Here is a 143,728-nt window from a genome sequence, read left to right on the forward strand (position 1 = left end):
GTGATTTCCAAGGCACCGTTTTGGGTACTGAGGAGGAAGCAAAAATGAATAGCTGCTAATGCCAGCGAAAGACAAGACATGAACCAAGCAACTAGACTGGAAAGAGTGGGGCGTCATGATGTAGAAAAGGCAAAGCACAGGAAGAACCTAGTGGCGCTTAAAATAATCCAACTTTTCCTGCCTTCCTTCTTCTTTTTAAGATTCTATTTTGGATCCCTTTTCGCACGTGCCAGGTCGCTTGTCGGCAGAGAATCCTCAACCCTGAGAAATCTCTCCTCCCTATTCTTTCTTTCCTCACAAATTCGATGAGCTCTTCTGCCATCAGCACTACTTTTGGAATGGTATCTATTGTGTGGGTGGTGAAACGATGGAAAGATATTTTTGTTCTAATTATGAGAACTGTTTTACTGGGGGAAGGAGGGAGAGGCTGATCTGAAGCGCTGATGAGATGCTCTGCGAGGATCCTCCGAGGAGGCGTTACTAAGGTTACTAGAGAGAGGACGGCAGGTGATAGGCAGGGTAAAACAAAATATATTTTCAAATGAGAGCCGTGGGCTGAGCAGCAAGCAGTGCCAGCAGTACTAGATGCCGGATTCCCTAGAGGGGAAAGGAAGGCGGTCCAGGGAAAAACTGGGAGCCGCGACTTGGCGAAAGCCGAGAGCTTCTTCGTCCCTTCCGGGCCGTTTCTCCCGCTGCCCTTGTTTCCCGGAGCTGTTCTGGCTGTAGCACAAGATCGGCGCACTCGGGCGACGGTGCCATTTAGATGTAACACGTGGTCGTGTAGGACCGGAAGTGGTGCCCAGTCGGGACCCGTAGGGAGAGGCGGGTAGCGGGCGACGGCGGCGGCGGTTGTGGGGAGGGTTCGCGGCCGGGCGCATGGGACCTGTCCTGCAGCGGCTCTCTCAGGCTGTGGGTCGTCGCTGCAGCTGCCGGGAAAGAAGGAAACGACGACTCCGGGGTCGAACTTGGCACACAGGGAGGAAGGGAAAGGGTGTGTGACGAGGGCTGTGGGTATATTTGGCATCAGGGAGAAGGACCTCAAAACTTGCTTTTCATATAGTACTAGTTGATTGTCGGGTTTTGTTTGGTTTTGTTTTGGATGACAGATTCTGGAGACACCTGGCATCTCCGTTCTTGAGTTTCTGCCGGCTCTTGTCAGTTGATTCGTAGCCTGAAGTGAGTGAGAGCTTTTTAGTTCAACCAGTGAGTTAAGAAAGGTATGGGTTGGATGGAGCGGCCAGCTAATAAAGAAATGGGAGAGTAGGAGCAAGAGTAGGAAGTGGTGTCCTGGGGCGAGGGACAAGATGATGATGATGATAGTTAACATTTACTGGGTTTCACTATAGAAGACAACGATAAAACCCTTTAGATGAGGTAACTCATTTAATCTCCATTCCTATGAGGTCAGTCATCTTACTAGCCTCTTTTTATAAATGAGGACACTGAGGCTTGGAGAGGTTAAGGAACAGGCCCAAAGAAAGACAAATGGAAAGTGCAGAGCCAGGCTGTGAATTCTAGTAGGCTGATCTCAGAATATATCTCTAAACTCCATGCTACAGCTGTCCCCGATCAAGATGGAAAGAAAGTGAGGACATAGGACAAAGAGTGAGAGGACAATATGGCTTGAACAGATGTGATAAGACAGCTGGAGTTGACCTAAAAAAGGGTGTAAAATCCAGGTGTGTAAGGCAATAACAGATGTAAGGGAGGGTAGAGTTGGAACTGTGGCTTTCTAACCTTCGTCTCCAACCTTAACTAGCATCTTCCTCTAGGATTTTAGTGGGACAGAGAAGAGAGGTATATACCCACACACCTAAGTTTGAAAGTGGAGTTACAGACTTTAAAGGTTGTTAAAGATTTAAACAACTTAAAGATTATTTCTCGTAGCTACCTTATTTAATAGATGAAGTCCAGGGAGATGAAATGACTTATTCAAGGTAGCCAGGACTAGAAACGTCGTTTATCATAGATCCAATGCAATGAAGTTTAGGGAATTCTTTCCTCTTTTTCCTGCTGCACTTGCTGTCGTTATATTAGTTTTAATAATTTGATATATCATTTAACCTGGACTGTACCTTCCAGCCATGTAAATTAGTTATTTGTGACATCAAATAGTCAAATAATCCATCCATCCATCTTAGTGTGTCTTCCAAATTCAGTGTAAAGCTGGAACGAGGAACTTCTTCCAATACAATTGAGTGACAACTGACGTCTTCCAGCATTTCTAAGAGTTTCAGTTCAAAAATGAAGTCCCAGCATTTTGGGAGGCTGAGGTGGATGGATTGCTGAAGCCCAGGAGTTCAAGACCAGCTTGGGCAACATGACGAAACCCCTTATCTACAAAAAAAAAATTTTTTTTAAGTTTGACAGGTGTGGTGGTGCATTCCTATAGTCTCAGCCTGGAGAGACTGAGGTGGGAGGATCAATTGAGCCCAGGAGGTTATGTTGTGAGCCATCATGGTGCCACAGCACTCCAGCCAGGGCAACAGAGCAAGACTCTCAAAAAATAACTAGATAAATAAAATGAAACAAGAGAAAGCTGACTAGTCCAAAGGGAAAGGTGGTTTACCTTAAAGAAACTCCAAAGAAAATGGAAATCTCTACATATGTTGAAAAAGATTACAGGAAAATTTTCATCAATTGATGATGTACTGTTCATAAGTACTGTAATTCTCCTGGAATGTAGTAAATCATATTCCAGAGAGGAAATCTGGAGTAGTTGAAATTGTGGGCACAAGAATCAAGTAGAGCAGATTAGCCACTTACTGGATTTGTAAAATAGATTTACTTTATTTTGATTACTTCTTTCCTAAATGAAGATAACTTTCTAACTTGCAGAATTAGAAGCATTGTTTGTAAAGTACTTAACACAAATGTTTGGAACAAAGTTGGTGATAAACACACAGTGATTACTACTACTCTGAATCAAAAGTGAAGCATTGCTAAACCTTGTAAGCAGTCACTGCAGCTTCTAGGCCTGGTTTTCAGTGAAAAGATCAAAGAGTAGCCTTCTTTGTTCACCTAATGACAATTAAGGGTGAAAAATGTTGATGCATTTTCTGAAAGGTGTGTCTCTTATTTAAAAGTGAATGAAAGTTTTAGATGGCTAGATGGCCTGTGAACAGGAATCTGCCCACAATGATCCTTGAAAACTGTAACTTATTTTTTAATTATTCTGTTTCCTGGACAATTGGCAACCTAGATTCTAAATAGCTTTGTACTCCTTTACAGATGCATGGTCATGGAGGCTACGATTCTGATTTTAGTGATGATGAACACTGTGGAGAATCCAGCAAAAGGAAAACAAGGTAAGTACTTTTTTTTATTGATCTGTTTTTCACATCCTTTCTAGATTAATATGAAGCATAAATAACTAAGAGTGAAATTTTTGAATTGTGTTTACATGTGAAGACAATTGCTCTAGTGAAGTTTTCATTAAATTAATACGTTGATTAAAAATTGGAGAACAATTGTGGGAAAAATAAACCATTAATTCTGCGAAGGGGTTTATTGAAAGGGAAAGAAGAGTTTCAGATTTCTGGAATCTTTTCAGAAATCAGTGAAACCTTTTCATTGCATATATTTTTCATTCAACTGTCAAGAACTGTTTGTTTGCAAATGTAGCTCAGAAGGGGCTTGAATGGTGGTCCCTTGCCAGTACTTGCCTTCAAAGTGAAGTTAATATGGAGGATGAAAGTATAATGCAGCACAGTTCTTATGGATACATAAATGAGCAGACTAAGAGGTCATGGGAAGAAACTCAAGGAAGGTTTTATTGAATTGCAAGAAACAAGAACTCTTAGCACATAAAGCCTGTGCATTATAAGCAGGATATGTCTTGGTGGAGCTGCTGTGCATAGGAGCATTGTTCTTAGCTTTCAGTGCATAGAAACTCAGTTTTATACTTTGACTCAGGAGTGGTTGACTGATGTATACTAACCAGACTTACACACCAGGCTGTTGACTAATTTTTGCTAAGCAAACTTATAGAAATTGGCTTATCATTTCACACTGAGAGCAATATATTAGGCATACTCACAGTGTCTGAACATTTTTGTAGGATACTCAGTCTTTGTGATAACTCAAAGGATAGTACTAATTATAATAAATTACATTTTTGATGCTTTACATTTTCTAGATTTTTCATTCAAAAATATTACTTTGTAAGAACAGAATTTGAGCAAATCTAGTTGGATACTCTGCTCCAGGATTATATTCATCACTGTAACTAGGGCTGATCGTCTATGGCAGGGTGTCCAATCTTTTGGCTTCCCTGAGCCACATTGGAAGAAGAAGAATTGTCTTGGGCCACACACTACAGTGGAGCACACACAATTGTGAGTCTGTTGGCTCACACTGTTGGCCTGGAGCAGTGCTGGGCCTGCATAAAATACACTAATGATACCCAATGAGGTTAAAAAAAATTGTGAACAAATGTGTTAATGTTTACAAATTTGTGTTGGGCCACATTCAAAACTATCCTGGGCCACATGAGGCCCACAGGTTGGATGAGCTTGATCTATGGTTTGTTTTCTCTATAATCAGCCTTGCTTTTTGCTTATTATTAATTACCAGAAACTTCCTTATCACTATGTTACAGATAGAGAAATTAAGAAACAAAGAGATATATAATCGAGTCTTATTAAGATTAAAGTAGTAATTGACAGAATTAGGATTTGAATCAGGAACCTAGGTGATATGACACTAGAGTCCATGCTTTTGTTAGTTTCATCTTCCCCATGTTATGGGTATTAACGTTAAGGTATTAATTAAGCTATTTAAGGAAATGTAAAATATCTTGTTAAAGATCAGTGAGTCTCCTTAAAGCTAAGACTTACATTCTTTAAAGTATATTCCAATTATGAAAATACAAAGAATTAGAAAATAACCTTTGGAAAAAATGAACTCTTATTTTCTTCTTATATACCAGGACAGTTGAAGATGACTTACTGCTCCAAAAACCATTTCAGAAAGAAAAGCATGGAAAGGTGGCCCATAAACAAGTTGCAGCGGAATTGCTGGATAGGTATGGTATTTCAATGTCAATTCTATTTCTTGGTTTAAGTTGCTTCATCAACTATGGACTAAAAGATTTGATTATGTTCATTTGAATATAGACATTTTGAATTTTCTTTAAAAAATTTGTTTTAACAGGGAAGAAGCAAGAAATAGAAGGTTTCATCTCATAGCTATGGATGCTGTATCCTTTTTGTATTTCCAGATTTTTATAACTAGTAGAATATTTTTAAATCTGCTTTTTTGTTTTATAAAATTTTGTGAAGTCAAATAGGCCTTTTTATTTTTAAAGATAAGTATTTAGTGATGTAGGATTTTGCCATTTATACTTTTGGGTACAATTCTCTTTTACTAATATATAGGAAAGATTTAGAGACAAAAATAATGAAACATTACTAGTACTCTATAAATAGGTTTATAAAGTACATGAATCTGCAAATATATTTTCCTAATTGTTTTTTCAAGCTTTCAACATTTCCTTTTCCTATACTTATCTTTAGTCTCATTTTAATTTATGCTTTTCCTACCTAGTTCTTTGCTATTTAAGGTCTCTACAAAACTTGTATTTAAAATTAGGTCTATCCAGCGTGTCCCTGGATCTAAGGAAAAAGTAGAAATAAAATGAGGCCTGCCTGTGGACTGTCCTCAGGCCTGCCATGGCTTTAATTTTTAGGCATGACTTAAAGCTATCTTTAAGATAAACCCTGCCTTCTGGTTATAGCCATTTCTCAACTCAGTTTTTTAATAAGACTGGCTAATGATGCTTAACTGCTACGCTGGCCATCCATACTGCTGTTGAGAATATTGGAGAATTAAAGAGAGACCAAGCAAGAACTGAAGTATCTTTGGGTATTTATTGCTGTGATCAGAATTGGGAGAAGGAGACAGTGTCAATTTGATACGCCCCGTACCCGTAATCATCTGTTTCACTGTGTTATTCCAATATTTTTCTTTAAGTTATAGAAGTACCATTGTGTCACTAATTGATTTATTCCTCTTATCTCCTAACCTAGTAGCTTAGCTTTTCCATGGATCTCATCTGCCGTTTGTTCCTTTAGCATTTAAACATTTGCTCTGCCTTCTCTGACACCCACTGCATTGGGGGCACCTAGTTAGAGCCTGGTGAGAGTGAAAGTATAGACACTCCTTTTCTGGCATAGGTGGAGATGGAGCCACAGTTTTTTTGTTTGTTTTTTGTTTTGTGTTTGAGGATTTATTTTATTTTATTTTTTTCTTTATTTTATTTTATTACTTTAAATTCTGGTATACATGTGCAGAACATGCAGATTTGTTACATAGGGTATACATGTGCCATGGTGGTTTACTGTACCTGTCAACCCGTCACCCTCGCCCTTCCCTGCCCACAGGCTCCAGTGTGTTTTGTTCCCCTCCCTGTGTCCATGTGTTCTCATTGTTCAGCTCCCATTTATGGGTGAGAACATGTGGTGTTCGGTTTTCTGTTCCTGTGTTGGTTTGCTGAGGATGGTGGCTTCCAGCTTCATCCATGTCCCTGCAAAGGACATGATCTCGTTCCTTTTTGTGGTTGCATAGTATTCCATGGTGTATATGTACCACATTTTCTTTATCTAGTCTATCATTGATGGACATTTGAATTGGTTCCATGTGTTTGCTATTGTGAATAGTGCTGCAATAAACACATATGTGCATGTATCTTTATAATAGAATGATTTATATTCCTTCTGGTATATACCCAGTAATGGGATTGCTGGATCAAATGATATTTCTGGTTCTAGATCCTTGAGGAATTGCCACATCGTCTTCCATAATGGTTGAACCGTTTTACATTCCCATCAACAGTGTAAAAGCATTCCTGTTTCTCCACAACCTTGCTAGCATCTGTTTTTTCCTGACTTTTTAATAATTGCGATTCTGACCGGGAGCCACAGTTTTCTTTGGGTTGTTTGACAAGAGTAAAGTAGTTATTGTCTAAAAGTTGTCTTGCTAAACTGACTCTTGGACATTTGGTTAGAGAGAACAGGCTTTCGTTGAGGCTTTTTTAGTCCGTGCCTGTTGGTGTTTCCAGGTTGTCAGCTTCTTTACCTCCAAATCTAGGATATATGAGACAAAAAGAAAACCTAGGGAACTCGCTATCATGTCATACCATAGGTCTTCAGGAGGTCCCTAGTGGTCTGCCTTCTTCCCTCTACCTTTTAGAGTCTTTTTATATTTGATATATAATGTACAAGGATTTTAGTTGTTGTTAGTATGAGGAATAGGGAGAAGTACATCTTTGCCTACTCCATCTTCCCGGAAGCAAAAGTTCCACCCGCCACCTGTTCTTGTACATAAAATTATATTGGAATACAGCCATGCTTCATTTATATGTTGTCTTTGGCTGCTTTCATGCTAAAATGGCAGAACTGAGCATTTGCAACAGAGACCATATGGCTTGCAAAGCCTGAAATATTTACCATCTGGCCCTTTGCAGAAAATGTTTGCTGACCCCAGCTCTAATAGGTTACATGACTTGCCATGGTCACGTGACCAGTTAGTGGTAGATCGAGAGCTAGAATCCATATCTCCAGATATTTGGCTTTTCTTTCTGTCTCTCTCTCTCTTTCTTTTTTTTTTCCCCCTGAAATAGTAACTGGTTTGTTACAATATGAAAATATCATTGTCTGATTAAATTGTCCATTAGTATGCATTATGATCAATTAAATCACTGTATATCTTTAATGTAATAGTCACAGAGTATTGTAGAAGGCGAGGTTAGCTATTATATGCATGTTTGGCTCTAGAGAGAGAGCTGTTGAGCTTTTTAAAACAGTAAAATGCTCATATATTTTGTTACACTGCTTTGAAAGTAAACATGGCATTTTATTCTTTGAATTGAAAAGACAATATAAAAACTGATTTTTTATATTTGCTTTTTTTGAAAGTTTAATGTTAGGATTTCATATTATAAAAGTTGCATCTTCTACTTAGAGGCTTTATCATTGCTAAAATAGATAAATTATATTTTATGATAATGAAAGATAAATTCTACTTTACTTTTAGAAACTATAATTTTTAAATTTTTCATATTGTGATTATTAGAATGAGTGGTGGTAGGAGACTATATGCAGTTCAGCAATAGAATAAGAAGCTGTCTTTCTCCCCAGATGGAGATATATTTTTATCACAAGAGTAGTGTATGCTTGAAAAATATTCAAAAGAAAGCCTCTACTTTACAATCTTCACTTTCAACAATTTAATATATACCCTTCTAGATTTTCTGAATGTATAAGCATGTATACTATGTGAATACTTTTATATTTTATTTTTATTTATTTGTTTACTTTTTTGAGACAGAGTCTCGCTGTGTTGCTCAGGCTGGAGTGCAGTGGCCTGATCTCGGCTCACTGCAAGCTCTGCCTCCTGTTTTCATGCCATTCTCCTGCCTCAGCCTCCTGAATAGCTGGCACCCGCCACCACGCCCAGCTAATTTTTTATATTTTTAGTTGAAATGGGGTTTCACCGTGTTAGCCAGGATGGTCTCGATCTCCTGACCTCGTGATCCGCCCACCTCGGCCTCCCAAAGTGCTGGGATTACAGGCATGAGCCACCGCACCCAGCGGTGAATATTTTTAAAGAAACTAAATAGACTCATACTATGCTTTTTTTACCCCCAATCGGCAATATATTATGACACCAAACAACTCCTGAGAGAACAAAATCCTTAATTTTTTGCATTTCAGTATCAAAGACATACAAAGTTTGTAAATGACTACATTTTATATTATGGTGGCAAAAAAGAAGATTTCAAGCGTTTGGGGTAAGTATCAGGAAGTTTACATAGAAGGGAATGTGGGTTATGGAGAACTTCAAAGACCCACAGCTACTGTGCCTTCTGATTCTGTCATTCTTCCCTGCTTTCTATTCCAGTTTGCCTTTTTTTTTTTTAAGATGGAGTCTCACTCTGTTGCTCAGGCTAGAGAGCAGTGGCTTGATCTCAGCTCACTGCAACCTCTGCTGCCGTGGTTCAAGCAATTCTCCTACCTCAGTCTCCCGAGTAGGGATTACAAGCTCCTGCCACCGTGCCTGGCTAATTTTTGTATTTTTAGTAGAGACGGGATTTCACCATCTTGGTCAGGCTGGTCTTGAACTCCTGACCTCGTGACCCACCCGCCTTCGCCTCCCAAAGTGCTGGGATTACAGGCATGAGCCACCGCTCCTGGCCCCAGTTTCTTTTTTATATTATAAGGTAGAGATACCATCCACAGGTCCTAACTGAGTAGCTCTTCATGAATCCAATATCTTTGAACAGGCCTCAGGTAGACTCTATACATGCTGAGCCGGGCACAACCCTGGTGATAAAAGGATATGTGAGGTATACCATGTGTCTTCTTGGCAAGGATCTTTGAAATAAGGAAATTTTTAGACCTTAATGTTTGGGATTGCTTTTTAAAAAAGGTAAACAAGAAATCTCACTCTAGCATTTCTTGCACATCAAAGTCCTTCCCATGTTTGACTCTTCTGTCAGAACTTCTTGTTTTGTTTTGTTTGTTATTGTTTTTGTGTTTTTGTTTGTTTGTTTGTTTTTGAGAAGGAGTCTCGCTCTGTCGCCCAGGCTGGAGTGCAGTGGCGCGATCTCGGCTCACTGCAAGCTCCGCCTCCCTGGTTCACGCCATTCTCCTGCCTCAGCCTCCCGAGTAGCTGGGACTATAGGCGCCTGCCACCACGCCCGGCTAATTTTTTTGTATGTTTAGTAGAGACGGGGCTTCACCATGTTAGGCAGGATGGTATCGATCTCCTGACCTGGTGATCTGCCCACCTCGGCCTCCCAAAGTGTTGGGATTACAGGCGTGAGCCACCGCCCCTGGCCTTGTTTTTGGTTTTTTAATTTTTATTTTTATTTCAATAGTTTTTGGGGTACAGGTGGTTTTTGGTTGCCTGGATAACTTCTTTAGTGGTGATTTCTGAGATTTTAGTGCACCCATCACCCGAGCACTGTATGCTATTCCTAAAATGTAGTCTTTTATCCCTCACCTCCCTCCCGGCCTTCCCCCGCCTTAAGTCCCTAGAGTCCATTATATGACTCTTTTGCCTTTGCATCCTCATAGCTTAGCTCCTACACGTCAATGAGAACATAGGATATTTGGTTTTCCATTCCTGAGTTACTTCACTTAGAATAATGGCCTCCTCCATCCAAGTTACTGCAAAAGACATCGTTTCATTCCTTTCTGTGGCTGAGTAATATTCCATGGTATATATATATATATATATATACACACACACACCACATTTTCTTTATCCACTCATTGGTTAATGGGCCCTTTGGTCGGTTCCATAGCTTTGCAATTGCGAATTGTACTGCTATAGTGTGCACAGGTCTTAGAACTTCTTGGTTTTATGTGAGTTTTTTTTTTTCCCTCTAACAATTTTCTGAGTTGGTAGCGCTCTGAGAAACTTTAGTACCATCTCATTTACCCGCAATTTATCTCCCCTGTATCTCCCAATAATCACTTTTTTTTTTTTTTTTTTTAACCCCCAGACTGTTAGCATTTTATTTTGAAAGATCAATCCCTTTGGCTCTCTTCCTCCTTTACTCAGTCTTCTACCTAGGAAACTGTAGTAAAATGAGATATGGAAAACTTTTCATATTTTTTAAAATTAAATCTCAGCAGAGTGGTGTTTTATAGACTTTTGGTTAGATTCTGAAACTTATTTTCATTCACTTTTCTTTATTCATTTAGTGTTTAGTCAGGTTTCTCATTCTAGCTTTGGTAACTTAGCACCATTTGTATAATTGAAACCAATGCTACAGACAGATTCCTTATCCATTTAACTTGCTTCTATAGTCTGTTTTTTATAAGTACCTTTTGAAAATACTGAAGTATTTTAATAAATATATGAACAAATATATATACTCACAAAAGAACTATATTCATGTATTATATTTTTAATAAAATTTTCCAAAACTCACAGAGCTATTTAACCTAAATTTGACTACTTTTGTTTTTGTATTAAATTGAAAAAGTTCTGTTTTCCAGGGAAAATGACAAGACAGATTTGGATGTTATACGAGAAAATCATAGATTCCTATGGAATGAGGAGGACGAAATGGACATGACTTGGTAATTAGCCATCAGAGGCATAATGCATCAAATGCTTTAGTCCTGTTTCTCCTGTTTTCTGAGTGGTTTTTTGTCACTTAGTCAAGGTGTTCAGCCCCTTCATAGAACAGTTCAGAATCAAGGACATAAAATCATACCTAGGATTATTTGGTTCTTTTGGTAATTTTTGGCAGTTTTAACTGACTTCTCAGTGTTTGACTTAGTCTTCAAAAACATTATTTTTTACAGTATTGTGTGTTATCTTGTAATATGCTATTATATGCTGCTGCTTTAATTTTTAAAGTTTTGGAGAAAAGTCATACCTGAAAATGTTTTTTTAAATCCAAACATTACAAAGGGTAAACAGTGAAGAGTGATTCTCCTCATTTGTGACTGTCATTCTCCAATTTCCCTCCCTGAGTGAACCACTTTTAATAGTTAGTATCCAGATATTCCATGCACATGTAAGTAATAGTTCTCTTAAAACTTTAATATTTATGTCATATGTATTCTTTGACATCACTTGAAAGTAGCAAACCGTGGTTGAGTTTCTAAATGTATATTTATATTTTTATGGATCTAGGGAGAAGAGACTTGCTAAGAAATACTATGATAAATTATTTAAGGAATACTGCATAGCAGATCTCAGTAAATATAAAGAAAATAAGGTATGCTTTCCATGTATTTATAGAAAGAGGTTCTTATTCAAGTAAAATATTAACTTTTATTATACTGTCATGCCCCCCCCCCCCACATTATTCTTTTAAAGATGCTAATTCTAGACTCAGTTGTCCTGCATTTATGATGTGTCATTTGGACCATTTAACCTCTGCAGCTGTGGAGTTTACAAAAGGCCTATGGAAATTTAGAAGGAAATTTATGCTTTTTTTCTTTTGTGAGCTGAGGCATGAAAAGTCTAAAATTAAACACAAGTGGGTATTGGATCCTGTTTCATCCTGACTCTAGTCTAGAGCCTCTAGTGATTGTGATGAATGATTTAACTCTACAGAATAATGTCTTATTTCACAGATGATGTTTGAAATTGATAGATTTTAAAAATTGATTACCATTTATAGAGATCCAGATGTACAGCTTCTATTACGTAAATGTCTATTCTAGTAAAATTAACATTTCAATCAGTGCTAATTAGTAATGTCAGATTTCCTTTCCCACTTTACATCTTACTTTAGTTAATATTTTTATTTTTGGTTGGGTGTGATGGCTCATGCCTGTAATCTCAGCACTTTGGGAGGCTGAGGCAGGAAGATTGCTTGAGGCCAGGAGTTCAAGACCAGCCTGGGCAATATAGTGAGACCTTGTCTCCACAAAAACTGGAAAAAATTAGTGGGGTACAGTGGTTCATGCCTATAGTTCTAGCTACTTGGGAGGCTGAGGTTAGAGGGTTGCTTGAGTCCGGGAGTTTGAGGCTGCAGTGAGCTATGATCGTGCCACTGCATTTCAGTGTGGGTGACAGTGAGACTCTAAAAAATAAAAAGTTATTTTTATTTCTATCTCAAACGTCAAATTGTGGCTGGAAAAGGTGACCCAGGAGCAGATCTCAGTTAGAAATGTGAGAGGAGGGAAGGTTGCATAAATATGTGTTGTAGATACTGTATATTTGTATTAAGACAAAAACCTGTTTAAAAAGCTATCTTATATTTATGTATCATGAAGATTTCTTTGTCATTTAAATCGTTTGATCTCATTAGAACCAGGTTGATTTAATAATTTTTTCAGTAGTGCCTTTAATAAGTGTGTTGCTTCACAGTTTCTTATAGAAAATAGTAATAATGTTCATTTTGTATACCCTATTTATAAACCCATGCACTTAATATATCCCCAAAACTTCTGTTTCTTGTAAACTAGTTGTGGACTCTAGTTCACAGCTGTCTTCTCTGTACCACATCTGATTCAAAAAGCACCACAGTAATTGGAGTTACCTAAAGTTACTATATTGTAAATCAAGTGTGAAAATTATCTCTTTCTAGGAGCATGTAACAAAGGAGCTTTTTCAGCCCTGGCTTATTCATGGATTGTTCTTAAGTTGTTGGGGTTTTTTTCTTTTTTTCTTTTATTTTTCCCCACCTCCTCATACCATCATAATTCTTCAGTATTTTGTTGTTGTTGTTCAGTATCTATTGAAACTGGACTAGGTACTGTGGATTAATAGTACTCTTAAGAAAAAACTAGTCTAGTTGAGGGGAGAAAATATACATAAATAAAAATTAAATAATTGAGTACTCAGTTTTTTAAAAAAGAATACCACTAAAAATTGTACTTTAAAGAGAATAAGCTTGAAAAAAAATGTATTTTCCTGCTAGAACGTGATGAGTGATTGTATTTGAGGGTAAATGCAGCAAGAAATCAGATATGACTCACAGATTCTGAGCACGGATGCTGAGAAAAATACAGAATTTGAAGGGTGATTTTTTTTGCTGGGGGTGGAAGATAATGAGTTTGGTTTTGGTATACTATGTTCGAGGTGTTGGAGAAAGAGTAATGCCTTTGGTTCCCTCACTAGGATGCATTTTCTCTTCCCTTTATTTATACAAAGACAGTGTATTATTCACTTAATTAAAAACAGCTCCTAATATATACAGTAGATTCTTTTAGAGCATTTTTAGTGAATTTCCATCTTTGCCTCTTACTCCTATTCCTTTCTTTATTGCATTTCCCCTTTTTAGTTGGATCAATGTATCAGTTAGGATTAGGTCCAGCTGCAGGGACAGAGAACACTCCCCAAAAAAAACCACTGGCTTGAATGAGCTGGAAAGTTTATTTTTCGTATACATAAAAGTTCAAGTCGATGGTCATAAAGTCAGAATCCTTGTTTACTGCTTGCATACGTGACCTCATTGTGATGAGTGCAGAGTGAGAAGAAAAGGAGGCTCAGCACTAAATCCTGAATAACTTCAACTTTAATCCAAACTAGGACATTTATGTCAGGAAAGAATATACAGTCTTTAACTAGTAGGATATAATGTAATTTGTTTTGTTACATTTATTATTTCCTCATAAGATTATAACCTTCTTGGTGACACACTATTTTAATAATCACTTTTTATCCTCAGTGGAATGCCAAGCCCATTAGGTAGTTGCTTCGTAAGTTATCTGGTGAATAGATTAATGAATGAAGGAGTTTGGAAACTATTACTGTTACACTTGGCTGTGCTTCAGTAGACATCCTCACATATGTTGGATGCAAGCAATCTCCACATACATATATAGGCTAAAAAATAGAATTAAACAGAGTTATCCTGAAATTTTATTTTTTCCCCCAGATTTGGAGGATTTTATTTTTGTTGGGTTTTAATCAGAATATTTTGAAATGTTTTGAGCCTTTATTTGCATTTAAAATACAAAATTGCCAAATTCAAGCAATAGATTGATGATTTAAAAAAAAAAAAAATTGAAATTGCCAGGCACAGTGGCTGTTGCCTGTAATCCCAGTACTTTGGGAGACTGCGGTGGGAGGATAACTTGAGGCCAGGAGTTCAAAACCAGCCTAGGCAATATAGTGAGACCTTATCTCTATAAAAAATAAAATTAGCCAGGCAGGGTACACATGCCTGTAGTCCTAGCTATTTGGAAGGCTGAAAACAAACAAACAAAACAAACAACCCACAACAAACTGAAGTTAGCAAGGCATTGAACACTTTATCTGAATCCTCTGTCTTACTATAGCAATCCTGTGAACTTAAGGTTGTTACTATTTCCATTTTTATACATGAAGAGGAAGTACAGAAGTTAAGTAACTTTTCCAGGGTTAAGACCTAATGAGTGACAAGAGCTTCTTGAGTTGGGTACAGGTATGCATGTTTCTAGACTTGAGTGGTTTTTTGTTTGTTTGTTTCTGTTGTTTGTTGTTGTAGTTTTTGTTTGTTTTGAGACAGGATCTTGCTCAATTGCCCAGGGTGGATGGAATGCAGTGGCATGATCATGGCTCACTGCAGCCTCCACCTCCCGGGTTCAAGTAATTTTCTTAAGTGTATTTTTTGTTTGTTTTTAATTTTTAGAGCATTTTTAGGTTTACAACAAAATTGAGCAGAAAGTACAGAGTTCCCATATACCCCCTGCCCTCATGCATGCATAGCATCTCCTACTGTCAGCATCCCACACCAGAGTGGTACATTTGTTACAATCAGTGAACCTACATTGATACATCATTATCATTTGAAGTCCATAGCTTACATTAGGGTTCACTCTTGATATTGTACATTCTACTGCTTTGACGAATGTGTGATGATGTATGTCTACCATTACAGTATCGTAGAGAATACTTGCACTGCCCTAAAAATCCTCTGTGCTCCACCTGTTCATCCCACCTTCCTAATCCCTGGCAACTACTGATGTTTCTACTTCATTCATAGTTTTGCCTTTTCCAGAATATCATATAGTTGAAATCATATATATGTAGTCTTTTCAGATTGGGTTCTTTCACTTTGTAATATGCACTTAAGTTTCTCCATGTCTTCATGGTTTGATATTTCTTCTTACCACTGAATAATATTAATTGTCTGGATGTACCACAGTTGTTTATCCATTCACTTAATGAGGAACATCTTGGTTGCTTCCAAGTTTTGGCAATTAGAAATAAAGTTGCTGTAAACATCTATATTTAGGCTTTTGTGTGGACATTAGTTTTCAGCTCATTTGGGTAAATACCAAGAAGCATGATTGTTGGAGTCTACTAGTTACTATTCTAAGTGCTTCTTATGTATTATCTCATTTAAACTTCTTTAAACCTCTGAGTACCAAGGAAGTAGGTACTCATATTTCTACTTTACATATATGAGGAAGCCGAGGCAAAAAGAGATTAAATAATTTGCCCTGTACTGTACAGCTGTTAAGTGGTAGAGCTAAAATGCAAACATAAATAATCTGACTCCAAAGGCTTTACTTTTTGTACTAGAATATACTACCTCTTTACTATACCATAACCTCTTTTTTTCATGTCAGTCTTACAGAACAGGACATCTTATTTGTTAACTTAGGTATCTTGTGGTCTGGCACCTATAACTTTTAAGCTATCTTAAAGTCGGTTGTTCTTAACAGATAAATTGCTAATTGTTCAGTGTATTTTCTTCAAATCCTATAAGAAGAGAACAATCTGTCATGGGAATTACATTTATTTTTTAGGTTGGTGAATGTCATTGTTGGTTCCATGTTTAGATTTCTGTATAATTTAAATTTAATTTAAATTTACATTGACATAAATGTAATTTTTTAATTGTCAGTTTGGATTTAGGTGGCGAGTAGAAAAAGAAGTAATTTCAGGAAAAGGTAATTCTTTAAAATTTTTACTTTTTAATAGGATAAACTTATTTCGTTAAGCTTCTGAATTGGAGCAAGAAATTCTTATCTACAAAAGTAAAATTAGAGAAGGTGTATTCATGGTACATTATTAGCAAAGGACAGAATATAATGCTTTAATAATTATTACCTTTATAATTTTGCCTTTAGAACATTCAGTTGAATGTTCTACGAATTTCTAAATATGTAGAAAATATTTAACAAATTAAAGATTTCATAGCAAGACAACTTTCAACAAAAAGAAAGCATTATTCTTTTCCGTTCTTTGTTAATTTTTGGAATAATGAATTGGTATTACTGTTTTCAGCCAAATCCACATTTTGAAAGTAGAAGTATCATTTTAAACCCAATAGAATTTTGGGTCAGGCTAGTACTCATTTTTGGAAGTCCCTGAGATTGAGCCCAAATACTTACTCTAATAGCAAAAGACCAGACATTTGGTAGGCAATCAGTAAATGCTTTTTCTATGCATTATTGTAAATCTATTCATAATATTTTTCCTGGAAATTGTGTATCTCCATACTGTCTCTTGCTATAAAATTAGCTCCTTACTGAGTAATTGCATTTTAAGTGTTAAAGTACTGAAAACTATGTAGTAGCACTAAGGAAATAATTTTAAACTTACTTTAAAAAATATTTTAAATGGAAAATTACATTTTTAAATGATTAAATATTTATGCTATCATTGTAGTTCATATATATCTTCCATAAATTCGATATGTTAGGTGTGAAATTGGATATGCCATGAAACAACATTAAGGAAAAAGAATAAATTTAAAGCTATTTTAACTTTTCCTAAGGTTATACTTTAGTGTATGTTTTTATCTAAAATAATGAGAAATCCTGAAATGTCTATCACAATTTTAAGATGTTGTACTTTTATTGAATGAGATTTTCAGGTGAGTTTATAATGTTACCTTTTAAAAAAAAATTGATGGGTAGTCTCTACATTCATATAACTGAATAAAGGACTAGTTAGGGAAGGAAAAGAAAGCTACTGTTGTGATTTATAAAGTTATAATTTTGTTACTATTTTAACAAAGCCTTACCTACTAAAAATATAGATTTAATAAAATACTCATTTGGAATGAGTTTAAAAGGCTGATTTAGAAATCAGTCTTTTTAGGGTGTAGTTTTCTAAATTCATTTTGATAATTTCTTAATTTTTATGAAAGAAGATTTGTTGGTTACAGATTTGCTCCTGTTGGTGCAAATTATTGTGATATAAATTAATAAAAGTTTGTCTTGTCTTTTTGCCAAAGTAAATTACTGTTGAGTCGTTTCTCTTTTTTTCTCTCAGGTTATCAGTTAGTCTTTTTTTTGGAGGTTTTAATATATTGTGGACGTGGTGATGTGGGTGATGTTAATAATAGTGTCAAGTTATACTAAAATTTAGAGTATCTGGTTTGACTACATATTGTACTTTGCCTCAAAGTGCTAGAATTTTTAATTGTGTTTTCAAGGCCATCTGTGCTAGTATTTAAATGTCATTATGCTAATACTTAAAAATATTAACTTTATTATGACCATTAAATATTGAAAGGTTTCACCCAGCTATAAGTGCATGTACTTTGGAAAGTGTGTTTTTTTCTTTTGGGGTATTTGTGAGTACATTTTTTGTTTGTTTGTTTGTTTGTTTCCTTAAACCAACTTTCTGAGAAATATGTCCGTTCTTTAATACTGTCTTTCCAAAGTGTAAGATTCCCTAATAGGGAGTCCCTAAAATGTCTATCTAAATACAGTCTATCAAGCAAGAATTCTGTGACTGATTTTTTTGGTAACAGTACTTTGATTCGATACTTGTTTACAAGTTGGTTGAACATATTACTCTGGTCAGTTTTTAAAGGCTGACTATGGCTAAGTTACATATTTTAGAAGTGCATTTTAGGGATAATACTAGATCATATAGATAAATATTGTCGCCAACTACCATAGCTAATATTCCTTTCCTTTCTGCAGGTCAGTTTTTCTGTGGAAATAAATATTGTGATAAAAAAGAAGGCTTAAAGAGTTGGGAAGTTAATTTTGGTTATGTTGAGCATGGTGAAAAGAGAAATGCACTTGTTAAATTAAGTAAGTTGATTTTAGGGGGGATACGACTGATTCTTCCAAGTTTGTCTTTAATTTAAAATTAAAAATATATAGACTTTAAAATTCGAATACAATTTTTAACATATCTTTCTGGAAGTGCTCTTTTTTCTTGGAGCTTCCCAAAGTCTCAACTTTTGAGCCTCAAATTTTTACATTTTTAGCATTACAATGGTGTTTCAGTAAAAAGAATTCTAATGTCAAATGTAAACTGATAATTTGTAGAGTGGGGCTCTGTCCCCATTCACGTGAGAATGCCACCACATTACATAGCTAAGAGGCACAATATCAGAAAAGGCAGTGTAAAATCTCACATTAGCTGATTACTCAGTGATATTGTTGTAGCACAGATAATAAATAAATTCACTCTGTTTGACAGTATTAATAAAGAAAAACTTTAGGAAAGTGTAATTGTTCTTGACCTCAGTCTTAAAACCATAGGGAATAAATACTCCAGAATATAGCAGTTTCCCTTAGGATGCATGTTTTAGAGTCTGTCATTCTTTTATTTATTTTTTAAGCTAGTCTTCATGTGTCAGCTGTTTCTCTCCCTCATCATATTATTGCCTTTAGCCTTCTCTGGGTTCTAAGTAAATGTGCCTTCAGAGTTTCCTGCTCATACCTAATAAAAGTCAAGAACGTCCCCACATGCTACTTATGCACGTCAATACAGGCTGGTTTCTGAGTTCCTTCTGGAAGTGCTCAAGAGGAAAAGTCAGCCAGTGTGAACTGAGATTAAGGCAAAAAAAAAAAAAATGGAACTATTTGAAAAGTTCCTTTGCGTTTGAAAGTTCTTAGAATACTTCAGAGGAAATGACTATATCCACATTATTATTAGGTATCTTTGATGTGAGACACATGTTAACGTGCCTGTGGAACACAGTTTGTTTTTAGAACAAATTGACAACACATTTTTCTAAAATAGTGTTAGAATGTTTTCAATTCCTCAAGCAATCTAGTATTTTTATTATATGTATGTGTGTATGTATTTGCATTTTTGAGGTGATGAAGGGCGGATTGTTTTCTTAGATTGTTTCCCCTCTTATAGTAATGGAATATAAAGAAAGTGCAAATTTATGATATTAAAACTAGATTAGCAGTGTGGTTATTCAAAATCAACCATTCATTGGTGTCTTTTCTTTTTAGGGTTATGCCAAGAATGTTCCATTAAATTAAATTTTCATCACAGGTAATGTCTTTTAAAATGCCATTCTTAATGTTTGGTAATCCAGGATATAGTCATTTACCTGCACTAAGTGTCTAAGTGTAGACTTGGGTGGTTGATGGTTGAATTGGTTGATCATGTAGAAAATCTGGCATTGTCGTATGGCTACATAAACCAGGAGTTTAGAAGTCCACCATGCCCTATTCTTGCCAAGCAGTTTTAAATGTAAAGGCCTATGTGGGGTGGTAGATGGATGTTAGAGTTTTTAGTTTGGAGCCAATGTCCTGACACTTTAATGTTAGAAATTACGTTGTAAAGCAGACTTCATAAAGCGGTTCTTGTGTCTCATTTAGACAGTGTTTTAGCTGGAGTTTGCTGTTCTTACAAAGGATTAGACACCTCTATACTCATTTTAACGTTAAAATCAAGGACCGGCGCGGTGGCTCATGCCTGTAATCCTAGCACTTGGGGAGGCCAAGTTGGGTGGATCACTTGAGGTCAGAAGTTCGAGACCAGCCTGGCCAACGTGGTAAAACCCTGTCTCCACTGAAAATACAGAAATTAATTGGGTGTGGTGGCAGGTGCCTGTAATCCCAGCTACTGGGGAGGCTGAGGCAGGAGAATTACTTGAACCTGGGAGGCGGAGGTTGCAGTGAGCCGAGATTGAGCCACTGCATTCCAGCCTAGCAACAGAGCGAAACTCTGTCTCAAAAAAAAAGAAAAGAAAAAAAAGTTAAAATCAGGCTTTTATTGAATGAGCTTTACTGTATCTGCCACATTGAATGTGTGGGAATACCAGTGACCTGCAGTGATGGGGTTTGAAATCAGACCTGCGTTTTTAATCTCAGCTTCTCCACTTACTAGGCTTCCTCTTGGACAAACTGCTTAACCTCTGTAAGACTTAATTTTATCACCTGTAAAAATGAGGCTACTCAGGCTATTGTGGGGAATAAATGAAAGTGCATGTAAATTGCTTGCCACAGTACCTGGCATTAAAGATGTTCAGACTGATTCTTTGCAACTTGCCTTTGTGATGGTCAGGTTTTATGCCCTGAATAACAGTTAAATTAGTTCAACTTTTGCAACTTTATAAAATGTATACTTAAGCATATTAATTTTAGAATAGGTTTCTTTTTTTTCAATCACATGGGTTGTCAAAAAATAATAGCTTTGTCATAAATGTGCCTATATAGTACTTTAGCTGTTAAAAATAAATGTTAAATAATATTTTTAATTCTTAAAATTAGCAGAATTATTTTTATTATTTTCATTATTCTTTATTTTTTTGAGACAAGGTCTCACTCTATTGGCTGGGCTGAAGCACAGTGGTGTGATCATGGCTCATTGCAGCCTCAGCCTCCTGAGCTCAAGTGATCCTTCCATCTCAGCCTCCAGAATTGCTGAGACTACAGGTGTACATCACCACACCTGGATAATTTTTTTTAAAGTTTTTGTAGAGATGGTGTTTCCCTATGTTGCCCATGCTGGTCTCAAACTCCTGGACTCAAGCAGTTCTGCCTCAGCCGCCCAAAGTGCTGGGATGATAGGCATAAGCCTCCACACCGAGCTGGAACTTTTTTTGGTTACTGGAATAGCCTAAACCTTTATTTCCCCTTCCTATCAGTGATATTGAAAGGAACCAGAGATTTGTTTTGACCTTGACTTTTGAACTTCATTTCAAAATGGAAATGATTCTTATGAAATAGGCAAAAGTGGTGACTGCATTAAATACTATTATAGCATTTGGTATATGTACTTTAACTTGGAAAATCTACTGAACAAGTTTTTTGAAAGTAATCTTTACCTTTGTCTCTATCCTCCTTGCCAGTCCCAATTTCAGCATTATCACCTTTTCCCATTTAGTATTTCTTTTTTTAACCTATTAAAATTAAGTAATTGCTTGCCAACCTTGTAAACCTGGCCTAGAAGAGATAAAACTGCAACAATAAGAGTATAAATTATAAGTGGCCTGATGTTGATATATGAATTAACAATAAGCCCTTTCCGTTTTCATTCCATTATGCTTTTACTATATTCCTTTATTCTTAAGAGAAGAAATTTCTATTTACTGGTGGCTTAGAGCTGTTCAGCAGTTTCACCTTATTTGTGCTTTTTTAACATGTAGATGGATATGGATTATGTGAAGAGAAATGAGATTTGTTTTTGTAATTTCATTTTAAAAGGCTAAGTGATAGAATATAGAAAGAAGAAAACAAATACAATTATAATTTGTATTTACTATGGTTGTATACAGAACTTATAGAAAATAATTATTTGTCTCAGTGTTAAGACTTTATTGTCTTACAGAATAGTTTTAATTAATATACTAGCCTAAAATATTTACAGACTCACTTAACATTCCTTATTATATAAATCACATTTAAAAAATAAGTATTTTAACTGATTTTGGTTTTTTGTTCATATGATGGTTTTTATTTTTGAAAAGGTCAGTTGGAAAAGTTAACTTTAATTTTATATTGTTTAACATAAAGGAGAAAAGAAATCAAGTCAAAAAAAAGAAAAGATAAAACCAAAACAGATTGTGGAGAGTCATCACGTAAAAAATCCAGATTATCTTCTGCAGAAGAGGCCTCCAAGAAAAAAGATAAAGGTAAAAGGAAATTAAGATAAAGCATCTACTCACATTTGTGAGCATGAAATATAATCTGCCGTATTTCATTCATCTAATTGGTGAATGCAGTTAGAATTTCATCTTATGGTAATTGAGAGGAAACTTACTGAGAATTTAGATATGAACTTAAAGTGACTTACAGGAGTTTTAAGAACTCCTCTAAATTAATTTTAGTTCATTTTTGGCAGATTGTATAATATTGCCAACAGTTTTCTAATTCCTGGCTTTGTCACCTACAGACTTGTTACTTTAGATAAGTCACTGAACTGCTTTATTTCTCTTATGTGTATAGGGGTGAGGTGAATATCTCATGCTGGTCAAGCTTGTTGTGGAAACTCAAATGAGAATGTGAAAGGCACTTTGATCAGTGCCTTTAAACGGTCTGTAATCTATAAATCAATATAAAATTATAATACTGATTTTATTTATAATGGCCTGTGTGATTTTTTCACTAGTTTATGAGGTTCTAGAAATGAGAAAGATTGTCATGTATCTGTGTTCTCAGAACCTAGCATAGTGCTGTGCACATATACTTAGAACTGCCTGCTTTTTCCTCAGCAGTCCTTAAGCTCTCTAAGACTCAATTTCTTTATGCATAAAATGGTCATGATTCCTTTTAGAATTGTTCAGAAGTTGAAATGAGATAATTCATTAAGCAGTTTGCATAGTACTTGGCACATATTAGCTATTACGAAGGTTACTTCTAGTTGCTTTTTTTGTCCATAATAAAGTAGAGTCAAATCAGCTGTAATTTATAGTGAATCATACTTAATCTAGATAGGTAATTGAATTAGATTCAAGCCAATGTTAATACAATATTTGGACAGGAGAGGGCTCTCTTACTCCAGCTATGAAGATCATTAGATATGTTGCATTCTTAGAAGCATTTACTTCTTCTTGCACATCATGATATATTCATTATGTAGCAGAGTTTAAATCTACATGCCCTTGTGATACTGTCTACTCCCATAGCTTCAAGTATATGGTGTCACCAAGCTTTAGTCTTCGTAAAATTGATAGATGGTGAGAGGAAGATATTGTCATTTTATTGCTTATTGAGAGATGGCATTTGTAGCAGAATGCCTTTTTGTCTCTATGTTAATTATTTTCCCCTCTAAGGTAAATTTTAACCAATAAATGTTAAAAGTATCTTTTGAGTCTTAAAAAGTTATTTATCCTTATATGCTAGTAAAATATTTAATATGTCACTTAAGAAATTTGTTGCCCTCATTGTATTATATGTTTATTCTTATCACAACTGTGATACCATGTTAATCACTGCATATTCCAAATGAAAGAACTAGTCTCTACTTTATAAAATGTTACTCAGTACAATCAAAATAGATGAGGTAGATGAATACTAAGATTCAGGGCTGGGATTGGACCCTTCATATTATGCATAGATATGCATGTGATCTTCCTTATAGACGTTTCTCCTTTAGTGTTCCATCAGTAGATGACACCTATGTTGACCTAAAAACTAATATCAGAAATCTGGGGATTATCCTTGATACTTTCTTTCACCTTATTATTTATGTTTAATTTGTCACCAAGTCCTGTGAATTTTACCCCCAGAGGATGTATTTCTGAAGTTCTCTCCACCCTACTACAAACCTCTATATTTTCTCTTATAGGCTACTGTTATATTCTCCTTACGGGTTCTGCCTCTGTCCTGCCATTCCACCTTCCCTCCTCTTAATCCATTCTCCATAAATCAGTTATTTCCTGTTGTTTTTAGGCTGATAACCAAAATCCTGGACAAAGCTAAAAGGTTCTGTGGGATCCAGAACTTGTGTACCATACAAGGCTTGTTTCTCACCACTCCATACCTCACGTTCATACTCCCCCCATGTAGCCTTTCAGTTTCTGCAAAATGTCAAGCCTCTTTCAATTTTAGGGGTTACATGGATGCTGCATCTTCTCTTCCTAAAACCCTCAGTTCTATCCCAGCTCATCCTTCAGGTCTAAGCTTTTAAATGTCTTTTCCGATCCTTTCCTGATTTCATCCCCCACCTTGAATCTAAATTAGGACTCTCATATGTAATGCTGTCATGGCTCCTGACACTTTCCATTATTACACATATGACGATGTAAAAGCCAAAAAGAGGCAGAGATTCTTCCTACTTTGTTCATTGCTATATCCCTGGCACCCCACTGGCTCATGTTCAACATAAGTAATAGTGAGAGAGTAAAAGACTTTGAAGATTCTTCAGGGATAGAAGGCCAAAGCCAGGTGGAATTGAGACATCTCTTTCCTATGTATTCTCTATTTAGAGTGCCTTTGAAAGCAAAGTCTCTAGAAATACAGCTTTTTACCCCCAACTTCTATGGTATATAACAGAAAATAACAAAATTTTAGCAAACTTTTAGGAAAACCATGTGGAACTCTTTTATACCTTATCTGGGATCATCTAGAATTAGCTTTATCATTGATTTGATTCTTTCTTGCCAGACCACCTTAATTTGGACCAGACTTGAAGAGTAATTAATAAATGCTTAACATCTCAGCTGCGTTCGGACTGTTGGCATGCCTCAAAACAACTTCCTTTAGTTTTATTTCTATCTTGCTGGCCTCCCCTTAGCTGAAGCTTTTTTTTTTTTTTTTTGGAAGACAGAGTCTTGTTCTGGCATCCAGGCCCCAGGCTGGAGTGCTGGAATACAGTGGCATAATCTTGGCTTACTGCAGGCTTAACTTCTGAGGCCCAAGTGATCCTCCTTTCTCAGTCTCCCAAGTAACTGGGACTACAGGCCCACATTACTACACTCAGCTAATTTTTGTTTTTTGTTTTTGCATAGACAGGGTCTTGCTGTTTCCCAGACTGGTCTCAAACTCCTGACCTCAAGCAGTTCTCTCACCTTGGCCTCCCAAAGTGCTGGGATTACCAGCATGAGTCACCACACCCAACCTCCTTAGCTGCTTTTAACTGAAGTTCCTTCTCAGTCTTACATTTGGCTGTTAGAGTTCCTCGGTGCTCTTACCTAGATTTCTCTAGTTTCTCTCTGTACTCCCAGTGTAATCCCATCAACTCTCATAGCTTTAGGTTACTGTCTTAGAAAATGTTAAATAGGTAATAGATGGATGAACTAGGTAGTTGAATGAATGGATAGAGAGAAAAAGTAAGAAAAATCAATAACTGACTTTAAGGACCAGTCCGCTTTAGCAGGTATGGGGAGAACAAGATATTGAGGTAGACTGTCTTGGCAAAATGTTCAGAATCTTATCTGTCTCACCATCACCCCTTTCCCAAAAGCTACCTTATCCTTCAGGTTTCAGCTTAGCTCAGTTCCTTGGAAAGGCCCTTCCTGGCACCCTTTCACCTCACTTCTCCAAATAAGCTGATGTTCCTCTTACATATTCCAATAATACCTCTCACTTCTCCTTTAGAAATACATAATATCCTTGGAATAATTTGTTTATTTTCTGTAAGGGAAGGGACTATGTGACATGTTTACTTTGTTATCTCTAATTCCTGATAGTGCTTGCTCCCATAGTAGGCATTCAATAAATGTAAGTGAGTGAATCAGTGAATTCAACCACATTTTCTCAAAGTCAAAGGAACTTCAGAGATCAGTTCTGGAATCACGACCGAAAGGATATTCTTTAGTTTTGCTTTTCAAAGTATGGTCCTCTGGGCAGCATTTGGGAACTTGTTAGCAACTCACAATCTCAAACCCTTCCAGATCTACTAACAAGTTCCCAGGGCGAATCATATGCACTAAAGTTTGAGAGGCACTGCTGTGTATCATGTGATTGTTCTGCGTTGGTTCAACATTTCCAGGGAAAAGGAACCCACTACTACCAAAAATAATGCTTTACCTTTTCAGGTAGTTGTAATTGCTAGCATGTTTCTCTTAACATTCAGCCCAAATCTATAGCTTCCTCCCTTTGGTTCTAATTATGTCCTTGGGCCTCCAAATTAAGCCTAACGTCTTTTTTACCTGTAGACCTTTGGATATTGGGAAGCAGGTATCATGTTCCTCATTAGAGGATGACAGGAAAGAATACATTTCCTATTTCCTTACCCTGTAGTTCTTATACTCTTCACCTGGTCTAAAGGGGCCAAAAACTTTGGGTTATGAGGCCTCCTATCCAGGAACATTGGAGGAATTGTTACTGTCTATCTGTCACCTGCCCTTTTTTATTTTATCATCCTTCAGAAATACTTTCCCTGAGGTCTTATTGCAGGAAGCTCTGTATCATGGTGATTTTTTTTTTTTTTTTTTTTTTTTGAGATGGAGTCTCGCTCTGTCACCCAGGCTGGAGTGCAGTGGCCGGATCTCAGCTCACTGCCTCCCGGGTTTACGCCATTCTCCTGCCTCAGCCTCCCAAGTAGCTGGGACTACAGGCGCCCGCCAACTCGCCCGGCTAGTTTTTTGTATTTTTTAGTAGAGACGGGGTTTCACCCTGTTAGCCAGGATGGTCTCGATCTCCTGACCTCATGATCCACCCGTCTCGGCCTCCCAAAGTGCTGGGATTACAGGCTTGAGCCACCGCGCCCGGCCTATGGTGATTTTTTAAAAAATTACACTGATAGATCTTTAGTGCCTTTCTCTCTCTGTTTCTGTCACTGGATGACCATTGTAGAGCTGAGAATTTTTGTTTTATGACGTAATTGTATGTGTTCTTATCAGTTACTGAGAACTAATGCTCATCTGCGTATGACTTTAGAAAAGATACTATAAAAAGCAAGTATTTATTTGTAAACTGCTTTCAAATGTTGAACATCTCTATAGATAATAAATTATTACTTATATTGCAGCTAATCTGTGAGGTTTTCTTTTTAGCAATATGAGATTTTTTTTTTGCAGGTATTCATTATTTTTTAAGTTTTGTGCTGGCTATTACAGACCAATGAGAACATAAGATATGATCCCTGCCTAAAAGAATGCAACATTTTAATTAGGGAGATAAGACTAAGGAACATGAAAGATTAGAAAACAGTGAAGTGCTTATCTGTAAGACTATAAGCAAACTAGAATATTGCTAAGAATTCTGGTTACAGCTACAATGATTGCACTACTACAGGATGATACTTAATAAATCAATGATGTTTCCTTTTCAGGACATTCATCTTCAAAGAAATCAGAAGATTCTCTAAAGAGTAAGTAACAAGTATTTATTTAATAAAAATATGCATTTGAGGTATTTGCAATTTAGATTTCCCATGAATTGTATCTTGCTCTGATGTGAATTATTTTTTGTTTTTGTTAATTATTTTTATACATGAGAAAAACTGTAGAAAAAAGGCCAAAGGTGTATAGGATTTATTCCCCAATTAAGGGTGTTAAGAAGTTTCTTATTTTAAGTATAGAGAGCATTAAAATTTTTTCCAGTAAATACAATGGATATATCTTTCAATTTCATATTATAAAATGTGAAGGAAGAAAGATAAAGGGATGAAGTTGAAATGGATTTAAATTAGTCCTATGGTTTTCCCTAGTTTGGATCAAAACAGATTGGATTTCGTTGAGTATTTACTGCAAATTTTATAATTTTTTTCCCTGAAATATTCCAAAAAGTATTCACGATGACTTATAAAAACATACACAATACATTTTTTTAAGGTTAAAAAAGTCAGAATAATGGAAAAATAAGGTAGAATAGCAATGTAAAGCTACAGTTATACACACAATTGTATTCCAAAAAGTCCTGCATAATTGCAAAGATAGATCACAGATTTGTCAGTGTTCTTCCTAACAACCAAACCTAAGAGCGAAACCAGCAGTAGAAAGATGAATTGTACCCATAAGATAATAATGAGAACTCCTAGAGTATTCAGCTTTTTCCTGGCAGTTTTGAGAGAAGAGTCTTCTCTGGGTTTATAAAAGGGTACATCCATTTGTGTCGTAACAAACAATAGCTTTGAATCTAAACAGTAATACAGTGTTGAATTTTTTAAAGACTTGTAGTAGGCTCAAGGCCTAATAATAAGGTGTAGTTCAATAGCATATCTAATTCATTTTATACTCTCTAGACTTATTTCATAGAAATTTAGAAACTTGAGATTTCTAGGCTTACTTGATTATTTTCTTTTATGATTTTGGAGACGGAGTCTTGCTCTGTCACCCAGGCTGGAGTGCAGTGGCACGATCTCGGCTGACTGCAACCTCCGCTTCCCAGGTTCAAGTGATTCTTCTGCCTCAGCCTCCCGAGTAGCTGGGACTGCAGGCACCCGTCACCACGCCCAGCTAATTTTTGTATTTTTAGTAGAGACAGGGTTTCATCATGTTGGCCAGGCTGGTCTCTAACTCCTGACCTTGTGATCTGCCTGCCTTGGTCTCCCAAAGTGCTGGGATTGCAGGTGTGAACCACCACACCTGGTCACTTGGTTATTTATAAACCTAAGAATGAAGAAAAAAAATTTTTTTATGACTTTAAGATTTATTGTGGCAAACTCAGGGAAAAAAGTTTGATAATTATTATTCCAAATTCCAAAACTCAAATATAAACATTATTTGCGTTTAGTATAATTCTTAAGAAATTTTAAATATTCAATGATCAGAAATTTTGCACTGAGAAAAAATAGAAATTTTAAGATATTTCTTGTTTAAAAATTTAGTGGAGAGGGAGATGATGGAGGTATTCCTCTAGCTTAGGAATATAGTATATTCCTTATAATTATTTTGCTTGTACCAACTTTGTTTTCAATATATTTGAAGTATCTTAAAGCACTGACACTTTCTCTGCATGTAAATTCTAATTTATCAGGAAGTCCTTTCCTAAATTAGGTAAAATGTAGTGACAGTTTCAAAAATACTGCCAAGTATAAGATCAGTGGACCAATGTTATCTCAGGATGAAATCGTAGGTACATACTTCAACAAAGGTGTACACAGGCTAAAGTGGGAAAGTGTATTTTAGTTTTCATCCATTTCCAACAGTGAGAGGTATGAATGTTTATGTAATATAGAAAAAATTCCCCTTTTTCAGTTCTAATTTTTTATTATTAAAAAATCTTTTGGGGGAAATTCTTGAATCACTGATTTATATTATTCTTTTATTTCTTCTGCCTGCTTTCTCCCTCCCACTGTCTTTCACCCCTGCCCTCTGAATCCTTCCCTGCCTCCTAGAAGTAGCACTTAATGCTCTTTTACCTCTCCTCAGCTAGGTCAAATTTTTACTAGTAGAAGCAGGGTGAATACTGTGAAGACTATATCCAATCTGAGAAACCTGTAGCTAGTTTGGCCTTGAAAAGGCAAATTATCCACTTCAAGCTGACCTGCTGTTTGGCAGCCAGAAAGTTATTTACCATAGTAAGCAGGAAACATACACATTGTTATGGTATGCCAACCCCAGATATCCTCTCAGGCAGTCAGTCATCTGTATTACATGGTCTTGGCAATTTCAGACCTCACATTTTACTATTTATTTTATTTCCATTTGGACAATACTCAGTTACCTTCTCAACTCATTTGACTTCTGGATTATTAAAACCAAATCCATGGAGAAAAATTCAATTTCTGTTGGCACAGTAACAAGTGCTTTAGATATGTTACCTCATTTCATCTAATAATATGCATATAATATCCTCATTTTGTAGATGAGAAAAATCAAGACCTAGAGAATGTCTTTAAATGAATGAAGAAACTCAGTTTTTAAAAATTATATATTTAAAGTGTACAACTTGATGGTTTGCTGCCCTTTTGACAAATTTCAAGTATTGTTATCTGTGGTCACCTTGCACATGAGACCGCCCAAGAACCAGAGAATTGAAGCAGTGTCCAAGGTCAAATAGTTAGTGGCAAAGCTGGGATTAAACAGAAGTTTATAATTCCAAAGTCTATGCCCTTTACCTGTATCATCAATCAATAACTGCTTATCAGTGAAATCAACTGTATGTCTATTCTTTATACCCCAGATTTGGCATATGCATTGTACAGATCCACATTAAATGATTTCATCTGTCTATGTTTCACTTCTGTCTGTAAAATGAGTATAAAGAGACCTACTTTGTTGGATTATTATCAGAATCAAACGAGAAAACATATGTGTAAAGTATGTGCCTGACACAAAGTAAGTCCTTGATAACCTGTAGTTATCATTGTTATCGGAGAAAAGAAAAATACAGACATATAAATCCTGTGTTTGTTCTCTGGAATTGATGAAATCAAAAGTTAAGTCTGTAAAAATCTGACCTGTCCATTTGTTACCATGATTATTGGAGACATTTGCCATTGCTTCAGTAGGGCAAGTTACTAGTTACCATATAATATCCACAAAAACCAAGATGACAGGCCTACTCATTATTCAAAATATGTAGGGAAAATTGTGTACAATTTATTTAGGCACCACACTCTAAAGGGAACATTGAAAACTTGAAGCAGGTCAAGAAGAAAAAAACTGAGATATTGCGAGAACTTGAAATTATGTTGTAGGAAGAATGTTGGAGTAACTGCAGATGTTTACCTGGGAGAAGAGTGAAGGGATGGGAGGGAAGAGGTGAGGAAGCAGACATGGAAATTAGTGTATGGAAATTACTGCAAGGCTTCTACTATGTAGGAGACTTATTTTTTATGACTCTGGGTTGGCAGAACTGCCCAAAGACAGATTTTTGCCTTAATTTAAGGAAAAACTTGTCCCTTAGAACTGCCTGACAAAAGAAATGGAGAAATGGGCTGCCTCTGGAGTAGTGAGTGTTCCAGCATGAATTGAATTGGCACTTTTTAGTGGAGGTGTTGCAGTGAGAGGTTCATTCATTGGATAAGTGTTGGATTAAATGACTTCCAGGTTCCCCTTTCAACTCAGAAAGTCAGTGACTTAAATTCCGATCCCTACTTACCAATAATTACTGAATAGATTTGACAGTGATGCATTCTTTTGTGTTGCCTGTTCTTTCAATTGTTATGTCCTTAGTAACACCCCTCCCGCCCCTGGCAGGTTGTAACAGTTATGATAGCAATGATTTGTAGTGACTGCCAACCCTCAGGGAACCAGGATACTATAGATTCATAGGGTTATAAGGGACCGTAAAGGTCATTTAGTCCAGTCTTGTAGACTTGATTCTTTAGGGATATCTGGCCACTTTTTTAATGGGTATTTTTTAAGGCAGTTATTTTATAATGTTACTCTAAACTGACTTGATTTTTTAGTAAAATTGATTGACTGGTATCAGCTGGTGTAAGAAAGCTGGCATGTGGGAAGTACTCTTGGAAGAGAACAAGATAACAGCTGTCCACTTCTAAAGGCCTTGTAGGTTTTGTTCTCTGGCATCATTAACATTAGCAGAATAATACACTAGTAATAACCTTACTAGGCCTAGTTAGTTTTCCTCTGCTTTCTTTATCTCATGTTAGTGAGTTTTCATAAAAATAAGAGATTTTAATTCTTTTTTTCCTTCACATTATCAATTTGGGACACTGGCCATTCCAGTGATGGCTGTCATTGAGCCGGGAATCTTGTTTTCAAGATTAAAATTTTATCATTTGTATGTAGATCATTAGAAAACAAAATGCCCTCCCCCCTTTTGCCATTTTTGCTGGAATTGGTGCCAGAATAGATTCAGTTAGGAGCAAAGTTCAGACACACATGTTGATTCAAGGATCAGAGTCCAACAGGTAAAAGGCTAGATCCACCGTAACAAATCAATGCTCTTTTACTTTTATGTTGTGTTTAACTAAAGGACATTCTGTATTGACAGGCCACATTTGTGCCACTTCTTTTTTAGACTAATAATCATTATTGGAGAGGAATTGTTTGCTAATGTAACTACTTTGTGGATTATAGTGTTACTGCATGATAATTTTGCCATATTTTTAAAATTTTAGTTGACTAATAAAGGTGATTTATTTGAAACATGTCTATTTTGTCATATTTTTATATATAAATAAAGTGTCTTTATTGTTTTTACTGATTTTGAAGGTAATTCGTGCTCATTATTTAAAATACAAACAATTTGAAAATGTTTAAAATAGAGAGTAAAAGTATTCCAGGCCCACAGGTAATATAATCACTGCTAAATTTGGTTGGCTTTTGCAAACTTACAATACATATATAAAATTACATGTATGTATATAATATGCGTATTTTTTTAACATATATGTTATACTAGGCATACTTTTTGTAACTTTTTAAAAATTTGATATAGAGTGGACATTTTTCTATTGCAGTACATACAGATATGCTAATGTTTTTAAACAACTGTACAGTATTTATTTAACCAGTCATTAATCCCTAATTGGTGGGGAATTAGGTTTTTTTGTTGTTGTTCTTATACAGTGTGCATCTTTGTACATATGTATCAGAGGTTCTTATTTATATATGTAAATAATCAAATTCCTAAAAGCAGCATTGCTGGTCACAGGGTATGTGTTTTAAACTGATCTATATTGCCAGATTTTTCTCCAGAAGAAGGTTTACAAAATTTGACTCCCAGCAATGTGTGAGAATGCCAGTTTCTTCACTGAAACAAGCTTCCTCTCATTATGTAATCAGCATTAGTTCTTTAAAATGTCTGACAATTTTTTAAAAATAATTTAACTAGCTGGTCTTACATACTAGCTCAGTTCTTAAGGTGCTAATCTTAATGTAAACATGTTCTCTACAAATGTAAATCTTAACTTGCATGTCTTCTGTTAACCAAGAAAAAGAAGAAACTAGATCAGAAACAACTATATTGCAAGAGATAAATTCACTTATAAGAGTTAATATTGGAATTGCTACTTTAACTCAGTGTAACTTAGAGAAATTTCCATGAGACTTAAAATCCTTGGCCTTTTTGCTGTGACTCTTTGTATCCCTTGGCCTATTTATATATGTTTTAAAATAATTTATTGTACATGTGAGAGTGAATTCCATTTTTAGAGAGCCATAAAAGTTGAAGCTGAGTTAAATAAAAAGTTAATTATTGGCGAATAGTTCAAAATGTGTTTTAAGTATAATAGATTTTTAAAAATCATCTCTTTTAAATGAACAGGAAACTCTGATGAGGAAGAAAGTGCTTCAGAATCTGAACTTTGGAAGGGTCCACTACCAGAGACAGATGAAAAATCACAGTAAGTGCTGATATTAATAGATAATATGTACCTTTTCAATCAGTTTAGGAAGCTATAACCATGGCTTTATTAATGGAAAAATACAACATCATGGTGATCTATTTAATGCCAAGGACTGCCTAGCCTGGTAAGATTAGAGCTTATTTCCAGCCATTGTCATAAGAGCCAACACATCCAGCTTCCTCCTGGTAAATAAATCTTTAATCAGTTCACTTTAACAGATGACCCTCTGGTCCTTGCTTGGATTTCTTCAGAGATGGCTGTTTCCTAAGCTTCCAGAGAAGCCTATTCCATCATACTATGATTATCATAAACCTATGCAAGGGAGCCCCTTGCATGGGAAGTATACTTCTACATTGCTACACTGCTATAACACTGGTCTTTTAAAAGTAAAATAATATTTACTGCTACAAATACATAATATATTTACTATGCTCAGTGTAGTAAAAAAACTACAGCCTAAGGAGATTTACCCAATTCCCCTTAGTCATTCCCCGGTATATCTTAGGCTTACATTTTTCCTTAAAAAGTTTCTTTTTTATTCACTTCTTGAGCACACTATAATTTAAAATGAGAATGAACAGAGAAGTTATAAAGTAAGCCCAAAAAGTAAAGAGAAGCAATGACATTTCACAAGTATTTCAAAGCAAAATTTTAGGTAATACATTTAGGGAGAGGTGCCAACATATGAAATATTTTTATTTTAATCAGTCTGGGTATAGTTATGATTATTCTAGAAACTAAGAATTATTTGATGGCTGAATCATGGGAATATATTGATATATAGCAGAATCAGCCAATATGTTGACTTATTTTATTTTTATTCTCATATAATGTATCATGTAATTTTTTTACTCTATTTATCAATCTTAATATGTATGCTTTTTTTTTAAATAGGGAAGAAGAATTTGATGAGTATTTTCAGGATTTGTTTCTATAAGACAAGAGAGACTTAATGTGAAACTTCATGAAGTTTTAAACTTCATGCAATTTGAAATTCCATGTAAGTTTTTATCTGCAAGTTACAGCTTGTGTGGTGTCTTTGGAAATAAAAATCCAGATTCTCTCAGAATGTCAGATGCTTTGGAAATTCATTAGTTCAATTAAAGACTTTCCTGTCCTTTAAATATCTTTTCAATTGCTTATCTACAATTCTGTTTTATCTAGCTCCTAGAGGATAGAGCTGGACAGTTTCCATTGCTCCTGCGTTTTGTAGGTTTTTTTGCACTGCCTTCATTATTTACCTTCTCTTGCCTTCATTATTTTATTTTATCATTTTTTCTTTTTCTGTTTTTTAGAGCCACCAATACTAGATTTGTTTGTTTGTTTTTAATTTTTTTCTTTTGTAGAAACAGAGTCCTCGTGTGTTGCCCAGACTGGTATTCAAACTCCTGGCCTTATGCATTCCTCCCACCCTGGCCTCTCAAAGTGTGAGGATTGCAGGTGTGAGCCACCATGTTCTGCCAGTTATTTTAAATTACTAGGATTAAAGTAGATTATGTATGTCTTTAACCTCTTTCTTTCCCATTGATAAACTGGCAATCTTTTAAGTACCTGCTTTCCCATTACCACCTATTTTCGGCTGCTTTTTGAGGTTTTTAGCTAGCCTGTCTCTTGCTTCCTTCTTAACCTCTACCACTTAAGAGAGTTTGTTATAATCAAATTTGACTTCCTAGTCTGTGGATAATTTACTATTAAGTAAATGATTACCACAGGGAGCCAGTGAGGTCCTAGTAGTCTAAAACAGTTCATGTGTTCACAAAACTGACTCCCCAGCAGAGATTATGCAATAAGATAATAATTTAACTGAATAATACGATGTGTGTGTATCTTACCTCAGATACACTCATGCAAATATGAATATAATTCTGATATAGTTTGGCTCTGTGTCCCCACCCAAATCTCATCTTGAATGTGTACTCCCATAATTCCCACATGTTATGTGGGAGGGATCCGGTGAGAGATAATTTGAATCAAGGGGGCAGTTTCCCCCATACTATTCTTGTGGTAGTGAATAAGTCTCATGAGATATGATGGTTTTATCAGGGGCTTCTGCTTTTGCATCCTTCTCATTTTCTTTTGCTGCTACCAAGTAAGAAGTGCCTCTTGCCTCCCAACATGATTCTGAGGCTTTCCCAGCCATGTGGAACTGTAAGTCCAGCTAAACCCCTTTCTTCCCCAGTCTCCGGTATGTCTTTATCAGCAGTGTGAAAACGGACTAATAGAACTTCTATGCAGAAATATATTATAAAATGTTAACTTCTTAACATAAGATCCTACTTGCAAGGGTCTATGGAGGTACTTCAGGAGATCCAAGCCTTTTTAGAATCTATGTGTAAACTTCTGTGTATGTTTTTTGGAGGAAAAGTACATAAATTTCAAATTTTCAAAAATCAGGTTTTCAAAAGGGTTTATTGACTTCTGAAAACAGGTAAAGACCTGCTTTTATAAAGAGCAAATGGATAGATATAGAAGAAGATGCTTGACTTGATGAATAAGAGAAAGAACATATAGAAAATGAACTGAACATAAGCAGGTATTTTATTGAAGATATACTATTTTAAACAACATTTAAACATGGAATGATTGGCATTAAACTGCAAAATAAGTAATTTGTTATCTTATTTTAAAATGGTTATTATCAGAGATTTTCCTTTTATTAAACAGTTGTTATTCATTAATTCCACAAATATTTATCAGGCTTCTATTATGTGTGAGGCACTGAGCTGGGCATGGCTGTAAAGGAACCATCTAGGAAGTAATTAGGCAATCATTTCTGAACCTGTTTCAGAAAAGTAAATCAGTGTTGGGTTTATCAGTGTTTAACATTGATAGTCCTCTCACTTCTTGAAGAAATTGTTTTTTTTTAACCTAACTACTTGTAGTGTGTAAAAATGAATCTATATTTTTGAGGAAAAAGTGTTTGAAATGTCCAGCAGCAAGACTGATATTAGTTGTGTAATATATGCAGTTAAACATTCTTATGGTAAAAATATGTCCATTGTTTAGTGGTTGTCAGAAAATAAAATTCCTGCAAAATTAAAATTAAGAATTTAACTAGGAAGAATATCTAAAGACCCTTTAAAAATAGATCAGTGTATTTGATATTTCAAGTAGGTTTATGACATCAGGCTCATTTATAAATTTATATAAAATCACAACACTTAATCCACTCGTGCACAATGACAGATAATGGGAGTCATGTTTTTAAGGAGTCTTGAAAAGGCCTCTAACACGATGAGTTTAAATAGTAATTCTCCTACCTACCTGTCTCAAACTTCACTATAGTGCAGTCAGTGGTAGTCAGCAGACCACTTGTCTGGGGGTATTGAAGTTAGGCCTTCTTACACTCGCTCTTATACGGAGTTCATGTATTTGGCAGACATTCAGTGGTCGACATCTCTAACCTCAATACAATTTCTGGTGACTAAGGAGGGGAAGTTGTTTGAGCTGACTGATATTTTGGGGTCCAAAATTACATAGGGCTAAAGGAATAAAGTTTCTTACATGGTTTTTAAAATAATAGTGATTCTGGAAGTGGAGTTTCACAATTATTTTAAGCAGTGGAAATGAGGGAGCATGCATCACTTAGCTAAATTGATTACTTTAATAAACAATACTCATTTAATAAACAATACTGATTTAAGTATGACTTACTGTCATACCTTATTTATATCTGTTTATTGTAACATTTATTCACATAGTATTCATTCATATTACTGAGTGCCTGCCTTGTGCCAGGCACTGCTCTAGGTGCCAAAATAGAGCTGTGAACAAAACAGACAAAATAGACAAAAATCTTTCCTCATAAACTTCACATTCTAATGTGAGAGAAGCTGTCTTGCAATTCTAAATACCTAACTTATAAAAATAAAACAAATGGTGATTCATTTCTTGGCTGCTCAAAATTGAACATGGTCTTGTCTATTACAAAATATATAGGTTCATTGATCTTCAATTCATTAGAATGTAGATAGCTTGTGACAAAAAAAAATCTACGACAAAATATATAGCATAACTATATTATTCTGTTTTCTAATTTTATCTATGATTATAGATAACTAAAGGAAGAAATCTTAAATTTCTCTAATATCTGGACAGACATATACCATGCAGTGGAAGTAGTTGATTGCCCTTAGTTTCCCTTAACAATTTAATATTTAGAATGCTTGGTAGGTAGTTCTATTAATCATTTTTAGAAAGTCATCTTGGTTGAAGTTTTTCCCCACTATTTTTGATAACAAGGTTCTTGCATAATCCAATCACATACTTCTTAATGCATAATATTCATTAGCTGCTTTAACTTGCATTACGGTTATCCAGTTAGTATCTTGTGCATTGATACTCTTTTTAATGAAAAGAATAGTTCTGAACCGTAAAAAATATTCTTAGTTACACCCAAGATAATTGATTTCAAACTTTGAAGGCGGAGTGTAGGACAAAGGCATAGTTTTAATAAACTGCCAAAAAATAGTTTGGTCATCATTCCATTCTCAAAGGTAAAAGTAGAGGAAAGAGATAAGCATTTCAGATGGAATAACATTGAATAAAATGACTTCATTACTTTATTTTCTATACCATATTTACAACACTATACATTCTGTATTGCGTTTACTCTTTTATTAAGACATGTTGAGAGTTTTTAGTTCAGGGAGTGGCTCGAGGTGTGAATCACAGTTACAAATGTTATGGGTGAATTGTGTTTCCCCCACCCCTCACCCATTTCATATATTTAAGTCCCAATCCCCAGTACCTCAGAATGTGACTGTATTTGGAGATAAGGCCATTAACGAGGTAATTAAGACTAAAATGAGGTCACATGGGTAGGCCCTAATCCAGTCCTACTGGAGTCCTTATAAGAAAAGGAGATTAGGACACAGACACACAGAGGGAAGACCATGTGAAGACACAGGGAGGAGATGGCCATCTGCAAACCAAGTTGAGAGACCTCCCAAGAAGCCAACCCTGCCAACTCCTTGATCTTGAACTTCCAGCCCCCAAGACTTTGAGAAAATACATTTCTATTGGTTAAGCTGTGGTACTTTGTTATAGCAGCCTTAGCAAATAAATACAATTAATGTTTTAAAAAAGAATTTGTGACTAGTTTCAGGATTGCATATTTTTTAATTTAAAATAAATTGGCACGAAAAATGTACCCATTTTTGTCATATTTTGCACTTTTGTTGAACTTTATTTTGCCCTTGGGGTTTTTGGGCTAGCAATATGTATTTTCTTCATAGTCACAGGGTAGTTTTTCTGAAGATCCTCTTACTCTGTTACTTGATGATTCGTTGAAGTTCTTTTGAATATTTTCTGGTTTTCTTCAAAGGTAAAACGATATTTGAAGTTTAGACCAGTTAGATTATATTACAACATTAAACATGTTTTGGACTTTTTGTCATCACCACCTCCTGAATCTTCAGCAGCTAGTAAAATCAAGGAAAGCAATATTATTAGGAGTTAGTGGATATATAGTGTTTTTATTCTAACACTCCCATGATAGTAGTGTCAACTTTATAGACTAGTTAGTCATTTTAACCTAGCAAGTACTATGGATTTAACCATGTAAAAACTTGAATTCATATTCAGAGTTGGTCCATTCAAAAAATAGAATCTGGGTTGGGTGCAGTGGCTCCTGCCTGTAATCCCAGCACTTTGGGAGGCCGAGGCGGGCGGATCCCTTGAGGTTAGGAGTGCGAGACCAGCCTGGTGAAACTCTGTCTCTACTAAAAATATAAAAATTAGCTGAGTGTGGTGGCATGCACCTGTAATCCTAGCTACTCAGGAGGCTGAGGTGGGAGGATTGCTTGAATCTGGGAGGCAGAGGTTGCAATGAACTGAGATCAAGCCATTGCACTCCAGTCTGGGGGACAGAGTGAGTGAGACTCCGTCTCAAAAAAATAAATAAATAAAAAATAGAATCTAATAAATGGTTGGCCAGTTAACATCTTAGTTTCTCACTGAGACAATGCAATCTGGAAATCTAAGCTTGATCCACAAAGCTCCATGCCTGGCAATACAAAATAATGATCTTAGTCCACAAAGAATTCTCTATGTAGTAGAAAAAAACTCAGAAGTAAATTTTTATGCAAATAAAGTATAGAGCCATATCCAATGTCAGGGGTCACTTAAAGGACCTGATCATCTCTTCATAATAAAGTTGAGATAAAGGTTAAATGCAATAGTACTAAGAAATACCCTCACTTTTCACTTGCTGGGTAAAAATCACTTATGTTTTTGAAATGCAAATCATATCTTACTTTAAATCTCTTGAATGACACATGAACATTTTTAGCCCAGCTTTCAAGGCAATACAGTATCTGGCAGCTACCTGCACTACCAGCTTCATATGTACTTTGCACTCTTTGCTCTCTAGACTCCAGCCATATCAGCTTAAAAATTTTTCAATTGCACCAAGCTTATTCCTACTCCAAGCCTTTGTACGTATTTTCTTACTTTTCCTCCCCATGCCTGTTTTCAGGAAAGCCTTCTCCATGCCCCATATACACACAAGTGCCTTCTTTGAGATCATTAATTGTGCATTGGTTCACAATGTTTAGTTCCTCCACCAAATGGTAAATTGCTCAAGATAAAGGATCCCATCTTTCCCCAGGGCCTGCCTAACATAGGGCTTTCTAGAGATAAGACGTCTGATTCACATAAGTGAATGGATATCAAGGAGTCAGAAACTCCTGTTTTTATTCTGTTGAAGGACATCCTTAACTTTGTTTAGAAAAGTATTTTCTCCTATGAATTATTTAAAATTTCACTAAATGCAGTTGAACTACCTAAAAGGAACATGTCAGGGCCTTTCCGCATAGAGATGATTTCTTTGTTAAGCAGTAACAATTGCTTACAAAACCTTTAGAGTGATTAACTTTCAAGACAGAAATTAGCATTCCACTTTCAAGATGATGTTTTGGCTATTTGATGAACTAATAGTTAATCGTAAGCATTTTAAGAATCCAAAAACAACATTAAACTTGACAAAGTGACTTTAGGAATAGAAATTTCATGCCAGAAAAAAATGGCACAGGAATCTCATGCCAGAAAAACATCTCCCAATGTGGAGACATGTGGGAGACAGGCAATTTCAACCTTACTCTACATGTAGGGCTTCCTTAAGCTGAAGATCTATAAAACTACCTCATTACATGGAGAAGAATAGTAAACTCAGCGAGGTTAAGCAAGTTGCCCAAAGTCTCACAGCTAATGTATAATGTTGGGACAAAAAGTTTTTTCTCACCTAACCCTAATCCCACAGATTCTGTGGTTTTCATATTCCTAAACACCCAGTGTTCTGTAGAGGAGCCACCTTCTAGAAGGATGAAGAAGCCTAGCTCCAACCTCTACTTCAGCTGGACCAGTCAGTTCTATCTGGAGTTATACATAAGATGTTGTTTCTGGTGGGGCTTGGGGGGGGGGGGTGGGGGGGGAACCTGAAAACCAGTAGTCAACCTCTTAAAATTATCAGTCTGCACCAGTAAAGCAGGTTTTCTGTTTGTAGTGACTCTTTATGCCTTTGTCACGTGCCACTAAGCTCAGCCTAGCTTCTGGCTAAACTACAGGGAGCAAAAACAGAGCCCATCTAACCTTTTTCGGCTCCTTCTTCTTGCTTTTTTGCCTCCTCTTCAATGACCTTCATCTTTGCATCATACTCATCAGCTAGAGATTTCCATTCTACTCTGTTATTCTGAAGACCACTCAGCATAGGTGTGATTTCTTTGTGAAACCGTGAGAACTCCTAAAGAGAATTTTAGGTCAGAAACTACATAAATCATACAGTTAATTTTCAGGATCTTTCATATGCAGAGAATGAGCTGTAAGGAATTGTTACAGCACTCAGAGCTGCTAGGATAAGTTTAACCCCGGGCCTGTGAAGTTTGGTGAAGAGACGGGTGATGTCTTTCCTGCCTGCCTAACGAAGTGTTCAATTTGCTCACATCTGAGTTCTCTCCTTTTATTCTAGCCCTGAATGAGATTAGGGTAAAACCTCAGACTGCTTTGGAGAAACAATGACACCCCTGATGGCTTTCCATATGGGTGACTTTTAAATTTTGGTGACAGTTTGAAAGAAAACTTTTCATCCAAATGTTTATATATTTAATTCAAATAATTTGCTTACTTACCTTATATACAAAAGTACAAACAAAATCAATAAATCCAACTTGAAGTTTAGGTAGTTCATCTCTCTTGTTTCTGTCCATCATAGGCTAGAAAGAGAAATAAATCCTTTTAAGACAGGTTTCTAAGATGTAGTGAACAAAACAAACTGATTTGTCCTGATAACTTTGGTTTTGGTTTTTATTTTTGTTTTTGAGACAGAGTCTTACTCTGTCTCCAGACTGGAGTGCCGTGGCACGATCTCAGCTCACTACAACCTTTGCTTCCCAGGTTCAGGCGATTCTCCTGTCTCAGCCTGCCGAGTAGCTGGGACTACAGGCACGCACCACCATGGCCAGCTAATTTTGTATTTTTAGTAGAAACGGGGTTTCACCATGTTGGCCAGGATGGTCTCAATCTCTTGACCTCATGATCCGCCCACCTCGGCCTCCCAAAGTGCTGGGATTAACAGGTATGAGCCACCGAGCCCGGCCTGTCCTGATAACTTTTAATAAGTAATGCATTTTTATGTCAAGGTCTTACAATGGGTTGTTGCTGCAATACTGTTCTCTCCAGATCTCCTTGTTCCCAAAATTCATTTGCAACCATAAGTGCTACCTGCAAATGAGAAAGGCTTGGTTCACTAAATCCACTTATGAATAGAGAACTTGAATTTTATTAGTACAAGTGACATTTAAGGATCAAGTTTACAGTCAGTGCTTGAGGCGCTATCAAACCATATGCTCTTAAGTTTTAAAAAGAGGTCATTTACAGATTATATTGAAATGGGAAAGGGGAGCTTTTTCTTCCTACTTCAGTGTTCTAGGCTTATTCTGGGAGTATCTATCTCCCATTTACTATTGCCGCCACTTCTCACCAATGAAAAGGAGAAATAGGAGGATTAAATATTATGCTTTAAGTTCTAATGCTTCCCAAGTTCTTCTTTGTCCTATCTGTTAGCATCTAGTATATATCTGTGAATGCACATGTGACATACACCCATTAGTATGTAGCTTTACCTAATTACAGTGTGAGGATATTCCAGCATTAATTTATATCACTAAAAAAAAAATTTATCAAGTTCATTGAACACCTGCTAGCTGCCTTTACATTGGCATGATCCAGGCTTGCCAAGAGGAATATGGCATGATCTTTTTCTTTAAAATGTTCACAGTCTAGTGAAGACAGTCATGTATACAATGTGGTTAAGTGCTATAGCAGTAATAGTGTAAGTGCTATGGGTCAGGGAGAAGGGAGTAAAGATAAGTTTCATGAAGGAAGGAGGTAGCATTTATATTGTATTGTCAAGAATAAGAGTAGTTTTCCAGGAAAAGAGGAGGGGAAGAATATTTGCAGAGATAAAATGGAACATACAAAGCTTCCGTGAGTACAGTGTGAAGCAATGTCATGGGAGAAGGTGATGGGAAATGATTCTGGGAGTGTGAGTTAAGGACAGGCAGTGACAGGCCATGTAAATTTTGCCAGGAAGCTTGAATTTGATTCTCTAGGCCATTGCTCTTTACTCTTGGAGCCTAGGGTTCCTCTGAAGTGCTCTAGGACCCAAGAAGGTGGAGGCCAAGAGAGATGAAAGCTAAAGTAGCTTTGCTTTTTTCTCTTTTATAAAGTGATCCTTGGGGAAGTTTTGTTGGGAGAAAACAGACTTTACTTCTTTGGAGAAAAAAAGTTGGAAACCTCTGGCAATGGGGAGTATGAGGCTTTTAAGGAGTAGAATGGCTGAGTTGAGCTCTGTGTAGAGACATCATGGCAGCAAGTCAGAGGATGAGTTGTGGAGTTGATGTGAGGATCTATTAGGAGGCTGCCACCACAGTTCTGATAAAAGTCTGAACTGAGGTACTAGCAAGGGTGATAGAAATGATTTTGAAATGAGGGAGATAAGCTCAAGCAAGACCTCAGGTTTCTAGCTTAGGTGACCACATCAATAAAGAACAGAGGAAGAAGAGCAGGCATGTCGAGGTGGAAGGAGAGGAAAGTGTTTGGCTTTGGACTTGATGGTGACGGAGTTCAGGACACCCTGCCCCAAAATATTTTAAGATGATGGAATTTGAGGAGACTAAAGCAGCAGGAAGATCAGTCTCACCTTCCCCCCACCTTCTCCCCTGAAGTAGGTCATAAAACCAGGTAAGGATTTTCTGACCTTCCCCTGAAGCAGATAATAAGACCTTCATTCAAGAGGTGCCCTCCGTATTCCTGGAGGAAAGGAGCCAGAGACACAAAGATGCCAAGAAGAATCTGAACAAATTGTCCTTGCTAAGCTGCCCCGTGATTAGATCATACCCTCTTTGTTGAATTCAATTTCTCCGTGACTATCTACTTCATCCAACCTAGCATAAAATATACAAGTTTAACTGTTCCTTAGGGTCTTTGTTTCCTTAGGAAGTCTCCTGTATTACATGTAAAACAAATAAATGTGTATGCTTTTCTCTTGTTAATCTGTCTTTTGTTATAGGGGCCTCAGTCATGAACCTAGGATGGGTGAGAAATAGGTATTTTTTCTCCCCTACAATGAGTTCCAATTATTCTATCTTTTTAAAAAGATACAACCCACTTTAACAGTTAAACCCATTTAATTCTGGGCTCTCTTCTGCTTAGGGGTTTCCCTAGAAATTATTGGAGGAAAAAGAGATTTTTTTCATCCAATTAGTAAGAAAGCAAGTGGTAGACTAGTGCCTCCCCAAGGTGGGGGAAAAACTTCTGTGGAAAGCAACCTTAGACATCATGTCACAGCCAGTGCCGCCTTATAATTCACAGCACATTGAAGAATAGACTGTGGGAGCAAAAACACCCTTGATAGAGGAAAACACTAACGATGCATCCTGATCTTGTTCTGACATCTCATTGATACAGTTTGGCTATGTCCCCACACAAATCTCATCTTGAATTGTAGTTCCCATAATTCCCAATTCATGGGAAGGACCCAGTGGGAGGTGATTGAATCATGGGGGCAAATCTTTCCCTTGCTGTTCTAGTGATATTAAGTAAGTCTCACAAGATCTGATGGTTTTATAAAGGGGAGTTCCCCTGCATACGCTATCTCTTTACCTGCCACCACATAAGACATCCCTTTGCTCTTCCTTCATCTTCCATCATGATTGTGAGGCCTTCCCAGCCATGTGGAACTGTGAGTACATTAAAACTCTTTCCTTTATAAATTACCAGTCTTGGGTATGTCTATTAGCAGCAGCATGAGAACAGGCTAATACACTCCTCTATTTAAAAACTCAGACATTTCTTGGATAATTTTATATAAATTGTTTACAGTGTTTCAGTGTTAAAGAATTCTTTCAAGAAAGCATTTTCCTTCCAAAGTTCCTTCTATTTGCCTTATTCCAGGGCCTAATCAAATTGCCTACTGTCTCACTAATGTTTATAATTTTTCAGAATTCTGAGGTTGCCTAAGATTTTTAGGTAGACATTTACATGGGACCTAGGCAGTACCTGACAGTGTGACAGAAAAGAAAACTTAACTAGACTCACCTGACTTTGTACCTCCCAGGGCTTGGTGATAGCAGACAAGTCACATGCAGTCATCATCATTGCCCTTAGGAAGAAAACAAAAAATTTTAAACTAGAAATAAGTACAAAATAAGTTATTTTTATAAAAAAACAGGAGAGAAATACAATTTTAACTACCTACATGATAATCTCTTTTTTGGTTGGATCAACAGTTACATATTTGATGGCCTCTTCCTCCGTTTGCATTTGTTCACAGGCATCAACAATTTTTTGAAACATGGTTCTCTTCCTAGAAAAGATACAGCTGTGAGCAACAATTTTAGCATATGAAAACAAAAAAAATACCTTAAACACATGCTTTTCAGATTTCATGTTCCCACTTTGCATTGTCATGTCCACATAGCAAAGTCTACAGGGCCAGAAGATAATAGAGCAGAGAATGGTGGTATAACTTTGGCTCAGAAACGGCTTAAGGCAGAAAAAGCACAAACCATAAAGAGAGGGGAAAAAAAAAAAAAAAAACAGGTAACCGGGAATACATTACAACGAAAAAGTTACATATAAGGCCGGGTGCAGTGGCTCACATCTGTAATCCCAGCACCTTGGGAGACCAAGGTGGGAGGATTGCTTGAAGCCGGGAGTTTTAAACCAGCCTGGGCAATAAAGCAAGACCCTGTCTCTTTAAAAATGAAAGTAAATTTAAAAATTACATATGATAAAAGAGACCATAACCTAAAAATAAAGACCCCAAACTGTGAGAAGATACCACAACAAATAGCCAACAAAAAGTTGGAACCCAAAACACATGGATATTCAGCTGGTCTCACTGCTTATCAAGAAACTACAAATTTGAACAATAAGCTATTATCTTACATTGATTATATTAGCAAAATAAATTTCAAATGTGCTGAGTTCAAGAGTACTTCAGATACGGTATTTTTCTCTTCTTTTTTCTTTCTTTTTTTTTTTTTGAAACAGAGTCTTGCTCTCCCACTCAGGCTGGAGTGGAGTGGCTTGATCCTAGCTCACTGGAGCCTTGAACTCCTAGGCTTAAGGGATCCTCCCACTTCAGCCTCCCAAGTAGCTGGGACTACAGGCATGGTCCACCATGCCTGGCTAATTTTTTAATTTTTTTGTAGAGACAGGGTGTTGCTATGTTGCCCAGGCTGGTCTCAAATTCCTGACCTCAAACGATCCTCCTGCCTTGGCCTCCCAAAGTGCTGAGATTACAGGCATGAGCCACCTCACTCAGCTGGAACTCTTGTACACGTGGGTGGGAGTGCTAACTGGCACAACTCAGGAGTGCAGTTTTGTAATGTAGCATGAATTGAAGACATGCAAACCCTACAGCATTCTCACTTTTACATTTCTTAGAGAAACTCTCATATATATATACAGGGACATACAAGGCAGCATTGTAGGTAATGATGAAAAAATGGAAACAAAATGTCTATGAATAGAAGAGTAGGTAAATTATGAATATTCAAGAGTTGAATATTCAGTTAAAATTGATGCATTGGAGCTCCATTTATTATCAATGATAAGTCTTTGAAACACAATGTTGCATGAATAAAGCAAGTTGCAGAAAGGTATGTACAGACAGTACACTTAATGGACAATTTGAAAACAGAACAGGTCGGGCAAGGTGGCTTACGCCTGTAATCCCAACATTTTGGGAGGCCAAGGTGGGTGGATCACGAGGTCAGGAGATCGAGACCATCCTGGCCAACATGGTGAAACCCCGTCTCTAGTAAAATACAAAAAAAAAAAAAATTAGCTAGGCGTGGTGGCACGTGCCTGTAGTCCCAGCTACTCAGGAGGCTGAGGCAGGAGAATCACTTGAACCCGGGAGGCGGAGGTTACAGTAAGCCAAGATTGCGCCACTGCAGTCCAGCCTGGTGACAGAGTGAGACTCCATCTCAAAAAAACCAAGAAACCAAACAAACACACAACAATACCATATAAAAACGTGGATGGAAATGGTGAATACACATCAATGTCAGATGGTGATATCTTTGTGGAAGAAGGGAAGGGGTTTTTCATAGTGGAGTAGGTGTGGAATGCCTCAATTGCATCACTAGTTTTTTTCTCCTTATAAAGCAAAATCTGAGGCAAATATGGCAAAATTTAGCATTTGTTATATCTGGGCTATGGATATTTGGATATCCATTTTATTCTTCTTAGTATTTGTCTTCACGTTGAACTATTTAATAATTAAATATTCAGGCCCAGTGCAATGGCTCACGCCTGTAATCCCAGCACTTTGGGAGGGCAAGGTGGGCAAATCACTTGAGGTCAGGAGTTTGAGACCAGCCTGGCCAACATGGTGAAACCCATCTCTACTAAAAATACAAAAATTAGCCAGACATGGTGGTGGGAGCCTGAAGTCCCAGCTACTCAGGAGGCTGAGGCAGGAGAATTGCTGGAACCTGGGAGGCCGAGGTTGCAGTGACCCAAGGTGGTGCCACTGCACTCCAGCCCAGGTGACAGAGTGAGACCTGTATAATAATATATATAATAATAATAATAAATATTTAATGAAGAAGGATCAGAAAGGCATAATTTGACAATGCCCAAGCCACTGAATATTTGGATCCTATAACTAGTTCATCTTGTTCTAATCTGTTTTCAGCAAGCAACTTTATAGTTCACTTATGAGAAAATGTGGAGATACTGAGTATCTGGTCTCCTTGGCAATATTACTGTTGTAAATAGGCTGGCTCTCTGCTATGTATGACTCAGTTTTGTAAGTTTGGTTAATGTGTGTCAATGCCACCAAAATTTTTCAGCTCCCAGACTTTGACAGAATTAAATTTCTGAGCCCGAAACATTAAAATACCAAATTCTGGACCATAGAGAATTCACCTAGACAAAAAGCCACCTTGAGAGGTCTCTTGGCTTCACTCTTTTGGCAAGGCACAAACTTGGCTGCATATTCTTCAATTCAGACTTCTTCGGCTAGCAACCTACTTAATATTAGGAGCTTATGTTTTTAAAATGTGTTCCTGGATGTCTAGTAAGTTTACTGGCAGGCATCTGTCTTGAAGATACTCTACTTGGTAATCCAAAAGGAAAGCAAATGTGTATGTGTGTGTGTGTGTGTGTCTGTGCGTGTGTGTGTGAATAAATGCCTTTTAACATTAATGCAACAGATAATTTATGGAAGGCAAAACCACACAGAGTATAGGGCATTCCACTGTGCAGAGTTATGTACTTACTTGAAATATAAAGCCAGGTCAGTTGCTATTATTGCGACCTCGAACAAATGAATAACTGTTTCAAACTGCCGCTTATTTAGGTTCTGGAAGATGTTTAAACTCTGTAAGGTGAAAATTCACAATAAAATGCAATCAATAATTTGCTTCTGATTGAACAAATGAAACTCTGCTTAACAAGAAGAAAAATCTAAAAGCCTTTCAACACTTTTTTGTTTGGTTGGTTTTTTGTTTTCCTGGTTTTTTTTTTTTTTTTTTTTTTTGGTTTGCTTTTAGTTTTTATCTCATGGACTAAGTAAACCCCTCTACAGTACTTTGAGTAAGATAATTTAATTTAAACTATAAAAATAGATACTGTTAGCCAATATTCATGTCATCAGTATTTAAGTTTTTAGAGTAAATAAATGTTTTCTTCTAGGACCATTAAAATAAATTACAATAGATTTAAAATGTGCTTGTATTAATTGAGGAGCTTTAACAAAGAATTTCTGGGAGAAGTCCAACTGTCAGACATGTTACTTTATCTACCAGGTAATTTTAGAGTGATCATAGAAACCATTGGTCTTTCAGAAATTACAAATTACACTCATACTCATGTATATGTGGGAAAAAATAATGAAATCCTTCCATGTTATCCTTAAAATATTTTCATGCAATTCTATTTTACCAAGACTTAACTAGACCTTTCTTCAAAGAGTTTCTCTTTACCTCTCTTCACATATGGATGAGCTTCATTTCTTAGTGTTCTAGAAAATGAGAATTAGGCCGAGCATGGTGGCTCATGCTTGTAATCCCAGCACTTTGGAAGGCTGAGGTGGGTAGATGGCTTGAGCTCAGGAGTTCAAGACCAGCCTGGGCAACATGGTAAGACTCCTGTCTCTACTAAAATTACAAAAATAGCTGGGTGTGATGGTGTGTGTCTGGGGTCCCACCTATTCAGGAGGCCAAGGTGGAAGGATTGCTTAACCCTGGGAACTGGAGGTTGCAGTGAGCTGAGACTGTGCCACTGCACTCCAGCTTGGGTGACAGAGCGAGACCCTGTTTCAAAAAACAAGAAAGAAAGAAAGAAAATGAGAATATAAAGCTGGGGGTGGTTTCTTAAAGCCCAGTTATTCCAAATAGACCATTTTAGTCATACAGGCCAAATGACAGATATATAGTGATTTTGCCAAATTAATTTGACAGTTACAAAATACGGAAACATTCCACTGGAAAGAAAGAGGAGATAGTCTATCAATCTATATAAAGAGAGAAGTACCATAATGCCAAAAACAATACTGGCCTGAACACCAAATAATAACAGTAAACACTTCCTTAGTTCTTGCTACCTACCAGGCTCGAAGTGCTTTGTGAATATTCTTAATCTCTTCACAACAGACCCCAGCACAGAGAGGTGAAGTAACTTGCCCGAGGTTAAACAGCTAGAATGTGGCAGAACTGGTGTCTAAACCAGTGCAGCATGGTTCCAGAGTTTGTGCTCCTAATCTCTGCACCACACTACATTACCGCTCAACAGGGAACCCAGGTTCATTTCCTGGCTTCCCCACTTTGGCAGTCGTATAATCCTAGAGACTTAACATCCGTGAGCATTTGTTTTCCATATAGGCATAATAACAGCTGCCCTGCCTAACTGCCTAGCACTTAGTCTATGCTCAGTTAATATCTGTGGAATGTTGAATAAAATGAAATGACAACTGGGAATGCATTTTAAAACTGTAAATTGCTGTTAAAATGTATTGTTGTATCATTATTATTATTATGTAAAGTCGTAAGGCTAGCTCCAGGTAAAAATAGAATTGCAAACCTAACACCAAATATGGCTATCATTCATTTCAGAAGATTGAAATATTAGAAAGCAATAATTGGACAAGAACTCAAGTTTTAGACACTACACTATGCCTTATATAACTCTTCACTTAAGTAATCTTTTTATAACATTTTCTAGGACAAGAAAAGTGGTGTTTTACAAAGCATACATAAGTAATAAAAAAACTGTGATTTGCTTTGTCAACATAATGAGTTCACCATAGCAACTAAACTTTTAAAATAGCTAGAATGAAACAATGGGTGTTGACCAGTTTAAATTACAATAAACAGATTATCTGGATCAAAATCAATGTTTTGTTTTTGTTTTTGTTTTGAGATGGAGTCTCACTCTGTCGCCCAGGCTGGAATGCAGTGCCACAATCTCGGCTCACTGTAGCCTCTGCCTCCTAGGTTCAAGCAATTCTCCTGCTTCAGCCTCCCGAATAGCTGGGATTACAGGCACCCACCACCACGCCCAGCTAATTTTTGTATTTTTTAGTAGAGATGGGTTTTCACCATGTTGGCCAGGCTGGTCTCAAACTCCTGACCTCAAGGGATCCGCCCATCTCGGCCTCCCAAAGTGCTGGGATTACAGGCGTGAGCCACCGTGCCCAGCCCCAAAATCAATTTCTTGCTTGGGACATTTCACAGAAGCCTATTGGACATATCAGTCCAGAATCTCTGAACCAAATCTTCTGGATACAGGTTCTTTTCAACCTGGTCTGGATTACCAGGGAGGGGAAAAGTAAGTGGGGCCATTTTGATCCCACTTAACCTGCCCCTGATTTTGGAACAATGATGGCCTTCCCTTTGGACTTGGGGTGATCCAGTGGCATACTGACATCAGGGAATCACTTTATTTGTTCACTGATGAACTCATTGCTATGTTCCCAAAGTAATGTTTATTATGTGACTCAGGTACATGCTTGGCAAATTAATAATAGTTAAAGCCAACCTTGATTGCTATACTAGGAAAAAAAGTAGGGGGAGGGGGGGAATGTGTGAAAATGCATTAAACTTTTAGACAAGTTAACATAGCACATTAAATCATTTTAACAAGCAAAACAGACTGCTGAATTCAAAGAAATAATTCCTTGGGACGGAGACTTCCTCGTCTCTACCAAGTGTCAGATTGTGCAGAGTATATAATCTACAACCAACCAAATAAATCAAATTTATTATGCACCAGTTGTTTTAGTGCATATTGCTTAATTTGTAAACCTGGACACTTGTTGCTATTTAATAAATGTGAAAGAAAAAGCTATATATAAAGAAATACATAGAAACATATGTGACAAATACTGTTTATTATACCTTTTTCTAATCCAAAATAATAAAACAGCTGTATTAAAGTTGACAGATTATCAAAAATTCTCTTACTTTTCAAAGTGAGTCAATACTGGATTTTTAAAAATTGATATAATGAAGAAAAAGGGTTTATAGTCACCATTTCAGCACCGCTTCCTTTGTATATAGCACTACATATCTGCATTTCATTCATACCTTTTTCTTCTCACTCATTTTCATTTTTATCTAAAAACATGTACAAGGCTCCTAATTGAAAAACTCTTTCTTAATTCTACATTCTTTTAGATTTTCTCTGTTCTCCCTTTCACACCTGAGGTTCTTGAAAGAAGAGCTTCTAATTGACTTATTAAGTTGCAGATATAGATTCATATAAAAGATCCCATTCCTGTTTTTGTGTTAGTTGCTAGAAAGCACTTGGCCAAATTTGTGGCCTATGTCTGATAAACGTTTTGGCCAAATTTGTGGCCCATGTCTGATAAATACAATAAGGTACATTTATGTACCTTATGATATATATTTTGGGTATGTATGGCCTCTACTATGCTTCATATCATTTTTATTTTTCTATTAGTCCTCATTTTCTTTAGTATTGTATATATTCTTCGAAGCTCCATCAAATCCTCTTTGGAACAAAGTGGGACATACACACGCACACACACATGCACACACATGCACACACACACACACGCACACAAGTTGGTTTTTTTTTTGTTGCTTAGTAAGTAAACACAGACTCAATGATCCTTTAATTAGAGCAAGAGATCTCAAGATGTGCCCAGCACACAGGAGAAGCAAGGAAGTCCTTTCAAGACCTACTTTGACAACTCAAAACAACAGTGGAAGAGAAGTTGATGGAGAAGTTATGCTGATGTACATTTGTATTGACTTCTGATATTCAATCTCCTAGACCAAAGAGATTGCCATAGGTAACAAGAAGTGAAGGAGGGAAGGCAGACAGCAATGAGCAGATCCCAAATAGAGGGCCTGGAGCTTCACGGGCTTCACTCAATATGAGCTTTACCAACTTCCAGAAAACAAAATCAAAGAGGTGTTGATATGGCTGTGTGTCCCCACCCAAATCTCATCTTGAATTGTAATCCCCAGGTGTTGAGGGAGGAACCTGGAAGGAGGTGATTGGATCATGAGGGCAGTTCCCCCACGCTGTTCTTGTGATAGTGAGAGAGTTCTCACAAGAGCTGATGGTTTTAAGTGTGCCACTTCCTCGCTCTTTCTCACACACTCTTGCCTGCCACCATGTAAGACATGCCTTGCTTCCCCTTACCCTTCAGCCATGATTGTAAGTTTCCTGAGGCCTCCCCAGCAGTGCAGAACTGTGAGTCCATTAAACCTGTTATCTTTATAAATTACCCAGTCTCAGGTAGTATCTTTACAGCAGTGTGAAAACTGACTAATACAGGTGTGTTCCTTAGAATTGGTGAGAAAATGTTTGAGCAACAAATTGGAAGCTGAGGATTTCCCCAGCTCATTCCTGCCCTTTCTCCACGGTACTCAGCAGATAGTTGGCTCCATTCAGGGATGAGTAATTTTCAGAGAGGAATAAGTGCAAAACCTATGTGTAAAATTACCACAAGAACACAAAATAATCCATAGAGCCAGTGCAATTCCAACCAGAATACCAACAAGTTCGTGTATGTGTGTTGGTAAATTGACAAATCAATTATAAAATTTATATGAAAATGTAGAGTCAAGTACTGGACTCAATTAAAAGTTGAATTAAAATAAACAGTAGTGGAAATTACAGAGCAAAATGTAATTTTATAAATATCAATAATGGTAAATAAAAAAATTAATACCACATAAAACAGATATGTGGGAAAAAGTATACCAATTCCTTCATATTTCATAGAAGGGAATTAGTAGATACTGTAAAGTTAACACATACAGCTTAAAAATGTCAAACATCTAAATGCTCAGCTACAGCTTTTTGTAATTTTTTGTAGTCATTTGTTACTCATTTTAGAGGGCTCTTTAAGAGCTGACATTTCTTGTGATAAAGACACCATTATGTGAAGTTCTGCCATTTCTTCCATTTCAAAAACATTTCTTCTGTTAAATTCAAATAAAGTCAAATGCAATACCTTTTATTTAAGATAAAGAGATTCTACTTAGTAATGAAAAAGAATGAATTGGCTGGGCACAGTGGCTCACACCTGTAATCCCAGTGCTTTGGAAGGCCAAGGAGAGAGGATTGCTTCAGCCCAGGACTTCAAGACCAGCCTAGGCAACATAGCAAGAATGCATTTCTACGAAAAATGCAAAAATTTAGCCAGGTATAGAGATTCATGTCTGTTGTCCCAGCTACTTGAGCGGCAGAGGTAAGAGGATTGCTTGAGCCCAGGAGGTTGAGGCTGCAGAGAGCTTTGACTGTGCCACAGCACTCCAGTCTGGGCAATAGTGCAAGACCCCATCTCTAAAAAATAGAATGAATCATGGATATACACAACATGAATAATCTAAAAATTATTATTCTGCATGAAAGAAACCCAACGCAAGAGTGTGATTGATTGCATAATTATTCTAGTATTGTGCTAATTGTATGATTGCACTTATATAAAATCTAGAAAATGCAAACTAATCCATAGCAACTGAAAACATTTCAATGGTTGCCACCTAGGGCTGGGAGTGGAGAGTGGGATGTGCTGTGAAGGGGCATGATATGAACAATTACTTGGGTGATACAAGTGTTCTGCATCTTGATTGTGGTGCTGATTTCCCAGGTATATAAATAGTCAAAACTCATGGAATTGGGCACTCTAAAGATGCAGTTTAGGCTAGGTGTGGTGGCTCACGCCTGTAATCCCAGCACTTTGGGAGGCCAAGGTGGGTGGATCACCTGGGGTCAGGGGGTTCGAGAGCAGCCTGGCCAACATGGCAAAACTTTGCCTCTACTAAAAATACAAAAATTAACCGGTAATGGTGGTGCATGCCTGTAATCCCAGCTACTTGGGAGGCTGAGGTGCGAGAACCTCTTGAACCCAGGAGGCAGAGGTTGCAGTGAGTTGAGATCACGCTGCTGCACTCCAGCCTGGGCAACAGGGTGAGACTCCATCTCAAAAATAAAATAAGAGATGCAGGTTATTGTACATATACTTCAATGAAGTCTATTAAAAACCAATTCTGACTTTAAAAAAATAGCTTGGGTAGTGGGATCACATTTTTCAAAAGTCCCTTCTCTCCATACTTCCTGTATATATCCACAGGGTGACTGCAATGAGGTTTATTAGATGTTAATGAAATATTGATTTCTGGATGGTAGGATTTGAAGCAATTTAAAAAATATTTGACTTTGATGTTTTTCCTATTGTTTGAATTTTTATAGTGGGCCTGTGTAACTTTTGCAACTATTAATGAATATTGAAGACATATGTAAGTAAGTAAGATTCCATTTGTTTTTGAGCATTGTGTTGAAGACATTATGTGGAGACAGGTGCACCAGACGAGAAAGGAGACCTACTTCCCAGCCCCTGGCCACGGGCCCTGACTTGCTCAGCTGCTTTCATTTGCTCACAGAAAGAGTCTATTTTATTTTCCCTGACTATTAAAATGGCAATAGAAATATGAATTCTGCATAGCACACCCCAAACAGGTAGAAATGGCTTTAATTCATTCAGATTGTGGCGCTCGAGTTAGCTGAGGCCAGGGAAAGTACAGGCCGTTCTAATCTTCAGTGTGGTGCCTATGACGCCCACAAGAGAATATTGCCAACGTGTTCTTGCTTTGCTAGTGGCAGTACACAAGGTATTTGATTTCTCCTTCACATTTCTATGTGTAAAATGGGGCAGACTGATGGGGTTGGTATGAAAAAGCATAAATAAAATTATCATACACTTTGGAAAGAGATGTTCTGAATAATAACAGGATTTTGTTATTTGTGCTGAGCAATATATTTTGTCATTTCTATAGTATATTCTAGTATTAAAATTTATACTCATGCAAATTCGGCTAACAAAGTTTCCACCCATTCATTCAGGTTAAAGCATTGATTTCTGTCTGGTTTAGAGTATAGGCAGTTCTGTTCCTCAAAGCAGTGGATCCATCTCTGCTGGGATAGAAGGACATTGCAGTTCAAAGCCTTATAATATGGAAAACAAAATGTCTGAGTAATGCCCACAAATGCTGAAATTACTGAATAAATCCCAAGGATTTCCCTTATTTAAAAAAATTAAAATTTTTAGTGTGTATATTTTCTTTAGACAGTGAAAAAAATTGAAGGACCACATTGTCTCCCCAAAATGTAAAAAGAATATCTGATAGGTAACAGTCTTTTTGTGTGTGTGTCCAAGTTGACTGCTCATAAACAGGCTGTGTGTGACTGCATTGCCTAGCGACTCTATTGACAAGGCTTTAAAAGTCTGCAATTAGCAGATTGAATGGTATTACAGAGAGGTCCTTGAAAAGATGGTATAGATTACTGAGATGCAATATTCCTCTTTAGAAAGAATAATAAGTCTTTATATAGCCATCAAAGCCAGTTCAGACTGCAAAGTAAATAACATTAAAATACTTCAGATGGAAAACTGTAACTCTACTCTAAACTGCAAAATCCCAGAAGGAAAAACATTTAAGATACTAGGAGCCTTCCAGTGTTAAGCATTTAGATATTTGGCTGCTGTTTTAAAACTGTATTTTGTTTTAGTAGGTAACTGTATGATTATGTGACACTACCTCACTGTGGTATCATATAAATAAGTGAGATTTACAGAAAATTCTTACTCAGAAACCGAAGATTGTCCCAACCAGCAAAACAAAGACTTTCAACCAATTAGGTAATAACAATTTACTCTTACATTCCTGAGTTACTTTCAGTTCCGCTGCTTCTTTTAATTCTCATAGAACAGATGTTACCTATGCTGTGAATTCTGCTGCAGGGAGAGATTCTGTCTGCATATCAGAATTAAAAGCGTTCTGGTTCACAATACAGATTTCCAGGCCCAAATTCCAGAAAATCTGGTCAGTAAATGGAGAATGGGGCCCGGGATCTGTGCCTTAACAGCCTGCCTGCCCCTGCCCTGTTAAATGAATGAGTCTGAAAGAGTTGGTCCAGGTACCCATTTCTGAGAATCACCATCTGGACTCATACAAGGTTAGCGCTTTGCCAAGAGCATTGCAGAATTAGAAATGCCACAGCAGGTTTGGGATGGCAATGGTGTTGGGTGCTGTGTCAATCACAGATTGTTAAAACAATGCAAGCAGTTTTCTTGTTTTTCCATTTGTCTGCACAGTTGCTCTGCCTTATGAGATTTTCCTGCTTGGCTTATGAGGACCATCTTGGATTTTCATTACCTAGAAGAATTTAGTATTCTCTCTAAACTTGGATATCTTTCTGTATATTCTCCCTGAGCTTTTAATAGAAGATTATTATTAAAACTGAGAAAAGCCCACTCTCCAGAGGGCTCCTGTATCCTAATGAGCGTGTGATTCTAAACAAGTTCACTGCTTGTGACAAAACAGTGCTCCCCTCAATCTAATGACTCACCTTAATCATTTTTGGTTTGGAACGTTCTTAAGAAAGTGTAATTAGACAACATCCACAACTTTCCACATGCCCATATATCCCTTCAATAAAATTGATCAAGGGAAGAAGAATGACTACCCTCTCTGGAAGATTAGTAGTACAGAACACGTGCAATTCACAATGAATTCAAAGGGCTCAGAGCCGCTCCTGCAGAAAGCCCTCTCTGATCCCACCCTCTTTGCCCCTTTCTGCTGCCACAGTCTTCACGCAAATGTGGTTTCTCCCTTTGGAACTCTCAGAGCATGGTTCACTGCCTCTCTGATGGTGGCTAAGTCATGCCTACCTCCATGATATAGTTTGGATCTGTGTCCCCACCCAAACCCCATGTTCAGTTGTAATCCCCAATGTTGGAAGTGGGTCCTGGTGGGAGGTGATTGGATCTTGAGAGCGGTGTTTCATATGAATGGTTTAGCCCCATCCTCCTCGGTCACAATACTGAGTGAGTTCTCATGAGATCTGGTTGTTTAAAAGTGTGTGGTGCCTCCCCGCCACCTCTCTTCCTTCTGCTCTGGCCATGTGAAGTGCTTGCTCCCCCTTCAGCTTCCACCATGATGCTAGGCTCCCTGAGGGCTGCCCAGAGGTTAATGCTGCCATGCTTCCTGTACAGCCTGCAGAACCGTGAGCGAATTAAACCTCTTTTCTTTATAATTACCCAGTCTCAGGTATTTCTTTATAGCAATGCAAGAATGTGTGAATGCACTCCACTATGAAAGCTTGACTTTCTTAAAGGCATAGACCATGCCCTACAGCATATGCCCCATGAATGAATAAGAAAATCAGTGACCATGTTACCTCCTTTCCCCTTTACATTTATATATGCTTGGGGTGCACAGAGCCCTTTTGCATCCACCGTAAGCTTTTTCTTCTTTCCCTACAGACCCACAGAGATTCTGTGACTTTCCATGGCTCTCTTCACCTGTCTCAGCTACTTCCAACTTGGTTGTTCAAAAACTGTTTCAATATGGCAGTTTCTATCAATTGACTTCAATAAGGGTATACACTATCAACTGCTATAACTCAAGGCCACCCTTTTTCCAGGCATTTTCTGTGGGTTAGTGCTTTGATCCAGAGCTTGTGTTTAACTGTCCTAAAGAGAGGTTTACGTACCTCATCCTGCAACAGAGTCTTACTGTACTCCAGGTGGTGCCTCTCCAAAATAGAAGAACCATGAAGTCTTGCTAATGGAGACGTGGATCTAGAAGGAAAACAATATGCCATGATTCTAGCTGTTTAAAAATTACACATAGGTTCCTATAATACAGAATCTTTATTGTTTCAGGATTTTTCTTAATGTCTGTCTTCTCCCTCCCCACTCAATTATCTAAGTGGTCAAAAATAACATATTGGAAAAGATTTTCTAGATTTAGAAGATGAGAATATGCTCTTTTGGAAAAAGAAAAAACCCTAATTTGTTGAATGCATAAATGATTGAATTGTTTAAATTAAGGAGTTCAGCTCCATGTATCTAAATTCTTTAAGTTCCCTGGGGCTTATGGCGGTGGACTATGACTTATAAAACGTATGGCAAACATGTGGAAGCCCATAGATTATCTGCATAGAACCAAGATGAAAAGCACTATAAGGTAACATTTCTCTCCTCTCCCAAGACAGTGACATAAATGTAAGCTTAGAGTTCCCATTTATTAACAATTAGATCACAGTTTTATGTAAGTAGGGGTCCCAGTCTTTTGTACCCTGTTTTTCTTCAGTGCCTTCAGGATAAAAGAGGCTGACATCAAAGGTCTAGAGATTATGTGAAGACTGTCATGAAAATATAGAATAAATTTTAAAGAAAGAAGAAATCAAAAACATGGCTGGCAGCCTTAGTAGAGAAGTTTTATTTATTTCATGGAGAACAAAACTTTAGTCTGGGAGAGGTCATTGCCAGGTTACTGGCAGGTCGGGGAAAGCAAATACTTTAGTTGGGGAATAATTAGGCCATATCTAATAAATATTACAATTGATAATAATTTTAACACATATTTAAACAACTACTCTGTGTTGGCATTGGAGATTTTTTTTTTAAATGAGTAAATCCCAGTTTCTATAACCACCAAGCTGCTCTCTATCTTATGCGATCCACTTTTGAAGCCTCCATATATGAGTGAGAACGTGATATTTGACTCTCTATGCCTGGCTTATTTCACTTAACAAAATAATCTCCAGTTCCATCCATATTGCAACAAATGACAAGATTTCATTTTTTTTGATGGCTGAATAATATTCCATTATATATATATATATATATATGTATATATATATATACACACACACCACATTTTCTTTATTTGAAGATAGAGAGTAGTTTGGTGGTTATCAGAGGCCAGGAAGGGTAGGGAGGTGGGAAGGATGAAGCCGGGTTAATGGTTACAAATGTACAGGTAGGTAGAAGAAATAAGACCTAGTGTTCAATAAATTAATAGAGTAACTATAGCAAACAACAACCTATTGTATGTTTCAAAATAGCTAGTAAAGAATAATTTGAATATTCCCAGCATAAAGAAATAAATGTTCAAGGTGATGGATATCTCAATGACCCTGATTTGACTATCGCACATCATATGAATGTATCAAAATATCATGTACCCCGAAAGTATGTACTCTATTATGTAGCAATTTAAAATCTATATTTTAAAAAATGAATAAAGCTCAATTCTAGTTAGAAAGGAGTGGTATATTTAATTCCTTTAGGTTTAGAAACATTAGTTTAAAAATGTTATTGGGAAGTTAGATATTCATCTAATCTCAAAATAACATTTTGCATATTACTGATTAATTGCAAAGGAGAAAATATTCCTTTACATAAAGAGATCCGGCCGGGCACAGTGGCTCAAGCCTGTAATCCCAGCACTTTGGGAGGCCGAGACGGGCGGATCACGAGGTCAGGAGATCGAGACCATCCTGGCTAACACGGTGAAACCCCGTCTCTACTAAAAAAAATACAAAAAACAAAACTAGCCGGGCTAGGTGGCGGGCGCCTGTAGTCCCAGCTACTTGGGAGGCTGAGGCAGGAGAATGGCGTGAACCCGGGAGGCGGAGCTTGCAGTGAGCCGAGATCGCGCCACTGCACTCCAGCCTGGGTGACAGAGCGAGACTCCGTCTCAAAAAAAAAAAAAAAAGATCTTCTGGACATCATCCATAAATAAAATTGGTATCATGGGCTTCGTGACACAATGCACTGAGAAGGACACAACATCATCTATGTAGTATTCCTGCCAAAAAAATGTTTAATCTGAGTATATTAATCAGGAAACAAGTGATTAAATCCAAATTGAAAGATACTCTGCAAAATAGTTGGCTTAGACTCTTCCGAAACGTCAACATCCTGAAACACACAAAAAGGTTGAGCAACTACTCCAGATTAAAGGAGATTAAAGATATTTGACAACTAAATGCAAAGTGTGCTCCTTGATTAGATATTGAATTAGAAGGGAAAAAATAGCTATAAAGAACATTATTGTGGTAATTGGAAATTTTTGAATAAACATTTTATATTAGATAATATTATTGTACCAATACTGAGGGTGATCATTGTATTGTGTTTATGTAGGTGAATGTCCTAATTCTTAATAAATATATGCTGCAATATTTAGGAATGAATCTAGTATCTGCAGCCAACTCACAAATGATTTAGTGAAAAAAAAAAGATTTAGTTGGCCATGTACAGTAGCTCAGGCCTGTAATCCTAGCACTTTGGGAGCCTGAGGCAGGAGGATTGCTTGAGCCCACGAGTTCAACACCAGCCTGGGCAACATAGGGAGGCCCTGTCTCTACAAAAACAATTTAAAAGTTAGCCAGGCATGGTAGCATATACCTGTAGTCCCAGCTACTTGGGAGGCTAAAGTGGGAGGATTGCTTGGGCTCCAGAGGTCAAGGCTGCAGTGAGCTGTGATCGTGCCACTGCAGTCCCTGAGTGACAGGGTAAGACCCTGTCTCAAAAAAATATTTATTATTTATATACACACACAGACAGTCACACACACACTGACAGTCTGCAGTCAGGAAGCCCTTCTGTCACCACATGCTCCTACAGTTGTGTTCACAGAGGAGGAATGATGAAAGAAAACCAGACCAATACAGAAGGCAGGGTGTGGCTGCGTGCATCTTTCCTGCAAACCTGGAGGCAAGATGCCAGCTTCAATCCTGCTACTTCCTGTAACCTAGGAAGGTTTGACTTCATCTTTTGAGCTCATCAGTTAAAGTGGGGGATAATAGTACCTCCTATATGGCACCTCCCTTCACTGTGCTGTGAAGGTTAAATGAGGCAGTAGGTATCAAGTCCTTAGCTTGGTCTCCAGCACACAATAGATGCTCAATTTGTTCCTCCGGAACGGAATTGGCTAGTATACTACTGATAAGAAGGAGGATCAGAACTTCAATGACTGTCAGGGGACTTGGATTCAGGAGGAGTGAGTGGCCAGTATAGGCTGGAACCTTTGAGATGGAGATGTCTCTTGCCTGAAGTCTGGATGGAGATCGTCTTTTCAAGACAAAGTCTAATAGTAGGCAGAATTGCTGAAGATGAGGAGTCACTGCTTACAAAGTGCTTTTCACGCAATGAAATTATATATGTGAAACCTGCCTAGTAGGCACTTTCTTTAGTGGGCTTCACATATGTAATTTCATTTGATTCTCATAACAATCTTTGAGAGGTCAATACTTTATCCATCTCACAGCTAAGAAACTGAATCTCAAATAGATTAAATGACTTGTCCAAGATCCCCCAATCAGGAAGTAGTTGGTCCTCACAAACCCCAGACTCCAAAGACTGTTCTGTCTACAACACTTCACTACTTCTGGAGAGGGGTAGGTCATGTGTCAGAAATGAGAATGAAATGTGGCTGAGGCAGATAGACCATCTTAAAACCCATTATCAAGAAGCTGGGCTGGCCACGAGCAATGCTGGTGAATGAAGAGTGCCAATGACATCATAACAATAACAGTAATCATAATGCCTAGTGCTTGTTTGTTTGTTTGTTTTCTGAGACGGAGTCTTGCTCTGTCGCCCAGGCTGGAGTGCAGGAGTGCAGTGGCGTGACCTCAGCTCACTTCAACCTCTGCCTCCTGAGTTCAAACAATTCTCCTGCCTCAGCCTCTAAAGTAGGTGAGATTACAGGCACACACCACATTGTCTGGCTAATTTTTGTATTTTTAGTAAAGATGGGGTTTCACCATGTTGACCAGGCTGGTCTCCAACTCCTGACCTCATGATCTGCCCGCCTCAACCTCCCAAAGTGCTAGGATTATAGGCGTGAGCCACCATGCCCGGCAATCATACCTAATATTTATTAACTGCCAAGATCCTACCTTGAGTTGAGGGCTTTATATCCATGATCGCATTTAATCTTTACAACAACCTTATGTTCTGGGTACCATTATTATAATTCTTACTTCCCAGATGAGAAAATCGCAGCTTAGAAAGCTTAAATAACTTGTGACCCAGTGAATCCAAATCTGCCTGAGCCCAGAGCCTGTACCCTTCTTATTGTACTTGGGGCAAGAGAGAAAGATGGCATCAATGTTAAGATAGAAGACCAGCTGAAGGAGAGTTTGGTAGAAGCAAAAAGACCAGGGAAGTGAAGGGTAGTGAGCCCAGGAGTAGTGTCCTCTAGCCTGAGCTGGGGAGTACTCCATAGGAGTGTACAAGTGTAAGCCTAGCATTCGTGTACCTTATGTATTTGTTTTTTATTTTTTATTTTTTTCAAGACAGAGTCTCGCTTTGTCGCTCCAGCTGGAGTGCAGTGGCGTAATCTTGGCTCACTACAACCTCCGCCTCCTGAGTTCAAGCATTTCTCCTACCTCAGCCTTCCAAGTAGCTGGGATTATAGACATGTGCCTATAATCCCAGGTGTGCCACACCTGGCTAATTGTTGTACTTTTAGTAGAGACAGGGTTTCGCCATGTTGGCCAGACTGCTCTTGAACTGACCTCAGGTGATCTGTCCGCCTCACTCTCCCAAAGTGCTGGGATTACAGGCGCAAGCCACCGTGCCCAGCCAGATTCATGCACTTTAATATAAGAATTCAATACTCTGATTAAACAAAGTTGAGAGAAGAAAGCCTGAAGGCCTATAGGAAGAAGGCAGAGGCACATCTGGAAATGAAAACAGAAAGGAAAGGGAGATGCAAGCACCTAGGGAGAAACAGCAATGTTATCGTGAAGGCAGAAGCTTGGGAGGGAATAGAACCCAGCCCTGGGATTTCCAAACATGGCAAAGAGGGATTGACTGGGCCAAGGAATAGGGAGAAGCATTTTTCTCACTCTAGGTACCTTCCAATGTCCACCAATACAGGTCAACATTGCACATGTGTTCACTTACTTCATCTGGTACAAATTATTAGTGCCTCTGTGGTCAATATCATGGCAGAAAGCAGCAGCAAGCATGGCAAAGGCTTCAAGATCCGTGTAGTATTTCTTTAATCTTCCTGTCTAAAAAAAAATAACATAAATACATAGATCTATAATTTATTTGAATTAACATATCTCTATACCAAGTGCAGCAAGGCCTGCCTGCAGTAGAGAATAGGCCCACTAGTTTTTGGAGCAAGCTCACTTTATTTGTTGTGAGTATTGTAGCATTGTGGGTAATGACTGAGCTTTCCTTTAAGAAGGTAAGTATGTGAATGTCTGAGTGATCATCCCACCGGTGCTCAAGGATACCCACGTTCCCTGGAACTCATCTGCAGCAGAGAGGGGTTTGTGCCCTGAAGTTTTAAATTACTGGTCTAAAATGATGGACCATACCTATTTCTCACCATGCTCAAATGGGAAATCTGCAGGTTTACAAGGATTTACAACCCTCTGCACCTACCATCAGCAAAGTAAACATGGTCTGTCCCACGTTGAACCCATGCCGCCAATTGTGGTAAGTGACAGCTCGGTACCCTTTCCTCACAGTGTACATCCATCTGGTAAGAACCTAAAAGAAGACAACACCATTCAGACTTTGGAATAGAATGCTAAAGGTTAGAAGGTCTGTGGCAATCTTATCTAAAAAGATGTGTTGGTCTTGTTGACAGGGGTTAAGCTGATGTATTTAGAAAGTTAATAATAATTTAAAATTCAAACTGAGTCCATCTTTTGAACCACAGAAAACATCAGTGAAGCAGAGCCACATAATCGCATAGTATTTTAAATTGAATACCATCTGACCTCTACGGGTACTTTGAATTTCTCCACCACATTTATTTCAAAAAACAGTCGTATTCCACATTGAATCAATCCGTGCTCTGTAATGGGGAAGTCACTGAAGCGGAATTCGTACAGTTCTGCAGAGCGTGGGTCTGGCAAGTCCTCTTTCTGTTGAGATAAGGATGGATTGTTTCAGATTACATTCATCTGTTTTCCCTTTCCACTCCCATAGCCAACATTGAGTGTAAACCAAAATTACAATAACACAATGTGTGATTCACTGAGCCACCATGTGCCAGGCACTGGATGATGCAGTTTGCACAGATTATCCTCCCGGCAGTCCTACACAATTGTCTCCATTTTACAGGTGATGAAACTGAGACTTGGCTATCTTAAAGACTTTCTAAGTAATGGGATACCATTCCAAATCCAACTCCAGTAGCTGTTTTCTTTCTATGCTGCAAAATAAAATGTTTTGTTACAAAAGCCTTACTCATTTTCAATACTCAACTTTTTATCTGTTCAGGAAATATTCAGTAAACAGTAAACGACTGCTTAATTCAATTCTTTTGAATTTTCTTTATGTGCTCAGTGACAGTTTTTCACTAGAATGTGAGCTCCCCGAGGGTGGGGATCATCTGCTTATTTGCTGCCATATCCCAAATCCGCAGGGCCAGTCCCATGAAGGTGCTTGGGAAATGCCTGTTGAATGAGTGGATGGATAAACCAATGATTGCCCTGCAGTACAAAGATATACTTGCAGACATTTCACTTAACTCACATCTGGTTAGGATTCCGGATTATGTGAAAAAGCAGTGAAGTAGACACATGGCATTGCTGCGACTTCAGAATTAAAAATATGGATCTTGCCCTTAAGGAACTTAACTTATTAAAGTGACTATAAAATATAGACGAGTGAAAAGTAAGCACTTAGAATAATCAGAGAGTATGGCCAGTGCTCCATGCTGAGGGATAAGCTGAATGTCCTTGGACAGGTGGGGAAATTAAATGAGGAGAGATGCTGGAGGGACATGCATGCAGCTGAGCTGGCAGAAGGAAGCGGAGAGATTCCATGTGGGTGAGAAAGTGCCAAGAGGCAGAAGTTAGCAACGACTATGTAGGTCTACCAGACAGACCTGCAGGAGCAATTCAGTTCAATGGGTATTTATTTGAATGTGTACTATGTCCTTACTAGCGCACTGAGGAGGACACAAACATAGGGAAAGGCAGGACACTCCCCTTAGTTAAGTTTAATGTTTTTCAGGGGACAGCCATGCTCTACACAGATTTCAACACCGAATGGTATGTAGCTATTTAAAGCAAAATTATGGTTTCCAGTCCCCCCAGTCCCTGGGCCTGGGCTGGCCCCTCACACTCTTGCACAGAACTGTTGCTATACCCAGAAAATCGGCTGAGCCTTCCCTGGAGCTAACATTAAAGTGCAGGCCTGGAGAAAGACTCACGTACATGAAGATGGAAAAATAATTATGTAGCTGAGAAATGATGCCAGGATAATTTTGGAGAACTCCTCTGAAATACTTGTTACATTCCTCAATTTTATGCAGCAATGATATGGGATTTGCCCTGAGTAGATTTTACATTCAAAATAGGCTGTTTTTGTTTTGTTTTGTTTTGTTTTTTAGGAAGTCTACTGGTTCTTTGTCCACTTTATTGCTTCTACAACATGAGATCCTTCTTCCTTTACATAACAAATTAGAGAATTTCTAGTGACACGGATGTCAGTGAATGTTTTGTTTTCCAAGAAGATGTCTATTGTTGAGGGCAGGTGGGGAGAAGAAAGGGTGATCTTCTGGGCCAGGCTGAGAGGATGGTGCTCAAAGGGAGAGCCAAGCAAAATGGGAGAAAAGGAAACCTCAGATGACATGAAAACATGGGGGTGGGAAGTAAGCCCCGAAAAGGGGTCAAAGGCCAACAGTCCTAAGGTAGCAGAGCAAAGGCCCCGGGTGGGAGGACAGAGCCCATAAAAGATGGAAAGGGAGAAGGTGAGATAGTCGATGTGTCTTAGTTTAGAAAGAACACTCGAATCACAGATTGGAAAGAGACAGTGGAAAACAGGTTATAGCAGTTAGTAAGGAAATTAAGTGTGATATTTCCATTTCAATCAGATGGAATTCAACCCTCTGAAATTCAAGGTCTGGGGGTCTTGGTAAGTATCCCAGGATTTCATGTGATTCCAGAAGAGCCACATTCTAGAAACAAGGGCTCCACCCTAATAGGAGGAATAAAACCAAAAAAGACCATCCCAGATGAAATCTAAAACAACTCTCTCATCTGCCGGAGGAAACTCTAACCCTCTTTGCAGAAGGATAATATCACTCAGAGCCCCTACAAGTTTTTATCTATAATATCTGATTTTTTATTTTAAAAGCATGAGGCATGCTTTAAAACAGGATCAAATGACTAGAACCCAGGTGTAAAAATGAACAGTAAAATCAGATCTATAGGTGATTCTGGTATTAAGATGAGTACCTTAAAATAATACACACCAACACGTTTTTTAAAATACAGGGAAAAATAGTCAAAATAGATCAAATGATGAAAAGTTTTAACACAGAGTTAGAACCTTAACAAAAGAATTAAATGTACCTTCTAGAACTGAAAAAAATCTCTGAAATTAAGAATTTATTGAGCGAGTTTAACAGTTGATTGGACACAACAAAAGACAGAATTAGTGAAGTGGGAAAGTTAATTTCAACCAGAAATAATAGGGATGGCCTACTGGCAACAACAGGAACGAATGGAGCCTTCAGACTCCAGAAGAGAAGCTAGAAATGGCAGGGGGTGCCAGTGCCTAGAAGGATCCATGCTCCACGCTAACTCTGTCATGTCCTCTGGGGTGGCCATGGTGTCATCCAAAGCTATTAAACTGTGCCTTGATATCCCTACATTCTGTGCCTGAAGTCCCCTAAGCGGTAGTCTAGCCTAGCTGCAATTGTAAATTCTCTGTGGGAATTGGACCAGAGGCGACAAAGATGAAGAAAAGCAGGGAACCAAAAGATCAATCTTTAGAAGAATTCTTTCTTTTTAGCCTTGAGAAATATCAGGAAAGAGAAAACTCAATATTTACTTGAAAAACAAGAAAGCATATCCTAATATATTATTGATTTCTATATTATCTATTTAACAGGCATTAAGGTTAGAAAGAAAACACTTACCAAAATTGCAACAAGTTGTTTTTCTTCACAGTCGTCAATTACATCAACATTTAACTTCTCTTGAAATTTCTAAAATGTAAAAGCAATTGAGGTGTGAAATTCCTAAAGGAGAAGATTTCCATCTGATTCCTCTACTATTACAATCTTAGTTAAGATATCTTTAAAATATGTGGGAGGAGGAGGCTGGACAGATCCCTGGAGCCCAGGAGTTGCAGGATGCAGTGAGCTGTGATGGCACCACTGCACTCCAGCCTGGGTGAGAGAGTGAGACCCCATCTCTAAAAATAAGTAAATAAATAAAATATACTACAATGAGTTCCATGGCAAAGATGCATTCTTTGTCATGGATACAAAGACCTATAGCACCTGATTATGAAGATTTTTTTTCAAGAAATAATCTAATATATTTGATTTTTTAAATTCCCTCAAAATGGTTACAGTAGCTGGGTTTTTTTTAAAGAGGTGTGGGTTGTTTGCACGTAGGAAAGAGCAAATGAGTGGTTTACATTTATTTTTCCATTAGCTTATCACAGTTCCCTTTATTCCCCCCAGATCTTCTCATCTTTAACATCTCAAATTCTCAAACTGAGTTACACTCAAACCAGTCTGCAAAAGCAAAAACCAACATGCTCACCAAAAACAACCCACTCCAGCAAAACCACACACACACACACACACAAAGCCAGGGAAATAAAAGAAATAGAGATGGTGGGCACGTGATATTTTTCCCTTCATTTTGCGGTGATTAGAACATGGTTAGCAAATATCCACTTGCTCCCCCATCATCTGTAAGGTTGGTCTTCGTAATGTGACTTTCTTGGACCAGTGAGCATTTTGGTGAATGTGATGTGAGCGAAAACTTGAAGTATGCCTGCACAATTGGGCTTGCTGTCTTGCACTTCTGTCATCTCTGTGAGAAGGACATCTATCAGGTAGCTCCTGGTCCAAAAAGGATGAGAGATACATAGAGCAAACCAAATTCACAGCTTGGAGCCAAGTCCAGCCACTGTCAATCAAAGCCTGGTCAACCCACAAATGTGAGTGAGAGTTAGAGGTTCATTACTGCATGCCACTGAGGTGTTAGGGTTGTTGTTATGCAGAATTATATGACAATAGCTGACTGATACATTTCCCTTCCTAAAATATATTTTTTTTCTTGCTACAGCTCCCATAGCCCCAGGGCTATTTTGAACGAAGTGCTATTCCAGTCAAGCAGCTGTACTTCCAGTAAGGGTCTCTGTACACTGGGCCATCCATGTCTTCTTCCAACCCCTCCTTCACTGTCTCTCTCTCCCAGTCCAGGAGTAAACCATTCGCATTTGTCAGACCCATGGGTAATTAGATGACTTCTAGAATATGTGGTTAGGTAACACCTTATGTCCACAGGACTGAATTTCTCACTTACCAAAATGGACTTAATTTCTTCAGGAGTGGCTTTGGTTTGGTTCATGAGCATTTCCTGAGCAATGTCCTTTCTGTTTTCTAGCTTATTCATCTTATCGTAGGTGTCAGTATTTAAAAGAGACCATCCAAGAAATTGTGTGAGAGTCTGAAACAGATAAAAGGTGATTCCAATTCTCTTCAGTTCAAGCAAAATTGGTTTGGAGGCAACAGTCTGCCTGCTTTTCTATCAATCTCCCTTCCATCATCAACCACCCTGTTCCTTCTTTTAATTTAAGAAAAACATACTAATAATCAGCTTCAGACAATAAAACTGGCTGAGTTATTGCTTTTTAAAATGTACCATGTACCATGAATACTTCGTTAGAAGAGAGCGGGGTTACCAACACCAGTATAATCAAGCAGGACCTAAAAATTAGGCAGGGTGCTGGGAGTAAGAATAAGAATGAGAGGCAATAGGAAGGAGGAGTGGGAGAAGGAAGAGGAAAATCGTCTTTCCCGTTTTCCGAGTATTATAACAAATTTTGGTTAAGCTAAAATTTTGTACTTTGGTAGAAAATGTTGCAGTTTATAGAAGTCAGGAAATAGAAACGACAAAATAACAGCGTATTGTTTACAGCTATGTGTGACTCATGTCTTAATGGCCCTTCAAAATATCATTCCAGAATAACAAATAATGATGCGCCCTCTCGTGTTTTGTGAATTGCATTGACTTCCATTATCTTATGATTGCACTTACCTCAGTAATGTATTCATCATGCTCATCGAAAGGTTTTCCATCCTTCCTGTTGTAAAATGTAGCCACTCCCACAATATCTTCTTTCTTGTTGACAATAGGCAGCGACAAAACATTCTTAATGACCCAACCAGTTTCATCTACAGGTCCTTTCTACAAATGAGAAGGGACCTCAAGTTATTATTTTTTTTTTTTGCCTTTTATTTTGAAATAATCATAGATTCACAGGATATTACAAAAGAAATGTACAGAGAGATTTCAGGTATCCTTCACCGAGTTTCACACAATGGTAACGATGGTTAGACAACTATAGTACATTTTCTACTGTCTTGTGTAACTATAGTACAATATCAAAACTAGAAAACAGACATTGTACAATCCAGAGCTGATTTGGATTTTACCAGATTTGTGTGCACTTACTTGTACATGCATATGTGTGTGTGTACATATAGTTTCATGCAAATTTATCCCTTGTGTAGATTTTCAACCACCGTTAGAATCAAGATACAACACTATTCCATCACTACAAGACTCCCCTGTACTCCTCCTTTCTAGCTACCACCCAACCACTTGCCACTTAGTTTATTTTTAATTTAAAGAAAGAGGCTGGGCACAGTGGTTGGAGCCTGTAATCTCAGCACTTTGGGAGACCAAGGCAGGTGGATCACCTGAGGTCAGGAGCTGGAGCCAAGCCTGGTCAACATGGTGAAACCCCATCTCTACTAAAAATACAAAAATTAGCCAGGCATGATGGCGGGCACCTGTAATCCCAGCCACTCGGGAGGCTGAGGCAGGAAAATCGCTTGAACCCAGGAGGCAGAGTGCCACTGCACTCCAACCTGGGCAGCAGAATGAAATTCTGTCTCAAAAAAAAAAGGAAGAATAATCTTTCAGTGTTAGACGTGCAATTCCTACTTTGTGTCAGAACATTGCTAGGGCCATTATATGTACTCTAGCACATCCAGTAGAGTGAACTAGAATCAAGTGTCTGTTTTCTGACAATTCTAACCTTTTCCCTTTCTTTCCCAAGCCTTGGAAAGTGTTCTTACCACTTTGTTACCTCACTTTTCCCTTTACACGTTTTCTATCCTCCAACACTTGTTTAGCTAATTCCTTATATAAAATTCTCCTGTTGAAATGCTAGTGTGGTTTTTATTTTTCTGACTGATCCATGAAGATAGTCTTTCATTCTGTGGTGTGTTGAGTTGAGTAAACATTTGCCAAGGCTCTATGGTATGTCAGGATCTGGGGCAGTTGCTGAAGGCACAAAGAATAAATCACAGGTCTTACCCCCAAGATGCTTAGGGTCTAGTGGAGGGATACAGGCACAAAAGTTTAGGAGTGTTTCTCAAAGTGTGGTCCAAGGACCATGTGCAACAGATTTGTTTTAGCTTGTTTCATTTTCTTTTCTTTTCTTTTTTTTTTTTTTTGTTTGTTTTTTTGTTTTGTTTTGTTTTGTTTTGAGACAGGATCTCACTATGTCGCCCAGGCTGGAGTACAATGGCACGATCTTGGCTCACTGCAACCTCTGCCTCCCAGGTTCAAGTGATTCTCCTGCCTCAGCCTCACGAGTAGCTGGAATTACAGGCACCGCCATGCCTGGATAATTTTTGTATTTTTAGTAAAGATAAGGTTTTACCATGTTGGCCAGGCTGGTCTTGAACGTCTGACCTCAAGTGATCCACCTGCCTCAGCCTCCCAAAGTACTGGGATTACAGGCGTGAGTCACCACGCCTGGCCTGGGCATGCATCTTCAATAAGCTTCCCAGGTAATTCTGATGCCCTCTGAAGTATGAAAACCATGATGTAGCATTTGCACAGTATGTAGCTAAGGCAAAGGTAGACAAGCACTCAACACACCACATTGTTTGTGCTTGAAGACTTCCCGTGGCTTAGTCATCCTTACAGGCCCCTGTTAAGTCTTGACTCTCCCATGAAGCCTTTTCTAATTTTTCTAACTCATAAAGAACTTTTCTGTTTTGGAATTCCAACTGCACTTATAGACTGAACCACAATTTAGCATTTAGACTGAGCATATAGTAAGTGCTCAGTCTAAGTAACTTGTTACTACTCTATGTAGTCATTATATGTGGAGTGAAAAGCAGAAGAACCAAATCTCAATGTCTGTGTCCTGATGGTCAAAGCTTCAGAAAAAGATGCAGTGCACAGTGCTTGCAAAGCCTGCATCTTTGGAAAACACTGAGAAATATTTATGTACTTATGCCATCATACGGACCAAGGACAAAATCAATAATAGAAAATAGATCACATGCATGCGAAAGAATTTCATGTGTATTTGTTAAAGCTTCCAAAATAAGCTTTGCTGACTGCTTCTCAGTGTTTCAGGAAATATTCATTTGCTACCAGTTCATATTCTTGTGTTTTGCCATTTGCTAGAGCTTGTTGACAGACAAGTGACAGAAGGAACCTAAGGTTTAAGAAAAATTAGTAGGACAAAAAACTGAGGAAATGCTATGTACTTTTCCTCCTGTGAATTGGGATCACTTTCACTGGTGTTAAAGGAAGACCCCTTAGTCCACTTCAAGGAACACTATGGCAGGCAGAACAATGGCCCCCAAACATGTCTATATCCTAATCTCTGGAACCTGTGAATATGTTATCTTACACAAAACAGGGGAACTAAGGTTGCAGATAGAAGGACGGTTGCTAATTAGCTGACCTTAAGATGGGGAAATTAGCCTGGATGTTCCAGGTGAACCCAATGTAATTACAATGATCCTTAAAAGTAGAAAAGAGGTTGGAATCAGAATGGGAGAAGGAGCTATGATGACAGAAGCAAGGTTAGGGTGATGGTGCTGCTGGCTCTGCCAGGGGAGGGTCACCAGGCAAGGAAGGTGGGCGGCCCTGAGAAGCTGGAAAACATAAGGAGATGAATTCTCTCCAGAGCCTCCAGAAAGCAACAGAGTCCCACCAGCACCGTGATTTTAGCCCAAGAAGACTCATTTTGGAATTCTGACCTCCAGAACTGTGAGATAATACATTTCGTGTGGTTTTAAACCACTCAGTGGCAATTTGTGACAGCAGCAATAGGAAATGAATCCATTATGCCCCCAAGGAACATAGTCCAAGAACCACTGCCTTTGCAGGTTTGCTCTGATGGCAGTTCTTTTTATATCACTGGCTTTTCCATCAAACTTCTCAGGTGCAAAAAGGAATCATAAGAATCACGGTGGGGCCTGAGCAAGGACAGAGAGAATCAGAAGATGGAGCACAAAAGGAGGGTGGTGGTTTGGGGAGGGTGGCCACCCATCCTAGTCCGCTCTGCAGAATGATGCACAGGTGACACTCTTGAGGTGAAGTGGGGAGGGAGGCTGGGGATCCTGAGAGAGACGTCAGATAGTGATGCAGTCCCGACCTGTGCGAAGGAGAAACGGAAGGATGGAAGGTTGAGGGGAGCCCCTTAGACTACCGTGCGGTTCTGAAACTGTTTGCAGAACTGTTAGGCATTCCTAGGGCCAAAGCTGCCTGGCAGGGGATCTGGCCGTATTCCAGGAACAGGCCTGCTTTACTGTACCTGCCACACTCAGTTACCAGTTGGGAGTGGCCCGTGGAGCCTGTGGCCTCAGCGCAGATGTGACCATGGATTTCAGTCCAGCAGCCACTGCACAGCTACACTTCCCACAGGTGGAGATCTGAGAAGCACATTTTCATGGGCACCACACTGATGTTTCCCAGAGAACTGGGAAATCCCTGTGGCCTGGAGGTTTATCCCACACTGGGGACTCCCCAAGGCCCCAGGCTCCTCTCTGCCCAGGCCATCAGAGCACATCAGAGCAGTAGCTGCAGTGGAGCATGAGAGAAAGCAAAGGGCCTCAGATTTCAGAGCAACCTGCGTTCTCCTGGGCCAGCTCCATCCCCACTCCCTGTTTAGACAATGACTGCTTAAGGTTCAGACTCTAGAAAATCATTGTCCCCCTTTTGCTGGCATGCATCCTATCCTGACATCCACCTGCCGTAAATATAGGGGTCAGGCCTGGGCACAGCATGGTCACAAATAAGCTTCAATTGCAAGGAGGAAGGAGCTAGAGCAGCCATATGGTGTTTACATGTTTTCCATGTCAATCAGCAAAGGGAGGAGCAGACAGATGCACGTAACGCAGCAAGTGTGTACAGCTTTCCCCAAGGCATGGTGTGGTTCTGCAGCTAAGGAGGCACGCCAGAGCCTGGGGAAGCCTGGCTTTTCCTGAGAGGCAGAGATGGGGCTGTGTGTGTGAGAGAGACAGAAGGACCCCAACGGTACCCACCGGGGAGGGCAGTCTCTATTTCTGACTGAGATCAGAGCTCTAAGGGGATGTTTTTTTAAACGCAGGACAGAGAATAACAAGTGCCCAGAGGCAGAAAAGAAGAGGCTGCAGAGCCAAATGCCAGTTTATCTCTAACAGTCAGGTTGGGAGGAGGTGATGGGTGGGGAGTGGGTGGCAGAGATGACAGGTAAGGAGGGATGGGCAGGTAGAGAGGGGAGTGGCAGAGATGACAGGTGGAGGGTGACAGGTGGGGAGGGGGTGGTGAAGACGACAGGCTGGCCCTTCTGGTGGGCTGGATGAACTCGCGGCGGGGAGGGATCAGCTCAGGTCTGTAGACGGGTTCCAGCAGGAAGCCCTGACGGGGAGAAGTGGGTCAGCTAGAGTAGCACATACAGAGGCTGATTACCGAGAGCATCTGGTGGTAAGTGGAGGCAGATTCCCCAGGCAGTGGGTCTCTGCACAGTGGAGAAGGAAGGATACAACCGACTCTAACAGCAGGAGAAGCTCTAAGGACTCAATCAGAATTGTTGATTTTCCTGAGAACAGTTGCAATAAGCCGCGGAGAAGGGCTGCTGAGAAAACCACCACGAGAGCTGGATTCAGGATGTAGGATGTAGCCAGCCAATCATGCATGCAGAGAACGTTTACTGAGCATGAATACTGTGCCAGGCACCGTTGCTGCCCTTAGATCAGGGGTCCCCAACCCCTGGGCTGCAAACCAGTACTGGCCCATGACCTGTTAGGAACCAGGTTGTACAGCAGGAGGAGAGCAGTGGGCACTTGGGTGAAACTTCATCTGTATTTACAGTCACTCCCCATTGCTTGCATTACCGTCTGAGTTCAGCCTCCTGTCAGATCAGCAGCAGCTTTAGGTTCTCATAGGAGTGCGAACGCTATTGTGAACTGCGCATGTGAGGGATCTGGGGTGTGCCATTCTTATGAGAATCTAACTAATGCCTGATGATCTGAGGTGGAAGTTTCATCCCAAAACCATCTCCCACCCCACCCCCATTCTGTGGAAAAACAGTCTTCCACGAAACCGGTCCCTGGTGCCAAAAAGGTTGGAGACCGCTGCCCTAAATGACCAGGAGTGTGAGCAAATGGAGGAGTGGCAGGTCCCCTCCCTGGCCTTCTGCCTTTTCTTTCTTTTCTTCCTTCACTGAAGAATCTGCTACTTGCTGGCCCAGCCAGGGTGAGTGGGAGATGGGCCCGTGTGTGCCTGTGGCCACACCTGAGCATCAGGCGGACTCTGGGGGTGGAGGAGAGGCCAGAGCATCCGCCCTCCTACCCCAGCCCTGAGAGGTGAGGCCTGCCCCGGAGTGCAGTTACCTGAAATGTGAAGTATTCATCCGCAGAGGCATTCATCATGTTACAGATCTGGAAGGCAAGAGGAGACAAATGTTCTGAAACATTGTGTGGTGGAGCCCTCTCGACCCACAAAGCAGAATAAGAAAGGACGCATTGGAAGTAAGGATTTCCCACATGGCTCTTGACTGCTCGCAGGCAAATGGACCTTAGCTAGGCCACAGCTGCTAACAACTCATTCAAGACGGCTTCCCTGCTGCTAATTAAATTACTGGAGGACACGTGGTACCGTCTCTGCCCCTTCCCACTCCCCCAGACTCTAGGGAATCCCCTCCAAATTCAAAGCAACAGGCTGCTCAGGCCAAGGAGAGGAGAAAGCTGAGAAATCCTAGCTCTATTACAGCCAGTATGAGCAGCAGAGCTAGGATTGCTTTTTTCTTCTTCCCAAAGTGAGATTTGGGTTAGAAGATGATGGCTAAGAGGCAGGAGGAAAAAAGCCAGATAAGTTTTTAGTTACACCAAAGTAAGGATTCAGTGAGAGATACCACTTTAATTAGTGGAATTCAAAGACTGTTGCTCACATCTATAAAGACAATAAATCACTCCATTTTGGGTTATTTTAAGTTTTCTGTACCTTGGGTCATAGTCACAAATGTATCTTAATAAAAGACCATGTCTTTCCAAGAGATAATTAAAATCATAGCATTTTATTTCATTTTACTTTTTGTATTTTTTGAGACAGTTTTTGCTCTGTTCCCCAGGCTGGAGTGCAATGGCAGAATCTTAGCTCACTGCATCCTCCACCTCCTGGGTTCAAGCAATTCTCCTGCCTCAGCCTCCCAAGTAGCTGGGATTACAGGCATCCACTACCACGCCCAGCTAATTTTTGTATTTTTAGTAAGGACAAAGTTTCATTATGTTGGCCAGGCTGGTCTCAAACTCTTGACCTCAGGTGATCCACCTGCCTTGGCCTCCCAAAGTGCTAAGATTACAGGCGTGAGCCACCATACCCAGTAATCGTAGCATTTTAAAGCCAGAAGGGATCTTAGCAATTAAATTCACATTTATAAAAAACGAAGAAATGGAAGCCTAAAGAGGTTAAGTGATTTGTTTAAATCTATGGGATGGAACTAGAACTGTGATCTCCAGAACGAGTGCTGGGGAAATCAGCTTTCCTGGCTGGGAATTGGGGAAATGCTTGGCTTGTATCAGTTGCCAATATCCATGGTCCCAATTCTCCCGCCATGGGAAATTTCAAGCTGCCAACAGTTTAACAACTTGCTCACAAAAGTCCTAAAAAACTAACAATCTAACAAGATCTAAGAGGACTCCCTCCTTAAATCCCCACCTCACCAAACTCTGCCTGTCTCTTGGCCCCAAGGTAAGTGCTTTCTAAGAATGATTGAATGAACCATGTCTACTATTTTTGTAATATGCTTACAAAGAAAATGTAAGAATATTTCAAAGTTTTTACAAGCATATGTGGCCTAAGAATTTAAGGAATCTTTCATGCCACACATTAATTGCATGATCTAACTTCAATAAATTACATCATTTGATGGGCTGAGCATGCGTCAACTGTGTTTTTTAAGAGGCAAGAAGCAGCTTATTCTTCTTTTTTGAACTTTTCATCAGCAATATCTGTCTTAGTCCTTTCTTTGAAGAACATTATGTTCTAAATGTTATAAGAACATTTACAGGTGGGTCAAGACCTTAGAGGCCCAAGCTTTTAACTCAATATTGAAAAGTTCCACATACCACACCATCCCCACCCCATCCCCCTCATTTATGCTTTAAAAAATTGACTGATATACTTGAGATAGAATTAAACCCAGTCATTAAATCATAGTCATTGAATTCCAAAGGATATCTGAAATGTGTGTGGCTGCAGAATAAGAAATTGAGGGATGGAGGAATCTTCCTCATGATGACTAAATATTTTTGTGTAGAGTTCAGAAGTCTCCGGTTAACCTACATTTTAATGTCAAAATTCTTCTCTCCTTTGGCCTATGCCAAAGGAAGTGATCATCTAGCTTTTTGTTTTGTTTTGTTTTGTTTTTTTCCTATGGAGTTTTGCTTTGTTGCCCAGGCTGGAGTACAGTGGCACAATCTCGGCTCACTGCAACCTCCACCTTCTGGGTTCAAGTGATTCTCTTGCCTCAGCCTCCCAAGTAGCTGGGTTACAGGCATGTGCCACCACGCCCAGCTAATTTTGTATTTTTAGTAAAGTCGGGGTTTCATCATGTTGGTCAGGCTGGTCTTGAACTCCTGACCTCAGATGATCCACCTGCCTCAGCCTCCCAAAGTGCTGGGATTACAGGCGTGAGCCACTGCACCCAGCCCATGTAGCTTTTATTGGATGCATTCTTGCTTTCACAACTGTATCTATCTCTTAGCTAATAGGAGTTTCATACAATATTATTTAAAATTTGAATTTGTTCAATAACTTACAAATCCATTTTCAGCAACATATGTTGGCAACCCACTAATGAGCGTCCAGTGGTCTGCAGGAGGCGTCCTTGAGGAAGAGAAGAAGAAAAAAAATCATTGCAATATAGAGAAATGCAATGTGTGCAAAAATACAATGGCAACTGCGGCAGCAACTTCCTGTCAATACTCACGGAATCACTTTGATCTCTTCTTTTCCATGTAAAATGTAATCAATGATTTTATAAAAGTTGACCTCCTAAGAAAGAAAGAGGGTATTATGGGAATAATGTTATTTCCCAAATAAATCATTTTTCATCGGGGAACTTGTACTTTAAAACTCTTACAAATAGAACCTTATATCCCAACCACATTATATTATAACATAAATTATCAAACTACTTATATCCTGACTACACACTTATAATAAAACCAGAAATATTATTGGCTGTTTATCTACATGCACAAGGCTAAAATAAATTTTGTTTTTAAAAAGTTGAATTGCCCCCAGTTTTTGGGGTGGGGGGATCTCTGGCTACTAAATCATCAGATAGTCTGTTTTTATTTTCAAGTGATCCCTTTTGTTGTCCAGAAATACCTGACATTAATAGCTTCACTAGAACAAATCACGTAATTTCTCAACTGCAGTCAGTTGTACATCATATATAGTGAGCCAATAACCTCTTTCATCAGTGGCTTATCTGAACAGGTGCCTCAGAAACAGGAGGTTACATTGCCAAAGCTGGAAGGGACTAGAGAATTATTCTCTCTGTTTCATGGGGCAGATGATGAACCTGAGGCCTGGACACATTCCATCCCCTTCTCTTTCCTGTGTGCTATGGACACAGGGGTTGCTGCCTTCATGAAGCTTGCAGTCAAGGGGGAAAGTAAACCTAACCCAACCCTTCCTTAGAGATTCTAATCCCACATATCTGAAGAAGGGCCCAGGTACTTCTTTCAAATGTTGTGCAGGTGGCTCTGATGCATCCCTCCCTGTTGAGAATCACTGGTCTACCAAGTCCTGGCTTTATAGAAGAGGAAATGGAGAGATTTATCAATGAGTTAAGGCAAGGGCCAGTAGCTCTGCCTTGGGGCAGAGCTGGGACTAGAACCTCAAACTCCTTGTCTAGTGCTGTTTCTACTACTCCAGGTCCTCCCAGGCCAGTGCTCTATGCACTGTGGCCTCTTAGTTTTAGCACCTGACACCATGCACAGACGGCATCAAGGAAGACATTTGCACGTACCCTGCCATCAGGTGTCTTTGGACCTTTATAAGGCTCTACTTCTCCCAGCTTGATTGGCCATTCATCGTAGAATTCCTGCAGGCAATTAGATTTAAGTATCATTAAACACACTGTTCCATGACCTACCACATCTTATATGAATTTTCTGTGTTTGTATATTTTATGTTAATCTACATAATTCTGGAATTTTAGTGCTGAAATATCTATAATTCCCAGCAATACTGGTTAGGAATTTTTGACTGTGAACGTGTTACTTAACCTTTTATATCTGTAAAATAGGGATAACAATAGAATTTGTACTAAAGAATTGTTGTGAGGATTAAACGAATAATACATATGTAACATCTACCCTGACACATAGTTCAGAGTACTCAATGTATAGCAATTCTTTCATAGACAATTAAGCTAAATCTAGTTTGATTAAGAGGCTTGGCCAAGGTCACACAGAGTGGCCAAATGTTGGTTGCTTTACCCAACATTCATTCTTCCTCTTTTCCTTGCTAGCATAACCTGATATGATTTGAGTATCAGGTGGTAATTTTCCATCAGACCACAGCCCATGAGTGGTCTACATGAGGTGCCTAGATCAGTTTGATGGCAGGTATGTGGCCCAGCTCTGGAAAATGAAAAAAGGGGAGAAGTCTGCTCAGAGACTCTGGCAAAAGGTATTCCTCAGATGAAAGCTGATGAGAGTGACATTTGGAGAAAATACCTCCCAGTTGTGTCATGTCTATGTGCCATTATTTGAGCTGCAACAGCCATCTTTCCACCATAAGAGGAGGCCTCAGCAACATGCTGCAGGTAGCAGAGACCTTGCCAGGAAGAAAGAGAAAGCACCTGGACTTTGACGACTGCACTGATCTCTGAGTCAACCAGTACTAGCGATGCCCTACCTTGTTAAGTGGGAGAATAAATATCATATTGTTAGAGATGCTTTTAGCTGTGTCTGATATTTCTTACAGCCAAAAGAATCCTAACCAACATACTCAGCTAGAAAGTCCCAGAACCAAGATCAGAACCCATCTCTCCTAGTGCTTCATCCTATGTTTATCCACTTAGAACAACTACTCTGAAAAAATAACTTCCAATCACACGAATATAAAGAAATATAAATAAGGCCAGGTGTGGTGGCTCATGCCTGTAATCCTAGCACTTTGAGAGGCTGAAGTGAGTGGATCACTTGAGGACAGGAGTTCAAGACCAGTCTGGCCAACATGGTGAAATCCTGTCTCTACTAAAAATACAGAAAATTAGTGGACGTGGTGGTACAGGCCTATAATCCCAGCAACTGAGACATGAGAATCGCTTGAACCTGGGAGGCTGAGGTTGCAGTGAGCCAAGATCATGCCACTACACTCCAGCCTGGTGACAGATTGAGACTCTGTCTCAAAAAAAGGAAAGAAAAGAAAAGAAAAAATATACAAATAATATGGTATCATTAGTTATTTTGAACTAGAAGGGTAGCAACAGATTTAAATAAGATTACATAAGGGCATTAGATTGTGAATAATATTAAATGTTTCAATATTTCTACTTTAAAATAATTAAATTTTTTTAGAATACAAAAACCTAAAGTTGGTAAAGATAATATTGATTATCCACCTACTATGTAAATTCTAGACACTATATACATATAGTGTTTATATATAAAAATATATCTATATATAATCTCTAATTCTTACAATCGATAAGAGAGATGTCCTCATTTTACAGATGAAGAAGCCAAGAATCAGGTAAGTTAAAAGATTTGCTGACAAGAAGAACAAAATCAAAGAGCTGACACTACCTGACTTAAGATTTGCCATAAAGCTGCAATAATCAAGACAGTGTGGTATTAGTGAAAGAATGGACAAATGAATCAATGAAACAAAATAGAGAATCCAGAAATAGACCCTCACAAATATAGTTAACTTGGACAAAGGAGCAAAGGCAATGAACAAAGGATAGTCTTTTCAACAAATTGTGTTGGAACAACTGAACATCTACATGTAAAAAAAGGTGAATCTAGAATCAGAGCTTGTACCTTTCACAAAAAACTCGAAACGGAGTATACACCTAAATGTAGAACACAAAAGTATAAAAATTCTCGGAGATGACATAGAAGATCTAGGTGAACTTGAGTTTGATGAAACTTCATAGATACAACATCAAAAGCACAATCCATGAGAGAGAAAATGTAGAAAAATTAGACTTAATTGAAATTAAAACCTTCTGCTCTGCAGCAGACACTGTTAAGAGAATGAAAAGATAAGCCACAGACTAGGAGAACGTATTTGCAAATCACATATTTGGTAAAGGACTTGGATCCACAATATACAAATAACTCTTACAATTGAATGATAAGAAAACAACATAATAAAACGTGGGCAAAATATCTGAGCAGATATCTCTCTAAGAAGATATACAGATGACAAGTAAACATATGAGAAGATGCTCAACATCATATGTCATTGGGGAATTAAAAATTAAAACAATGAGATACCACAACGGATACCCCAAATACTGACATTAGCAACTGCTAATACCCAAAATACTGACATTAACAACTGCTGGTGAGAATGTGCTTCTGGTAGACATGCAAAACAGTAAAGTCACTTTGGAAGACAGTCTGCCAGTTTCTTACAAAGATCAATTAGTCTTACAATATAATCCAGCAATTGCCCTGTTCAGTATTTACCCAATTGAGTTGAAAACAGAGACACATATAAACCTACCTACAATGGTTGCAACAGCTTTATTCACAATCACTAAATATTAGAAGCAACCAAGATACCCTTCAACAGGTGAATGGATAAACAAACCTGCCATACAGTGGAATAATATTCAGTGATAAAAAGAAATTAGCTATTGAGTCATGACAAGACATGGAGGAAACTTAAATGCATATTTCAAAGTGAAAAGCCAGTCTGAAAATGCTACATACTGTATGATTCCAACTATATGGCATTCTGGAAAAAGCCAAAACTATAGAAACAGTAAAAAAAATTGGTGGCTACCAGGAGTTTGGGGGGATGAGGGAAGGTTGAATATGTGAAGCATAGAGGGCTTTGAGGCACTGAAACTAGTCTGTCTGATACTGTAATAGCAGATATATAACATTAACATTTGTCAGAATTCAGAGAACTGCACAAAGGATGAACCCTCATGTAAACTATGGACTTTAGTTAATAATAATATATCAATATTGATTCATCACACCACACTTGCTGAAAACCCACATTGCTAGGAAATGGAAAAACCAAGATTCAAGCCTACATCTTTTTTGCTCCAAGACACACATTTTTACCTCTGTTCTTGTGATCAGTCATGACTAATTATTTACATAGTGTATCTGTTTTTTGAGGATCACATTTCCTGTGGTGTATGTTTTATAGGCGATGTTAGATGAGGCAAAATGTGTAGAATAATAAGAACCTTCTCCTTGGTCATGTCCAGCAGTCCAATGGAGTATCGTTCACAGTTCAGATATGTTCTAACTGTGTAGAGCGCTTTGTGAAACTGTCGCTCAACATCTGTGAGTTCTTCAAATACTTTATTGGCTGACCACATAAGGATCTGAAAGTAGGTATCAAAAAGAAAACAGTTAGAATAAAGTATGCTAGAGAGAGAGAGAGCATTCACCACAAGAAAACATGAGGTGCTTCAAATAAAATGAATGCATATTGTTGGAAAGTGCAATTCTGATTTTGGACATGTGTACATCCAACAGGCTACTCAGATCCTCTAGGTGAGATGATGAGTAGACCTTTGCAAGGCTGCAGGTCTATGGAGAGAGAGAAGCTATGATTGGTCCCTGTGTCTAAATATTTTGGCTCCAAAGGGGAAGTGCCCTGAAATTGGATGCAAAGATAGTCCCTGGACGGAGAATCCAGTATTGGTGGCCCACTGGCTCCTGCTGGCCCTCATGTGGAGAGAGCCACCTACTTCCTTCCATGCATCCTGAGCTTGTTGGAGGTAACCTTACCTGGAGAGTTGGAATGGGAAGGGACCTCCCTCTCAACCTCTACCTGTGCATTGTACTGGTGAGGAAACTGAGGTCCAGAGAGTGGGCCAGACTCAGGTATCTTGGGTACCAATATTGCTCTTTATCCCTCTGTCTCACGGAAGCATGAATAATGTGCTCCTCAAATTAATAGGTTTCCTATGACCCAGGAATTGCTACAAGCTTTATGTGAGAGGTAATCACTAATAGCCACAACAACCATCTGAAGTAGGTACCATAATTGTCATCACCATTTCATAGACAGAAATGCCAAGTCCACTTGGGATCTAGACTGAAGAAAGCCAAGCCAGTTGTGCACACAATTGGAGAGCTTGGGGTGCAGGGGAGTGTGGGTGGGGAGAGTGGCAGGAAGATCATGAGAGGACACTTGGGACTGAAGTTTGGGGGTCTGCTCCACGTGGCTTAAACCCCCAGGAGGAATAGGAGGGGTCTGAATTTGTTGTCTCTGGGCGGCTTTGTCAGAATAGGTCAGCATGGAATGATTAATACTGCCTTCCTTTTACCTGGCTTCTTCGGGATTCAATATTGTACATGTAGCTGGTATGATGAAGCTTCAGGATGACAGACACAAAGTTGAGGTATTTGGAAAAGACCTACAGATGGCAGAGAAGAATAAGTTACAGTTGTGATATCTTTTCTTTGGTTATACAACAAATACATTTCCTGAGCCTCCAACCAGATGCCCATGGTTAGCATTACCTCTTCATCCTGTTTGGAAAATTCAGATGCATTTACTTTGTTAACTGCCATGATCACAGCAAGAACTTCCTTGCCCATCACGATCGGGGTTGCCAGCAGGTTCTTAGTGACATATCCAGTTTGCTTGTCCATGAAGTCAGAAAAATGGCTGTTCTGAAAGAGATAGTCACACATTTGCCAAAGCGGCACAGAATCATAGAGTGGTAGATCTAGGGATGATGACAGATCATTCTCTCTCATTTAAATGCTACCAACAGATAACCAGGGCTCCAGTACAGTGGTCCCCAGCAAACAATCCCACTCCACCTGCCATCCTATGACTGCATAGAATGGAATTGCCCATTTCAGAATAAGCGCTTCCCACCTGAGCTATGACCTATTTAGGTTAGGCTGAGGTTGGGCCAAAAGAAAAGAGGTGATGAGACAGCCAAGTGGAAAGTGAGGTGCTAAGAGGAACAGAGGGGAAGGGTTACAATAGACAGCAAGTGCATGCAGGGAAGGAGAGCACAGCTAGGAATACAGACACAGTTCATAGAGCGCTTCTCTCTCATTACTAAGGGAAAACATGCACTTGAAATCATCAACCCATATGTCATAACATAAAGCAAAAATTATCATTCCCCCCAATCTAGCCTACTAGAAGAAATCTGGGCTAACTGTTGGTGTGTCTCCTTCTATGCCTTTCTCTGTGCTTGAACAAAGAATTTTCTATTTTTTCTAAAATTTCCTTTTCTAATTGCTTATAATAGTTTCATCACTTAACAATGTCTTACAGACTTCCCTGAAGACCAATGCATATGGATGTGAACTCACCTCTTGGATTCGTGCACACTACTCCACCCTGGGTGCTGTACGATCCACTCAACTGTCCTCTATTGATTCTGCCTGTTTATAGTTCTCCCCACTACCAACAGTACTGCACTAATCCTTCTTACTTTTATTTTTATGTGATAGATTCCCAAAAAAGGAAATCCCTTTTGCTGGATCTACAGGAACATACAGTTTTTATTTACATAGATTACTTTGATGAAAGGTTCACATTCCGTGGCTGGGCGCGGTGGTTCACGCCTGTAATCCCAGTACTTTAGGAGGCTGAGGCAGGCGGATCACCTGAGGTCAGGAGTTTGAGACCAGCCTGGCCAACATGATGAAACCCTATCTCTACTAAAATACAAAAACTAGCCAAGCATGGTGGCGCACCCCTGTAATCCCCGCTACTCAGGAGGCTGAGGCAGGAGAGTCGCTTGAACCCGGGAGGTGGAGGTTGCAGTAAGCCAAGATTGTGCCATTGTGCTCCAGCCTGAGCAACAAGAGCAAAACTCTGTCTCAAAAAAAAAAAAAAAAAAAAAGGAAAAGAAAAAGAAAGGTTCACATTCTAACTTCCATTGACCCTGTGTGAAAGGACTGAGGACTACCCTCTTGCCAGCATCAGATGCTTATCAGGTTTTTAATGTTCTACCAAGCTTATGTCTTTCATTCCTATTTTTTTTTTCCTTTCTTTGGGAGAGAGGAAAGTGGATCTTCCCAGATTCAGGCCTCTTAGATTCGAGAGACGATTCTAATCCACTGGCCACTGCAGCGGCTGAGCGATGAGTCTAGAGAAGTGCACAAATGGAAGGGCTTGAGAAAAAGGTGGCGGAAGGCAATTATCTTATTAGCTGTCATTTCAGAGAATAGCCACTCAAGGTGAGTTTAGACCCAGCCTTCCTTGGGTCATGACATTTTTCCCTTTGCACCTAGGACTGCAATGAGAACTGAACTCTCAGCCTTAACTCTGAGACTCGTTGGCCAAAATTAGTGTGGTGTTCCTTCCGCAGTTGTATTATTTTCATTTTCCTGTGTTGGCAGTGCCTCTAAAAGCAGCACAAACCTTGGAGACTGGATTCTGTCTGGTTTCCTGGAGAAAAAAAAGGTAAGAATTTTCTGTGTGCATTTCCAGGCCAGAGTTTCCACCAGGGAACAAGGGCTGGCTGGCCAATAGAACTCACAGAGCTCAAATGAGATTAGCAGTCCTGAGACATGCCTCAGAATCACCTGCAGATTAATGCAGCAGATGCACTGAATCCTAATCTCCTACAGTGGAACCTGCACTTTTACATGGCCCAAGTAATTCTTAGGCTCAACCCAATGGGGAATCACCAGAAATGGTGCTGCTCTCAGAGGAAATGTGTGATGGAAAGGGGATAAAGGCAGCCCCTCAGCCCAGATCTCTTCTATACCTTTCCCAAAGTGGAAACACACAAACCAACTCTTTAGGTGTCAGCATTGCATCAAGGCAAGGAAGGTACTGGAGTCAGACTTGCTTGGCTGACTGGGCCCCAATGTACTAGCTGTATGGTCCTGGGTGTGTTACTTACCTTCCGTGTCCTCGTTTTCTAATCTGAAAATAGGGGTAATGCTTCCATCTACTGCCTAGAATTCCTGATGTGAAGATAGAATAACAAAGTATAGGCTGAGCACTTAGAAAAAAAAAAAAAAGTGTCTGGCACATAGTTAGATATTCAGTAAGTACTGGGAAGAGAAACTTAGTACGTTTCTAGACTTTCCTGAATGAGAAGTAGTTCTTTTGCAATTACCATTTTGCTTCTAGCTTTAATTTTTCTAGCCAGTTCAAATCACTGCAGAAATCAGATGCCCCTAGCTGGATGTAGGCCTCCCACACCGCGGAGCAGCCTTCCTCCAGAGGGCCAGCACACTCCCTCACGCCACCAAGAACCACATTTCTTTTCTCTCCACTTTATCTGTCACTTCTGTTTCCCCATAGGATCTTCACCCTCAGACCAAAGTGTCTGCAGGCTTTGTTACATTCTTTCTCTTAATCCGCTGCTTGTCTAGGCCAGCTCCCATTGTTTCCCTTCCACCCTGTTATCCATGCAGATCATACCACCTTCATTTACACAGCCTGGGCACTAAAGGAATCATCAAAATACCAGAAACATGCACCATGGGATGAAGTTAGCCAGGAATGTTGTTTTTTTTTTTTTTTTTTTTTGAGACGGAGTTTTGCTCTTGTTGCCCAAGCTACAGTGCAATAGCGTGATCTTGGCTCACTGCAGCCTCCACCTTCCGGGTTCAAGCGATTCTCCTGCCTCAGCCTCCTGAGTAGCTGGGATTACAGGTGCTCACAACCCACACCTGGCTAATTTTTGTATTTTTAGTAGAGACAGGTTTTTGCCATGTTGGCCAGGCTGGTCTCAAACGCCTGACCTCAGGTGATCCGCCAGCCTCAGCCTCCCAAAGTGCTAAGATTACAGGTGTGAGCCACCGCGCCTGGCCGGCAGCACTTCTTTGCAAACACATTTCACTCTGCGACTTCAAACTTAATGCCATTTTATTCCAGATTCTAAACACAAGGAAATGTTCTTAAGTTCAATGGACTGTTTTGAGAAAATGGCTTGCAAGTTTCAAAATTTAATACTTGCTTATTATTGCATCTGAAAGCCCTAGATACACCAGCCATCAAGTTACAGGATGGACGTGGGGAACGGGTTTTTGTGTTTTATTTTCACTAGCTCAAAAAATCTTTAGTGAAGTTTCTTTGCATAAATCCTGTGTGTGTCCCTTGATGGTTCTTCAGAGAAGCCCTTGAAGGCAGCTGGAGAACATTGTTTAGAGCAACAGGAGGCCTGATCCCTTATCAGATGTCAGTATTGCTAAATCCTGATTAAATACCCTTAACCCCTGAGATCCATGGCAGAAGTAGAGGAAGAAAGAGGAAGGAGGACTTTTAAACCACAGTCAGAATCAGGATCACCCATAGTTTATGGACAGCTTTCCCAATAGAGAAAGAAACAACTTAAAGAGGATAGCTCTCAGTTTCCTGTTGTTAAAAGTCTTCCTCTCAGCACTTTGGGAGGCCTACGTGGGCAGACCACGAGGTCAGGAGTTTGAGACTAGCCTGGCCAACAAGGTGAAACCCTGTCTCTACTAAAAATACAAAAATTAGCTGGGCATGGTGGTGCGTGCCTGTAATCCCAGCTACTGAGGAGGCTGAGGCAGGAGAATGACTCGAACTTGGGAGGCAGAGGTTGCAGTGAGCCGAGATCGTGCCATTGCACTCCAGCCTGGTGACAGAGCGAGACCCCTTCTCAAAAAAGAAAAAGTTTTCCTGTCTTCAACTTGTTTTAAAACAGGCAATAGTCATTGACCCTTTTTTGGCCAACCATATCCAGCTCCTAAACCCCTACTGGCATAATGACAATATTATCACAGCTATCATTTATTGAGCAACTGCTATGAGTCAGGTCCTTTATACACTTTTAATCTGTACATTTGCTTATCTCCATTTCTTAGGGGTAGAAACTCCATCACACAGTTACTAAGTCACAGTCATGGATCCGCACCCAGCTCTGTCTGATGCCAAAGCCCTCTCCCTATACCAGTGGCTTCCCTGTTACCTTCATGGACCCTCCAAGGCTGGGCGTATGTAGCTCTGTACCTTTGTCTAGGCGTGAGCAGTCTTTCCCTCACCTGCACCCACACTGCAAATCAGAGGAAAGTTGTGTGTGGTCAGGGGTGTGGTAGAAAGAGGGAGGCCTCCAAGACCTGAGTTATTGCCCCAGATCTGCCACATCCTGTCTACCTAACTTCGAACGATTCCTACTACATAGGCTGGAAATAAAAAATATGATCCTTGTCAGAGAACGGTGTTTAAATTGCCAGGCGCAATGAAAAGAGGAAGAATTAATCAGATACTTCATTGGAAACATTAGTTTCTACTTCCTTTCCCGTTGCAAATCTTAACTGCAGTGGTTAAAGCATGTGAAACTGCAGGGGTGTAAGGTAGGCAAACAGAGCACTGGACACATACTCAGCTACCTCTGTTCCAACCCTTCTCATCCACAGACACATACCGTGGACGCCGGGGAGATACAACTCCTGTGGCCTCAACTTCCTGTCCTCCATTGGACAGAGTTGGGCTAAAGACTTGATAAGCCCCTTCCATCTCTAATATTCCACAGTTGATTTGAAATTCACTTCCTCCTCCTGTATCTGCTCACCCAATAGACCAGTGGTTTTCAACATTGGCTGCATATTAGAAGTACTTGGGGGAGCTTTTTAAAAATACCAATGCCTGGACTGGGCACAGTGGCTCACAGTGGCCTGTAATTTCAGCATTTTGAGAGGCCGAGGCGGGTGGATCACCTGAGATCAGGAGTTCAGTACCAGCCTGGCCAACATGGTGAAACCTCGTTTCTGCTAAAAATACAAAAATTGGCCAGGCATGGTGGTGCACACCTGTAGTCCCAGCTACTCAGGAGGCTGAGGCAGGAGACTTGCTTGAACCCAGGAGGTAGAGGTTGCAGTGAGCCAAGATTGCACCATTGCGCTCCAGCCTGGGTGATGGAGCAAGACTCTGTCTCAAAAATAAATAAATAAATAATAAAATAATAAAATAAAAACACTAATGCTTGAATTCTAATTTTTGAGAGTCCACTGTAACAGTAAAGCCACCGATATGGTTTTGTGGATTGTGTTTGTTTTTTGAGACAAGGTTTCATTCTGTCACCCAGACTGGAGTTCGGTGTGTGAACACAGCTCACTGCAGCCTCAGCCTCGCAGGCTCAAGCCATCCTCCCATCTCAACCTTCCAAGTAGCTGGGACTCCAGGCACACACCACCATTCCTGCTTTATTTTTGTATTTTTGGTAGAGACGGGGGTTTCCTATGTTGGCCAGGCTGGTTTCGAACTCCTGGGCTTAAGCCATTCACCCGCCTTGGCCTCCCACAGTGCTGGGATTACAGGCATGAGCCACTGCACACAGCTTAATGTGGTTTTAATGTACAGCCAGAGTTGGAAATCCCCACTCTAGAGGGGAAAAAAAAAAAATGAAGAAGCAGTTGGAATGAAGAACCAATGAGGCCTCTGTCTTTCCCGTAAGCACAGAACCATATCTGTCTTCAACACACATTTCTCTGTGTCCCACCCAGAACAGCCAGGAGCCCTCCAGAGAAGAGAGGAGAGACTCCCCACTCCCAGATGAAGTGCTCTGTCCATGCCTTGATGCTCACCATGGACAGCCGCAGACCAAAACCACCTCCAAGCAGCTCCATGCTCTTATTTCCTTCTCACCACGGAGAACTGGGCTCATCAAAGTATAACAGCAGAAATCATTTTACCCATCTCTTCTTTAAAAGCCTTTCAAAAAAATTCCTGAATGTCACTTTTTAAAGTTTGGTGTGCTAGTGGGGATGGGCTCAGTTCAGGACCCTCAAGGAGCATCTTCCCACGAGAAAAACCTCAGGATGTGCGGACATTGCCTTCCAGTTGGTTGTCTAGAGAACTTTTCCCTAAGGACGCGCATCTGTTTAGACACCTGAGCCGCAGTCAGCCTCAAAAGCAAACTTAACCCAGCTTAAACTCATTGAAAGGAGGAATTATTCAGGACTGAAGGCCCTACCAGGCCCCACGGTAACCCTTGCACCTGAGCAGTGTTCTGTGGTTGTTTGCAGAGAGTTGCTCATGTTTGACGACTTTCATACCTCTTGGGTCCGTGTGACCCTCCCCCTGTAATCAGCTTCAGGAGGCATTTAGGAGATTATCCTCCTGCCTCTCCAGCTGCGCTATTCACCCCTGCACAGAAAGCATTTCACAGGCTGTTCCCATTCAACTCTGTTCCATCATAATCCACTTCTCCCTTTTTTGTTAATGGTAAACTGTAATAATGGAACACACGTGTAGAGAAGGAGCTGCCAGGAGAATCTCCAAGCTGGTACCCTTGATTATTGCTGAGGGGAGGGATGATGGGTGATTAGCATTTCCTCCTTTGGTTTATTTGTATCTTATAATTTTTAAAAAATGAACATGTACTCTAATGGTAAGAATAAAGTTTTTCTACTTCTATAAGGGTCATCTCAATGCCTTGTATTTGTGCAGTATGCTGTTGGTCTTCAAGAGGGTCCAGATGTCCCACTTACATGATTGGAATTCATTCTTGAAAGATCTGGGTTATGGAGCAGTGGGAGTGGTCAATTGCACTTAACCGTCACCTAAATTCACATATGTAATGAATTCCAAATTTGAACATCTGAACTTTCAAATGGCATCATTTTTTTTTTTTTTTTTTGCACATTTGGTTGATAGATGAAAGCATTGATTTACTAGCAAATCCATCCAAAAAACCTGAATGTTTTCAAAGGACTGTGAATGAGAAGCATGGGGAGCAGCTGACAAGTTTTGGCATCTGGGCACGTTGGCCCATCTCCCCGGTGGGGTGTTTTGCTTTGCTGGTGTTGTGAAAAGGAAAGTCCTCCAGAGCACTGGAGGAGGTGTAAGGGAGGGGATGTGGAATGCACCAGGTCCAGGTAGGATCGCCTGATAAAATGCCCAACTTTACATGGGACATACTTACACTTCAGAAAATAATAATTCATTGTTTATCTGAAATTCAAGTTCAACTGGGCAACTTGAAATTTCATTTGCTAAATTTGGCAACACTAGGCCTGACTGATCCTCTTCCCTGCCACCCACATTCCCCCGATTATTGCCAAACTAATGCCACAAGGATAGCACTATCTCTCTTTCCCATTGGTTCCTCCCTGACCCTGCCAAGACCTCTGCCCCACTGTCATAAGGCCACCTACCTTTTTCACATCTGGGACATTATGAGTTTTCTTCGTGTGAGCAGCCCAACCCACTATCCCAATGTCCAGTGGAAACACAACTTCTTTGTCAGGACCCACCAGGTTGTCGTCAAAGTTGGAGGTGGGGGTGACATCCAGCAACCTAGAGGCTACCTCAGGTATGCCGTTCCGGGACCGGCACAGGAACATGCTGCAGCGGTCAGCCTGGAGCAGGTGGGCCAGCCTCTGCAAGGCCCTGTGAACCCCCTGCTCTGGGGTGCCCCCCTCCTCCTGCACGGTCCACAGCAGCTCCAAGCACAGGGCCGACTCCTCCACCTGGGTCAGCTCAGAAAAGGACATGCTGGACTGGACTGGCACCTGGCTGTTCTTGAAGATTTCTCCCAGCACCTCCACCCGCAACTTCCTGTCAAAGTACTCCTTGGCAAACTGAGGATTCTCCTCCAGGTATTTCTCCACGGCATCTTGGTTGATCTCACCCATGGTGCGGCTTACTTTGCTGCTGTTGTTCAGAAAGGACGACCTTCAGAGCACTACCTGAGGCAGAGTGATGAGAAGGAAATACATCCTTGTGGAAATTACTGAGGAAACCGTAAATGGTCCCTCATAGGACTTCCAAGGGTCAAGCAGAGAGCAGAGCTTTCAAACTGCCTGTAACTCTTGGGATGTGACAGAAGGCCCTGGCTTAGGGTGGGATTCAGGAAGCAGAGGATTAAAGAGTTCTTCAGGACACTAAATCCCCGAGCATTAGTAGCTCATAAGTCCCCAGCGAATCTTCAGAGCATCTTAGATCAGCCCAGCAAGTAGCAAGCTGAGGTGTCTATTCCAGGAAAAAATAACTGAATGTCGGCTGCTGTCCGCAGCACGGAAGAATCACTGACATATCCATGAATGACATGACATCGGCAACAATTGACACCTTGAATCATTCTTGTATGATAGCTATAGGAAGTAAAACTATTTAGACCTCAGAAGTGCTTGGATTTTTTTTTTGTTGTTTATATAGCAACTTCAATGAACATCTGGGGAATATGGAACCGTTTAGCATCACCACAACGTAAAGGTGAATATTAATCTTTCCTTTTCTTAAGTCTTTTGATCACCAAGGTTGCTTGGCCTCCTCTTTCTCTAAAACCCTCACCTCTCAATCCCCCTCACTTTAGAAAGCTTGACCTCAGAAGTGTTTTAAAGGAATAAACCTCAAGCTTATTACTGAAGAGGTGAACATAGCAAAACATTTGCCAATGATCCAAACCTAATCAAGTCATGAATTGAATAATAACCCTTGTCGAGAGACTGTAATTACAAAAGGTAACCTACATAGTTACTAGCTGGGTTTTTCTGCTAAGTATATTATTTAGGATTTTGTTTTCAATAGTAATAGCCAGACGTCATGCGATTTTGCTCCAACATACAGTCTACTAAATCTACTAGATGATAGATATCTTGTTTGTTGCTAGGATCCTTAATGTCTCAGGGGCTACTGGCATAGAAAGAACACTTACCACTACTTAGTTTTATTTAATGTTCACTTTACTAAGCTTTTACATCTATTAAACACATTTCCTCAAATATTTAAACACTATTATGCAACTAATAATTCAAACTATTAATTCATGAACCAATTGCCTTCGATACTTAAATGTTGGTTTCAAACTTAGTTAAGGTGTTTTAAACACTTCAATAAAACTACAAACCTAATATGACAAATTCTCTTAAGCGGAAAACACACACATGTTACAGTGACTCTAAAAATTATTGTTACACCCACATTTAAGTTTGCTTCAAAAATAGAAACCCTATGAGTTTCATTGAGTTCTCTAAGCTTTACCTCTCTAGAGAGATACTAATTTTTTTTTTTTTTTTTTTTTTTTTGTGGAGACAGAGTCTCGCTGTGTCGCCAGGCTGGAGTGCAGTGGTGTGATCTGAGCTCACTGCAACCTCCGTCTCCTGAGTTCAAGTGATCCTCCTGCCTCAGCCTCCCAAGTAGCTGGGACTACAGGTGGGTGCCACCACGCCCAGCTAATTTTTGTATTTTTAGTACACACAGGGTTTCACCATGTTGACTAGGCTGGTCTCGAATTCCCAACTTCAGGTGATCCACCCGCGTCAGCCTGAGAGATAGTAATCTTATTGGTCTTAAAAGAAAAAGAAATCCGTTGAGATTGCACATTCCTTGTTGAGAATTGAGAGATTCTTGGTGGGAAACATGGTGTTCCCAGGGGTACAGAACTCAAACAGTCATTTGTTGAGTTATGCCACTTCTTATGATTGAGTTTCACCTGCTACCTCAAAGCACCTTGTCAGGTGCACACATTTTCTTGGACTATCCTATGTCACACTCAACTCTAGTCTCAGGAGGTTCCTCATTGGATGACTATTTACTTCATAACATCCTATTATTATAATTAGGATAATGCAGAGGTATATTTCCCAGGAGAGAGTTGAGTCAACTGAGTCACCCCTCCTATGGGATCATCCTCCTCATCTAACAATTTTGGGCACCTTTTCTACCTATTTTGTGTGACTCATGGCACAATTCCTACTTCTCCCAAAAGTATGTGGCATACTCATGATTTCCTGGTTTCATCCTTCCCTCCTGAAACAGAGAGGGAAAAACACATATTTGCATTTCATATACAGACTTATACTTAGAAAAAACAAAATGCCCATATATGTTCATGTTTCATAATCTTATAAAAGTGAATATTAATTTGAAAAAGAAACATCCTATTATAGTCAGCATTCTTTTGTTTTCATAACTAGTTAGAGATTTGTTCATTTGTTCATTCTTTGTTTTTTTGTTTTTTTTTTTTTGAGATGGAGTCTCCCTCTGTCACCCAGGGGTGATCTTGGCTCACTGCAACCTCTACTTCCCGGGTTCAAGCGATTCTCTTGCGTCAGCCTCCGAAGTAGCTGGGATTACAGGTACACGCCACCATGCCTGGCTAATTTTTTTTGTATTTTTAGTAGAGACAAGGTTTCACCATGTTGGCCAGGCTGGTCTTGAACCCCTTAGGTGATCTGCCCACCTTGGCCTCCCAAAGTGCTGGGATTACAGGTGTGAGCCGCTTCACCTGGCCTCATTTGTTCCTTCTTTCAACATTTGTCTATTGATTGTTATAAGCAAGGCACCATTCTAGCTATTGTGATAGAGACTTCAAGTTCCCTTTATATTGTATGATTGTTTCCTTCTCCCAGTTATATGGGAAGATTACTCTTTCCCCCTTGGGTACAGCCATATGACTGATTTTAACAAATGGGTTGTGGGCAGAAATATCACTTTCAGACAGAAACAATTAATTGCCAACGGGAGGCTCTCCAGGTCTCTGTTCCCTCTACTACCACGTCAGTTTCAGGTGAAAGGGCTCCTGAATCCCAGAGTGAGGATGTCGTGTAACAGAGGCCCCTGCTGACCTGAGATGGACATGTAGCATGATGAGAAATCAACCCGTCTTGTTTTCAGCCTCGGAGACATGAGGGTTGTTGTTACTGCCGCATCACCAAGACAATTCTGACAGTTACATTTCTACTGCCGGGGACCTAGGGGGATGACAAGCACTTGTGGCATGGGAAGGGAGATAACACTAGTGCATAAAAAGCCATGAGACATAGAACAGAATGCAAGTCATGCTGGAAGTGAGGTACATGCACACGGCTATGGGATCATACCTAGTGTGGCTGAAGACAGGGTAGAAATCGAGAGTGTTCAGAAGCAATAGCATGGGGTGTAGGGTAATACAGGGAGGACAGTGAGAGATGACCCTGGAAAGGTGGGTGGGGCCCAGATTAGCTGGAAAGGTGGGTGAGGCCCAGATTAGAAGGGCCTCAAAGGCTAGACTGAGGATTTTGAATCCTGGAAAATTTTTGAAGTGGAAGGCAACATTATTAGTGTTCTTCTTTACCAACTTAATGAGGAAGATAACTTGGAGGAAAACAAAATACTGGACGTTGTGATACAGATTAAGATATTTTATTGCCTTTGGCTCATTATCAAACAACCTAAAAATGTGTATAGGCTTTGACCCTATAATTCTGCTTTTATGAATTCATCTTAGAGAAATAATTAAGAATGTATGTGATTAATACAGTTGCAAGGGTGCTTCTTATGAGTGTGGGTATAAAAGTAAAAGACTAGAAAGAGCCTAGACACTCAATAGTAGGAGGTTGAGTAAATAAATGGTGTTAGATCTCTAAAATAGAAAGCTACACAGCTATTAGGTTGGTACAAAAGTAATTGCAGTTTTTCCCATTACTTTTAGTGGCAAAAACCGCAATTACTTTTGCACCAACCTAATAATATTGTTAGTCTATTGATATGAAAAAATATTTATGATATGCAGTTAATTACAAACAGTATTGCAGCATGATTCCATTAATACACACAGAAAGAGGCATATATACCAAAATATTAAGTGAAATTATTTCAAGGCAGGACACAGTGGCTCATGCCTGTAATCACAGCTCTTTGGGAGGCCGAGGCAGGCAAATCACTTGAACTCAGGAGTCTGACACCAGCCTAGGCAACATGGCAAAACCCCGCCCTACAAAAAAATGCAAAAATTAGCTGGGCTTGGTGGCACACGCCTGTAGTCCCAGCTACTTGAGAGGCTGAGATGGGGGGATGGCTTGAGCCCAGGAAGTAGAGGCTGCAGGGAGCTGTGATTGCACCACTGCACTCCAACCTGGGCGACTGAGCGAGACCCTATCTCAGAAAAAAAAAAAAAAAGTTATTTCAAAGTGGTGAGATTCAAGACATTAATTTTTTTCTTCTTTTTTGCTTACCTGATTTTTGTACAGTATCGACGATGAACATATATAATTTATGTAATTAAGAAATTCAGTCATTCATCAACAAAGATTTTGAGGTTATCTCTGCAGTCTATGGGTGAAGTTGCTTGGGAATGAAAAAGAAAAGGACAAATGTGAGACACGATCCAGCAAATGTGTCACGACAATTGACAGGACGAGGCAATTGATTAGTTAGTAAAAGCACACAAGACAAGGGGTCACTGTTAACTACTCTGAGTGTTGAGCAAAGTTATGGACTGAATGTTTGTGTTCCCCTAAAATTCATCTGTTGAAATCCTAACCTCCAATGTGATGGTATTAGGTGATATGGCCTTCAGGACGTGACTAGGTCATGAGGATGGAACTCTCACAAGTCGCATTAGTGCCCTTATTAAAGGGTCCTCAGAGAGCTCTCTAGCCTTCTTTCTTCCATGTGAGGATACCATGAGAAGATGGCTCTCTGTGACCTGGAAGAGAAAGATGGCCATCACTGAACCTGATCATGCTGGCACCCTGACCTCCGACCTCCAGCCTCAAGAACTATGAGAAGTGAATTTCTGTTGTCTATAAGCCATTACTTCTATGACACTTTGTTATAGCCACCTGAACTAAGACAAATGACATTTTATCAAAGATTTTGAAATAGATAATATTAGAAGCCTCCTTTTAGCGCACACACCAATAGCCTTTTCTTTCTTTCTTGTTCTTGACAAAGTCCTGTGATTTCCATGGCTCTTCCTCTCGGAATAGTTTTTTGCAGAGCTTCTTGCCAGTGTTAGCAAGATCTTTGTGTCTCTTATTGGCTGTCTGCTACTAGGCAGTGGAAAAAACAAAATCAATTTCAGAAAATGACATACTTCTTTTTTTAAATGTCTGATTCAGGTGGTACATGTGCAGGTTTTTTATACGGATATATCGCGTGATGCTGAGGTTTGAGCTTCAGTTGAACCCATCACCCAGATAAGGATAGGGAGCATAGTACTCAATAGGTAGTTTTTCAACCCTTTCCTTTGTCCTTTTGGAGGTCCCAGTGCCTATTGTTCCCATCATTGTGTCCCTGTATACTCAACGTTTAGCTCTCACTTATAAGTAAGAACATGTGGTATTTGGTTTTCTGTTCCTGCATTAATTCACTTAGGATAACAGCCTCCAGCTGCATCATGTTGCTGCATAGGACGTGATTTTGTTTTTTGTATGGCTGCATAGCATTCCATGGTGCATATGTACCACATTTTCTTTACCCAGTTCACCACTGATAGGCACCTGGGTTGATTCCATGTCTTTGCTATTGTGAGTAGCGCTGTGATAAACACATGAGTGCAGGTGTCTTTTAGGTAGCATGATTTATTTTCTTCTGGGTTTCTACTGGATAGATACCCAGTAATGGGATTGCTGGGTCAAATGGGAGTTCTATTATTAGTTCTTTGAGAAATCTCAACACTGTTTACCACAGGGGCTGAACCAATTTACAATCCCACCAACAGCATATGAGTATTCCTTTTTCTCCACAACCTTACCAACATCTGTTATTTTTTGACTTTTTAGTAATAGCCGTACTGTCTGGTGAGAAAGGTTTTGATTTGCATTTCTCTAATGATGAGTGATGTTGAGCATTGTTTCATATGTTTGTTGGCTGCTTGTATGTCTTCTTTTGATAAATGTCTGCTCCTGTCCTTTGCCCACTTTCTAGTGGGGTAATTTGTTTTCTTCTTGTTGATCTGTTCTTTATAGATTCTAGATATTAGTGCTTTGTCAGATGCTTAGTTTGCTCATATTTTCTCCCACTTTGTAGAGTGTCTGTTCACTCTGTTGATAGTTTCTTTTGCTGTGCAGAAGCTCTTTAGTTTAATTAGGTCCCACTTGTCTAGTTTTGTTTTCATTGTGTTTTCTTTTGAGGACTTAATCATAAATTCTTTGCCTAGGCTGATGTTCAGAAGAGTATTTCCTAGGTTTTCTTCTAGGATTTTTTATAGTTTGAAATCTTACATGTAAGTCTTTAATCCAACTTGAGTCAGTTTTTGTAGATGGTGAGAGGCAGGGGTCAAGTTTCATTCCTCTGCATATAGTTAGCCAATTTTCCCAGCACCATTTGTTAAATAGGATGGAAATGACATATCTTAAAATTTAAAATTACCAAACAGATCACTTAGAATAAATTTTTAACATGACAAAATGTTGACTTCACTGTTTAATTTTTACATCAGTGCTTCTGGTTCATTCAAAGCATAGATTTGTTGTTCGGTTTTTTTGGATAGAATATTAACTGATGGAGAAAATGAGGGAAAAAGTCAAGATCTTAGATGCTAATATTTTTAAATGACAATAAATTTATTTAGAGAAACTCTGAAATGATAACTAAGTCAATGTGAAAACTCCATTGCATTTACATAGAATTTTTTAAGAAATATAAACCACCTGGTAACAATAGAAGGATAATAAGAACAGATAACATACAAAATATATACTCTGTGACAGGCACCCTTGTAAGATCCTTACATATATTATCTTATTTCTTTTTTTTTTTTTTTTTTTTGAGACAAAATTTTGCTCTTGTTGCCCGGGCTGGAGTGCAACGGTACGATCTCCGCTCACCACAACCTCTGCCTCCCAGGTTTGAGCGATTCTCCTGCCTCAGCCTCCCAAGTAGCTGGGATTATAGGCATGCACTACAATGCCCAGCTAATTTTGTATTTTTAGTAGAGATGGGGTTTCTCCATGTTGGTCAGGCTGGTCACGAACTACCGACCTCAGATGATCCTCCTGCCTCGGCCTCCCAAAGTGCTGGAATTACAGGCGTGAGCCACCATGCCCAGCCTGTTTCATTTAATTTTTACAATAATCTTATAAGGTAGGTACTATTATTATTTTACAGGTGAGAAATTGAAGCACAGAGAAATTAAGTTAGCTTGCCCAAGTTCACAGCCAGCAAGTGATAGTAACCTACTCTAAAACTACCAGTTTAAATATGGCTAAATTTAAAAATGTGCCTGTGAGGTGAACTAGACATTGTACTTGATGCTAGAGGGGGATGTACAAAGATTCTTTCTTTGAAGATTTTGAAATCTAGACAAATATCATAAAATGTTAAATACTAATACAAGAGTGAAATAAAAATTCCAGACAATCTTTTTAAAAATCTACCAAAGAATGATTTAACTTCCTTAAACTTTCTGTTTAAACAGGTTTTCAGTAGTACTCTATATAAATGAGCACATGTAATTTCTAATTCCATCATTGTTAAAATTTTTCGCTGCAGTTAATAATTTCTACAGGAAGTTATGTTTATACAATAGCCAAAATATATGCCTATGAGCAAAAATCAACAATATCCTGGGTTAATTAAGTGTATTTCACATTATCGTACTGAACCCACTCTTCAGTTCCACCTTAGCCAGATTATCTGTTCCTATAATTACCCATCATGGAAAGGCACCCCCCGTAGGTAGGAATTTCAGGCACATCTGGCAGCCAGCTGCACAGGACCCTTCCATCTGCACATCTGCTCTCATGAAAGCCCTGTGCCTGCACTTATATTAATGGGTATAACCAGGTATCTCAGAGACAATTCGGTTGGTGAAAATCGTATTATTTTTATCCAAATTGACGAGACGGACTGATGATTTTGCAACCACTGAGAACACCGTATTGAAAAAAATTAATTTATCTCTTTGTACCTGAAAACATGGACTGACTAACCTTTCCATTTTTCAGCCAATTATTCTGACATCTTTTAAATGCAGTCAGAAGATAAATGCTGCTCCATTTCCTTGTTTTTCATTTTTCCTGGCCTCCGTCCAGATGTGGGTATAAATGTTACTTTGTATAAAATGGAGCTGGTTGGAAGTGCTTAATTTTCATGAGGGTAAGGACATAAATGTCTTGCATTAGTTCTTCTATCAGTTATAGTAAAACCTTTTTCAGTCTTTTTTTTTTTTTTTTTTTTTTTGAGACCGAGTCTCGCAGTCTCGCTCTGTCGCCCAGGCTGGAGTGCAGTGGCGTGATCTTGGCTCACTGCAAGCTCCGCCTCCCGGGATCACGCCATTCTCCTGCCTCAGTCTCCCAAGTAGCTGGGACCACAGGCGCCCGCTACCATGCCCGGCTAATTTTTTGTATTTTTAGTAGAGACAGGATTTCACCGTGTTAGCCAAGATGGTCTTGATCTCCTGACCTCATGATCCGCCCGCCTCGGCCTCCCAAAGTGCTGGGATTACAGACTTGAGCCACCATGCCGGGCCCTTTTTCAGTCTTTTTTTGGAGTTGGTGACTTGTTTGATGCTGTTAAGGTTAAGGTAACATCAACTTCTGTTACAGGTAACCTCTCAAATTTCAGTAGCTTCATCCAGTGGAAGATTATCTCTCATTCACATAAAGTCAGTCACTGGTGGCAACCCTGGCAGATAAGACAAGACAGGATGTGAACAATTGAACAGACAGCTTTTCTGAGCTCTGCCTGGGAGTGACACAGCCCCTTCCTCTGGCCACAAGGCTCGTGACCTTACAGAGCTTCGGAAGGTGGGGACAGCAAAGGCAGGGGCTGGCAGACGTGGTCCCCAACTTTACAGCATGGAAGGGGACTGCAAATTTTTCAGTGAAAGGCCAAGTAGCCACCTCTGCTACAAGTACTAAATCCTGAGAAATTATATATTAGAAAGGGTGAACTCTGAACAGGTCTTTAAAAATAAATGTTTTATGGAGCTTGCGTACAGCGACTAATTTCAGTAAAAGAAATTATATCTATTGATCAAGCACCTACTATGAACAAGTCTCTTGATATACCCAGTGGAAAAATGGGGACAGTGGGGACAGGTACAAAGATGAATGAAACATGGTCTGTCTCTCCATGAAGCATGGCAAGGAAATGAATGAAATTTTGTGTACGTTATATACAATCTATAAGATGTAATTTAAAACATAATTTTACCTATAGAAAAAGGAGCAAGAAAAATATTTGTAAAGGAAATATTTGCTTTATTTTCTGATTAACATTTTCACCATTGAATATTTTAAAAACACAAAAAGGCACAAAGAAACAAACTTTCAGTGTCCCTAATCTTATCACACAGAGATATTCACTGTGAACATTTTTCCTTTTGACATTACATATGCACACATTTGAAAAGTTAATGTATGAGGATCTTTTTCAAAGTACTGAAGTTAAGAACACCAGTTGACCTGAATTAACTTATTTGTAATCATGAAGAAATCTTAGAAAGAAAGCCAAAATAAACTGTTTTTCTCTGCTGGTATCTGGAGCACTAAGGTCCATGATTTATCATTAAAAGAGGAGGGACAGAGGAATGGTTACACCAACTTTCTTTTCTCACCTCAAATTTTTACTCTGAAGCAACCTTTAAACACCCAATAAATAAATGAAAACATGTTGTTGCATCAAAACCATCATCAAAATGCACTGAAATACCCTTCATTATTCAACCTACAGTGTGTGCAAGGGCCACCAGAATGTGTTGTAGGAGAAATGACTGAAAAGCCAGGGGGTATTAGGAGCACGTTTTTGGCAGGAATAACCGTCCAAAGGCAGTTGGGCTAAGCTAGGAGCTCTCCAGCACTAAAGAACTTGGAGCAAAAACTGGAAGACCTCTCCTCTGGAATGCTGAAGAGGGGATCCAAGCATTGGGCAGGAGATAGAGGGGTGCCCTACAATCCTTTCCCACCCAGGGTCCATAGATCCGTACCCCACAGGGTCCTGCAGGAGAGGGTCTGAAGCAGACCTTATTTGAGCTGTTTGGGATTACACAGTCTTCCATAAAACTGGCCAAATCAGAAGATCTCCTAGTTAGCTTGTTGTCCAGAAACAGGCTTTCCTAGCTCTGCGGAGGTTAGGAGTTAAAAGCATCACTGTTGGCTCCCCAGACACTGCTGGGACTCCAATGGGTGCAAGAGTGAAGGAGAAGGTGGGAAGCAGATGGAGAAGCAGGGAGGAAGGAAGCCACAGGTGTCATCTTTTCAGGATGCTCAGAAGTAGCCCCAGTGCCCTACAGATAAAGGGTTGGTGTGAGGACCAATCAACTCCTTATTTCTGTTTGGCAGCTACCTACCTGTTCCCTAACTTTCTCTTATTTCAGCTCTGGCTGCAGCAAAATGGCCCAAATTGATCTCGAATCTTTCTGATTTAGGCCATAGAGACACAACTGATACTGTATGGAAGGAGCCTTAAGAAGAGATACTTCTTTGCCACATCATGAATTCTCATTCTGTCATTCTCATCCTTTGACTGGCTGCTTTGATCAAATGAGTGGAGCTCTAACTTTGAACAGAGAAAAACAGGGTCAGTAAATCGTGCCACCACACAGGCAAAATAGCTAAACTAGTCACCGTGTTTTGATTCCATTGGCTATTGACATTATAGAATGTTGTTTACTCTTCTCTCCTTTGTCTACTCCCCAGCCAACAAAACAGTCAACCTTAGCTGCTTTGAAAATAAATGAAAATTCCAATATGGGTTTGAAATAAAATTGCATCACAAACAATCGGTAGGTGTTTTTCAAGGTGGTTTCAGGGAAGTGCCACGGAGTAAGCAGGCGACCACCGAGGCCGCTAAAATATTTCCTGTCCTGACCAGGGTTGCGTTTCTGGAGAATATTTAACAGGGAGGGTTTTAATGCTTTTAAAGATGTTGAAACTAAAGAACAAATATTGACCAGAGGGCACCACAACTCTCCTGAAAGAGAGTAAAATACATCCTTTATAAAATGAAAAACTACTTGGATGAATTATTCCAAAATTCCTGCACAAGTGGACCTCAGAGGGCTGACGGAGGGGCCAATTTGGCACGGCCAGGGCCTGGGCACTCACGCACCAGGGAGCCTCGCGGGTACCCTCTCGCTCTGTGAGGCCACGGTCTTCCCGCCAGGTTGACTCGAGCCTCCTGCCAGAGCCACTGGCCCCGGAGGCCACCCCAGACCGCAGCTGGCAGCCGCTGGCACGAGTGCAGGGTAACTGAGCCAGGGCCGCTGGCGCGTTTGGCCTGCCCGAGGCCAACCCGCGCGGCCGCTCCACTGTGCCCGGGGCTGTCCTGGAGGTGAGGCCGGCCCACGGGGACCCTGCCCACGCCCGGGCGCCGGTGAGTCAGGGCGCGTTATGCAAGTGCCCCCGGCGCCTCCCCTTCGGTCTTTCACCCCGCGCGGTTACGAAAGCGCGACCCCCTCCCCCCGGCGCTATAAAGCAGCGGGGCGGCCGCGGCGCGCTCGCCTCCCTAGCTCCACGCGCGCCCGGACGCGGCGGCCAGGCTTGCGCGCGGTTCCCCTCCCGGTGGTGAGCCGCGGCCGGGGCCTCGGGGCCGGCGGCGGGATGGGCCGGGGTGGGGTGGGATACGGCCGCCCGGGGGTCGGCTGCCGGGCACTGACTGAGGCGCATCTCCCGCAGGGCAGATTCCTGGGCAAGATGAAGTGGGTGTGGGCGCTCTTGCTGCTGGCGGCGCTGGGCAGCGGCCGGGCGGAGCGCGACTGCCGAGTGAGCAGCTTCCGAGTCAAGGAGAACTTCGACAAGGCTCGCGTAGGTATCGGCCCAGGGGGCCCGGGCGGCCCAGGTCCCCACCCCATCCCCGCTCTCCCCGCGGCCCGCTGTGCGCCCCCGGACACCAAACCCCTGCTGCTGTCATCCTTCTCACAGTTCTCCGGCACCTGGTACGCCATGGCCAAGAAGGACCCCGAGGGCCTCTTTCTGCAGGACAACATCGTCGCGGAGTTCTCCGTGGACGAGACCGGCCAGATGAGCGCCACGGCCAAGGGCCGAGTCCGTCTTTTGAAGTCAGTGACCTCCCGGGTAGCTGCGCCCTTTGCACTCCAGGGTCCCTTCAGGACCCTGCCTGCTGATCGCCACGTGGGGACTGTGAAGGGAAGGGAGCACGGGGTGGGTGGAGGGAGGGAGGAAGCCCTTCGCCCGGCTTGGCTGAGGATCCGCTTGGCTTTTGCAGTAACTGGGACGTGTGCGCAGACATGGTGGGCACCTTCACAGACACCGAGGACCCTGCCAAGTTCAAGATGAAGTACTGGGGCGTAGCCTCCTTTCTCCAGAAAGGAAGTGAGTAGTCAGCTTTGTGGGACTGTCTTGGGAATGGGGCCCCTACGGGGCCAAATCGCTGAGTTTCTTCTCCAGAGGCACCTACCCTTAGAAAGAATGGCCTGCGGAAAGGTCTGGAAGTGGCAGGAACCCGCAGCACCGTCTGAGGTTAGGGGGACAAGATTGGGAGCAACTACCTGCCCCCGCCCCAACCCTCAGCTCAAGAAACTTGGCCTAAGCTCAAAAGGACCTTTCGGTTTGTTAGGTGTCATTTTCCCCACCAGCCACTGTGCCAAGGTGTGTGCCTTCTCCATGCTTTCTCCTCCTGCCTTCCACATCACCACTCCACCTAGCTCTGCATTTCCTCGGTCTCTTAGGGCTGAATCCCTGAGGCAGCTTGACTATCTGGGGCTCCCGCAGAGGCCGAGAGAGCCCTATCCAAGGTTGAAGGGAGCACTACGCATAGGGATGGATCCCTCCGAAGTGCCTGGCCTGCCGATGCTGAGGTTCTGAGCCAGGCACAGTGTGCTGTAGCAGTGGCCTCTTCCCTTTCCCCTAAGCTGTGAAATTCAGATGTGGAGGGGAGTGATGTTGAGGACTTGTAGAAGAACATCCTAAAATTTGGCCTAATCATGAGGAAACAGTGTCTACATGCTTTTTTTCCCCATTATTCCCCCCATTTATCCTAAGTTTCAAATCGGGAATCTACTTGGTAGCTGGAGAATAAAGCAGGCCAGGGGGCACATATCATGGAATCTTAGAGAGGGAGAGTTAACCTTTTGGAGGGGGTTCAATATGCAGATGAATAAACTGAGGCCAAGAGAACTTTGCCCAAGGACATGCAACAAGTTTGTTAAAGCCAATGTCAGAAGCCAGGCTTCCAAATCTCAGGCCAGGATTAGGTGGCCCTGAACTACAGACTCCTATTCCAGACCAGCTTTTGCAGAGTATTGTTTGAGCTCTTCTGTGAGATAGGACCAAGGGTTGTTCAGGGAGACTCTCTCTGCTCAGTGATCCAGGGTAGAAGTGTCCTTTATTGTAACCCCTTGCTCGCCATATATGGCACACGCTCTTGGACTTCCTCCAAAGTTGTGTGTTGGATGAAATTGCATTTTAAATTTTTATTTAATTTTTAAGTTTTTTTTTTTTTTTTTTTTAGAGACAAGGTCTCACTGTCACCCAGGCTGGAGTGCAGTGGTGCCATCATGGCTCACTGAAGCCTCAACCTCCTGGGCTCAAGCAATCCTACTGCCTCAGCCTCCCGAGTAGCTGGAACTGCAGGCATGGGCCACCATGCCCGGCTAATTTTTGTATTTTTTGTGGAGTCAGGGTCTCCCCAGGTTGCCCAAGCTGGTCCTGATCTCCTGGGCTCAAACCATCCTCCCATCTCGGTCTTCCCAAGTGCTGGGATTACAAGTGTGAGCCACCATACCTGGTAGAGAAAAAGCGTGGAAGCTTTATTTTTATTTATTATCATTGGAATTAATAAAAATTATTTCAAATAGTGCAGCAAAACTTCCCAAAGTGATTTATCTAGAGTAAAATGTACTTTTCTGATAATGGATTACAAAAATCAATACCAGAGGTACAAGATTACTGATTTTTAGAAAGAGGAAACACATATGCTGTATAGCCCTTTCAGATGTTCTCCTTAATGGACTAGGATTCTGTTGGCAATGCCTTTAGGGACAGGGTCAGAGAGGACCCAAGGAGAAGGGAGCATTTTGTTTCTTGCCTCCTCCCCTGATCAAACCAGATTAGTTTGCTTTTGCCTCTTGTATATTGATATTTTATCAGGATTTCATTTGGAGGGGGAAAAAGTATTGGAATCTTGAAAGTGATTGCTGCAGATATTAAGTGAGATGACTATAATATGGAAGGCTTAAGGATAAATTCCTTCTTAGGTTACGTTTCAAAAAAGAAGCTGTGCAGTGTTGTAGTTAAGCCCACCCGGTTAAAATTAGACCTCCTGAGTTCATATCCCAACTCCACCACTACCTGTTCCTTTACTTCTTTGTGCCTGTTGCCTCATCTGCAAAGTGAAGGGATCATAGAACCTACCTCATGGAGTTGTGTTACAAGATGCAAGAGTTAACAGGCAGAAAGCACTCAGAACGTTGCCTGAGACATGAGTTCTTTGTAAGTGTTTGATATGATGGCTGCCTAGTTATCTCCCTGGTCATGAAATCATAGCTTTAGATTCTGGGTCTAGAATGGAAGGACCCACGGACACCGCTGGGTTCAAGTCTCTTGTTTTAGAAGTGAAGAAACAGGCCCATAGAGAAGTGCCTGGCTCAAGGGCACACAGTGAATTTTTGGCACTTAGTGACACCTCTTAACCCAGGGCTTGTAAAAAGGCACAAACGATCCCTTTGTTTTCTGAGTATCTCGCAAATGGCATGACTTGGTGCACCTGCCTTGCTCTGTTTTACATGCTTGTTTTGGGGTCCTCTTAACAAACTCTACTTTCATTCCTCATGCCAGTTTCTTCCCTGACCATGGTCTTGCTTTAAACACTGACTTGGACAGAGGGATGTGAAGGCCACTCCAAGAGTGGCCTGCATCCTCAGCCTCTCCCCTGCTCCACACACTGCATCTCACCAAACGGATGTGTTTAAAATGAAGTGCACTTACGGAGAGAAGGTAACTCAGGGCCAAATGATCGTGAAATTTGTTGTCAAATTATTTAAAAATTAAATGTGAGCAATCTCCACAGCTGAACATGAATGTCAGTGTTAACAGACTAATGTGGCTTACTGCTCCAGCCTTGGGCATGCTCAGTACTGGTCTTCCCTTCTGGCTCCACCAGCAGCAAGCAGGATGTCTCAGGGGTTGAGGATACTACAATCAGCAGGTCTTGGTTGAATACAGGCTAGCCTCCCTGAGATTTGACTTCCTTCACTGTGAAATGGAGATACAGAATAGTTTCTATTTCATAGAATCATTGGAAGGACTAATTAAGGTAATTTGTGAAAATGCTTAGCCTAGTGCATAGTAGGTGCCCAATAAATATTAGCTATGATCATCGCTGTTTTGTGCTCTTGCAGAAAGACACGGACAAAGACTCTCCTTTTGTCCTTCTGTCAGATGAAGTCTGTCACTCTGCTGGTAAAGGGGCTCTTGTCAGGCTGAATAACAATGCAGGCCTGAGTGTTTACATTAGGGTTTCTCAAAGTCAGGGTTCCTGTTCCATCTATATCTAAATAAACTACGGTGCTTGTTAAAAAGTGCACATTTCTGGACCCAAACCCAGAATTATTGAGTCAGACATTCTAAGGGCAGGGTCCTGGAGTCTGAATTTTAAGTATGCTCCTTGGGTATGCTGTTTCTGCACAACGAAGTTTGAGAACCACTGGTCTAGATAATTCAATCTGAAGAGTTATCTTGGCTTACTCAGGTATCAAGGCCTCAGACTCCACTCACTCTTCTGGGGCCTGTTGGGGTATTTTGACAATTCATCAGAAATAGCGTTCAATCTGTTACCTGGCTGGCTCAGCTAGACTGTTAGGCCTGAGAGCCACAGGGAGCTTCCCACCCAGTCTTGCTGCTTTGGATGATTGGAGCCTGCAGGTTTAGGGAGCTGAAAGGACACATGCCAGGCCCACAGCAGTGAGCAACAGAACAGACCAATGGAGCCAGGTTGCCTGAGACAGCACCCTCTACCAGGCATTTTCTTTGGTTTTGATTTTGGGACCGGCAGTCCAAACCTCTAAACCAGTCTGTGTAGGTACAGTGTAGACACAGCTGCAGCGTGACCCCGCTTCCTAGGATGGTAGAGGGAGGCAGGGGCTCCCAGCCACACAGCCACTGCTCTCTGTCCCTAGCTCCACTGCATGTGGTCAACTGCAGTCTGGAAATGGCTCAGGGTGTCTGGTTCTCCAGAGGAGCCCTGCCCAGCCGCTGGGTGTGAGGAGGTTGGAGAACCAACCTCATTCTTACAGTGCTCTGGCAGTGCATCTCTTGCAAATACTCTTAAAAGGGAGAGCCTGGTCAAGGTCGCTATGATTTAAATTCTTCGTCTTTGAATTATTCAGCCAAAAGAGCCTGGAGATTAACCAAACCAACTTAGGCCTTCTTTTAAAGTCAAGAACAGTAGCCAATTTTGCTCAATCAGAGTATTGAAAGTTATTTAATTCCTCTGTCAAAATTTACATGCTGGCGACCATTTTGGGAAAAAAGAAAAAAAGTTAAGCTGCCGATCCGCCAAGCTAATAGCTGCCTGAATCATGAGTCGAGGCAACATTTCAAAGGCAAGTGTTTTTGTGTCTGAGGGTGCCTGTGACAGACACTGTGATCCTCGTAACCAGGGAAGGAATGACTTCATCCAAGGATGAGGAAGACCACCCAGATACTCTGGAGCCCGTGAGGGGTGTCAGCGGTTAGGGTGAGGCCCAGCAGGCAGCCCTGTGGCTTCTGTTCCCGGCCTTTCTGCTGAATAACTTTATGGTCCCTGCGGAGCAGTCATGGTTCTGGAACATCTCCTCAACCCCACCTCTGACACTGTCACCCTGGAACAGCCTCAAGGCACAGGAGTGGCTCATTCTTCTGGCAGGCCTAGGGTGAGTTGAAGAGAGGGGCTCCACACCCACTCCTGGGACAGTCCCCCTGCAGAGCCTGGGTTTGGGCTGAGCCCCATCCTAGGCTGGCACTCCGGGGGTTCTCAGAGAGGCACACCCGGAAGCGACTTAGGGCCAGCATTCCAGAAGGCCTTACACCCTCTAACGCTGGGGGATCCAGTTCCCTCTGCGCTTCTCCATCTAGAACACTGCAGAGGGAGCATCACCACCACCTGAGCCTGAGATGGAGACACAAAACCTTTTTCTTTCTTGCCCCTCTCCTGCCAGTGTGCTGATTGTCTGGACACAGCGTGGTGTAGAGGTGAAGCATGCGGGCTCTGGGATCAGAGCCTTCCTTGAATCCCAGTTCTGCCCTGCTCTTTGTAACCCTAGGTAAATTATTAAGTATCTCTGTGTCTCAGATATTAAGTATCTCTGTTTCCTCCCCTGTAAAGAAGGGGATGATAGTGTGCACTTTTGGATCAATGTGAGAGGTAACCGAGAAAACAAATGGGAAGTGTCCATACAGTGACTGGCACATAATTAAGTGCTCAGAAAGTCCCAATCATGGTATTATGTCAACAAGAAGGTTAAATTAAGTAGAAATGTGGCACTGTTATCTGAATATAGTGTAACACTGTTCTTTCTCTGTGGCAAATCACTCACATACATTCTTTTTTTTTTTTTTTTTTTTTTTGAGACGGAGTCTGGCTCTGTCGCCCAGGCTGGAGTGCAGTGGCCAGATCTCAGCTCACTGCAAGCTCTGCCTCCCGGGTTTACGCCATTCTCCTGCCTCAGCCTCCCTAGTAGCTGGGACTACAGGCGCCCGCCACCTCGCCCGGCTAGTTTTTTTTGTGTGTTTTTTTAGTAGAGACGGGGTTTCACCGTGTTAGCCAGGATGATCTCGATCTCCTGACCTCGTGATCCGCGCGTCTCGGCCTCCCAAAGTGCTGGGATTACAGGCTCACATACATTCTTTTTTTCTTTTTCCTTTTTATTTTTTTTAAAGACATGTCTCACTCTCACTCAGGCTGGAGTGCAGTGGTGCAAACCTAGCTCACTGTAGCCTTGACCTCCTGGGCTCAAATCAATCCTCCCACCTCAGCCCCCAAGTAGCGGGGACCACAGACACATGCCACCCCACCCAGCTAATTATTTTCATTTTTCATAGAGACCGGGTGTCACTATGTTGCCCAGGTTGGTCTCAAACTCCTGGCCTCAAGTTACCCTCCTGCCTCAGCCTCCCAAAGTGCTGGGATTACAAGCACGAGCCACGGCGCCCTGCCACGCATACATTCTAATTAACGTTCTTTCCTCTCCTGCCTTCGCTGATATTTTTACCACTTTCATTTACTCTTACTCTTCATGGCTTACATTTCAGCCTTGAGGAATACATATAAACTCAGTGGCTCAGCTCTGCCTCTGTGAGTTGTGAAGAGGACAAGGTCTGAGAAGGAATATCTGATGCCAGATGGTGGGCCTCTTGTGTCCTCAAGGCAAACCTACTCTTTGCCAGCACAAAGAAGTGAGGAGCGTTAATAAGCAGAATTAGGATGGAGCCAGAGAAGCCATGATCATGGGCGTGGCATCCTCCAGAGGACTGAGAGAGCAGGGGGCAGCGCTGTTAGTGAGTTGATTAGGAACCAGCTGATAGAGACTGAGAAAGACATAAGCCAATATTGGGGGTAACATAAGTTGGTGGCCATCAGATATTAGGCACAAAAGACACAGAGATATTATTGGAGAGTAGATGGTGAAGCGACAGTAGGACGATTTATTCTGTGGTTTTGATGAGCCCACATTCTTGGTGGTTCTTGGGAAAGATGCTGTCACATTTAGAGTGACATAGTCACAGGGAGAGATGATTATTGAAGTGAATGAGGTTTCCCTGACTGCAAGATTTTTTTCGATAAAGGAGAACAAGGCCCTTTCTGATTTGCCGAATTTTGTAAAAGCTGTCAGAATTCTCTGATGTGTCCTGCTTCCTAAGGAAATAAAACCAGCTTCTGGAAGTCACTGTGTTCTCAGGCCTGGTTGTGGGTTTCTCTGACATCTGAGCCCATGAGGGAGAGTCTTTGATTGGCACAATGGCTTTCTGGCTTGCAGATGATGACCACTGGATCATCGACACGGACTACGACACGTATGCCGTGCAGTACTCCTGCCGCCTCCTGAACCTTGACGGCACCTGTGCTGACAGCTACTCCTTCGTGTTTTCCCGGGACCCCAACGGCCTGCCCCCAGAAGCACAAAAGATTGTAAGGCAGCGGCAGGAGGAGCTGTGCCTGGCCAGGCAGTACAGGCTGATCGTCCACAACGGTGAGCGGGGAGCGGGAAGCAGGGAGCAGGGAGCCTCCTGGCTCTTTCTGCAGGGCAGTGGGTTTGGACTTTGGGCCCATGTGCTAGTGAAATTCATTTCATCTGTAACCCAGAGAAAACAGGGGGTCTTGGGGCCAAATCCTGATCCTGCTTGCCCAGATTTTTCACCGACCTTCTCACAGGGCTCATGCGGGTGTGGGTAAAGGCCTTTGTCCAGTTCACTGGCACTAACACTGCAGTGGGCTCTCTTTTCCTTTTATTCTGCTTCCTCAGGCCATTTCTGTGGTCACCCCTGGCTAAACTGCCCCAAACAACCATTTTGACTGAATTCAGATTGTTTGGGATTGAGCAGCCCAGTAAAGAGGTGGGCAGCTCATGTGGTCATTGGTGTAAAAACTCCACAGGGACGTCAAGGTAGTAAGCTCCAAAGAGAATGATTTCAATGCACCTTCTTTTTTCTGGATGAAACCAAATAGCCACGACATTGACTAGCTGGGTTTCCTCAGTTGGGTGTTTTGAGATTCCCTGGAACAACCATAAGATCTTTTAGGAGATATTACCCTTGTCTGATCTTGATTTTAAAACCAGAAACATTGTGGAGGAAAGAGCTCCATTTAGTTGGAATGGACACCCACTCATTGCTATGGGATACTGGGTTTCAAAATCCAAATAGAGTAATGCTAAAATGTATTAAAAAATTAAACAAAATGGGCCAGGCGCGGTGGCTTATGCCTGAAATCCCAGCACTTTGGGAGGCCGAGGCGGGCAGATCACATGAGGTCAGGAGTTCAAAACCAGCCTGGCAAAACCCCATTTCTACTAAAAATACAAAAATTAGCCAGGTGCGGTGGCATGCACCTGTAATCCCAGCTACTCGGGAAGCTGAGGCAGGAGAATTACTTGAACCCGGGAGGCAGAGGCTGCAGTGAGTTGAGATCCTGCCACTGCACTCCAGCCTGGACAACAGAGCAAGATTCTGCCTCAAAATAATAATAATAAAAATAATAATAATAATAAATTTAACAAAATGAAGCATTTCTGTTGGTCACGAACTGACCCACTACACCAAACAGATGGGAACTCAGACCAAAATCAAACTGATTTTGAAGCTTCACCCTTGAAAATGAAATGTAGGGCCGGCGAGGATTCCACCACGGCAGGGCACCTTAGGAAGCAGATTGTGCTCACTGTACAGATGAGAAAACAGAGGCTGACAATGATGAAGAAAGTTGCCCTAAATCTTTAATAGGTAGCTGAGTTGGATGCATACCTAGACTTTTGTGACTCTGAAGTCTCTTGTGCCACACCGTCTGGTGACACATGACATGAGACATGGAAATACTTTATAAAACCATCACCAGTGTGTCCCAGGTCAGGCTGCCTTGGCCCCCACTTCCTGAAAGCTAAGGATGGTCCCCGACACTTTGAAATGCAATAAGGCAGACTTAAAAGAGAAATCAAAGGAAGCCCTGTTCATCAGCAGGTCTTATTCTCCCCACCCCCATTATGTCCAGAGAAATTCAGTGGGTTTCAGAAACAGCCTTGAAGGTGTTGATGAATTACAGCCAACTATAACCTTAAGGGTTGCGATCTGCTGTGATGCATTTGAATTAAGAGACATTTGAATGAAGCCAGCTCCAAGGCCATCATGATGTTCATTATCTACATAAAAACTGGGTCCACTTTCTGTCGTTAATGGCTTTGTTTTGTATTTTCCAGGTTACTGTGATGGCAGATCAGAAAGAAACCTTTTGTAGCAACATCAATAATCTAGTTTCATCTGAGAACTTCTGATTATTTCTCAGTCTTCAACTCTATTTATCTTAGGAGTTTAATTTGCCCTTCTCTTCCCATCTTCCCTCATTTCCCATAAAACCTTCATTACACATAAGGATACACGTGGGGGTCAGTGAATCTGCTTGCAGGTAAATGTCTTTCCTGAAAGTTTCTGAGGCTTAAGATTCCAGACTCTGATTCATTAAAATATAGTCACCCATGTCGTGTGATTTGAGTTTTCATTTGTGTTTGTGTCTGTGCTGCAGATGGACGGGTGGGGTGCGCTTCTTTATACCAGGAGCAAGCGGCTCTTTCTGACCTTTGGCCTGTTCTAGCACCTAATCTCCATTATTAAATACTGGCTTCTCCCAACTTCCTGAAAAGGAGGTTTCCTCTGTCACTTAGGAAAGTCTTACCTACCAGCCTGGCTAAAGCACTGGTGCCAAAAAAGGAAGTGAGTAGGTAGGTCAGGCCAGTGAGCCCAAGGCCTCAGTCAGCCCTAGGCCTATGAGGTGGGCGGGCTGGCAGCTCACCAACGCTGGATTTGAGAGGCTGAGCCACAGGGGGCAAGGTGAGCTCTAGGAAACACTCCTCAGCCCTTTATCGTCTCTAGCACGCAACTCACCTCTTTCAGGTGTAGGCAAAATGTTGAGGGGGAGGACGGAGGCCTCTGGGGAAATTGGAAGATGGGGCTCTGGAATCTCATTCTATAGGAAAGATCAGAGCACCTGGAGTGCAGGGAGGGTCTGGGTGGGGGGTAAGTAGCAGGGGCTGGGACAGAACACCAACATCCTGCATCATTAGCAGCACGTGGGAACCCTAGTGTATGGGTGCAAGGCCACTTGCCTCAGTTTTTCAGGTGTTCCCAGGGCCTCCATTTCTCATGTTGAAAACAGCAGCAAGGCTTTGGTACCAGAGGGTCTTGGTTTAAGTGCACATCTGGTTCAGATACATATTAGCTGTGGATTTGGGGCTGGTTATAAGGCTTCTCTGAGCCTCACTCTTTTCTTGGGAGATAAGGGAAAATAGTCCTTGCCTGATGGGCTGCAGTGAGGATTCAATTAGGCAATGTCTCTTAGAGCTCTGGGGAGCTGTAAAACTGGTGATGCCAGGCTGATGTCTATGAAATGCACTGGGAGTGAGGAAAGGGTCACAGATCTCCACCGGGGTGTTGGGATATCCAGGGACCGTGAGAGGCTCCTGGGTGTCCCATGCTAGCGTTCTCCACCAAAGACAGAGGAGACAGGTGATGTGCATGGGAGAGCTTTGCCTTCCTCTCTCACGGAACCACAGGCTGTCAAGGCTGTCAGAGCCTTGCTCCGCAGCTTCAGTTTGACAACCTCAGGGAACCATAATGATACAGGAGTTAAAAAGAAATTACTTAGGCAGATAGCGAGGGTACGGAAGTCCTTGATAAGATTTTCCTTTTATTGAAAAGCAGCCCCTAAATCCTTTTCTAACAAATAGCGGCCTGTAAAATCGTGCTGCACACATAGACAAGCAAGTTGGAAGCTTGCATGGGTGAATGCCAGCAGATGTGTCCATTGGAATGTACTACCTAAGACTAAGCATGTTCAAAATGGCGGTTCCATCTTCCCTTTTTGCCAGCCATGAGTGCAGTAAGGAGCAGACAAGATGGCCAAGTGGAAAGTCCATTTGCATAATCAGATTTGGGTGGGGCGGCCAGCCTTTCTCCCACACTATGTAAAAGTCACACCTGGTCAAACCAATCTGTGAGCCCTATGTAAATCAGACACCACCTCCTCAAGCCTGCCTATAAAATATGCTGTGGTCCACCACTTTTCCTTTTTCAGATGCTTCTGTCTCACGAGAGAGAGAGCTGCTCTCCTCTCTCCTTTCTTCTGCCTATTAAACATTCTGCTCCTTAACCCACCCGCCTATGTCCATGTCCTTAATCCTCTTGGCACAAGATGACAAATTCCTGTTATTTACCCCAGACAACGATGCTGCTTCAATAAGATAACCACACATCACTTCCAAAAACAGGTTTAATTGATCAAATCTATTAACTAAAGTGAGCAGAACATCTCTGTTCATTTGTCCTCGAGCTTGTGATTTCCATGAATCTGACTTCAGAAGCAAGTTGCTCCAGAGACTGCATAAGCAGTCACTACTGCTGGTGCTGATTTCCTCACCAGCAACAAAGATTGGCTGAACACCTACTATACGCCAGGCCCTGTGCTGCTGTGCATTCCAGCCACTGGCCCAACCTCCAAGTGGTGGAGTGTCCCTGGGTTCAATCTTTGACTCTGGTTTTCTTTATCTCTCCAAGGGAGGTTTTGTAAAACCATAGGCCTATAAACACCGTTTATAACTCCAAACAATGTGCATCTCCAGGCCCAAGCTCCACATTTCTGCATCCAACTGCCTATTCAATTTGGAAGTCTCACTGGGATTTCAAACTTATGAGCTCCAAATGAAACTCTTGGCTCCCCCACCCCTAATCTTTGCCCAGGCTCCCCCATTTTTGTTGCCTGCTTCACCATCCAACTCACGACAGGCTAAAAAATCAGGGTATTCCCCTTGAACTCTCTCTTTCCCTCGCATTCTATCAATTCCATCCTTTCCATCAATAAATCATCTTTGTTTTACCTTCCCAAAGTATATTTACAAGTCATTTCTCACGATCCCTCCCTAATGCCACTCACCTCCAAGGTCCCATCCCCTTGTTCCACTTCAGCAGCTGCCTGACTGGTCTCCATTTTCACTCATGCTCCTCAGAGTCTATTCCCTGCACAGCAGCCATGGTAATCTTTGCACACATTCATCAGGTCACGTCAGTCTCCTGTTGCAAACCTCCAGGGGCTTGGAGCACAGAATAAACTCCTAGGCCGTATGTGATCTAGCTCTGCAATTTCTCTGGCCTCATCTGACAGGCCCCAGCTGGGTACCCCTCGTCTCAGCATTAAAGGCAGTGCCTAGTGCAGAGGAGGCTCCATCAATAGTCGGCTTACACCACTCTCCCTACAAGCATGTCAGCCTCCTTGCACTAACATCTCTTCTGTGTCCCTTCCCCCTATTCACACAGGTGGCCCTTTCTTGTCGCTTACCTTTTGATCCAAATGTCACTCCTCAGAAAGGTCTTCTTAGGCTCCCCCCACCTGATCTAAGTTCCTATCACTGCCATAGCCCCCGCCCCATTTTCTTCACAGTGCTTATTCACTCTGTGATGCTATGCTATTTATTGATTTGTAGCCAGGCGTGGCGGCTCATACCTGTAATCCCAGCTACTTGGGAGGCTGAGGCGGGAGGACTGCTTGAGCCAAGGCATTTGAGGTTTCAGGGAGCCATGATTGTGCCATTGCACTCCAGCCTGGGCCTTGGAGCAAGACCCTCATCTCAAATATATCTATATATCTGTCTATAGATATAATTTACTGACTTTTATTTAGTTTTTCTATCCCTGACTTGAAGGTAAGCTCCCTGAGAGAGGGCCATGGCTGTCTGGTTCACCACTGAATTCCCAGCACAGAGAACACTGTCTGCCATGGCTGGTGCTTAAGCGGCATCTCTGCTGGATGGATCAGGAGTAAACCACTCCGTGAACTCACTCGCAAACATTTCAGAGTCATCCCACTTTCTCTCTGATTTCATGACACTGATTCTCTTAAAAGGGCCCATGGCATTTTTTATAAACGAAAAAATAAATAAATAAATAAGTCACCCTTAACTGTTCCTTGGAAATTCTTCAATTGCTCTTGACATCAGTGAATGATCCTGAAGTCTTGTGAGTCCAAGGTAGGGCACAGGGTGGCTGTGACCCTTCAGAGGAGAAATCTGCGTCCTGAATCGGTTCTAAGACTCACTTCAGAAACCACTATGGTGTGGCTTTATATGTAGGAGATGTGATTGCTGAACAGTCATAAATAAATATTTATTAAATTCGATCATATTACAAACACACTAAAAAAGTTCACATTTAAAAGGAACCCATAACAAATCCTTTTTTTTTTTTTTTTAACGATGGAGTTTCGCTCTTGTTGCCCTGGTTGGAGTGCAATGGCACGATCTTGGCTCACTGCAACCTCTGCCTGCCAGGTTCAAGCGATTCTCCTGGTTCAGCCTACCAAGTAGCTGGGATTACAGGTGCCCACCACCACCCCCAGCTAATTGTTTTTTTATTTTTAGTAGAGACGGGGGTCTCAACATGTTGGTCAGGTTGGTCTCGAACTCCTGACCTCATGTGATCCACCCATCTCGGCTTCCCAAAGTGCTGGGATTACAGGCATGAACCATCACACCTGGCCAACAGATCCTTTTATAAAGGGAAAATATTGCGAAACTGGATGATCACCCCTTGATTTGCCCATGCTATGGATGTGTATTTGCATAGGTTCATTTTCTTAAAGCAGGGTACACTGATGGAGGGTACTGGAAACGAACTCTGTTTAAAAGCATGCCACAGCTCACCAGGTGTGAGAAACTCTGCCTATAAAGAAAAACTAATTAGCCAGAAATAACTGACAAGTCATTTCTTTTGACAGAGGTGTCTGTTAAAATGGCTCCCTTTTCTGGGAACCAGAAGCAGCAAAAAATTTTCTTCCACTCATTCCTGCACAGTGTCATGTTGTAGAGGATGGGGTTTAGGGCTGAATTAGCAAATGTGAAGGCCACCACCCAGAAGAAGAGGGACGGCCAGATGACCAGGTCTTGCTTGAAGTTCTGGATCAGGATGAGGAGGATGGTGATGATGATGGGGCTCCACATGATGAAGAATGAGACCATGAGCAGGAAGAGGGTGCGGAACAGCCGGAAGTCCTGCTGGGACACGCGGATCTGGTGGCTCTCCGAGTAGGCCAGGCTTACTGTGAGCCTCTTCCTTGATGCCTTTGTGATCTGTGGAAAACCAAAACAGGACTGGAGCCACAGGTGACTGAGGGTTGTTGGGGGTTTTGAGTTAGGGGCCCAGGAGGTGGAATCTGCTATCCCCAAGGCACTGAGGCTGTGTGCCTCTGGGACTTTGCATGCCCAAGCTTAGAATGTGCTGGAGAAACGGGACCCCTGGCCAGACTCCTGAGAAATAAAGCAGAAAATCACTTACCTCGTAAACAGAGTTATGAGGGGAAGTGAAAAGCCTGAATTGGGTGGTCTAGAAGAGGGACATCTTCCCCGTTATTTTTTTAAAAGGGGTGACTCTTTAATTGTTTGCAAGCACAATGTGCTCAGGGTACAAACTCAAACAATGCTATACTGATGGGGAGCAAACGAAGAACATCAGGTCTCCAGCCTTCTGTGCCCTCCATTTCCACCCTGAGAGGTGACCAGCGTAAGTACTTTCCCATATGGCCTTCTGGAAATGCACCACCACCACATACAATATTCCTGGCTGTGGGATTGCAGGCATCTGCTCTTCTGCTGGTACACAGATGGGCCCACACCACGCACCACACTCTGGGCCTTGCTCCTTTTTCACCTAGCAATATATCATGGTGCTCGGGCCACATCTGCACAGAGAAGGCACCTTATTCTTGTTATCTTCTGTAAATGGTGGTTGCAATTTATTCAGCCCCTATTGAGGAGTATTTTATTTCTTTGGCCTTGTTTGGGGAGGTAGCAGCTGAAGTAGCAGTATGCATACTCTTCCCCTCTCTCCCTTTATTAGTCCGTTCTCATGCTGCTATAAGGACATACCCAAGACTGGATAATTTATAAAGGAAAGAGGTTTAATTGACTCATAGTTCTGCGGGGCTGGGGAGGCCTCAGGAAACTTACAATCATGGCAGAAGGGGAAACAAATGTGTCCTTTTCCACATGGTGGCAGGAAGGAGAAGAATGAGAACCAAGCGAAGGGGGAAGACCCTTATAAAACCATCAGATTTTGTGCGAACTTACTATCACGAGAGCAGGTTGGGGGAAACCATCCCCATGATTCAATTACCTCCCACCGGGTTCCTCCCGTGACATATGGGGATTATGGGAACTACAATTCCAGATGAGATTTGGGTGGGGACACAGTCAAACCATATCACTCCCCTACAGGTTGTTGAGTGGGAGATGGCATACCAGTGTGGCAGGCCAGGCAGAAGGGAGCACTGGACCCCACCCTAGGTTCCTTTCCTTTTGCAGGAGCAGGAGAAAATGGATCCTAGTCTTGCCTACAGGCCCCGGAGTCAGGGGGTAAGGAAGGATGAAGTGATCAGAGGCTGCTCATTTGCTGGAGCAGCTGCTGTCAGGAGCCAAGCTGAAAATGAAGCTGAGTGTGTGGGAAGGGTCTTCCCATACCTCGTGGGAGTGGGTGTGGGAAGGGCCCGCCCATGGGTTGGAGTGGGTGCTGCTTGGGAATGATCCCCTCAACAGCAGGGCCTGTTGGCGCCACCACCAGACACAGGGAAATCAGAGGCAATGACCAACAGAGGGGACAACCACCTCATATGGGCAATCATGCAAGTTCCTTGTCCTTGTGGGAGACAAGACCACTGGCAGGGCAGCCCAGCCTCCTTCTCTGTCCTCCTCTCAGCTCCAGCACCACAAACCCACATCCTATGCCTTGGGCAGGGGAAGCTTTGAACTGACTGTGAGACTGACATTGTAAATAACCAAAAAGTGACTGGAAAGCTCTGTAAATCAGACACAGGTGTCATTAAAGGTGCCCCTGCCCCAGCAAGACAGAGGAGCTGGTCAGAGCACTGCTGGTGATGTTTGTGGAAAATGACCATTTTATATTTATGTCCGCTGTTGAGAGGTGGCAACTGGGGGAATGAGCCTCCTCATGCATATCCTTGCACACCTAGGTGAGCATATCGGTAGAATAAATTCCTACCAAGTGGAGCTGCTGGGACCTCTAATATTTTGTATTAATGAGCAGGGCTGGCAGTGAAGCAGAGGCATGGCAAGCAATGAAGGCAGCCCTGGTTATGTGGGCTTAGAAGGGGATTCTGGACTCTTCTTTCAGGAGATCCTACAGGCGTCCCCCAAGACTCCTGAATCTCAAGATGGGGAGTAATTAGAAGGTAATTAACATCATTCACAGTTCAGGCCAGTTTAACTGCAAGATCAGAATGGCTGAAAATATTCCCGTTAGAATACTTGTAACTAGGCCGGGCACGGTGGCTCATGCCTCGAATCCCAGCACTTTGGGAGGCCGAGGCAGGCAGATCACCTGAGGTCAGGGGTTTAAGACAACCCTGGCAACATGGTGAGACCCTGTCTCTACTACAAATACCAAAAAATGAGCTGGGCGTGGTGGTGGGCGCCTGTAATCCCAACTACTCAGGAGGCTGAAGCATGAGAATCGCTTGAACCCAGGAGGTGGAGGTTGCAGTGAGTTGAGATTGCGCTACTGCACTCCAGCCTGGGTGACAGAGTGAGGCCCTGTCTCAAAAAACAAACAAACAAACAAAAAACTTGTAACTAGCTAATTAAAGGATAGTTGTTTGTTTTATGATTCAATGTGGCTGCTTGCTCTGTGCAGGAGTTTAGGTCCACTTGTTGATAGTGGAGACCAGGGCAATAGATGCTGAGTGAACAGCCTCACAGTCATACGGACCTCTAGCCTTACTGAGGGCTTCCATGTGACCGGCACTGTGCCGCACATTTAATTCTCAATCGTCACATTTAATCTTCACACCTGCTCTTTAGATTTGCACTATCATTGTTCCCACTTCCCAGATGAGGAAATTGAATTTCAAGAAATTTAAGAAGCGTGTGGAAGGTCACTCCACTGATAATACAGGGTCAGAGCCCCCATCTCTGAAAATCTAGCTCAGTGGGATTAAATATGAGACAAATCACAAAAGGCTCAAAAGGGATGGCCACACTATTCAGCCCTCCCCTCCCTTCGATGGCTTTGCAGGGTGAAGGTTGCTCAGGAGACACAGGGCACCACCTCGGGCTCAAATGCTGGAGGCTGTATTGGCACATCCAAGTCTGGAAATCACTATGTAGAATCAAAGTTAGAACTTGTGTTCAGGTGAAACCTGGTTAATCTCAGGAACCTGCCTTGGCTGTCAGATCTAGGAGAATCTCAGCTGGGCAGGGTGTCAGGTTGGGCGGGCTGCGGAGGAACTGGCACCGCCTCTGAGTAGGGGTGTCGCTCGAGGCCTAAGCACAGGCTGGGGGCCCACAAGGGCTGATTCTGATGGCAACTTCGTCCCTCTTGCTACCCACACCATCCTAAGAAGGGCAACGATGTACCCAGGGTCCCTGGTGTAGTGTCACAAAAATACTTTTTGATGAGTGATGTTGATGAAGGCTCACATTTATGGAGCACCTACTATGTGCCAGGCCCTTACCTATCACTTAGTTTACCTTTTTAAATTCTCCCAACAATTCTGTGACATATGTGCTGTGATGATCCCCATTTTACAAATGAGGAAGCTGAGGCTCAAAGAGCTTACCAAACTTGCCCAGCAGTACTCAGCTAAGAAGTTGCAGAGGTGGACTGCCAACTTGGCAGCCTGATGCCAGCCCATTCTCTTTATCATAAACTAGTTCTTTCCCACTCTCTACTATCTCCGCCTGTGGGAATCCTTCTGCCCAGCCTTTAACTCCAAACGCTAATGCCAGGAACTCTGAGAAGGATTTGTGTTTCATCTCCCGCCTGGCATCCTGCAGCATTTTGTTTCAGGCACTCATGCGACACTTGCCACATACACTATGTGGTAGATGTCCAGGCATCCTTCTTACCTCTGACCCGAATACAGTTTGGATCTGTGTCCCTACCCAAATCTTATCTTGAATTGTAATTCCATAATCCCCACGTGTGGAGGGAGGGACCAGGTGAGAGGTGTTAGGATCATGGGGGCAGTTTCCCCCACGCTGTTCTTGTGATAGTGAATGAGTTCTCATGAGATCTGATGGTTTTATAAGAGTTTTCCCTGCTCCTGCTCACTCTCTTCTCTCTCCTGCCATCACGCAAAGAAGGTCCTTGCTTCCCCTTCTGCCATGATTGCAAGTTTCCTGAGGCCTCCCCAGCCATGTGGAACTGAGTCAACGGAAGCTGTAAATTTTCTGTATGAATTACCCAGTCACAGGCAGTTCTTTAAAGCAGTGTGAGAACAGACTAACACAGACCCCCACCCGACTGCCGGTTCCTTGGGGGATGGCAGCTGAAGCAAGGCATGCCTGTGTCTTCTGCGGCCCAGAGCCCTAGCAGGGGCCTGACAATGGCTGTGGGTGACAGACAAACAAAGTGGGCTGACTCATGGGCCAAGTGCAAAAGTGGATGGGGTTTTTTAAAATTAATTAATTAATTAATTAATTAATTATTTTTGAGACGGAGTTTCATTCTTGTTGCCCAGGCTGGAGAGCAATGGTGGGATCTCGGTTCACTGCAACCTCCGCCTCCCAGTTCAAGCGATTCTCCTGCCTCAGCCTCCCGAGTAGCTGGGATTACAGGCATGCACCACCACACCCAGCTAATTTTGTATTTTTAGTAGAGATGGAGTTTCTCCATGTTGGTCAGGCTGGTCTTGACCTCCCGACCTCAGGTGATTCGCCTGCCTTGGCCACCCAAAGTGCTGGAGTTACAGGTGTGAGTCACCGCGCCCGGCCTGGATCTTTTTTAGCGCTGACGGATGCTACTGTCTCCTTCTCTCCACAGTTCCCACCGCTGGTAGGGGGTGAGGAAGAAAATGGGGCTCTATAACCAGATGTGGCTCCTCTCCTCCTCCTCTCCCCATGCTAGATGTCAAGGATAGTTAACATTGATCCAGGATTGCAAATGTCTCCTGCATTGGGCAGAAAGCTTGATGTGCTTTTGGATTAAACTAAATGCTCAATTAACTTTCAAGGATTAATCCTAATCCTCAGAACAAGCCTCTGGGATAGGTTCTGTGGTTGCCGCCGTTTTGGAACTCAGAGGCCCTGAGAAGGGAATTGACTTGCTCGCGGCCTCACGGTGAAGTAGGGGAGTGTACCCCATGCCAGGTGCCAGTGCTCTTCTCCGTTGAGGCACAGTGCCTCAGCAGAGGCGGACAGCTTCTGGGGAATGTGGTCCACGGCCACTGGGTACATGATGAAATGCAAACGCTGGGGGCCCCTTCAGACATTCGGATTGTGTGGGGCTGGGTGGGGCCCAGAAATCTGCAAGTTTCCTAAACTCCCCAGGTGATTCTTGCCCACGAAAGTGTTGCAGCTGCTCATCTAGGACAACAGGCTCCGTCTCAAGTTCCCCCCAGTCCTTTGAAGAGAGACCTTTTTGAGACTCACTGCCTCCACACTCACATGAGCTTCTGAAGATGGTGGGGGAGCCTCCACCCCACCTCACACCCTTCTGCCACCCCATGCCAGCAGACCACTGCTGCCAACATGTGGGGATGGGTAGAGGGTGTTCCTACTGACAACGTTGGGCCCCTGAAGGTTGAGTCTCCTCTGGGGGCTGCTTGGTCAATCAACAGCCTCCCATTCAGAATCACTGGACGGAAGATTCCATCTTTCCAGAGACTCCACCTCCCTTTTCGTGACCAGCATGCAGGCCCCCAAAGCTGGGGAATGCAGGCCAGGCGTGGAGAAAGGGCTTTGTGTTCACTGTCTAACGTCTCGTGTTCTGCAGAAACAGATTTTGTTTCTCAGTTAAGCCCTGAGACAGGCTGAGGGTTTTCCATCTGCAAGCCACAGACTCACTTATTCGACAAATATTTATAAGCTCCTGCTATGTGCTAAGCACTCATAGGTGCTGGACACACAGCAATAAGCAAGGCAGCTCCGCCCACGCTGCTCTTCCATTCTGGTGCCTATGTGGGCAATGAGAGGGGGATCAATAAACATCTACTGTTACAAAAGGGTAGAGGCATCTCAGTTGCCATGGCAACAGTTGCTGGGCGATGACGTCAAGCAAGCCCCAAACAGTGGTTACAACCTGATCTGAAGGCACTTAGGAGTTGCTGGGAGGTTATTCCCTTGGGAAAACTGTTGATTGGAAAAAAATCACTGAAGCTGTATGGTGTGTCTGAGTAACAAGGAAAGAGGAAGCAGGGAGGGCAGAAGGGTGAATAAGGCCACTGCCTCAAGCACATGAAGCAGCCCCTGAAGGGTGGGCAGTAGGGAAAGAGCCAGGGCGAAGCCTGCTTTGAATTCTTGCCCAGGTCAGAACCAGGAAGGAGGGTGGAGACTTTAGAGCAGGGTTTCCAAAAAGGCATTCCATGGAGCACCAGCGCAGACAGATGCTCTGTGGAGAAAAGGGGGTTCTGTAGTCACGTTTAGCAATGATACCTGTTCTATTACTGTGTGGGAGATCCTCAAAGTATATTGGCATAATAAACATTCTGGGAAGTCCTGCAGCAAAGAATCCCATCTAGCCTATCCCAGCATTTCCCAAACCCTTTCTAACACCTAACATTCCCATGGCACTCTACGGAACATTCTAGAAGACATACTGCTTTAGAGTAATAGAAGACCAGGGTGATGTGAAAAAGAGACACTTCTCAAGCCTGGAGATGAGACCTGGGTTACAGGAGCTAGTGACAGGTGAGAAGTGGGACTGGAAGGGCTATAGTTATGTATCCCAGGGCTTCAAACAATTTGTGAATTGTCTGTTATTATGCCTAATTAACATTGATGTTCAATTTATTTTACAGAGTTATGTAAAACCAAGCTTCACAGAAAAAGCTTGTACAGAAAAGCTGACTCAGTATCTCTGAGTTAAGTATATCTTCACAGAGGAGGAGCTGCAAACTGAGGCCCTGCCCAGACACTCCATCCACCTGGTATAGATTGCCTGCTTCCAAGTTATCAGCCTGGCAAACTCATGGTACCAAGCGAGGACAAATGTCATAGTCCTCCTGGGAAATGGGCAACAGTGAATTTTGCTAATAAGGTGGAAAGTAATTTTTAAGTGATATTTGGATTAAAATTGTGATTTTTAAAACATTATTATATCTGCTCTTTCATTTTATTGTGTTAATCCAGAGGCATATTTGGCTCCTGCAGAAACTGAGGATCACATTACTTAAGTGACTTGCCCAAGGTCACACAGTGATACAGCCTAGATTAGAACTCCTGTCTTAGGACTCTCTGTTCAGTGATTGTCCCACTGTCCAAGAAGAGACTACCCTATAGACCCTTTCAATGTGATCCAAGGCTTATGCCTCATTCATTCAACAAATATTTATTGAGCACCTACAATGAATGAGTCAGGCTCTGATCTAGGCATAGGAATATAGCAGTGAACAAACAAAAACCTCTGCTCTCATGGAGCTTGCATTGTAGTGGGCAAGACAGATGACTGTCATAAATGGAATATGACAGGTGTAGTAAGTGTTTGAAGAGAAATAAATCAGGATAAGGAATTGGAGATTGATGGGGAGACTTTTTGGTGAAGAACTTTTTGAGTAAAGACTAAATGAAGTGGGGAAGTGGCCCATGCAGAAATCTGGAGAAGAGAGATCCAGGAGAACAAGTGGCAGGTGCAAAGGCCCTGGGACAGAAGTGCACAGTACAGCCTCAAGGCCAATGTGGACACAAGGGAGGGTGAAATATGAAGGTGAGAAAGGCAGCAGGGCCAGACCACACAGGGCATTAAGGTGAGGATGGTGATAGAATGTAAATTATATATTTGACCTGTTACTCTGTTACTCAGAGTGCCCTTTCACCGCACTGTGAGTCATGACAGCTCTTGCATCCAGGAGCTGTTCTGAGGTCTGTGATGGGGAGAAGTGAAGGTTGGCTGTGGGTTTAGACATAGGTGCTTCAAGAGTAAACTGCTGTTTAGAGGTGGATTGCTAAGAGGACACCTGCCCCAACTCCTCAGGTCTCATAGAATTTTTCCAGATAGACCCTGGCCTTGAGAAAAAGATGGGGGTGGGTGGAAAATCATTCCTCCCTCAGCAGGCAGCTGAGAAGCGTGAGGTACGAGTGAAAAGGGGCAGACCACAGCCCTCTTGGCCCCTAAGGAACTCAGGAGTGAGACCTCCAGGAAGGAGATCAAATGCTGCCGCCCCTTCCAGCCAGCCCTGCTCTAGCGTCAATTCCTTGTTCCTGATGTGCTCCAAATCTGGGCTGTTGTTTATTCTCTTGCAAATCTTAGCAGCACCTTTTCCCAGCATGCTCTGAGACAAGGGTGGGAAGAGCAGCCTTGCCTAACAAATCACGACCGTCATAATTTATTCATCGCCTGCGACAGGCAGGCATGGCTCTCTCTGTCCCATCAGTAGCATCTCCTATATGCCTTATGACACCTCTACACTGCTGGCATTATGTTTGCTATTTTGCAGATGAGGAAACCGAAGCCCAGGGATGGTAACTAACCTGGCCAAGGCCACACAGCAAGTAAGTGGCAGATTCAAGACTCAAACCCAGATTGTTAAAATAACACTGTCAAGTCTCTTTGTCTGTCTTCATGGCCTTTTGCTTTTTTTTTTTTTTTTTTTTTTTTGAGACAGAGTCTCATTTTGTTGCCTAGACTGGAGTGCAGTGGTGCAATCTCGGCTCACTGCAACCTCCTTCTCCTGGGTTCAAGCGATTCTCCTGCCTCAGCCTCCACAGTAGCTGGGATTACAAGCGCCCACCACTACACCAGGCTGAATTTTGCATTATTAGTAGAGACGGGCTTTCACCATGTTGGCAAGGCTGGCCTTGAACTCCTGACTCCAGGTGATCCGCCGACCTCGGCCTCCCAAAGTGCTGGGATTACAGGCGTGAGCCACCACACCTGGCCTGCTCTTCTTTCTTATACCCCTTATTCGTCCCTTACGTTTGTGTAGCATTTAACAGTTTGCAAAGTGTTTGCAAAGTCTCAGTATCTTCTACCTTGTATTCAGTTTCTCTGCTTTCAATATCAGCATCCTTGTTTGTCTCCTCCCTCTTCCCCTTCTATGTCAAAGGTCCTTCTGGATAGAGCATGTGTCTTGCTCGGTTTTAGCCCACCTCCTTTCCCCCAAGCACTGTGCACAGGGTAGTCTGAGGAATTAATGCACTGGGACTCTAGGGTCAGACTGCCTGAATTTAAATCCTGATTGCCACTTACAAGTTGTGTTACCTTGGGTAAGTTACTTACCCTCCCTCTGCCTGGGTTTCTTCATCTGTTATTCTTATTAGAATTAAAGAGTTAGTTCCTGGCATAGGATCAACACTATGTAAATATTTGTTAAATAAGTTCTACATTTATCTTCCTTTTTCTCTCACAAAGTTCTACATTTATCTTCTTTTTTCTCTCATTTTAACTTAATGATAATAGCTAACACTTATATAGCACTATCATATGCCTGGTCCCATCGCAAGCACTGTCCAGACCTTAACTCCAGGCCTGAATCTACCTCCGGCACTTGAACAAGCCCCAGGCTGGGTGTCCCTTTAGTGGTCATTGGGTGGGCAAGAGTCTCATGAGTGACATGGAGGGGCCATCTTCCACAGGACCCAGGGATTAGCAGACCTGGATGGAGGTTGGCCTGGCTATGGGTTCTGAGCATCTAAGAAGGTTACAGACCCTCAGGTGCAAAGAAAGGGCCATAAAAGTGACCAGACGGTGAGCAGGCCCTACAGGGCACCACTTCAATGTGCCTACTTGCCAGATGACCCACACATGAGACACTGTAAAACCAAGATTCAACAACTATAAACCTCCACGAGGGTTCAAGGGCTTTGCAGTAAACCTTCTAAAATGGGCATAAACATGAATGCACCCATGCTGTTTGCCTGGGCAGGCAACTTACTCACAAATGGGCTGCCTTAAGAGATATAAAACAGGCTGACTCGTCCTTTTTATGTCCCTGTACATATTTGTTTTGAAGGTAGAGATCATTTCCTGTTTCAGTGCACATTTGAAATGGACATTCCCTGAGGGTGGGTGGAGTAGCGACTGGAAGATAATAGGAGGGACTTCTGGTAATATTCCGTTTCTTGACCTGGGAGCTGCTTTCATGAATGCACTCAGTTAGAGCCTATACCTATGCTCAGTGTGCTTTTTATATATGTGTATAATACTTCAATAAAATGTTTTAAAATGTATGCATTCTCCAGTATTGCAGTGTTTGCGATGGGGAAACAATGGACACAGCCCAAAAGACTATAAAATAAATGAAGTCACATCTGTAGCCACTAAAAATAATGAGCTAGAGATATAGGAATGATGTAGAAAGATGTTAAGATATAATGTTAAGTGAAAAAAAGGAGTTACAGAGCAGAGAGTATTATCTCATATCTGAAAAGAACATTGAACAGTGTCAGATAACCGTTTGACCATTTGAACCTGCAATTTCATGTGGTTCATCAAATACACACACAGTATACAAAACACATGCATAAGCTTGTAAGAAAAATAACCTGAAAAAATACATCTTGAGTTGTTAAGAAGGTAGAGCAAGTTTTCAGTTTCTGTGTTATTTACATTTATGTGTCTCTTTCATTTTAATTTAATTTTTTGTAATGACCTGGTATTACTTTAGTGATGAGCAAAAACATAATCACAAAGATATAACTTAAAAAAAAACACCCTCTCCTTCCTCAGTGCTGTAGACCTGGGCAGTGAATCAAGATTGAGCTTGAACTCTTAGGTGTTCTCCAACCCCAAATTCTAAGATTCTAGCAGAAATAACCCCAAGTCTGAGTGAAGTTCAGTGGTAGCACTTGAAACAAACATACCTGTAAAATTTTGGAGTAACTGATCACAATGACCAGTCCTGGCACCAAGAAGTTCAAAGTAACAAAAGACACGTCCCACGAGATCTCTCCAGCAATGGTGGGCCAAATCAGTGTGCAAATCGAAATTTCCTGGTTACAAAAAGGAAAAGAACATCATGTAAATGCTGACTTCTTATTGGCCTCTGGCTCAGTCTTACTGAGGGTTTCCTGACACTTACGCGGTTGCATTTCCCAGTTACACAACTAGCATGACACTGAACCCCAGAATCCCTCCCACTGCCCACCACAACTCCACTTACAAAGCACTTGCCCCTGACCCTCAGAATAGCCACGATTGTGTTTCCCGTTCTCCAGGGACAGCAACTGAGCCTCAGGCTTACAGGGTGGTAAGAGTTAGAGTCGGTTCCCAGGTGTGGTCTTTCTATTTCCCTGGGCTGACATGCAAAGGGCTTTTGAGCCTTCTCTTCCAAGCCTGCCATTTTACAACAAAGAAAACGGACCCCTGAAAGGTTACAGAGATTGGAAAGGACATGCTACGTAACAAACACATCGAAACAGGAACTAGGTTTCCCTGTAGTCACACTGTGTAAGCCGAAGGCCACAGGGTCTGTGCTAAAGCATTAAGTGTTCATGCTGAGGGTGCTCAGGTGTCTAAAGTGTGTCGAGCTGCGTCAACCTGGCCGTCTAGAGCCCCAAGGCAAAGATCAGCCTCCACTCACAGACAGTTCAAGATGTAAAACCAATGGAATATGGCAGAAGAGCGTGAAGGTTTGTGATCTTGCTGCTATCACTAGGTTGTATTGATTCAAATGTTTAACACTAACTGCGAGAACTGAAACATATGGAGACCTTACTGAATAGTTACAAATAGTTTCTGCAACAATTTCATCCAATGAATAAATAGGCCAATGAAAACAGACATATATCTGTGTGTGTGTGTGTGTGTGTATACTAACTCCCCACATATAAAATTCCTATGCCCAATTGACTACAGAAACAAAACTGTTTAGAAAACAAGTGGCCCTAACACATGCATATAGAACAGATTTTTAAGAGCACATGCTGTGTAAAAAGACCACGTTACTGATTTTGAAGGGCCAAGGCATCTTAACCAATGTCTAGGAGTAGCATTAGCATCCGAAATACCATTCATTCATTCATTCACTTGACCAATATTCATTGAATGCTCTACTAGGCCAAAAGCAGAGAATTTTTAACAGTGAATCAAGACTGGGCTGGTGTGAACACATGGTAGGGGGAAGTTTATTAAAGCTTCACACATTTCGGTAATTGGAAAGAAACCTGCTTTTTTTTTTTTTTTTTTTTTTTTTTTTGAGACAGAGTCTCGCTTTGTTGCCAGTCTGGAGGTCTAGAGTGCAGTGGCGTGATCTCGGCTCACTGCAACCTCCGCCTCCGGGTTCAAGTGATTCTCCTGCCTCGCCTCAGCCTCCCGAGTAGCTGGGACCACAGGCGTGCACCACCATGACCAGTTAATTTTTTTTGTATTTTTTAGTAGACAAGGGGTTTCACCATGTTAGCCAGAATAATCTCGATTTCCTGACCTTGTGATCTACCTGCCTTGGCCCCCCAAAGTGCTGTGATTACAGGTGTGAGCCACCATACCTGGCCAGAAACCTGTTTCTTTCAAGGATCTTCTGATTACTGGCAGTGAGGCTACCACTGCTCTCTAGAACACCCACACCACCCTCTTTTGTACTCAGGCTTCTGCCCACTATGGACCCCTTGTTCCAAGACAACAGTAGCAATACATATGAGCAGATACGCTAAAGCACCAATCGGAAGAAATGGATTCCAGCCCTGAATGTGACTTGGTCTCTAATTCCTGTTCCTACGATGGAAAAATTTTAAGGGACAGTAGAAAAACAGAGGACGCCCAGAAGCTTTTCTTAAGACCCCCAACTCTTTCCAAAAGCCTTTTCCAGAATGTCTGCCAAAATCTCTCCAGGGTTAGCAAGACTTTTGTGGAGGATATAATGATAGAGCAAGGTGTTCTCTCTACAGTAGGAATGAAAGAAAAAAAGCAGGTCCCTAAACCGTGTGTTTCTCTGATCCCAATGTGTTGAAGAGAATGTATATGTGTAAATGAGTATATAGCCATCCAACACACACACTCTTTTGCACATACACTCACATGCTTGCATGCACAGAAAAAAACATGGACGGATACAATCCAGAAAGTGAAGTGTCTATTTCTAGGCGGGACTCTCAAATTGTTTTTATTCTTGTGGCTTATCTGAATTTCCTAATTTTCCATGATGTGCCTGTATTACTTTTATAAAAGAAAAAAGTTGATTTATAAGTGAAATGATGATCATACATGAAACACAGACCACCATGATAGTTCTGCCAACTTGACCAGCTATTTTTCTACAGAGAAAATGAACCTGTCCCAGGAAGCTACCAAATGCCGTGACTTTAACTTTAATAAAGACGTTCTCTCACCTTTTGATTTGTGGCTATTGCTCAGGGCAGGAAGTGTGATAAGGAAGTAAGATAAGAACTCTGCCCAACACCCTCACACGTGAATTCAGAGGCAGTGCAACTGACTTGGGGGCCTAAATGATGGATTGGTATTTCTTTAGAAGGTTTTATATGGTATTGTTGACTAAATGCACTGTCTGGTCTCATTAAAAAATAAAATAACAGGTGCCATGCCCACAGAGATCCAAGTTGGTGTCATAAGTTGGTTTCTGTGGGAAAATCCATTTGGTTTAAGTCGTTTTGATTCTAGATATTCTCCCGCAGGCTGTGACAGGTAGAGGAGTTAGGCAGTATGTCAAATCTGTAAGGTGGAGGTGTGAGTTTTATATTCTCTGTACTTTTTCTGCACATGTGAAATGTCTCCTGATTTTAAAAAGGGAACTTGGAAAACAAAAGTGGCAGGTCTGCCTTGTTACTGAGTTACAGAAGCGGAATTGGCAGAGTCAACAATAGTCTTCTTTAATTCATTTGCTCAACCACCCGACTCCAGACATGGTGGCTGACCACAGCGAAGCCACGGTGAGGAAGAGCAAGGCGCTGGCCCTATCCTCCAGCAGTGAGGGAGGCAGAGAAGCACTAGGACACTTCAGGACAGGACAAGCAGCTGGAAGTGCCCAGAGAGCTTCAGAGGACCAGAGAGGGCAGAGCCACCTAGGAGGGGCTGTTTCTGCTATGCCTGGAAGGACCGCAGCCAGGGGCATAGGGAGGCCGGAGCTCAGGTGTCAGACCAGAATTCTGGAATGAAATGGGAGGCCACTCACGGTGAAGGGATAAGTGTGACTTGGATCCCCCAAATGTGTTCTGCCTCATCCCAGTCTCCACTTCTCCCTGGCTATCTCACCCATTTCCACGGCTCCTTTTGCAGATAAGGCTCCAATCTACTCTTTTCAGCTCCGTGCTTTCCTGAACCCCAGACTCACCCAGTAGCCATGAGGACATCTCAGCAGGAGGCCTGGACATCTCAGCAGGAGGCCTCATAGGCACACTAAGCTTTGAAGGTCCCATCCCCAAATGGTTCCACCTGATTCCCGCACTTCCCGAATCAGGGCACAAGGCCGCCATTCTCCAAGCTGCCAGAAACCGTAGCACTGGCCTTCTGCCCACCTCCTCCTCCCCACTCAGAAGGAATCTCTAAGCTCCTCCTTCATCGCCATTGACTCACCCACCTATCGCATTTTCACTGACCTGCCCCCAACCCTTACCAAGACCAGGCCATCACCACTAAGTTCAAACTTCCTACCAGGACGACTCTGGCCCTTCTCCCTCTCCTCTGCCAACCCTTCTAGCACTGTCTTTTGCCCCCACTGAACCCCACGCTGTACACATGCGTGGTGGAGAACCCCTTGCAAGTTTCAGAACAGCACTCACTGTTCCTTTGGCCTCCATGTGGACTCTCCTCTGCCTATAATGCCCTCCTGGTCTCCATCCCCTTGCCTGGCTTACTTCCTCTCATCTTCACACTCACTGGGGACACCGTCGTCTCCCAATAGCTTCCTGGACTCCCCACACCCAGCAGAGACCCTTCCACAGCTCTCCACAGCTTGTGCAATCATCCCCTTCCCTGTCTGGAGCCCCCGCTGAAGTGTGTTACTAAGGGTGGGGACCACGCCTGCCTTTTTCCAGCCAGCATCCCAGCACCTAGAATTCTGACTAATACATATTAGGTGTTCAGGACAAAATTGCCAAACGAGATTTTCTAAGGAGACTCCCCTTGTGGATGGGGACATCTGTCCACAGGCACCGGAAATGCTGACCCTCCCCACACTGGCTGACTTACTTGCAAACACTGCCTATTTGCAGATCAGTTCCAGCTGTTTGTTCGAGCTGTTTGCCTATCAGTCCCTCTGATGATTCTTCCTGCAGTACCTCTGGAGACCCTTGACAAATCCTTGTTCCTATGCCTTACCTCTGCCATCAACATGGAAGACTTCAAGATCATTTTAAGAACCTAGGAGTCCTAGTTGGATATTTCCTCTTCTATCAGCTACCCAGCAAAAAAGAGAAAATATCAACACAACAGATGCTTCCTTTCTTATATTTTAAAAGTATTCTCTAATCGTAACGAAGGCAAGCAAACTGTGTTTGTTTCCTCAGACAATCCACACTCGGCAGAGACACGTGAACGTTCACATGACTAGCCTGGTATTAAATTAGGGTAGGGTGGGGCAGTGGGATCAAGTGCCCCAAGGAAGTATAAACCCAAGGGTGATGGCATCCAGAGGGACCCAAAACAGTGGGGCTACATTCTGGTTCCATCTTTTGCCATTCTGTGACTTTAGGGATTTCCTCTTTTAGAATAAACAAAAGAATATGGGGTGGGGTGACTGTGAGGACCACATTAGGCCAGAATCTAGGACCATCTATGTGCTTCTCCTTGAAGAGACGGAGGCGGATTTACATGATTTGTGGCAGGGGCAAGAGGGGAAGGGTGCTCAGTAAATGTTTGCAGAATGAATGGGCAGCACATTCTGGCCAGGACAGACAGTCTTCTCCACCTGCCGATGTGGGTCACCACCCAGCCAGGGCCACAGCACACACAGGCTGGAATCCTGTTGAGGCAGAGTGAGCTGACCTGGCTGAGATGTCAACGTTGCTAGGATGTTGACACCCTCTTAAAATGGCAGTCTGTTATTTTACAGCAATCAGAAGAATTATACTGTTTGAAGAATGTTTAAAACGTTTATGCTCAAAGATAAGGACACTAATAATGGCTAGCAATTCTTATGCGCTTAACTGTGTATGCACCAGGTGTTGGCCCATTTACTGAATATGAGTGCCCTTGACGATCCAGTAAGGTTGGTTGATACTATAATTATGCCCATTTTGCAGAAGAGGAAAGTGAGGTACTAAGAGGTTAGACAGCTTGGATTCTGTCACAAAGCTCCCAAATGGCAGAGATGGGATTTAAACAGAACGTTTGACTCCAAAGCCCACTCCAAATACCAAGTTGTCTCACATTTCTAGGATGTTTATCCCCTCATCTTCTCTTCAGGGGAGTTTTAGAGTCTGATTACCATGAACTACTGGGCACCCACAGCCCACATGGACGAGAGATTGAGTTTCTGTTTCAGGAGGGCTCTCAGGTCGGAGAAGCTCTAAGGGGCAGTTTCCTTGGCCAACGCTCCTTGAGGGGAGAGAGCCAGCATCTGCTTAGGCTTGGTTGATTCTCTCAGCGTGTGGTTTGGGTTAGGAAAATATCCCCCATCCAAAACATCCATATTTAGTCTCCAAGTGGGATGGGGCAGGCAGAATCCACAAGCAGAAAGCTGGGAATATGGCGATTGAGAAAACAAGCCTTTGCTAATTTTAAATGTGAGACTCAGTCAGTCTAGACCAGATCCTCCTGTTGCTTTTTTTTTTTTTAATGACTACACTCCTCCTTTTTTTTCTCTCATTCTTTTCAACTTATTTCTTCAACTGCTGAACCTATAAAATGGGATGTTTCCTATGTGTTCAGGCAACAACCCTTAAGAAACTGGGGTTTTTCTGTTTGTTGGGTTCCTGGGCAGGTAGGTGCGAAAGTGTGTGTGTGTGTGTGTGTGTGTGTAAGAGAGAGAGAGAGAGAGAGAGAGAGAGAGAGAGATGGGGTGGGTGCAGCAGACAGGTAGGAAAGAAGACAAAGAAGATGGAGAGCCAGAAAAGATTGTCCCATTTTTAAAATTTAAAAAAAAAATTTTTTTTTTTGAGATTGAGTCTTGCTTTGCTAGCCAGGCTGGAGTGCAGTGGTACCATCTCAGCTCACTGCAACCTCCACCTTCTGGGTTCAAGCAATGCTCATGCCTCAGCCTCCCTTGTACCTGGGACTACAGGTGCATGCCACCACACCCAGCTAATTTTTGTATTTTTAATAGAGACAGGGTTTCACCACATTGGCCAGGCTTGTCTCCAATTCCTGACCTCAAGTGATCCGCCCATCTCAGCCTCCCGAAGTGCTGGGATTACAGGTGTGAGCCACTGCGCCCAGGGATTTTTTTTTTTTTTTTTTTTTTAATTTCAAGCTTTCCCACCTTACCTCTACTAATTTCAGTGAGTAGGGCTCCTGTGGGTAACTAACTCACCTGGCCCCCAGTGCACACCGCAGGTTCATTCTCTCCCAGTGGCTTTGCCCAAATCCCTCAGCAAAGGCTCTTAAAACCAAGGAAGTATTTCAACATTAAAACAAGGGAGGTCTGTGTGCCCAGGCATCACAACACTGACCTCCACAGAAGCACCTTGCAGCACAACTGTGACCACTCTGGAAGCACCACAGAGGGCTCTACCCACACCCAGATTCCCTAACAGGGGTACAGCACTAAGTGGCCAAGACACGGAAGGCCCTCGCCTATGCCAAGGCCTTCTCACCCAAACAGTCGCCTGTGTCCCTGTCAGCACACAACTTTAGTCTGGGCTTTGGCTGGGAAGTGACAAGAGTCTTATTTTTTAATGTCATTTGCCAATTAATTAGGATTATACTTGAAATCATTGAAAAAAGGGAGAGGCACAAAATACACATCAGAAAACTTAAGATACCTTCAAGATACATTCTACCTGGTCTTTCATTCCCTGAACATCATTTTCTCCCGTAAGAAAGAACATGAGGTGAAATACCTCAAGTTCTATGAGAAATATACAAGTACTATAACTCGTTGAGAGAATAACTTATAAAAAAAATCAAAGAAACTGACGGCAGAAGCCCAGCCCCCACCTGATCCATGCTTTCAGAGGCATCTGCGTGGCCCACCTTGATTCTCAGGTGTGTGTGGGCTAAGAGCAAGCCTGCCCACTAAGCCGCAGCCCGTGGTCTGCCTGTAAATGGCACCCACCTGCTCAGCTAATCCTGGCTTCTCTGGGCCCCTCTTGAGTGGACATGGCCACAAGCTTGCATGTTATTTGATCAAGTGCCACAGGCTTAATGGGACTCCTGCCCGTTAATCATTCAAGGCCATAAACGAACAAACACTTCACAATGTATTTCACACAAGCATTAGAAACAAGTATTTTAAGTTTATGTTTAAAAAAAAAAAAAAAAAAACTCGCACAGGATACAGGAGGCAGATTCCATCCATCCTACCCCACCCCCTCCATAAAGGGCTGTGTGAGAGACAGGTCTGGGAAAACCCCCAGAGAAGCACCACCTCTCTGTTCCAGGCTCTGGAGGGTCACACACCCAGGGGTGTCCCTGGTGGGCTGTGTGTATCTCCATCACTGAGCCTTCCCCTGGTGACATGTAATTTCTCCCTCCCTACTCCCCTCTCTGACCACTTAGAAGGTCCCTCCTTGGGACTGTGATTCCTGTTTGTGTCACGATTACTCAGGGCACCCCATACTCAGTCCTACGTGGAGAGGGAGCTTAAGGGCAGGGGATTCCGGGCCGGAAAACCAGCGACCCCGGTAGGGAAGGGGAGACCAAGAACCAGCCACGGCAGACGCTCCTGGAGGCTGAGCCCCCAGCGCACAGACCCAGGTCCTTTCCCTGTCTCTCTCCGCGAGGCACGGAGAACCAAACACACTGGGAAGACAGCCAGACAGCGGCCACTGTCCTCCACCGCGACGCCGCGTCTAAGTCTACTCTCCCGGGTGGATTTCGGCGCACGAACCCTGCAACCACGGGACAAAGTGGCAGAAGAAAAAGACTCGAGCTCGGGATTCCGGACCGCAGGACTCGAGGGGACCCGAGCCAATGTCCTGCACTATCCACAGAACCTTATTCAGATGGTGGTCACTCCCACCCCCCACCATGACCTAATAATGACAACTATGGACCCGCTACGCAAAACAGAGCTCGTCGGCCCAGCCTTTGTAATCTGCACATTTCAGGCGCCCAGGACACCTTGAAGGTCTAGTGTAATCCTTCCGTTGTGCAGCTGAAAAATACTGAAGACCCCGGAAGGGAATTCCGTCACAAGTCCCCTAAAGACAGCATTGCATCCGGGGTCCCTAGGTCACACGCGCCTGCCCACGCGCTTTCAAAGCAGGACCATAACCCAACCCTGGACAGGAGCCCAACTCCTCCTTGAATTACCGATAAACTTCTGGAAGGAGCCCAACTCCTCCTCGAATTACGGGTAAAATACTCTGGGCAAGTTATTATACACTTCGGTGTGCCTCTGCTTCTCATCTGTGAAATGGGCGTGATAATAACAGTATTGTAACACCTGGCGAGGAATCATGATTCAATACAAAGTGATTGGCCACCCTGCACCCCCAAAGTTCCGTCTCGCTCCTAAACTACTCGTTAATTAACCTCGGAACAGTCATTGCATTTAGCAAGAATTTGGGGGACTCCACTTTCATCATTTAGGAGGGCGTGTGCACAGCGTTGTAGTGAGATTTAAGAGATTAAACTTCACAGAGATGGGCACAAGGTTTGGCACAACGATTAAGTGCAATAAATGGCTATTGTTGTTCATCAGCCTCATCCCAGCTTCCGTCGGGGCCCCGCTTCCCAGCCTGCGCAGGACACCTGCCCGGCACGCACAGAGGGGCGCTCACCTGGTCTGCGCCGGGGAGCCGTTGCGGGACGACTCGGAAGAAGACGCAGAGAGGCAGAGCGGCGACCGCCGAGTAGCCCCAGATAAGCGCCAGCAGCACTGCCCGCGCCCGCCGCCCAGGACCCCTCACGCCGCGCTGCAGGTGCACGATGCACACCATGCGCTCTAGGCTGACCGCGGCCAGCGTGAGGATGGTGACGCCGCCGCTCAGGGTCATCACGTAGAAGAGCAGGTGGCAGGCAACGGGGCCCAGCAGCCATGCCTCGGTCCAGCGCACGGCCAGCACCAGAGGGATCGCACTGATGAAGAGCAGGTCGGCGCAGAAGAGGTTGAGCACCAGGCAAGCAGTCGTGCCGCGGCGTCGTCGGCGCGCCACCAGCACCAGGGCGCACACGTTGCCCAGCAGCGACACTGCAAAGATGAGCGCCAGCACGGTTGTCTCCACTGCGGCCAGCAGTAGCCGGTGGTCACCCTTGACGTCGGAGAAGAAGGAGAAGCGGGTGCGGTTGGCTTGCTCCAGGCTGCGCAAGGGCGCGTCGCCCGCTGCCCGTGCGCATTCAGGGGACATTCCCGGCGCCTGGCGGCCCGCAGCGGTCTGAGAGAGTGCTCATCTGGGAGACTACTGAGTGCCAAGGCGGGGAAAGAGGGAGGGAGGCGGTTGCGAAATCTCACCTCTGGCCCCCTCCCTTCTGAGGAGCGCTAGCGCTGGGTGCAGGGAGCTGCGCCCGGGGCGCGCGGGAACGAGGAAGTGCCCGACAACACTGGCTGCAAACACCACAGCTGGGCGGGGAGGTGGCGGCCTAGCCGGAAGCCTCGCACCCTCTGGCCATTTTAAAGTGTACTCAGAAGCCAGAAAATTCACTTAGCGAATTCCTCGAGCCCCCGCAGGGCCTGCCTAACCTCCTTCATCCTTCAGGGACACTGGATGTGCGAAGCCTTGTGTGAACGGATTTGGCTAAAATTGATTTAAAAGTGTCAGAGCTGGCCTTTGGAGATTATTTTGGCCTGTGTCGTTCAGATTTTACTAAAGAAACTCCATGGGTCTGGAGGTAGATCCTAAAGCAACTTGTAATGAGTCCATATTTTTTGTGGGGGAGAGAGGTAGTGGAGATCTTTTATCACTACTTAATAACAGATCTTTAGGTGGATTATCTACTCCCTCTACCCCAGATTTTTAATCTATAAAATGGGAATAATAATACCTCATTAGGTTATTGTGAGGCTCACCTAGAGTTTGGCACACTTGGCACACAGTAATTACTCATTAAATGTTATCAAATGTTATTGTAACTAAAATGCATATATATTTTGCATTCTGAACAATGACATAAAATGCTTTCTTGTAAAAAGGGTGAGTCCTTCCAAATTTTTTAATAAACTTGCCATCCCGGGAAGACAGATATTTCAAGGCCAGATACACACACAAGCTATGAATGTGCCCCAGGTGCCACAGTCTGAGGAGCACTGGGCAATCCAGTGCTGTTAGAGATAAGGAAACTGAGGCCCAGCCAGAGTGACTTGTCTAAGCTGTCCTCTGGTTAGTAATGAAAGTCAGTCACCTGTCCCCGTCCCACGTATTTCCATCACACCACTGCAGTCTGGTTTTCTGTAAATGAGGAAGCTGGAGATGGAAAAGTATGCCTGTGGCCTAAGATCCAGTGGCCACTTCCCCAACCAGCCACCCTCCTACCACCCACACCTTCACCCCCCTCTCCCCTCTGCCATATTATCAGGCCTCTCCCAGTTGCCCATTCTGTCTTCTAATTGTCTTTCTTAAGATTGGATCTTAAGAAATCTAAGTACTGACTGGGCGCAGTAGCTCATGCCTGAAATCTCAGCACTTTGGGAGGCTGAGGCGGGTGGATCACTTGAGGTCAGGAGCTCCAGATCAGCCATGGCCAACATGGTGAAACACTGTTTCTACTAAAAATACAAAAATTAGCTGGGCGTGGTGGTGGGTACTTGTAATCCCAGCTACTTGGGAGGCTGAGGCAGGAGAATTGCTTGAAACCAGGAGGTGGAGGTTGCGGTGAGTCAAGATCACGCCACTGCACTCCAGCCTGGGTGACAGAGCGAGACTGTCTCAAAAAAAAAAAAAAAAAGAAAAGAAACCTAAGTACTTCAGGCTGGTTGCGTCAGTCGCAAGTACTGTCTGGGGAGGGGGTCCGTTTGTGTGTCTGCTTTTCACGGTATCAAACGGATCTGAGCTGATAATGTGACTTCTAACCCGAGAAGTAGATGCTCAGCTTGAACACTGACTAGGTTCGAGTTGAAAAACAGAACTGGTTTGCTTCCTGAAACAGTTGAAAAAGGGCAAAAAATTGAAATAAAGGGAATTCAGACAAATGGGGTTTTGGCAATTGTCTGATTAGGGTCAGGGGATATTAGTGTTTGTGTGAGGGAAAGGAAACTATATGTATATGTACGTGTGTGTGTGTGTGAGAGAGAGAGAGAGAGAGACAGAAAGCAAGAGGGAAAACACAGAGAAAGACAGAGAGAGATTGATTACATCACAGGCTGGTGTGATATAGACACAGAGAGGTTTCACCAGAATGTACAACCAGGGTGGGCTCTCTGCACTCAAAGGCCTTCTCCAACATTAACCTCCTGGGTTCTACCAATGGCAAAATGTTGAGTGCAGAGGCTCATAAACTTTCTCCATTCACAGCACCTTCATGGTACCCCTAGGCTAAAAGAAAAACCAAACAGAAACAGTTCCTTTTTTTAAGTAGCTGGGTTCAAACAACTTAATAAGACTTTGTGTCCTAACAACTTAGTAACTATCTTGGAAAATAATAATACATATAAATTGGGGTAAAAATGTTGTTGTTTCATTCTTTTTTTATTTTTATTTTTGAGAGGGAATCTCTGTCATCCATGCTGGAGTGCAGTGGTGCCATCTCAGCTCACTGCAACCTCCGCCTCCTGCGTTCAAGTGATTCTCCTTCCTCAGCTTCCTGAGTAGCTGAGATTACAGGCGCCCACCACCACACCCGGCTAATTTTTGTATTTTAGAGTACAGATGGGGTTTCACCATGTTGATCAGGCTGGTCTCAAACTCCTGACCTCAAATGATCCACCCACCTCAGTCTCCCAAACTGCTGCGATTACACACATCCGACCTGTTGTTTCATTCTTAAATAACCACAGTAAGGCCAGGTGCAATGGCTCACTCCTGTAATCTCAGCACTTTGGGAGGCTGAGGCTGGAGGATCACTTGAGCCCAGGAGTTCAAAACTAGCCTGGGCAACATAACCAGATCCCACCTCTACAAAAAATTAAAAAAAAAAAAAAAAGCTGGGCATGGGGGCTTGTACCTATAGTCCCAGCTTCCTGGAAGGCTAAAGTGGGAGGATGGCTTGAGCCTGAGAGGTCGAGGCTACAGTAAGCTATGGTCATGCCACTGTACTCCAATGTGGGCAACAGAGAAAGACTCTGTCTCAAAAAAAATTATTTTTTTAAACCAACAACAATAGCTTCCTGATGGGCTAGGTTCACTTGTTACACTCTGCACAGGTTTTCAAAACAAAATCATATTGAGCACTGCTATCCTCCTTTCCTGCTCCACGTTGATTTTAATGCAGTCCCTGCTTTTTATCACAGCAACTCCTAAACACTCAGCTTTGTAAAGGTACAATGTCATGAGCTGAATGCTGGAACTGTGAATTACCTAGCAGAGCTAGCAGTTCGTGCAGAGCCGGATGGGTGTTGAGTAACGCCGTTTCCCTGTGGTACTCGAGCACATGTGGGCACTAGCCTTTGAGGACCAGAGCCCTGGTTGGACAACTCGCTGTGTGACCTTGGGCAAGTTACTGTAGCTTCTTAGAGTTTCAGTCTTCCCATATATGAAAGGGGATAGCGATAGTACTGACCTCGCAGGGTTTGGGAAAGATTAAATGAAGTTCCTTTATGTAAAGCATTTAGCATAGTGGTCACTGAGTGGACACAGTGGGTCAGGCTCTGTGGTCAACACTGTATATGGATTATGGACACAACTGTGCTGACAGTCCCAGTTTATGATACTATTATTATTATTGGAGACAAGGTCCCACTCTGTCACCCAAGTTGGGTATAGTGGCATGGGCATAGCTCACTGCAGCCTGGAACTCCTGGGCCCAAGTGATCCTCCTGCCTCAGCCTCATGAGTAGTTGGGACTACAGGTGCACACCACCACGCCCAGATAATTTTTTTATTTTTTGTGAGGTGAGGTCTCGCTATGTTGCCCAGACAGGTCTTGAACTCTTGGTCTCAAGCAATCCTCCCACCTTGGCCTCCCAAAGTGCTGTGATTATAGGCATGAGCCGCCATGGTCAGCCCCAGTTTATGAAATTATTAGAACCTTTTTCATTCTCAAATTGCCCTGGTTTGAAGGATAAAGCATATGGCCATCCTTCCTTTGCATTTGTTAACTCATTCAATTCCCCCACAAGTTGCAAACATTGGGATTTGAATTGAGACAGTCTAATTCCAGAGTCTTCGCTCTGAACCACTAGAGTGGTGCATCTTAACCGGGGGAGATTTTGCTGCAACCCCCACCCTCGGACATTTTGTCATGTCTGGAGCCGTTTTTAGTTATCATAACTGGGAGATTGCTACTGATATCCAGTGCCAGGGATGCTGCTGCTAACATCCTACAATGCACAAGACATTCGCCATGACAAAGAATTCTCCAGCCCAAAATGTTGATAGTGCTGAGGCTGAGAAATCCTGTGCACTTGAGACCTCACTAGACTTTACCTCTTATTTTTAAGCCTGTCGTGGGGTCACATCTAGTGGCAAAAGCCAAAAATGTTACCATTTTTTCTCATAGAGGTTTCACCACAACCTCTGTAACCCCTTTAACCAACCCATCGGGCTCCGTTTTGTGTTCGGGCCCCAGATGTGCACAGCTGTGAAATCCCTTTCATACACAGGTGCACAGCTGTGAAATCCCTTTCATACACGGGGCTGGGTGTGGCATCCTCAGGGTAGACAGACTTCACATATTCCTTGGAGACTGGACAGCAGATACCCGTAGGCTGATCCATCACTGTGAAAGTCATATTTATTGCCCATGGTATTAGTTCTTTACCTCTTCCACTCTCAGATAAAACCATAGAAACCGAGACAAGGATCCACCAAGCATAAATCTGGACAGTCTCGTTTCTAAGCTAAAGAGAAAGACAACATTGCAGATGGCTTCTGTACCTCTTTATATTTCCAACCAAACAGGAGGGGAGAGGTGCACAGGGGACTTTCTCTGTATATGCTTTTCTTTTCTCTTTCTTTCTTTCTTTCTTTCTTTTTTCTTTCTTTCTTTCTTCTCTTCCTTCCTTCCTTTCTTTCTCTCTCTCTCTTTCTCTCTCTCTCTCTTTCTCCCTCCCTCCCTCTCTCTCTTTCTCTCTCTCTCTTTCTCTTTCTTTCTTTCCTTCTTTTTTTTTTTCTTTCTTTTGCTTTTTTTCAGGCAGAGTCTCTCTCTGTTGCCCAGGCTGGAATGCAGTGGCGTGACCTTGGCTCACTGCAAACTCCGCCTCCTGGGTTGAAGTGATTCTCCTGTCTCAGCCTCCTGTGTAGCTGGGTTCGAGACCCAGCTTTTTAGTAGAGATGGGGTTTTTCCAGTTGGCTAGGTGGGTCTCATACTCCTGACCTCAAGTGATCCACTTGCCTTAGCCTCCCAAAGTGCTGGGATTACAGGTGTGAGCCGGTTTTCTTATTTTTCCTCTGGAAAAATATTATAAAGTTGGTATGAAAATGTTTACTGGTTCATTGCTCCCCCTCCAGATCTCTCTGTGAGAGTCTGTCCATCTGTCTGTGTATGTATTTATTTGTCTGTCTGTCTATACCTATCAGTTCTGAGACATATGCCTTTCCAGGTTTGGGGTATCTCTTTGCAAAATGAGGATATATTATAGAGCAGAATGCAAAGGCTGCTGACCCTCGGGCAAAGATTTCAAGTCTCTCTCCTGCCTCTTTCCTCCCACCTTGTCAAGGTGAGACCCCTCCCAGATCCCCAGGCTCAACCGCCCTGAGCATTCACAGCTGGGTACCCACCTCAGCCAGGCCAGAGTAGGGTGACGGGGAAAGACCACCTTGTACCCTGATGGTGGTGCAAGGTCCCTTCTTCAAGGAGGCCCACGAGTTCCCAGGTAGACAGGGCACAGGCATTCAGACCAAGGGAATAGCAATGCAAAGGTAGGAAGGCCTGAGAGAGTGTCACACGCCTGCGAAGGGGCAAGTGCGCTGGGGTGCCCAGCCCTGTGATCTTCTCCACTGTCCATAGCACACCTATCAGTCAAAAGAAAGGAACCCAAGTAGAAGCTGGAAAATAAGAGCAAGACTCAAGTGTTCAGCTGCCTGTTTGGAAGTTGTTCACACACTAGGGGCCCAGGGCAGGGATCACACCATGTCTACTTTAAACAAGATAGAGTGGCCGGGCCACAGCTAGCACACTCAAAGCTTTCCATAAGTTAGAAAAATAGGGACTTCCCTGAACAGATGAGTTGGAAGGCATTCCTTCCCCGGGGTTGATGCAGCCAAGGTTCTGGGCATGGCCAACAGGGTCTGGCTGAGCCCCTGTGCATGCCCCTCTCAGGTGGGAGTCCTGGGCAGGCTGAAACCTGCACTGTGGTTAGAGGTGGCTGTGCCTCGTGGTTTGTGGGCTTGTGGGCAGCAATGGCCCTTCTCACTGGTTCTCTCTGCCCACTTGATTGCAGTTTCTGCTCGAGCCCTCAAAGCCCACCCCATACCTGAAGTCACCTTTGCAAGATCATAACTGAGGAAACTATGACAGTGAAAGAAATCAGACCTAACTGACTCCATCTTGCTTCTAAACTTTAAGCAAGCTGTCCTTATTCATTCCTGGTCGTAGACCAAACTAACTTTGGGAAGGAATTCAGTTCATGGTTTGACTCTGAAACAAAATTGATAGCAGCCCTTTTCCCTAAAAGACCCTCTTCTTGCCTGGGGACTAGTCTGCCTTTGCAGGACTAACAAACTAGCTACAAGATTAGAAATTACAGTTTAGATGTCATGCTGGCTCCAAGATTCTGAACCTCCCCAAATTGTTCCTGGGGTAACATCACTATTGCAAAACCTAAGATGAGTGCT

At 41.7% G+C, this 143,728-nt stretch overlaps 4 protein-coding genes and 1 long non-coding RNA gene across 9 annotated transcripts; 3 read left to right on the forward strand and 2 right to left on the reverse strand.

Moving 5' to 3' along the window:
• The first annotated feature begins 231 nt into the window (after positions 1–231).
• LOC101016459 (protein FRA10AC1) lies at positions 232–34,338 on the forward strand. 4 transcript variants are annotated; one of them, XM_009214992.4, is made up of 16 exons: positions 810–991; positions 1,107–1,176; positions 1,560–1,679; positions 3,232–3,308; positions 4,931–5,026; positions 5,155–5,200; positions 8,715–8,791; positions 11,010–11,093; positions 11,656–11,740; positions 16,310–16,355; positions 18,345–18,458; positions 19,620–19,662; positions 22,131–22,249; positions 27,334–27,372; positions 33,183–33,261; positions 34,159–34,338. In XM_009214992.4, the coding sequence occupies exons 4-16, from the start codon at positions 3,232–3,234 to the stop codon at positions 34,199–34,201; spliced, it is 948 nt and encodes a 315-aa protein (XP_009213256.1). In that variant the 5' UTR covers positions 810–991; positions 1,107–1,176; positions 1,560–1,679; the 3' UTR covers positions 34,202–34,338. The 4 variants fall into 4 exon arrangements, with proteins under 4 accessions (XP_009213254.1, XP_003904064.1, XP_009213256.1 ...); XM_009214991.4 differs by lacking the exon at positions 1,560–1,679; XM_009214990.1 differs by lacking the exons at positions 810–991; positions 1,107–1,176; positions 1,560–1,679 and adding an exon at positions 232–341.
• A 3,020-nt stretch (positions 34,339–37,358) lies between these two features.
• PDE6C (phosphodiesterase 6C) lies at positions 37,359–92,540 on the reverse strand. Its single transcript, XM_003904014.5, has 22 exons — positions 90,675–92,540; positions 83,091–83,243; positions 82,895–82,984; positions 81,803–81,943; positions 78,389–78,463; positions 77,339–77,403; positions 77,169–77,235; positions 74,742–74,789; positions 69,151–69,300; positions 68,416–68,559; positions 67,011–67,079; positions 63,856–64,002; positions 63,515–63,622; positions 63,023–63,132; positions 57,811–57,898; positions 48,057–48,157; positions 45,020–45,127; positions 44,860–44,923; positions 41,908–41,982; positions 41,391–41,474; positions 40,855–41,005; positions 37,359–38,687 (listed from the first exon to the last, which is right to left on the reverse strand). Exons 1-22 carry the CDS (start codon positions 91,152–91,154, stop codon positions 38,629–38,631), a joined length of 2,577 nt encoding a protein of 858 aa, XP_003904063.1. The 5' UTR covers positions 91,155–92,540; the 3' UTR covers positions 37,359–38,628.
• A 10,099-nt stretch (positions 92,541–102,639) lies between these two features.
• Positions 102,640–112,352, forward strand: RBP4 (retinol binding protein 4). Of its 2 annotated transcripts, none has more exons than XM_003904013.3 (6): positions 102,640–102,734; positions 102,846–102,974; positions 103,092–103,228; positions 103,396–103,502; positions 110,144–110,356; positions 112,076–112,352. In XM_003904013.3, exons 2-6 carry the CDS (start codon positions 102,864–102,866, stop codon positions 112,111–112,113), a joined length of 606 nt encoding a protein of 201 aa, XP_003904062.1. In that variant the 5' UTR covers positions 102,640–102,734; positions 102,846–102,863; the 3' UTR covers positions 112,114–112,352. The 2 variants fall into 2 exon arrangements, with proteins under 2 accessions (XP_003904062.1, XP_009213253.1); XM_009214989.3 differs by having other exon boundaries at positions 102,675–102,734; positions 102,851–102,974.
• Positions 112,353–113,539: 1,187 nt separating this feature from the next.
• FFAR4 (free fatty acid receptor 4) lies at positions 113,540–137,559 on the reverse strand. Its single transcript, XM_003904011.5, has 3 exons — positions 136,643–137,559; positions 127,670–127,798; positions 113,540–116,989 (listed from the first exon to the last, which is right to left on the reverse strand). The coding sequence occupies exons 1-3, from the start codon at positions 137,207–137,209 to the stop codon at positions 116,600–116,602; spliced, it is 1,086 nt and encodes a 361-aa protein (XP_003904060.1). The 5' UTR covers positions 137,210–137,559; the 3' UTR covers positions 113,540–116,599.
• LOC103887655 lies at positions 122,948–123,759 on the forward strand. The gene is made up of 3 exons (XR_004176935.1): positions 122,948–123,035; positions 123,460–123,559; positions 123,670–123,759. It is a non-coding gene; the product is annotated as an uncharacterized LOC103887655 (long non-coding RNA).
• Positions 137,560–143,728: the final 6,169 nt, after the last annotated feature.

This window comes from Papio anubis, chromosome 11 (assembly GCF_008728515.1).
Source record: "Papio anubis isolate 15944 chromosome 11, Panubis1.0, whole genome shotgun sequence".
NCBI lineage: Eukaryota > Metazoa > Chordata > Mammalia > Primates > Cercopithecidae > Papio > Papio anubis.

What these genes read in the sequence shown, in the direction of transcription:
- LOC101016459 (XM_009214990.1), top strand. Translation starts at nt 306, where the DNA reads ATGAGCTCTTCTGCCATCAGCACTACTTTTGGAATG. An exon ending in TCAGCACTACTTTTGGAATG is followed by an intron (nt 342 to 3,231) that starts GTATCTATTGTG and finishes ACTCCTTTACAG; the next exon opens with ATGCATGGTCATGGAGGCTA. An exon ending in GAAGATTTCAAGCGTTTGGG is followed by an intron (nt 8,792 to 11,009) that starts GTAAGTATCAGG and finishes TCTGTTTTCCAG; the next exon opens with GGAAAATGACAAGACAGATT.
- PDE6C (XM_003904014.5), bottom strand. Translation starts at nt 91,154, where the DNA reads ATGGGTGAGATCAACCAAGATGCCGTGGAGAAATACCTGGAGGAGAAT. An exon ending in ATGTCCCAGATGTGAAAAAG is followed by an intron (nt 83,244 to 90,674) that starts GTAGGTGGCCTT and finishes TATCTCTTTCAG; the next exon opens with AACAGCCATTTTTCTGACTT. An exon ending in ATGATGAATACATTACTGAG is followed by an intron (nt 68,560 to 69,150) that starts GTAAGTGCAATC and finishes TATCTGTTTCAG; the next exon opens with ACTCTCACACAATTTCTTGG.
- RBP4 (XM_003904013.3), top strand. Translation starts at nt 102,864, where the DNA reads ATGAAGTGGGTGTGGGCGCTCTTGCTGCTGGCGGCGCTGGGCAGCGGC. An exon ending in AGAACTTCGACAAGGCTCGC is followed by an intron (nt 102,975 to 103,091) that starts GTAGGTATCGGC and finishes TCCTTCTCACAG; the next exon opens with TTCTCCGGCACCTGGTACGC. An exon ending in CTCCTTTCTCCAGAAAGGAA is followed by an intron (nt 103,503 to 110,143) that starts GTGAGTAGTCAG and finishes TCTGGCTTGCAG; the next exon opens with ATGATGACCACTGGATCATC.
- FFAR4 (XM_003904011.5), bottom strand. Translation starts at nt 137,209, where the DNA reads ATGTCCCCTGAATGCGCACGGGCAGCGGGCGACGCGCCCTTGCGCAGC. An exon ending in GGCTCCCCGGCGCAGACCAG is followed by an intron (nt 127,799 to 136,642) that starts GTGAGCGCCCCT and finishes TTTTGTAACCAG; the next exon opens with GAAATTTCGATTTGCACACT. An exon ending in GTTACTCCAAAATTTTACAG is followed by an intron (nt 116,990 to 127,669) that starts GTATGTTTGTTT and finishes GGTTTTCCACAG; the next exon opens with ATCACAAAGGCATCAAGGAA.